Below are 144,179 nucleotides of genomic sequence, written 5' to 3'. Positions count from 1 at the left end.
TGCTTAGCTAGCAGTATTTAGGAAAGTGGAACTAACATTTTTGAATGCTTATTTTGTACAAAGCATTTTGCATATTGTTAATCACTTAACATATTCAACAACCTTATTATATTGGCATTAATTTTCACATTTGGTAGATGAGGAAAGTGAAGATGAGAAACATGAGGAAGCTTGCTAATGGCAGTCTAGCGTGAAAATGGAGAGCTAGATTTCCAAACTAGGTCTCTCTGACTCAAGAGCTGTGCTCTTTCTTCCTTGACCTTTGGTTTTCCCAGTGCATACTTTCTGAGAAAAAGGCCAGATTTCAGTAAAATTCCATTATAAGTTATATTCTCCATTTTAAGTCAATATTTTCTATGATGTAAATTTCTATATGTGCCCTATTTTTCTAGGCACGTAAGACATTTAGCTAGTGTAGTAAATATTTCAGCATCAAATTGATAATAAAGGAATAGGTCTATTAGTTCCCTAACATTTGAACAAAAAGAAACCTCGTAAGGTTTTATTTCACTCTCAACTTATAATGTCCTTCCTATTCCCTTTGCTGTATTTAAAAATATTCCTCAACTGTAGTTTATCACTGCACAACTCTTTTGGTTCATCATGACAAATTTTGTACACACGTGATTTCTTGTGTTTCATGGTTTTATAGCTACATGTTCCATTCCATATAGTTACATATTCCTGCCTTTGTAGCTCTTATTTCAATTTATAATTGATTCGTTGGTTTGCATAACACATACTTGTTGATTATTTCTTATGTGCCAGGCTCTGTTCTAAGTGCTAAGGATATACTAGTAAATAACACAGTTCCCTCCTAAGGACCTTCATTTAGTGATGGGGGAGACAGACAATACTAAAATCAACAAATAAAATATAAAGTATGTCCACTGGTGATAAGTACTATGAAGAAAAAATATCATAGAAAGAGGATAGGAAGTGCCTGTGTGTGCACAGATACATGCTATTTTAAATAGTCAGGAAAGAACTGATGAGGTAATATCTGAAGTAGATGAGAGGGTGAACCTTCCATATACCTGAAGTTAAGACTGCTCCAGATAGAGGAAAGAGTGAGAGCAAAAGCCCTGAGATAGAAGTATGTTCCCCATTTTTAAACAGCAACAGCAAGGCCAGACTGTTTGGAGCACAGTAAATGGGAATGAGAATAGCAGGAGGTGAGGACAGAGAGAGGAGTCAGGTGGGGTAGGACCTAGACGGTCAATGAAAGAGCTTTGGCTTTCAGTCTGAGTGGGTGGGAAATAATTATGCAATTTAAGCAAAGGATGTGATCTGATGTGTTTTCAAATGATTGCACTGGCTACTGTGTGGGAAATGAACTCTGTGTGTGGATGGAGAGATGAGGAGGTTGAAAGCAGGGATGTCGGTAAGGAACTTGTCTTCACTAATCCAGGCAAGACATGATGATGCTTCATCAAGGTGGTAACAGTAGAAGTAGAGGAAGTGCTCAAATTCTGGATATTTTTGAAGGAAAGCCAGAAGACTATGTTGACAGATTGGATATGTATGGCAGGATAAAGAAGAATATCAAAGATTACATTAAGGTTTATGGCATAAGTAACTAGAAGAATGGAATCACCCTTTACTGAGATGGGCAAGTCCATGAAAGAAACAGATTTAAGGGGAAAGATCAGGGTCAGTCTGGACACGATAACTTCAAGACGCCTAGTGCATATCCAAGTGGAGTTAGAAAGTAGGTAGTTGGATTTATGAATCTAGAATTGGGGGAGGAGAAGTCTGGGTAGGGTGATAACCATCCTGGTTTGCAAGGGACTCAAGAAGTTCCTGGGACATGGGACTTTTGGAGATAAAACCAAGAAAGTCCTAGGCAAACAGGGATGAATTGGTTATCCTATGTCTGGGATATATAAATGTGAATAAATCTTTGACATATAAATGCAATTTAAATTCAAAAAATTAAATGAGATCATCCAGAGAGAAGTGAATTAGAGAAGATAATTGGTCCAAGGTGACTCAAGCATTTAGAGTGAGGAAGTTGAGAAAGAATTACCAGGAGATAGTAAGGACAGTCCAGTGAAGTAGAAGGAAAACCAGGGCAGTGTGATGTTCTGAAAGTCAAGAGAAAAAAAAAATGTTTCAGGTAGGAAGTAGTGGTTACCTGTGCCAAATATTGGTAATCGGTAAAATAAAATGAAGACTAAGAACTGACCAGTGGATTTGTATTTGTAACCATTACTGGTGATCTGAATAGGACTGTTACCATGGAAGAGTAGGGGGCAAAAACTTGATTGGAATAGGTTCAAGGAAGCCAGCAATGAGAAACACAGTATAGGAGTGTACAGTGCAAAGGAAGATGGAGAGGTAGGGAAATAGCTACATGGGGAAGTACGGTCAAGAGGGAGGTTTTAAGATGAGAAAAACCATAGCATGGTATAGGCTGCCTGGAAATACCCTCAAAATAAATGCTTTAGGAGAGAAATGGAAGAATTGCTGGAGCCACTTAAGTAGCTTTAGATAAGAGCACAGTTCATTAATAGTGATAAAAGACAGAATAGATGGTTCAGATGTAATTAGGCAGGTAGATGCCAAGAGCTTGTTTGAGTTCTCTTCTGATTGCTCCCATCTTCTCATTGGAAAGGGGAGTTAAGTCATTAGCCAGGTGGCAGATGTGGTATGGGGTGAAGGTGTTAGAAGAAGATTAAGGGGTAGGGGAGGGAAGGTGAGCAGATGATCCCATAAGGTGATGAATAGGATAGTCTGAGCAAGGAGGGCATATTTCCCATCTCCAGGCCCAGAGAAATAGAAGAGCCACCGCCTGAGAGGGCTGGAGGAAAAGTGGAATCCTCAAGAGAGGCAGCTTTCAGATGGAACACAAAGCTGACAGAAACATTCGTGGAAATTTTGAGGATGTTGGCACTCTTGAGGGGACAACTGAAAGGTTTGAGGAGTTGGAGGAGCCAGTGGAGGCTGAAGTCCCCCATGTAAGGAGATTAGGGTTTAGGTTTGTGGGATCTCCTGAGGGATCTGGGCCTTTTGTGCTGCCTGAAGTAAATACGGATGAGGTGTAGATGGTGGTAGAAAGACTATGAACCTCTCTTGGGAGGGAGCTCTGGAGCTCCTTCTTTTTTCCTGCCAGTGGAGGAGTGGAGGACAAGTGAAGGCAGTCTCATGGGGAGCATGGGTTGCTCTGGACCAGCTCCTCACTCATATATAATGTAGCGGAACACCTGATGCATTGCAGGTACTCAACGAACGATTGGAAAGTGAATAAAACTCATCTGTATTTCCTAATTTCTTCATATCAGATTTTCTTAAACAGAGAAATGGGAGAAGGGTTACAGAGAGATTCATTTTTGCCCTCACTTTGCTTGCGATGTCAGGGTTTAGAAGACTATAGAATGGGAAATGTGAAAAGAGGTAGTATGTGGTGTGACTTTGGCTAATGAAAATATTCATTATATTTAACATTAAATATATGTGGAGAGCTTGGTCTGCCTTTGTTTTGACTAACTGTTTCAACAGGAAACACATAATGTTACCAAATGCCCCAAATAGAGAAGTTAGCAAATTTCAGGGAAGGAGAGAAACAGTAATGAAACAGTTCAGATTCCTCATGTGCACCCTGCCAATGACTTGTTCTGTCAGAACGTCTGCTTTCTTCATCAGGGAGCTGGAGTGCATGAAGTCATGTGAAGGTTTACAGAACTAAGTTCTGTGACTACTTCAAGAAAATCTTTATGCTTTCTTCCTTAAATGCCGTGCAATTAAAGAAAAGTGCTTACTCTTCCTGTGTTACTATTTCTATTGGAATGAGCTCAAAAATTATTTTCAGACAACAACTGTTAATAATTACAGAGAAAGCACTTTATGGCTTCCTAGCCAGAGCATTTTTTGTAGTTGAGACAATAATGCTTTGGTTGATAACTTCTTTCTCTACTTTACCTGTTTTAATTTTCTTCAATGCATTTATTTCTATGACTAATGCCACAGCTGCAGCACTAACCCATCACATCTCCCTTTCTTCTTAGCTAAATGCTCCACCAAGTCAAATCAGACTCTGATCTTTGGTCTCTGATCTTTGGTCTCTGAGCTGTTGACTAATCTGTCATCAGCTGTCCAGAAATTAGCAGGTCAGTATGAAATACGGAAAAATAGAGAATAGTCTATTGTCCACTTCCAGATTCTCTAGGGTGTCTTGAAAATAAATGGTCTGGGTATATGTTATTAAATACACTCAACTTGTGTCTGTGGTGGCTTACCCTGTATTCTTGTTAGAAGGAATAAAGAAAACAAATACTTAGGTGCCTCTGGTGTGGCTGGCAATATGTTAAGCATGTCCATATATGTTAATTTATTAGCACTTTCTAAGTCTGTAAAGCATTCTATTTAGATTTTACAGACACAGAAAAGAGTTGACTCAAATCACACAACTAGTAAATGGCAGAACAGGGGTAGCAACCAGGCCTGGCTTTTGTCAAAACCCATACCTCTTGCAATATAGTTTGTGCCAAGCTAGGAGTTCATGGTAGTTTGCACCAGGAGGGAAAACCTATCGGGAGCTGGAGTTGCCACATCTCATCACTTGTCCCTGTCTTCCTTTTCAACCTTCAGTTTGTGGCCCACGATCAGAAAATGGCATTTCTACTGACACTTTGGCATTTCACAACCTGTTCTCTGCCTGTCCTTCCAGTCTTTGGCTGCATCAGCCTTTCCTTTAACTCCTGGAAGAAAGGAATATTCAGTGGCATCATAGCAGCAGATACTAGAACTTAGATTTACTCTAAGTTCTGCTGCTTCTTCAAGGCATGAACTTGGATAAGTTATTGATTTTCTTGGGACTCCGTTTCCTTACAAGTACAATGAGCAGAGTGGATAAGATTGTCTAAGTTTGCTTTCTGCTCTGATAATAATTTTTAACTTTAATTGAGAGCTCATGATATTTTCATATTAGGATATAGTATTATTTAAGCTCTCATTCAAGGAAACGGAAAATAAAAACTCTCCCTGAGATAACTAAGGCTCTGGGAGTTTAAGTAACTTGCTCAAAATCACAGAACTAACAGATGGTTGATCTTAGATTTAAACCCAGACAGTTAGTAGAGTATAAAGTCAAATCTTCCCAACATGGCACACAAAGTCTCCATGAGCTGGGCTTGTCTGTGTCTCCAGACTTAACTCTTACACCCCAACTTTATATTCTAGTAGCTGATGTGTTTGTAGATTCTCTGAGCAAATCATGGGCAGATATACCGAGGATTTTAGTTGTGTTCTATGTCTCTGCATCTTTATGTTCATAAGTTCCCTCTGTGGTATATCTTTACTTCCTCTCACCACCTGGCTAATTGCTGTTTGTTCCTTCATAGTGTAGTTCATACGTCTTCATTTCCAGAAAGTTTCTCAGATTCCCCTGTTGGGGTAAAAATTCCTCCTCCTTGCTCTCCCAGCACATCATGCTTACTTTCATCTTCATATGTACTGCATTTAAAAAAAATTATGTCTTTTATTCTGCCTCCTCCATTAAATCATAAGCTCTTGGCAGGAATGCATCATGCCCTAATCATCTTTGTGTACCAGGATGTAGCATGTGCTCACTAAGTATTATTTAAACTTAACTGAATGGAATGATGCCAAACACAGGGCTTTACACTTGCATTTCTCAAATTATTTTCTATTCACATCCCCATTTCATATATGGAGTATTATTATATTCAGATCCCTATTTCATATATGGAGAAATACAGGCTAAATAACCAAGGATAGAACCTCAAAATTCTGTCATGAGCCGGCTTCTGGAAAGAGTAATCTATGCCCATTTTCCTCATGCCTTCACTTTCCTTTCACAGCTGGACTCTCCAATCCATCATTCCACTGAATCTGTTCTGGCTAAGATCTCAGTGGTGGCCACAGTGCAAAATCCAATATACACCTTCATTCCTTCCCTTACTTTATTTCCCTGAGTAATTACTCTCTCCATTTGAAATTCTCTCTTTCCTTGACTTCTGTAATACACAACCTAGCGTAACATACCACCTAATGTTCTTTCTAAGTCACCCGGCCAAAGCTTCCATTCTCCTTTGGTAGTACCTCCTGCTCCACTTAGTAATTGGAGTTCTTCAAAGATCAGTCTTGAGCCTTTATTTCTTTTTCACCATACATTCTTTTCCTATGATGTCTCATCCATTCCCATATCTTGACTTCGAGATTGGTTTCTCTAAAAGAGATCTCCCTTCTGAGTTACAAACTCATACATATAACATTTACTTGGTTGCTTCTCATGCATCTCAATTAAACGTATCTGAATCTGGACTCATTTTCTTATCCCTCAAGCCTACTACTTTTCCTCTAGTGTTTTCAGTCTCCACATGCCCTATCCTGCCAATTATTCATGACAGAAATGTTGCTGATACCCTTGACTCTTGTCTGTTTTTTAAAGCATCTGTGAATGACACCTTGTAAATGAGTCTTGAATCTGACCTCCTCTCCGTATATCTACTGCCACTCTTCTGGCTCAACTGGCCTCATCTCTTGGCTGAACTACAGCAGTAGCCTCCCACTGGATGGACCTTTACTTTCACCTATCCTGCCATCACCTTGTTTTGCTCATCTCTTCCAAACCTTTCTACTTATAGATAACTAGAGTGTTCTTTTCAAAATAAATTTTAGTCATGTTATATGCCTGCTTTAAACCTTAACATGTTTCCCATGTCTCAGGATAAAACAGAGAATCCTAACATGGCTTACAAGGCTCTGCATGATCAGCTATCACCTTTCCGTTTCTCCAAACTCTTCCCCTTTTGACTCTAATCACAATCATAACTATATCATCATTTATGTGCTCTTTTTCAAGTTTCTTTTTAAAATGTCTTCCCCCCACCTGAATGAAAATTCTATGATGTCAACATCCAAGTCCATTTTGTTGATCACTGAATCACAGAAGCCCAGCACAATGCATGGTGTGCAAAAGACAGTCAATAAATATTTGTTGAATAAATGAATGAATCAATTAATTAATGAGAAGTTCTTTTTAGTGCATAAAAATAGGTCATCCTGTAGGTCTCCCCCTCTGGGAAATTCTCCCAATTCAAGTACGTTAAGAATTTTATTTTTAAGAAGTAAATCCAGGCATATTGCATACAAAATTGTTCACCTTTCTTTCTATCCTTTATTCATGCATAAGATTCAACTATGTATTAAACACAGAGATAATAGAAGTAAAAGAACAGCAAGATAAATGAGCAACAAAGACCTATAAGGATATATAAAGGTTTTTTTTAATGCTTTAGAACAAATATTTACTAATTTGAGTATGAGTGTGCTGGGATATGTTTCCGAGATTTGAAAGATAAGTACTGTGGCTACTGCTATGAAGGAGCTGAGTCTGCCCAACTTTTTCTGCTGTATGTTCCAAAATGGTTGAGCTACGATGCTTTTTTGGTCTGCTTATACCCTAAGTGGCATTGATGACTGCTGAATGTTAGCCCATTTTTATTGTGATAACTCTAAGAAGCTAGTCCAACCCTTTTAGGAAAGTGTTATCATGTTGGTTATTGTCTTCAGTTTGGATATCTTGGCTGTTTCCTACAAGCTTTTTTACTGCTGTGAGGCCTCATTTAATATTGTAAGAAATCTGAGCTTGTATTTTCGTGAGGCCAATTGTTCCCTCATGCCTGAGGCAATGTAGTCTTATAGAACTCAGGTCAAGAATGGAGTGAAAGGTAGCCAGTGTTATAGTGAACTGAATTCCACATTGGTCATTATTTAGCTAACCATTATTGCGCTTTCTTCATTAGGTAATCCTAAGCAGGAGACTGCATGAATACCTCTTATCATTGTGATTCAGCATTTTCAGTGAGTGTGCACCATTGCACTACTGAAAGTTAGTGAATGGCCAGGGAGTTATCATAGGTAAGAGAAAATCAAGACGTACATATTTAACAAAAAATGTTTATATGTCCTAAATGTTAGAACTGTCAGAAATTCACAGGATTTGATTATTTCTCCCCAGAGAGAAATCCCACTACACTGGCACCCAAATTAGTACAAGGGGAGCTAGTGAATGACAGTACAAGGGGAGGTGTGAAACAAACATGTAGGGCCACATGTTTACCCATAATTTAATTTAAGGTAATTACTAAATCTTTTGTACCCAGGAAATCAGCATGATTTGCTCCTAAATATATGAAAACTTGTCATTTTAGCAGAGTATTAATGTTCTATTGTACTAAGCATATTTATTGTTGAAGATGTTGACTCTCTTGGAGTTCCATAAATATTGTGGGGTTTTGTAGGTTAAACAAATACGTAGTGTTAAAGTACTGTAAATTCCTTGACTGAAATGTAAGACAAAGTTCAAATCCCTTCTTTTTTTCTTGGCAAACTCTGTGTTTCTAACCACAATGCTGACACTGCCCATGACTCTCATTTAAATGCTTCTTTATTAAAATCTTTACTTAAATCTGATCTAAACTGTGAGAAGGGTTTTGGGGGGGGGGAGAAAAATTAAGAGACCATAGGATTAGAACATATTTAAATTTTTTCCAGAATCACTATTTCGTATTAATTAATCCAGAAAAAAACACATATGACAAATGAAATATTTTTGACTAAGATAGTCTACTTAATTGTATCTTCTAAACTTGTAAGTACTACAGTTGTTTGAGCTTAAGCCTGCATTATTGAAATCTTTGTAAAATGAAACCTTTCCCTTTCCTATATTGAGAGGGTAGAGTGGACACATTCAAATCTTTATTTCACGGCTGAACTCCTAAAATCAATCCTGAGTAACACTTCTGACCCAGGTTCAATGGCTGTATGCATGTGTGTAAATGGAGACCCAGAATGACACACAGCCCACATACACTTTCTGCCTTGCTCAGTCTGACTTTAGAAGTCCAGGTGTACTAAACCACACTTCATGGAAGGAAAAACTATGGTGCTTGTGTTTTTTAATGTTTCCCAGTGTCTATTTTGACATCTCCTACAGTGGGGGAAAGTACTGCTTCCAGGTTTGGCCCAGGAGCAATTGCCACAAATCTTCCTCCCTCCCTTCTTTCTGGGTCACTCATGCCAAAACAGCTCTGGATAAAAGGGATTTTCTGTATTTAGTGCATCTTTTCCTTTGGGTGAAGGAATGGAAATTTAGAAGAGAGAAACCGCTAAATAAGACCGCAACCGCACAAGTGCTGAGTGTGCTCTAAGGCAGCAAGAAGGTTCTGAGGAACAAGAGGAGGAAGGGCAACTGAAATGAGAAGACAAAGTTAGGAGGAGGCTGCGGGGAGTTCCCAAGGAGAAGCTGAGTTCTCCATGGTTGAGAGCCTACTCCAATATTGAAGAAGAGGAGGAGAAATGGTACAGGGTAGAACATTTAGAGAGAAAGGGAATAACTGGAAAGCTTTGCTGACACTCAGTGTCGTCCCTGGGAAGACATTCTCTGTGAGAAGACAGTCATGAGAAATGAGGAAGATGGCTGAGGAGAGGGAAAGCAACAGCTGAGGCTCAAAGGTTGAGTGCTGATGGAGAAGGAGGGTTAGGGGACAAAGGGGACAGATATTAATGGCCTTGCAGTGGTTAGCAGGACACTGTACCTTAGTAATAATGGGTCATAAGCAGGACAGAAAAAAAACATAGTTACCAACACAGAGAATGTACAAAATTAAATATTTAGAGTAAAAAAGAACTCACAACAAATTACAACTTACTTTTGCTGTTCGACAAAAACATGTAAACATGGGAACCTGTTACCCAGGTTCCTCTTCAGGCTTGGAAAGAACCCTTGTAAGAAAAGTGGTTAAAGCTTAAAGCTTCGTTAGCTTTAGTCATAAGGATAGAAATACCACTCAAATAAACATATCGCAGCATTACATTTCAGACAGCACCTCAAAGGAGCTTCTGTAGAAGAAGATGAGGGATGCCTTTACAATACTGCCCTCAAAATGTTCACAATGTATTCCGAATAGCTCTAACTTCTGATTTTTTAAATAAAACTTAGATAAGAATATGCATATGAAGGTGCTTTAAACACTTGTAAATTTCTCCTCAAATGTTAGATTTGTTTTCTTACTTTTTGAAAAATCCATTATGTCCCAAACATTTATCAGATTTATTTAATACTTCAATGAACCTATTTATTTTTACTCGATTTAAGTTACTATTCTAGGATTTTGTTTTATAGTTACTATGTAGGATTACATTTTATTTTTCCTTATTGTTCTTTCAACTATATTTTCCATATTTGAGAAAACAACGTTATTTTAGCCAACATTTAAAAATGATTCACCTTCAGCTTTCATTTTTCTACACTAAAGTTTTAATCTTTGCTTTCATCTTATTTTGGTAGCTCCTCAATTCCCTTAATAATACACAGTCCTCATCTGTGCTTTCTTCTAGATTCCTCCTTGTCTTTCTTAAGATACCTGGCCAGAACTATAGTCAATGTTGAATGGGAAAAAAATGTCATAGTTTTATAAAACGTGTGTGTGTGTGTGTGTGTGTGTGTGTGTGTGTGATTTCCAGTTCCATTGCTATTTATGCCTAGCATTTCGTTAATTATTGGCAATAATTGGCAGATTTTTTTTTTTCAGTTTGGCATCTTTTTTAGATTCACTTCAATAGTAGTTAGTGGGGATCACAGGAAAATTTGATCAGGATAATCCAGGATACAGAGAAAGTTTTGAAAACCCTGTTTCGCTCCAAAAGATGCATTAGAGCTGATTGTCCAGCTAGGTCTTATTTTCAGGGAAACACAGTAGTGGGCAAAGGCATTCAAAGTACTAGGGGGAATTGATGAATAAAACAGACAGAGGTTGATAAAAAGAAATGGGGCTACAAGCTGAAAGAAGCATTTCAGAAATCACAGGATGGTAAGGAAGGTCGCAGAACAGGGAGCCTTGGTTAATTGACAAGATAAGAGGTTATGATTGTAGAGAAAAAGCAGGAAGTTAGGGCATCAGGTTAATATACGTAATGGAGGTGCAGTTGTACCTTGTAATTAGGTCCAAGGTTTTTTTTTTGATAGGTGACCAGTGTAGGATGGAATAGGATGTCAGGATCATCAAGTAGAAAGAGCTGGTGAGGTAGAGATTAAAAGAGTAGTTCCCAGCCCTGTCTGTATATAAGAATCACCTGGTGAGTTTTAAAACCTGTCAATGCCCTGGTCCCACAAGCCAATGGAATCAGAACTTGGAGGTTGACCTAGGCATTGGCAGTTTTTGAAAAATTATCCGGTGATTCTTGTATTCAGAATTAAGAACAATAGATTGGAGCAGTCATTCTAAACTGGAGAACTTTTTATAACCCTGCTGGTCCAGGTGACCTCATTCTTCACCAGTTAAATCACAACATTTGGGGGCAAGACCCAGGCATCATCCGTTTTTTACATTTTCTAAGTGTTTCCAATGTGCAACCACGTTCCGGAACCACTGGGTTAGAGAGGTTATGTCCTGTGATCTACTAGGCATCACTCATAGAGTGAAGTTATGGTGTGTGATTAAAATCATACTTTCAGCCTTGAGGTTTAAGGCACTGAAAGGAATCCAGATATTGTTGTTTGTCTTTGTTCTGATGCTTCAGTGCACCCTTGTAATTTAACCAAATTAGAATAACAGGATTTTGAAAATTGGAGGAGACTTTAGAGAAGTAACCCAATTGCCTCCTTTATCACATGAGAAGTAAGAGGCCCCAAAAGGGTAGTAGAATTCCTCGTGATCACTTGGGTAGTTAATAACAGAGTGATAAATCTTTTTCAGTCTTCTTCCACAATGCTGGCCACATGAAAACTCTTAGTTCCAAAATGACAAACACTAGAAGGGATATGATTTAATGTATGATATCTACAACTTACATGAACAGAGTTAATGTGAAGGTGTCCAGAAAGCTCTAGGACACTAGAAGTGAAAGTTACCCTTGAAGCATGAAAAAAAAAATTGATTTCAAAACAAACAAATTAATCCATTTTTTTTATAAAAGCTAACACTCAACGTGACATTTGTAAACTTACTAACCATAAGAATCCTTCAAGCCAAAGAGACAGCCACTGGGTAGCCATTCTGTTTTATTCAGGAAGGCTAGGATTTGGGGGGAGGGAGGTGGCATTAGACCTGAGAAAACACTTGGGTTTCTTAAGATCACTAAACTGTGAAAGAAAGTCTTGCCTTGCAGTCAGTATTTAGACCCTCAATCATGTGGCTGTCATGTGTTTTCATATCCTCTGAGTTGGTTAGTCCAATTTCTGACCTAACCTGACATTGAAGAAATCAGAATAAAAGGAGGTCTCTTTGGGGAATAAAGTTAACTGCATATAATCATATTCTGTGTGTTAAATGTGCACGCTTTGTTATGTATTCATGGACTTAAGTTCCAGTATATGATTTTTGCATAAAATGTAATGGATGCTCCCCTGCCCCCATCCCCAGGTGATATTGTTTGGTTTGTGTTCTGTCTCCAGATAGTTCCTGGCTAATATCTTTGTCAGTGGCTATGGTGAAAGTGCTGGAACATGCTGATCAAGCCTAAAAGTGACTTGAAGAAGCGAAAGTGAATAGATTAAGTCATAAAATTGGGATTCAGAAAGATCTCCATGGGCTGAAAAGAATGACCCAAATCTAAGCAGATGCAATTCATGCGGAGAGAAGAATGCAAGTCCCTGTACTCAGACATAGTGCCCAGTAAAGAGGAGAAGAGCACCCCCCCTTTCCCTTACAGCATTTGAAGGGTTGTTATGGAAGAGGGTTTCTAAGCTTAAGGACCACAGGTCATTCACATGCCCTACGGGTCTACAATGCCTCAAAATTGCTTGTAAGCATATTGTGCATGTCTACAGTCCACATTTCCACCCCCTGGGGATAGAGCCTGTAATGTTTATTAAATTCTCAAAATCAGAAAAAAATACAGATTAGACCTAAAGGTAATAACTGGGGAAAATAAAATGAAGCTGTAGACAGATTTCATCTCACTTGAGGAAGAAATTTCTCAGTTAAAGCTGCCCAAAGATGGAATGAACTCTCATGGAAAGTTTCAAATTTCCAAACCATTTGCAAAAATGTCATAGAGGGGACTTAAGCAACAGATGGATAGTTGAAATGTGTTTATGTTTCTACAAAACAAAAAACTGTGTGCATGGAGAGAATACCTGAATACAACTAATGTGAATACTGCTGGAGTTAGGAAGCCTCAGTATTGAGGCCCTGACCCCCAGACGCTCTGACAGGAACTATAGGTAATGGGATGCCTCCTCCAGGCAGGTTGTTAGAATAAAAGGCACCCTTGTGGTTTTGTTTTGCCTTTGAGTCTCGAGAGAGGACTTACTCTACACCAAGTTCATTTATGGTGTCTGATCAACAAAATACCCACAAAGTGCTACTGTAGGGAAGAAGGTAGAGAAATAAAGAGTGAAAGGATAGTGTTTAAGAGCATGACTGATAATCTCAAGATCCATCCATATTGTTGCAAATAGCAGTATTTCATCTTTTCTTATGGCCATATAATATCCCATTGTATATATGGAATATATCTTCATTATCCAACCATCTATTGAAGGACACTGGTTGTTCCATGTCATGGCCACCATGAATAATGCTGCAATGACCAAAGGAATACACACATCTTAAGATTATCATGCTAAGCAAAATACGTCAGACAGAAAGAGTCAAGAACCATATGATTTCACTCCTATGTGGGGTATAAAATTGAAAACAACAAATGAACAAGACAAACAAACAAGCATAAACTCATAGATAAGACAACAGTTTAGTGGTTACCAGAGGGTAAGAAGGGAAGTAGAAGAGGGTAAAGGGGGTCAAATATATGGTGACAGAAGGAGATCTGACTTTGGGTAGTGAACACACAATGCAATATATAGATGATGTATTATAGAATTATACACTTGAAACCTGTACAATTTTATTAACTGAAATCAACCCCAATGAATTTAATAATAATTTGAAAAATCTTAGGAAAAGAATTCAAATTATATAAATATGTTGGAACTTCTGAAAACTCATTCTAAAATGTCATATTCCATTAAACATACAATGATGCTGAAATTTATAGCTTTAAGGATGCCCTTTTCTATTTTTTATTATTTATATATATTTGAAAATAACTGACATTCTAATTAAAGTATCTTTTAAAAATATACATGAATCCTTTCTACTAAAAACAATAAAATAGCATATGACATAGAAATGTGAAAAAAAATCATATAAAGTATTTTAAAAAAAAGAGTATGGACTATAGCGTCCAGGACTGAATTTTTCTCCTGCATCCATATTTACTAGTTGTATGTGACATTGGAGAAGTTTACAGCCACACTGTGCTTCATTTCCTCATATGTAAAATGAAAATGAGAGTATTACCTATACTTAATACTACAGCAGTAACTTTTCAATAAACATGACAAGTTACGTAAATAATTAAAACCTGTGATAAAAATGTTAGCTATGTGACTGTTGTTCTTTCTAGTTATGGGTTGGAGATATTTGAATTCTATTAAAAACTGTCATTTATTCACTGTGTGATGTAGGGAACATTCCTTACCTCTCTGGCTTCATGTTTCCTAACTGAAATGGTGACCACATTTACTTTAAATAAATATAACATCCGATTTAATACTGCCCGGAAGAACTAAAAGTCAAAGTACCCTGAAAAGTCTTACTTAGGAAGCAGAGTTCAATAATTTACAAACTTAGGTTCATATTAGCACATTAATTTCTTAATTTTAGGGCAAAATTTTAGTTAGGTTTTTAAGCCATCTGCAGGGTGTACTGATCTGCTCCATCATCAAGCTTTGTTCGAGTCACACCATGTTTTGTGTTTGCTGTCTCTAGACTCTACCCAAAACTTTTAATGCAGAATACCTGAGAGATATTTTTTCGTATCTGTAGATATCAAAGACTTCACAATAATTGCTAATTTGGTTCCCAGCCAGAGTTAGGATTCCCAAAACTAGAGAGGAGCTCTGCCTCCCACGTCCTCCAAGCCTTGGACACCACTTGACAAATGACAGACTCTTCTCTGCTGGAATGTGTTTGCAACAGGGAGTGCCCTACCAATTGGCTGGGGAGATTCATCATACTTTATAGTCTATTTATATTTATAAAGTTTTCCTTTTGTCTTAAAATGAGGCCTTGTGTATATGTGTTTAATGTGTAAGAATGTATAATCTTCAATAACTGATGAGGCCTCATATAAAGGGTGATAGGTTTTTGCTTTTAAATTTAGCTTCAAATGCTAAATTAATAGTGTGAGCAAACATCCATCAGCAGATCCTCATTGGCTTGGACTCCATTACTTGTAATAATTGGCTGCCGATGTGCATGTAAGTCATCTTCTTCATAACATAAATTAATAGCATACCCAAACACTTAAGAGGCTTAAAAGAACTTCTTTTAAGTACTTTATAAACAACTAGGAAGAAGCTCATTATAATTTAGTACTTATCTATTCATCACACCTCTTCTTGAGGGGAATCAGAGACTTCAAAAGTTAACAAGGCCAACCTTCAAATCTGAATTATTGGCATTCTTTGAAAGAAATGCTTTTATCACCTACTTGTTTTCATTTTAGGCTTCTGAGTTGTTGTTCCCCACCCCCGTGACCCCCTCCCCACCCCCCCTACCCCCCCTCCTGCTTGGCTGTTATTTTAATTTATTATTCATGCAAAGTATTTGAGAGCTATTCAATGCCGATTTACAGATGTCAGATTTTCCTGAGGTAGTTCAATATCTTAGGAGTGTCTGGGAAACCTGCTTTCTATTTATGTGTTGGGTTAAAAGTGAAATAATCAGAAAGAAGGTATAGTCCCACATATGACTTTCCTTTAAACTAGGAAACATCTCTGGGAGAGCCCTCCCAAATCAGCCTTACATAGTCTGGAGCCATATAAGAAAGAACTCAGAGTCCTGAACCCCGTCTCCTTCTCTCTCAACCCACAAGTTCACTGAACCTCTGCTTCTTCTAGTGTATAGAACATTTCTTTTCAGAACAGCACTGTGCTTTAAATGTTTGCTTTTTGAATGTTTCTTTTCACAAAGTAAAACAACTATTTAGAGATCATTTCTATAACATCTTATATATTCAAGAACAGAGGAGCTATGACTTTAGTCAAACTCGTAGATACAAACGTTTTTCAGTGTTGAAGCAATTTGAATTTAGAACTAAAGCCCAATCTTCAAGACAACTATAAAACAAGGATAATGAGCCCCACCCCTTCTCCTGTGCACCTGAAAACCTAGCAATGACTTTGTAAAGTTCCCCCATCACTGTCAGCCAGATTACCTCCCCATGCCTTTGCCCTCACTGGGAGATCTCTCTCCCAGATCCCAAAGGGATCTTCAAGTCCTTTTCATTTAGGACCCAACTCAAGCATTACTTCCCTGTAAAACAGTCCAGTACATTGCCCCCACCAAGCTCTGGGAGGTGCTCCCCTCACCAACACGTACTTCATATCCCTCTTATAAAGTCAACTTTGCATGCAGAATCTATTCCCCTGATTGGATCTTTCACCTAATGTAAGCTCCTCTAGTGCTGAGAGCATTTTTGGCTTATCACATCTAGCACAGGGCCTAGGCTAGGTAGAACCCATCCTTAATATATGTTTGTAGCATGAAAAGGATTGTAGCATGACTGAAAGAATTATAAGCAATAGATCATTTTATCAAAGATGAACAGAATTAGTATAGATTCCAGAAATTACAATTCTAGGGAGGTCGTTGTTAGGCAATTACTCTGAAATAGAAAGAAGGGAAAGTTAAGGTTGTTTCAAAAAATGTCAACATATAATAAAATTCCACTAAACAATTATAGATGTCAATAAACAACTTAACAGATACCTAGTCAGAATTAATGCAAAACGTAAATAGTAAAATTGTTGTTGTTTTTAAAAAACAGATGTCGTTTCTTACTTTTAAGTAGACAGCATGTCTTATACTAGACTTTAAAAACGCTGCCTCATGGAGATTCTTCTTCATTTTAACTCAACAGTTTGTCAGGAACTATCATGATTTTTGAGAACTGTCCCTTTGAAACCCTACCTCTGATCTGAAACAAAAGAAAGAATTTTATACTAACACTGGTGAAATAAATGTTTATTTTCCAGAATTTCATAGGGATAAAATTAATTTATAATATTATAAAAGACAAAAGTAAAATGAACATAAAATTATAATAAAAGAGACTAATTATGACTATGACTGATTAGAATTAGTAAACTACCTGAATGAATAAAATATTTAAATAGGAATACAATTTTATTACTTTCAAATAGGAGCCTGGATCGAGGTTAGCATGAATTTTAGTAGAGGTCCCGTTTTAAGCAATATGTACGAATGGTCAGCAACTCTATGTATTAAACAATGTGGCACTGAGTCTTCTCACCATTGAGTTGTTTCCATAGGCACATATTCACTCCAGACTTTAATATGGTTCATACATTCAAGTAAAAACTACTCTTGAAACTGTGCTTACTCTATTAATTTTCTTCTTTAAAGATGTGCTTGAGCTCATACAACTCAACAACAGCAACAACAACAACAAAAAAAACAATCCAATTGAAAAATGGGCAGAGGACCTGAATAGACATTTGTCCAAAGAGGACATACAGATGGCAGATAAACATATGAAAAAATGCTCAACATCACTAATCGTCAGAGAAATGCAAATCAAAACCACAATGAGATATCACCTCACCCCAGTTAGAATGGCTATCATCAACAATACAAATAGTAACAAGTGTTGGAGAGGCTGTGGAGAAAAAGGAACCCTCATACACTGTTGGTGGGAATGCAGACTAGTGCAGCCGTTATGGAAGGCAGTGTGGAGGTTCCTCAAAAAATTACGAATAGAATTGCCATATGACCCAGCAATCCCTCTCCTGGGTATCTACCCAAAAATCTGAAAACATTTATCTATAAAGGTATATGTGCTCCAATGTTCATTGCAGCTTTATTTACGGTAGCCAAGACATGGAAACAACTGAAGTGTCCTTCAGTAGATAATTGGATAAAGAACGTGTGGTATATATACACAATGGAATACTATTCTGCCATAAGAAAAGATGAAATAGTACCATTTGTGACAACATGGATGGATCTTCAGATTATGATACTAAGCGAAACAGTCACACAGAAAACATCGAGAATCATATGATTTCACTGATATGTGGGATATAAAACTGTAAGCAACAAAGGAAAAAGACAAACAAAGAAACAAAAACTCATAGACATAGACAATAGTTTAGTGGTTACCAGAGAGTAAGGGGAGGGGAGGGTGGCAGATGAGGGTAAACGGGATCAAATATATGGTAACGGAAGGAGAACTGACTCTGGGTGATGAACACACAATGTGATATATAGATGACGTATTACAGAATTGTATACCTGAAACCTATGTAACTTTACTAACCTTTGTCATCCCAATAAACTTAGAAAAAAAAAAAAGATGTGCAAAAGCAAAATTTTATTTAGCCCATTTCTAAATTACCTCAGATTTTCAATTAGGGAAAAGATTGAATTAATGAGAAATTGGTCATTTTAAAAGTGAATGTGGGGGGGGCAAGAGTAGAGGTACTTAAAAAAAACAAACATAATTTTCTGTTTCATTCATTAATGCAAGAAGTTGATTTTAAATGATTTTTAACCCATTTCTATAGAGATGGCAGTGCTAGGATATGGAATTTTAATTCCAAAAGAAAAGTTTCAAAATTACAAGTTCTGACTAGTAACTCAGTCAAATCACAAAGTGCTTACACATCGTCAGCATTTCTGCAACAAATTTCTGTGCTTTGCAGTTCTCAGGAAGGATTGCTGAGACTTGTGACTGGTTTTAATAACTTGGTACATTGACCTGAGACAACATGAAATAAAAATGAAGTATTCTCCCATCATGTGATGTTTGGATTAGAAAATGATACATATGCATTTTTCAACTGCGATTCTTATAAATGGCACAACTTGGGTCAGGCTTGAGAAAAATAGGTGAAAAGAAAGGAAGGGAAAAATGCAGGCTGTATATCCTCTGGGAAGAAAGAGTAGTAAATGGCAGGTGGAGACCATAAAGACACAGGGAGGACCTTATTTTGTCTCATAACTTAAGCTCTGCATCTGGTTTTGAAACTCCTGTGTTTCTTCACTGTTGCTGATTTCAGAGTGCAGCTTCCCACCAGAGGAATCTGGCCTCCCATCTTCAACTTGTCTTACCAGAAAGAGCATTTGATTTTAAGAGCCATGGAGGGCAGTGACGTTGCTGACCTTGAATTCTGTTGGGAAAACTGAGGAATTTATGGGCTTCCCACCTGCCCTCTGGGCACTGAAGGCTTCCAGGCAGTTCTGTGTTTTTAATTTCCTTTTTCTCCACTGGGATGATCCCAAATATTTCCAATTTTTCTGCACCTCTTTATCATACTCATCTTCTCATTCCAAGTGTATGACTTGATCTCTTCAGTCATAAAATAAAGCCCATTTATTTCCCTTACTTATTTTTCCAGCATTAATAACTTCACCCACCACTCCCTCCTCTTATTCTGTCTCCCTAAGGGAATCCTTTCTTTTCCCTTTTAGGATTTTGTTCAACCAGTTATTGGTGGCTTCACATTCTATGCTTTGTTTCTTCCTTCTTAAAAAACAAGTCAAGAAGATTAAAAGAATCTTCTCTTGACTCTGCCTTCACTTCAAACTACTGCTTTATCTTCTTCATTTTGGCACCAGAATTCACATAAAATTTGTCTATATTTGCTCTCTTTAACTTCCTGATCTCTCTTTGCAAATTGACTTCTATCTCCACAGCTCCTTAGAAAATGTGCTGGTTAGGATTATTAGTAACTTTGCAATCGACAAGTCCAGGACCAATTTTTCAATTCTCACCTTCCTTGACTTCTCTGTGAAAACAATACTATTGATCATTTTTTTCTTAGTTCTCTTCTTACCCTTTCCCCTGTTCCTTCTCAGTTTATCTCTTTCTTTCTGCTTCGTCATCCTGACTCTTAAATATTTTTGTTCACCCAAAAGTTACTTGGCATTATTTATTCTCAGTATTCTCTCCCTGAATTAGTCATTTCACACATTCTCTCAGTGTCAATATATCAATAATTACCAATTCGCTGTCAACTACCAATATCAAATCTATTCCTCCTGAGTTGACCCCTCTTTGAGCTCCACTTCTGTGACAGCAGCTTTGACATCTATATGACCATGGACAATTTATGTAAGTTTCTGGACTTTCAGTTTTTCCATCTGTAAAATGTTGCTGTAAGATTAAATAATGTAACCTTGCTTGTCGTGTACCAGGAATAATAAAGACGAATTGATATTATTATTATTTTTTATTACTAATAAATGTTTTGTTGAACAGTGAAGGTGAAAAGCAGCTTTAGTAAGCATGGTGGAAATGGTTGTGGAGGAAACTGGAACAGAAAATGTCATAGAGGGGAAGCACCACATTTTATTTAGAGATGAACTAGTGAATGCTATGAAGTAAATACAAAGTTGACTGTGCCTGTGGCAAATATACAGATCAGCAAAGATTAGAAAGCAGAAACAGACACGCACAATACCATAGTTTAGTGGTTACCAAAGGGTAAGGGGGAAGAGGGGTGGTAGACAAGGGTAGAAGGGATTAAATATGTGGTGATAGAAAGAGAACTGACTCTGGGTGGTGAACACACAATGTGATATATAGATGATGTACTATGGAATTGTACATTTGAAACCTATGTAACTTTACTAACCAGTAAACTTTAATAATAACTTTTTTAAAAAGCTGAAATAGTCCCAAACTAAGCAATTTAAAATGCTGAATATTGTTTTTATTTAAATAGCAGCATATTCCAAATAAAACCATTGTCTTGCATTTTCTTTTGGTGAATTAGTGTTTTCTTTAAATTGATGCATTTAGAAGTAGTAATCCAGTAACAAATTGTATGTTGTCTATAATCTAAATAGTATAGATTGAAATATGTTGCAGATAATACTTTTCCTTGTGATTTGTTACATTGAACCTCAAGTTTTGTAAAAAATCATTTATTCACTGATTTAACAAATCTTTTTTGCATATTGCTCTGTGCCACCACAGTTGCATGGTGGTGCCAATTATTTAAGACATAGATGCTTGCTTCAAAAAGCTTAAAAAAGACAGCTGTGTAACTAGATGATACACATGATAGCCATGTGCAAGGTAAGGTGAGAAAGGAGGTCATTTTGCTCAAAGCAATAAACAAAACAACCCATGACTGGGGCTTGCACTCCTCAGAAATGCTGATGAAGTACCTGTCCAGATGGCTTTCTCTGGGTCAGTTTCCTAAGACAGTCTGAGGCTCAACTTAAGACTGCAATCTGTCACATTTTCTTTGTCCTCACCATCGACACTTCTTCTTTCTATATGTTGTTCCCATGGGCATGGTCTTGTTGCTTCGCTAAATCATCCCCACACTCCATCCCCCATTTCCCATACTGGCTCTTGACTTAGGCATGTTCCAGGATCTTAGGACTGATCTGAGAATTTTAAGATCTGTGGTTATAATGCTCTGATCTCAGGTCTCAGGGCAATCGTTGAAGATTTGAAGATGTTGAATAAGATGAATATATTTGCTCAGGCAGTTGCCTTGATTAATAAAAAGAAAAACTATTTCAAAGGTAATCTGAATTTTTGAAGTTAGAGGTTAAAATAATGGTTTCTTTTATTATTAAAGGTTTAAAAATCAAATGGTATATCTTCAAATGTTTGATTAACTGAATCTATTAATTCAATGTGATAAACTCAAGATCAAACTTGGAGAAAAAAATTAGTATTTTAGTCTTCAACAGGTTTTGAACCTTCTGAAGTAGTTTAAACCCCTTCTGATACAGAAATCTAATAAAAATTGAACCGACGCTCTTGATATTTCGGTCAGGACTTACTGCTGGTATTTGTTCCTGTGAACGAACATCCTCTTGTGAAGGAAGGGCCAATGTTTCCTTCCTTTCCAAGAGATCTGATTACAGTGACTGTTTCTATTTTGGTAAGATGTATAAACATATTTCAGTGAGAGCAAAAAGCAAAGCATAGCATGGTTGGTGACTCAGCAAAACTGAGGATGACTTTGGTCAGAGAAAAACAATTGAAATATTCTCAGTGCCATTTCCCCCGACTCTCAAAAACATTGTTTTTAAAGCTTCCTTAAGAAAAAAAATTAGACTATTTATGAAAAATCCCCTCAATTTCAAGCTTATGGTAGAATCATAGCAAACGTGACTGATAGGGAGGACATTTCCTGGGAATAAGATAAGAATTCAGAATTTGGTCAGACATTGCCTTTCAGATAACACTGTCTGCCAACATTGAGGTTTCTGTGTTTTGGACTATAAACTGTCAAAGTCAACGTTTTCATACATAAGAATAAAGAATGGAATGGCTTTTCAATTCCCTTTCAGTTGAAGCCTATATGCTGATGTATTTGCTATCTGAGCTTTTAACTTTTTTCAAGAAATTAATTACTTAAAAACAAGGCAACCATATTTTACGTCTCACTGTCAAAACAGGTAAAGCCCAGCTGTAAGACTGATGTAGGGAGAGGGTCCAGCAACACTGGAAGAGTAGGATTTCTATGTTCACAAAAGAGTGTCAATATACCTGTAGCGTAACCAATCTAAGTGAAAGTGAGACAATTGATTGGGAGGATTTATTGGAAAATGATAGTTTCATTATCCATTCATTTAACAAATATATATTGACTATTTACTATGTTGACACAGCCTCTGACCTCACAAAGCTTATAGTCTACTGGTGAAGATCATCAAGTAAACAGATGTAACCAGGAAAACATTTTGAAAGTGCTAAACAGATATCATTTTAATTCCCATTAAAGCATGATACTCTGTAGCTCTCCACCTGGTATGCACACAGATGAACCATACAATGCAAACTTAATCTAAGGAGATACTGTTATAAGTATGAATAAGAGCTGGGGGCTAAATAATGTGACAAAAGCACAAACAAATGTGAAACCTGGTTCTTAGTGATAGCATTAGAGAAACCAAAAGACATGGTTTCTAGCATGGCTAGAGTGAGAACGAAGTGGAAAAAGATGAGAATGGAGAAGTGAGCAGAAGCTGATCATGTTATGCCTGAAAAGCCCTGTTACCAACTTGAGGAACTGCAAAGAGGTCATTGTGACTGGAACCATCTAAGAGGAATATTTAAAATCAGAATGAGTGGTGACCAATTTTAACATGAGTTCAAAACATTTATCCAGCTTGCTGAACTATGAAATAGCTAAGGATATTCTCGTGCCTCAATATGGATGAGTGCCTTGGGTAAGCGAGAAAAATGGAAAAAGAATTTGGGTGTTTGGTCAAGTTACCTGCCAATCTGAATTGGATACAGGGAAGTGATGGAGTCTGCACAGCATCCCCTGGATGGACATTCTCAAATGTTCTGAGGGCTCATTTGTGACAAGAGTAGGCTTAGGCCCTGGTTCAGGAAAGAGCAGGAGAAAGTCCACAATGCAGTTCTAAGTACTGCCCTTCCTGTCCTTACTAGGAGTAGTATTCCAAGAGGAATGGAAATTAACATTCATAAGAGGCCTGGAATATAATCCTCGAAAGAGCTGTAGAGCCCTATAATGAGGCTGAAGGTAGCATGAGATAGGCCTGTGAGGCACTACACAAGGTGGTTACTATTTAACTACAGGAATTAGAGGCATCCAGAGAGATAGTCTGTAGTACATGTCTAAGAAAGAGTGCTAGTGGTCAAAATCAGAAAAATCAAATCAGTTATGGGTCCAAAAGTCAGCAGGAATCCATCTTGTTCCAGGAATCCAGGAACAAGATGAAGAGGAGCAAAAAGCTCATAAGTAAAGGGGTCTAGATCTGGAATTTTTTCAATGAGCAGAGTAAAAATGCTTGGGCTCTCCTTTGTTGAGCACTGGCTGTCCTGGCATGAATAAGTCAGCTTCTGTTAAGATATAGGGTCATGGTGAACATGACCAGAAGTGAGGGATACTGCTGACAGGACGGCCACCATTAATTGGAACTATCACTTGCAAGAGCACTCATCAAGAAAGGCCACAGTAAACCAGAGAAGTTACTAAGACTCACCACCTGGAACTGTTGACATTGGGAACTGTTGTCAAAAGACAACCAAGGAAAACCATAGCTGAGAGCCCCAAGATGAAAATGTCCCTTGAAGGGTAAATAGAAGATCAGGCTGGGACGCCACATGGCTCAGTGGTCTCTATCCAGAGTTTCTCTGAAATGCTGATAGTTGTTACTTTTAATATAAGAAAAGGGAATGGAGATGGAGGGGAATTGGAAAATAGATTTCAGATAGTGGCTTAGACCAGCTCATTTGAATTATTACCTATCCTCGGACTCATGGTAGCAGGAAAGAGAAAAGATGGCTACATAAAACCAAGAAATGTATTATATAATGTCCTTTATCACTGGTTTTTGGTTTGCAAACTAGCAGATCATAAATGTGATTCTTTCAATGGTGACCTGATGGACTATTGCATCCTAGTCAGTTTTTTATGAATACATTGCCTTTTAGTCAACTTCATTTTTCTTCCTTTGTAATTTTGCTTATACCCAAGCAGAAAATATATTTATATAGTAGTCATTTCTTTTATTTGGGGCCAGAAACTGTTCAGGAAAATCTTGGGCAGGGTATTTCTTTTTTTTCCTCTTTAGATCTACTATAGGAGTTATATTTGGCAATTTGAATTTAGATCCAAGCAATCAATTTCTCTTAGATCAAAAGACATGCATGAAGTTGTTAAAATAGAGAACTGAACATTTCTGAAGCTTAAGTTTCAACGTGAATGTAAGCACAAATACGTTAAGTAATCCTGCGTGTGTCCTTTTGGTACATCTGTTTCCTTCTAGTATATTGCTTATCTTTTTGTAAAAATAATTAAAATAAATAATGTTTAAAGTAATATTATAAAAATGATTTTAATATTACATTGTTAGAATTAAATGAATTTAAGTTGGCCAAAATCTTCGGTAAAATTTGAAAAAATGCTACCTTTAAGACAAATTATATTGAAATAGGGTAAGGAGGGAGGAGAAAATATCTATAGCTAGGTTAAAAGAAATAAATAAGCAGAAAACGTAGATCTGAGTTTCTTGGTAGTTAGGATCAAAATAAATCATGTTGGATTATATATTTCTCATTATCTAATCTAAGGAATTACATCTTTGTATGCAAAGGGACATTTTGTTTTCCTCAACATTCTAAGAACAATTTCTCACAAAAAGCATCACATCTGAGACATTTAATAATATGGTAAGCAGCATATTCATTCATAGTCTAAGGAAATGCAGAAACAGTCTTCATATGGCTGTTTCTTACAACAGCCCTTTCTAAAATAGAAGGGAAAAGGTTAAGTCAAACTGGTGAAAGTATGTCTGTGTTAGATTAAATCCTAACAGAATGGTTTTTTTTTTTCCTTATGTGCTCTGATTGCTGCAGTGGTAAACTGCTGAGAAACTGGAGCAGTGAGCTCCCCTCTCATGATTCAAACGTCCCAGATGGGCTTGTGAGAAGAGGAGCAGAGAGGAGAATTCAAAACAAAGTCCTGTCCTAAAATCCAAGAATCCTGTGGTATAAATTGATAGGTACTCCTCATGTAGCTGCTATTTGCATAGGAAGCAAAATCAAAGTTCTGTTAGGCAAGTTAAAGAGTCTTTTGCAAACTCCTGCCCAGATAGAAGTTCTACTGACATTTTCATAGAAGTAGATTACCACAAAAGCAACATTGGGGAAAAATTAATAGTTGTGGTTTTCATGTAGTAAATTGGCCACTTGCATATTATTTGAAAAGATTATAAAGTATTCATCGACTACCTGAATTTAAAAAATGCTTAAACTATCATTTTCCAGCTCATGTGGTGGCATCTCCTATTAACACAGCTGTCTTAATCTATGTGTGGCAAAATATTTGCTTACTAATCATCGTTCCTCATCACAATTTGCGTAGAGGAATGCCTTACCCAGAAAAGAAACCAATGGCAGTAAAGATTGTGGTAAGAAAATTCGCTTTGTATTCTTTTTTACTTGACATTTTTTATTGATATAGATTCACAGTCAATTGTAAGAGGTAATACAGGTACTGTTTGTACTTTTCCCAGTTTCTCTCAATGGTAGCATTTTGCAAACTGTTGTATATCATCACAAGTATATTGACACTGATACAATCCACTGATCTTATTTTGATGTCCCCAATTTTACTTGTACTGTGTGTGTGTGTGTGTGTGTGTGTGTGTTTAGTTCTATACAATTTTATGCAGTTCCCATATCTATCACCACAGTCAAGATACTGAAAAATTCCATTTCCACAGGATACCTCCTGTTGCCTTTTCATAACTATATCTACTTCTCTCCCTCTCTCTGCCTCTGGCCACCATCCCTTACCCCTGGCAACTACTAATCTACCCTTCATTTCTAAAATATTGTCATTTCAAAGTAGCATATAAATGGAATCATATCATACATTGTGTAACGTTTAGAACTGGCTTTTTTTCCACACAGCACAATTCTCTGAAGATCCACATAAGTTGTTGCTAATATCAGTAATTTGTTTCTTTTCATTGTTGATTAATATCCCATGGCATAGGTGTTCCATAGTTTCTTTAACCATTCATCTGCTGAAGAACTTATGGGCTGTCTCAAGTTTTTGACTATTACAAATAAAGTTGCTATGAAAATGCATGCTATGTAAAAGGCAATAGGAGGGATCCTTTGGTTGACATAAGTTTTAATTTCTCTGAGATAAATATCCAAGACTGCAACTGCTGAGTTAAAGAGTAATTGCATGTTTAGTTATATAAGAAATCACCAAGCTCTTTTCCAGAATGGCTGTACCTTTTTATTTCCTATCAGCCTTGTATATGTGATCTAATTTTTGCACATACTCACCAGCATTTGGTGTTGTCACTTTTTGTTTTAGCTCTTCTGATAGAAATATAGTGATATTTCATTGTGGTTTTAATTTGCATATCTGATGGCTCATGAAGTTCAATATCTTTTCATGTGCTTATTTACCATTCATATATTCTCTTCAGTAAAATCCATTGATGACTTTTGTCCTACTTTGTATTTTAAAGTGCACAACTTTCTACATTCAGTTATGGATCATTTTTTTAATTGGAAAAGACATTGATACCACGTACAAATTATTTGTCATTGTTTCATTTCAAATACAGATGCCAACACATTTCCCACAGATACAACCCTTATCTTTGTTCTCAGGATTCACTTGAGAGCTCAGTACCCAAGAATCAGGGAAATGGCTTCTAAAACACTCTTTAAATTTTTTTTTTTAATTTTATAAAATATTTGGGATCCTCAGGGATTCTAACTGTTTCAGTTTATTAGCCAATGAATTAGGTCAGTAGTGGAAATTAAATTTACATTTTTAAACTACACCTGGATATATCACGTTCCCCACTAACAACTAGTTTCAGCTAGAAGGAAACTTCCAAGAAGAGGCAGTAGGGTCTATAAGAAGACGTTGAATCTATACTGAGGAGCTGGGCTCAGCATGGCCTGAAAGACAAGCACCAATTGCCAACCCTTGACATGTGGTTTATTATCAGTGAGTGGCAGTAGAGAACTGACAGAGCGGCAAGAGGGGCTGCGATCTCATCTCAGTCAGCCACAGCACAGGCCACCATCACACCAGTGACTATGTGCTGGCGGCAGTCTCTCTACAGTGAGAGGAGGAGGAGTGAGGAATGATGACTGGAACGGAGAATGTAGTGGTGCCCCCAGGGCCCATGCCTGTCTAAGGCCCAAAACAGAAGTGGAAGTTTCCAAGCCAGTGAAGGCAGAGATAGTTAGTTAGGAGGGAACAGCCAGAGAACACAGAGATGTTAGGAGGGAACAAGACATGGCTTTGCATAGTTGTTTGTGGAGAAAAGTGTGAATAAGAGGGAAGCCCCAGACCTATGTGGAGAAATAGTACATCGTTTTTTTGTTTTGTTTTGTTTTGTTTTGTTTTCTTTCTTTCTTTCCTTCCAGAGCCATACCACTGAGAGTGGCTTTCAGAAACTGTAAACCTTGGTGTGGGGCTTGTTGGTAGCAGCTAGTGAGTGAATGAATAACCCACTATTTTTATTTTGGAGTCTATATATATTAGTTCAATCTCCATTCTCCTCCTCAAATATGGCTATAGTGTCTAAGGCTATCGTCTGGATGGAACCAAACAGCCCACATTAAAAGGAAAAAGAAATTCTAGACCAATAGACTAAGGGACTGACTCTTATGACTTGAGGAGTGAATAAAATGTTCCCCACTATTTCCCTGCCTATCTTCCCCCTTACATACTGTGATCTTTTACTTCTTATTTTCAAAACCAAATTATTAAACAAGTGGTCCCATTTCCTTATTCCCTATCATTTCCTTATTCCTTACTCACTATCACTCTTTGACCTGACTTTTGTCCCCATCTCTCCTTCTAATGTAGGTCCTGCTAATTAATGACCACCATGTCACTAAGTCCCATGAACATTTTTTCAGTTTTCATCTTGACCACTCAGTAGCGTTTTTTGTTTTTTTCGGTGACTCCTTATGTCCCTTTTAACCTTCCTATCTCTTCTTTTTAGACTTACACTCCTCTATTGAGACCTTAAAAGTTGGAACGCCTCAAGGCTATTTCTAAACCTTTTCTCTTAATCTAATCCATAGATATGGGATGTCACCCATACCTCTTTTAAAACAATCAAATTCTTTTCATTGAATCAAATTTACCATGCTAATCAAATTTACTGTTATTTACTCTTCTTCCCCTGGCTTACAATTCACTCTCCACAGTGTTATTTTTAAAAACTAATCTGTCATTGCTGTGGTCATGAAGACTAGCTCCTGCTCGATTCTCCTACTGCCGCCAGCCTCTGGCTCTATCAATGCTTCCTCCTTCCAGTTCTGCCTGTCTCAACCATCCTCCCCAACCCACCCAACTTCATTTAGGTGTTTCTAATCATCTCATGTTTTAGCCCAAATGTTATTTCCCTAGAAAATCTTCCTGACAACAGCAAAATAGATCAAGTCCATCTCTTACGTGATTCAGGGGCTCCTGACCTATTCCTTTAAAGGCTTTTCACTGTTTTAAAAATATATTTGGGTGATTATTGGATTAATTTGTGTCTCTCTTACTAAACTCTAAGCGCAGAAGAGGAGGTGCCTTGGCTATTAGTCCTCTCTGTGTCTCCAGAACCCAGTACGGAGAATGACTGAAGAAACCAACTAGTCATAATTGTTCAAGAGTTTGAAGACCTTCCCCTTGAACCCTAGGTCTCCGCGGAGTTGGTCTCCCATAACCAGAGGGTCTGGGGATCCTGGAGTAGGTACGGTGGCCTCGGAAGTGACCGTGGATGGTGACTGTCTCATACTCAATTGTGCCAAGTTCAATATCTGGTGTTGTTCTTTCCTGATTACGTAAATAATTCCTCAAAGCCCTGCTCAGCCAGGAAGTTGTCTTGGATTTTATTCTTTAAATGTTTTTAAATAACATTTGTGGAGCATTTTACAAACATTTATACAAAAGTATATAAGTGCATTATACACAAACTATATACATGTTCATTATGTCATTCGACTCCCCAAACACCTCTGCAGTAACATATTATTCTTAACTGACTGATGTAGAAAATAAGGCTTAGAGGGATTAAGTGACTAATCAACATCTCTAAGCAGGGACTTCATTTCAGATTTTTCAATGCCAAGTTCTGTTTTATGCCACTGATAATTGCTTGTGGCTTCTCTTCATTTGATCAAGTCTAAATTTGGACTTTTATAGTAACTATACCCCAAGACTATTGTAGCTTGCATCATAGCTACATATATAGCATATGTACCATATATTACTATATATATATATATATCTCCTAATTTGGGGGACTACTTCCATCTTTATCAGTTTTTATTATATTGGAAGAAAGAGACATTTGATTTACATAGTTACCTTTGTCACACAGCCAGATGCAGACCTTGCCTCTTGGAATGAGGAACTTTGGTGAGTCAGAGGAACAAGTAATTGCATTTAGTCTTATGTAAACCAGCTACCAAGAAACGTATGCTACCTGTTCCATAATCCATTCTTGCTATTTCCCTATTATCCTCCATATTCCTTCCACCCATACAGCAAAACTCATCTAAGAGAGAAAACAATGCCAGCGGTGTCTACCTTCTGCTCAGCATAAGAACATTTGTCTTTGTGCAGTGAATACGCGTCCATCCACTTATAAGCAAACATACTAATACTCTGAAAAAAAAATTGTGTTAATGAACCATGGTCCACACAATAAATACTATTGTATTTTCCTTAAAAATAGAACATGGTTGATTCATTGACACTGGACCAGACATTGGAATTTGCTTTCCATTAGTGATGGTGGAATTTCACTGATCCATCCACACTTCCTTGCCTCATCACTGGCAACCTTATCATCAATTTGAGAGGCAGTTGGCAGGGGGTTAGGAATGTAAATGGCACCTGTAATCTTTAACCTTGTCAAGGAATGTTCTTGCTTCTGAGGTGACGTAAACTGGTAAAAACAGCAGCTATATTGTTTCTGCTTTTAGGAAAATCTCATATAATCATTTATAAGTGAACCAGAACAAACGCCACCTAACCAGGCTGTAGAAACTGACCACACTTCTCACCAAAAGCACCCAGCTAACCTTTGCTATCTTCTCCATCTTAAATTTCTCCCCATAGTCTTTTGCTTCCACACTGAGAATGCTGTGGCAAAATTTAGGAACACCTTCTAGGTTTCTTCTTTTTGTTGCCTCAATGCTCCTGACATATTTGCTGCTCACTTTAAATAAAAGGAAACAGTTGGGGTGGCTGGGCAGGAGAACCTGGACTGTTTTGTAGGCTGACTTACTTTGGCTCAGCTCAATTAATTCCTAAACTAAATACTTTCTGAACTAACTGCTCCCACTTCAATTTTGTTATATTTCCATTCTTTTGTTAGCTTTAGATCCACTACACATCATTTTTCAGAATAAATGTCTACTGAACACAAAAAGAAGAATACACCTGAGGACTAGGGTTACTTCAAATACAGTGAGTGAACATTGCAATTGAAGCCCAAAAACCCTTTTTTGACTCTACAGCCAGCGGTCACGCTTCCTACTGAAGTTAAGAGAAACTTTTTGTTTCTGGTGTCCCATATCAGGACCATATTAGAATTTTCCAATCCATGTCTATTCAGTGCTTATTCGGTGGCATGGAGGTATAATTGAAAAAGAATCATCCACATCACGGTTCAGGTAAATTATAGATTACATTGTTTTTGGTGATCTGGCTTGGAAGTCCAATCATTTTCTAATCTGACACAGGAATGTATTTTCCCATTGAAATGAACAGCTTAACACTCAGCCTCATGCTTTTAAGTTAGAATCTAACAGGAACACATGTACACAACAGAGAGGTAAGGGAAGGTCAAAATAAACCCAATACATGAATAGACAAAATTTATACTGGATAAATTTATTTCATGGCTCAGGAGTGAGGAAATGTATTTATGGATTCACAGAGTTGACCAGGTTATAGCGATTCCGGATGTACTTTTATGGGAGAATAATAAGAAGTGTCTCCTAAGAGAAGGAGACTGAGCAGTAATTTGGAAAAGCTAGACAACTAATATAGAAAGAATCACTTTCCAATGCTGCAGAGACCAAAGGTCTGGGTTCCAACTTGAAAAAGAAATCATTTTGCTGACTTTGGACAATTACCCAAAATGACACAGACAATACTGATATAATTCCCTGTTAAGAACCACGGATTTAGATGATCTTTAAGGTCTCTTCCAGTTCATTAATATGAATTTTTCTTGAAAAGATATTATTCTACTTGTACAGCTAAGAAGATTTAGTAATTTATTCCTGCTTTTCTAGCAAAAAAAAAAAGCTACTTCAGGAAATGGGGTCACAATAGACAAACTATTCACCCATAGTTCTTTATTGGTACAAAAACTATTCTAGGCAATTTTATTCCCAAACCCTGGCGACAGGAACGAACACATTAGGATTGGACCACAGCGCCCTCTAGCCTGAATGCCTGCATAGCTAGAGGCTGGGCTTTCTAGGATTTCCGAGGAAACCATTGGGTTTTGTTAATAGATTTTCTTCAGACAATATGTTTTCTTACCATTTGTTTATGTAAGTTATAGACTTCAAAAGTGTTACTCCCTCTTCGGGTTAAAGGAAACCGTTATTCATTTTAGGGAAATGAATAACACCACACCCAAAACCTCCTCTACTTTACTTATCTAACATTCCTGGCAGTTTTAATTTTTAAAACCTGATTTTCAGATATTTTGTCCCCACTAAGGAAAGAAGTTGATAGCAAAACATCTGATATATATGACAAAGCCACTGAGTATTATGATCAAATATTTGGAAAAGTAAATGTATATCCATGTAATATTAGGTGAAACCACATTGCATTTCTTTAAACTGTGTTTGAGCTACAGAAATGGCTTTTTGTATGGTTCACCCTAATATCTAAAAGGATAAATAAGAAACTAGGGAGAGAACTGGGAATTGGGAGACATATGAGAGGTAGGCTTATTTTTCTATATGTATTTTTAGAAATCAAAGGATTTTTTTTTACCATATTCAAAAACTAAAGATAAACATTTTAAGAGAAAAAAAATATGTGGTCACAAATTTTCCTAAACTGACTGATTTTCTCCTCTTTCCAATTTTATCCCGATACTCATCCCTTTCTCTGCCAGAGTTGTTTATTAAACTAACTGATAATCTATTATTTTCAAACACTGGCAAATGATTTTTAGAAATATATCCTAAGGAAATTTATTGTCTGATTATACAATTACAGGTGTGCAAGGGTTTTATTGTTTCAGAATAATGAAACATTTAAACAAAATGGGTGAGAGATTGTCTAAATAAAATATGATGGATTCATCTATTGGAATACTATGTAGGCACTGGGGGTTTTTTGGTTTTAGTTTTTACTTTTACTATGCTTCATAATTTTTATTTATTGATTGATTGATTGATTGATTTTTTGTAGCTGGATGTAATGTATTCAGTAAAAGGAAGTGCTGTAAATAGGCCTTTAGTGGTGGTAAAGTATGTGCATGGGGGAGCATTCTATAGTCCTATGATTAGGTTTCAGTTTTTAAGTGAACCTGTGCCTCTGGACTATAAACTTCACAAGTGTTTCTTAATTTTTTCTCCCCCTTTAGGTGGGAATGGATGGCTAGAGTGGGCTGGAGTTGGGTATTTCCATTCCCCCAAATTGGAAGGCTAGAGCTGACTCAATGGGTATTTTCTTCCCCTAGGTGAGTTAGTTTGTAATAATATTCTAGCAGGTTAGGTTCTTCTTAACTGGTTTCTCCTGAGGGAAAGCCTCTTTAAGAACAGAGTGCCCTGGCGTATTTCAAAATGGTTCCTTTTTCCTTCTCCCTGCAGGAAGCAGGAGGGGATTTTTCTTCACCATTTACTGTGGGAACCTTCTCTGAGCTCCGACAGGTAAGTCTCACAAAATTGTGGGGGCTCCTATGACTAGTCCCCTGGAGTTTTTACACACTGAACTTCCTGCAATTTGTCAATTTCATTTCAGGTTTTCCTACCCTGGCACCGGTTCCCAAGGTGGTTTCTGCTAAGTGAGTTTCTGCTCTGGTAAGCCTTGACTCCCTGTATTTGCCTGTCAGTTTCTCCAACCTTGGGGGCAGAGATTTGTCCTGCGTTCTCCCCTCTCTTATGGATCCAAGAAGAGCTGTTGATTTTGCAATGTGTTTAGCTTTTTGTTAGGATGGAGTGGCTACTGCCAAACTCTTTAAATGATCAAATATTTGGAAAAGGAAATGGCTTGAAATCAGTTTTTAATGAGACACGGAGGTTCTTCCTAATAAACATTAAAGGACATTTATTACAAGAGAAATAGAAAAAGTCTATAGGGCAAAAGGAACCAACCCCCATGGATGCCGAGGGGCAACTTTAGTTTTTGGGGAGTTAAATGTTATATGCACATTTTCCACTATGTGGTGGGTCGCGCGCCCCTAATCCCTGCGTTGTTCAAGGGTTAACCATGCTAACTTTGCAATTTTATTTTTCTGAGATTATTTTCTTTGGAGGATGGCTTTTCTGTGTAAATGTTATAATGAGGATTTTTATTGATGATGGAACATAGTATTTGACCTTTATTTGGGTGCATTATTATTACCAAATCTAATTTTCCTAGGTCAAATTTGCAAATCTAACCTTTTCAAGGAGATTGTAATATTCCATTATTTTTAGTCAAATTTTTATTGTGTATAGTTTTTGTGAATTTTTCAGTGTTCTTTGTGTTCATTATATCCTCTAAGAAAGTCTAAATTTTTCTGTGTTAATTTGTGCTGCCGGTTTCCTAACTATTATAATGAAGTGGGGCCTGGACCACATGGAGAGACAGAAGAAAGAAGTCAGGTGCAGAAAAGCTGGTAGAGTTGGTGGCAGGAAGATGAGAGAATGTCTGTCTAATAGCTTCTATTTTCCCCACGATGTATTAGACAAGCCAAGCAACTACATAAGAGTGAAGGAGAAGGACATGAGTAAGTTTTTGGAGAGAGGAGAATATGTGATGTAGTTATTTTGGAGAGAGGAGAAGTCATGAGAAGTCATCATAGTAGGGGAGCATGTATAATAGGCTTGTTTGTTCATGTTAAGTGATATTTTGAGGTTTGTGGTCATGGATTTTATAAGTGAGACTAGCTATGTATTTTTCTCCCACTGTTCAGCTGCTTGAATTCAGGAGCTTGGCAGACAGCTGAGTTTCACCTGAGTTGGAGTTTGGCAAGGTGTTTGGCTGAGGGAGAAAACATTGCTCCCATAATTATCTCTTCTTTCTCCTGCATCATCAAACTTTTACTCACTGATTATTTCCTTTGGTATAACGGATGTCCAGTGCCTATCATCCTTAAACAATAAATGATCTAAAGCAAAATACAAACAAACAAAACCTTTCTATTACCCCACTTGTCTTAAAGGAGCCAAGCTACCACCTCCATTTATCTGTTCCCTTCAGAGCCTAACTTCTTAAATTAGTTTTCTATGGTCTCAACTCCATTTCCTCACTTCTCTTAGTTCCCACTTCACATTTGCTCTTAACCCATTCCAATTAGGCTTCCCTACCATCACTCCATGGAGACTGTGTTTATCACATAACCAGCTATCACCACTGTGCTGAATTAATAGCTCATTCTCAGTCCTCATCTTCCTTGATCTCTCAGCACTTGACCACTTGAAACATTTTCTTCCCTTGGATACCTTGACACCACCCATCCCTCTTTCTCACCCACCCCCATTTCATTGGCTTCTCCTTTGGGGTCTCCTTTGAAAAAGGTTTAAATGTTGCAGGTCACATTCTTGGAAATTGGTTTCTCTTTATCTAATTTATCTTTCTCTGGGAATGTTCTTTATTACCAACCACTTAAATATTACTTATATGCCAATGACCTCCATAAGTAAATTTTCCAATGTTGGAAAATCCTTTCATTCCTAGATCCACTGTTGCTTATAAAGTAGTGCTATATTTTGTATATCGATGAGTATAATTTGCTAATACTTTATTTAGTTTTGCAACTGTATTTATCAGTGAGGTTACCTATAACTTTTCATTTGAATTAAACTCAGAATTTTCAAAATAAGCCCTATTAAAAATTTATTTTATATTCAAACTAACACAGTTTTAACAGAACTTTGTTTCCAGAAGCAACAATAAAGGAAATAAGGCATTTTTGCAGAATGTGGTTCTGAACAAGTCACGGTAAAAAATAAATGTGTACTTAACTTCCACCTCCTCAATATAGAGGCTACTTTCTGTTCCTCAGCCTTGGAAATAAGGCAAAGAACAGTCCGTAAACAATTTCAGGCAGCAGGTACCCAGAGCAAAGCTCAAGCAGTTGAGTGTGGACACATCTTAAAAGATGTTGGGGGAAACTGACCAAACCGAATTCAATTTTTAATAATGGATACATGGGTGAAGTGATTCCTCCCAAGTAGCAGTGCCTCCGGAGCCTGGTCTGTGCTCACCTGTGCGGTGCTCACCTGTGCTGTGCTCACCTGTGCGGAACTCACCTGTACAGAGCTCACCTGTGCAGTGCTCACCTGTACGGTGCTCACCTGTGCAGTGCTCACCTGTGTGGTGCTCACCTGAGTGGTGCTCACCTGTGCGGTGCTCACCTGTGCGGTGCTCCCAAGCAAACCCTGATGCTCCTGCTCCAGGGGAGACTTACTTTTAGAAATTCAGTGTCCAGGGAGCAATTGTGTGAATGAGGTGAGTGCAGATTCCACAGGGGTACCTTTACAGTTGGAGTCAAAATGTTTTCCTAACACCCGCTAGGTAGAGTGCAGGTGTCAAATGGTCCACTTCCTGTTAATTCCTCACCAGCATTTGTAGACCTAGGACCACAGACCTTTGCCAAGTCATCATGATCACATCTAATGTGCATTCTAATTTATGATTTCTATTCTGTGCCTGGATTTAACAATAATACCTACACACAAAACAATCCACTGTTAAACAATGTACACGGTCACAAAACAGTAATGATCTTCTGAGGACCAAATGTTTTTAACCATAGTCAAATTAGCATCAATTGTGCATCAAATTAGCCAGACTCACCAAGATTAAAAATTTTTGTATAATATAAATAATAACTTAAAAGACACATACACATACTTATAGAACTATGCTTGGGGAAACTCCATTTTGTTCAGTGTCAATGAGTGCTAAACAGCTACCCCAGGTATTTTTGTTCAGAAAATCTATCCCAGGAGGGCACAGCAATTTATTAGATGAATAGAAAAGAAAGATATGCTTGTGGCAACCAGAGAGTTATAATGTCTTTCAAGCTGTATTAAGTGTACCTGCAGAAATGTTTAAGTGTTCTCAGGATGCAAAGCTGGAGCTGAAATGTGACATCAAACTAGGTACAAAAAGTGTGCAGCAGCCATTTCTTGAGATCAAACCTAGTACTCAGTACCCAAATATGCAAAAAAGCTTCAGGACACAGAGCTTGTTGGCTTGGTCCCATGTCGCATACTCTGATCATGTGTGAATTGCACAAGATTCACATTGTTCTGCTAGATTGGTATCGAGGATTTGCTCATACGCCTCCCAGACTTGATCTTCCTAGTTATATAAGAGATGCTCACGTATTATTTATTATTCCAACTCGTCGGAGGATAAAGCGGAGCGGTCCTTCTTCATCCTAGAGGAGCCTGGGGAACTAGGTGTTGTGCGGTGCTGAGAAGTGAGGCTGACTTTCCTGAATACAAGCTTCACTTCACGTCGGAGAGTGACTATATTCTTGTTTTATGTTCTGAAAATTTTGCTCTAGAGTTGTTAGGTGCCGCGGGCTTCCGGGCAGTTGCGGAGTCAGCTGTGGGTCCTCCACGTGTAGTGTGGGGTCCGGGTGTGGGGGCCGGGAGCGGGGGCCGGGAGCGTGGTGGGGCAAAGGGGCGCAGCGCCGCCGCTTGGGGGAACCGGGCTCCGCAGTCCCGCCCGGGCTGCTCCCGGCAACTTCGCCCCGCGAGTTGTGCCGCCAGGTGGCCAGGGACCAGGAGCGGACAAGGCTGGAACTACAGCCCAGCTTCTGGGTATTCAGCGGAGCTCACAGGCCAAGCCTGCTCCAATGGCGCCTCCACACCCCCACAGGAAATGATTTTAATAATAATGGTCCCAATTATCACTACAGTGGACCGAGCTTAATTCGCAGTTGTAAAGTATTGTGTAAACATCAAACATGGATAAAATAGTGGAATGATAGAAATCCAGTCTCTTAGATTTAAGGAAAAAGAAACCATAATGTTGTAATAGTTTTGCTCTTTATTTGTAATTTTGGAAAACTTGACAAATACCAGACCGGTGATCCATTTTTAACATAGAATATTTTAGGGGCCTTTATGTGATTAAGTTTATAGCAAGTATTTTTTAGTGAGAAAATGTATCAGAGAAAGCTGTATTGATTCATTAATATATTTAAATAAACCTGTATTTCATGGTGGTGTGGTGAAAAGGGGAACTCGAGAGTCAGATTGCCTGGTTTTTAATCCTGCTGCATCACTTTTCTAGTGTGTCACAAAGGTAACCTGTAGGTATCTCAGTTTCCTCATAGTTAAAATGGGGAATAATAGTACTTACTTCATAGAGTTGGTTTGATAGTTCTTTGATAGATGATGTGATAAGCCCTTAAAGAACACCTGGCACATTGTATATCCATTTTTAAAATAACACACATATTTGCATTGAACTCATTTTTCAGTCGGCTGTAATTCCTAGTCGGCTGTATAATTTAGAGACTAAGAGCAGAAGTCCTGGAGGGCAGGGGCTGTTTTGTTGGTCTGCATACTCAGCACAGTGTCTGGCGAGGAGTGGGTGCTTGAGTGAATGAAATCAGGCACATATGGGTTCCAGTCATCACTTTGCCATTTATAAGCAGCTGCGTAAGTCACTGGACTTCTCAGCTGTACAGTGAGGATAACTTCGTAGGTTTGTTGTGAGGACAAAGTCAGCTAGCTAATGCATGTAAAGTAATTAGTGTAGGATTTGGCACGTACCGTATCAGAGATGTTGCTTTTATCAGGAATTCAGACTATGAAACTGACAGTCTGAGATATTAAACAGTCTATTCAACTATCCACCAATGTTCTAGCTGAAAACACCCGCCCAGGAAAGGCGATTTGTAACTGTACCATTTCCTTACTTCCTCCTCTTCTTCCTGCTAACTAAACCAGAAAAATAAGTTTCTAAAGCTTTTTTTGATCACTCTAGTGTGGAAGAAACAATTGGATGGCTACTCAACAGCCGTTCCTTTTCTCTCTTGCTGTCAGGGCCCCAGTTTGTTTGGAATGAGGGGATAGATTGGATTTTTGTTCCCAGTCCTTCATTCCCTCTCTGGAATAGAATTATGCATGTACATGTTTTGACATGTAACTTTGTAGCACTTTCTACTGGAGTAGGCAGTGTATATATCCCAGCCCAGTTTGTGTTGGACTTGGCCAGAAGACTTGTTTGGCAAATGGAGTATTACTGGACATGACATGAGCAGAAAGACTCTAAATATGTGTGATTTTACCTGACTTCTTGTGCCCCTACCATTTGCAATGAGAAGAATATTCAACAGGTAGCCAGTAGTGCCAGAATAAGAAAATATATGGATCAAACATGAAAACACACACAGTCTGGATCCAAGCCCAATTAATCCCAGCTAAAACAAGCAGAGTCATAGGTGACCTACAGGCCTGTAGTTGAGGGAAAAGTGCATGTTCTTATAAACCACACAGATTTTGGGAGTTGCTTGTTAAGGAGCATTATCACAGTAATAGCTAACTAATACAGGCAGCAGTCTGCCCAGCTCCAGAGGATGAATCATAACTGATCTAAGCTAATCCTGTTGTTCTTTTCTGTATACTTGATTTCTAGATTCTTTTGGAGCTAGGGGTGGCCAAATGACCCAATGTTGGCCAATGAAATATATGAAGATTATCTACTGAGGACTTCTGGAAAAGTTTTTGCTTCCCTCATGAAAGGCATAGTAGGGCCTGGAAGTGACCTTTCTATCTTCTTTGCTTGAAAATTCAGTGGGCATCTTGAGACCATAAATTGAAAGGCCATAAAGATGAAAACTAACAGCTGAGCATGATGGAGCAAACAAATAGAAAGTCTAGACTCCTGATGACATGGCTTACTAGTTGACCAACATCAACAACCATCTATCAATGTACTTCTTGTTTAGTCAGGTTTTCTGTTTCTCTCTTCCCAAGGTATTCCTAACCTAATATACCTAAAATAATGTCAATTTAGTCATCCTAGTCATTCTTTTTTCTGAGGTTAGGGATGAAAGAGAAAAGGGAGCTGTGTGATCATGATTCTCCTTCCACAAACTCTAAAAAAAATGCCTTTTTATTTATTAGGTTGTTAGAGCCTGATGTATTTTGCTGTGCTGCCTCTTTGTCAAATGTTTGTGATAACAATGATGCACTTAGGTTATGGTTGCCTTTAACCAAAAATGTGGTGGGGACTGATTTGGAAACGGAAAAGTACATCCTAACCCATGTTGGAGGTCACTGCCGTGTTTCCCCAAAAATAAGACCTAGCGGACAATCAGCTCTAATGCGTCTTTTGGAGCAAAAATTAATATAAGACCTGGTATTATAATAAAATAAAATAAAATAAAATATAATAATATAATATAATATAATATAATATAATATAATATAATATAATATAATATATATTACATTAAATAAGACCTGGTCTTATAGTAAAATAAGACTGGGTCTTATATCAATTTTTGCTCCAAAAGATGCATTAGAGCTGATTGTCTGGCTAGGTCTTATTTTCGGGGAAACACGGCATGTCCAATGGTTGTTTCTTAAAAGGGAGCTAGGTCAACTAGGAGCCACACATTAAGAGCATCTCTTAGAGATTTTATAGGGAGCAAACAGCCAAAAATTTTCAAGAAATATGTGATGCGTGATACCACCATCTTCAACTTATACTGGGTGTAACCTCAGTATGCATTTGGAGTGTGTGTGGACTGCTACCAGATGAAGAGAAAAAAATTGGAAACAGGGAGCTACCTATAAGACTTTTCCTTGTCTGAGATGCATGAAAATTCAGGCACACAAGCCAGGAAACATGATACCTACACAGATCATTCTTGGAAAAGCTCTCTATGATGTTGAAGGTGGTTTACTTTTAAAAGCAAAGTGTGGAATGGACAAATTGTCCTTGTTCAAATAGGCAATTCAAGCTCTTCTCAAAGCCAGCCTTAAAGGAAGATATAAAACAGATTTCCTTAGTTGGAGAAAAACCTATTCTGGGTGCTGTGCTCTGCAGATTCCCTCAGTGTTGGAGCCAGCAACTGTGGGTTGGGGTGTAGCCTTCAAGTCTGCCAGCAGCATGAAACCAGCTTATCCCGTCAGCACTTCTTTAAATTGGCTGGCAGACCTAACCAATGGGAATATTAACAAAGAGAAACAAAAAAGACAAAGTGGATCCAAGAATATACCAATAATCCTTAATGACATTATTGCTCCTTTGGTAGAAATAACACTTTCTCTGATTATGTAAGAACCTCAAGAACTGACGATAAACCTAGCTTTCTGACATTCCTCACTACTGGTTGTGTGGTAATTGCATGCTGTGCTTGCAAGATCCCAATAATAAGGGCAACTGGAATGTGTTCAGGGAGTACTGGAAACAAAGGCCGCCAGTGATGGTGTCTGGCATACATCATAAATTAAACAGTGAATTTTGAAAACCTGAGTACTTTGACAAAGAGTCTAGTGAGCAGGAAGTCAATCTAATTAATTATAGGACTTTCATTGTCTGTTTAGGCTGCTCTTACAAAATACCACTGACACAGTTTAAAAAACAAGCCGCCCCTCCCCCCACACACATACACACACAGTTCTGGAGGGTGGGAAGTTCAAGATCAGGGTGCTGGTAGATTTGGTATCTGATGAGGGCCCACTTCGTGGTTCATAGATGCTGTCTTCTCACTGTGTCCTCACATGGTGGAAGGGGACAATGGAGCTCTCTGGGGTCTCTTCTATAAGGGCACTAATCCCATTCATGAGGGCTCTGATGTCATACCTAATCATCTCCTAAAGACCCCACCTCCAAACACCATGACACGGGATTAGGTTTTAACATATACGTTTTGGGGCATAAACATTCAGTCTATACCAAGAACCAGTGAAATCATTACAGATGTCAAAGTAGGAGACTTCGGGAATGCAATTGAAGATGTTCCAAGTCTCTTGGCAAATGAAAAAGAATTAATGATGTTGAAACCTAAGGACTGGCTATCAGGAGGGACTTGTAAAAATATGATGCCTCCGGGTTTGATGATCTGATGGCCAACATTCTATTGCTTGAGGACACAAGATAAGATGACAGATTGGATTTTGTCTCTAGGTGGCCCAACTGCTTTGTTTGGCCAGATTGGAATCCTGAGATGTATAATGCTTATGGATAAATGACTCCAAAATATAAAAAATGTGGAGCAATATCTTTACAGAGATGTATTGATGCAGCTCATGGCCTGGTCTATGTGGGCATTCCAAAGGACATTGTGCCAAGAAGTCCTTAAAACTGTCCAAGATGGGAACTCTCATGAACACACAATAAAGCAATTTATTGAAGGAAAAGAAGACAGGAGCCTCTGGCACGTATATGCTAGTGAAGACACGGAGAAGATACGAGAATTCCTTTAAAATACATCAGAAGAGCACGTTCCAGAAAACCCAGTGACTATAATCCTATTAGTGATCTGAGCTGGCATTTAGACTGATCACTAGGAAAGCATCTTCATCAAGAGTATGGAGTCCAAGGCTGGGCTATTTTACAGTTTCTCAGAAATGTGGCATTTTCACAGCAGGAATTCCATACGAGGTTCATAACTTGTACAGCTGTGCCAAAGTAGCTAACGATTCTGTTTCTTCAGAGCATGTTCAACAGTCTTCAGGCTTACTCAGGAATTCTGTTATCTGTTAGAGATTCATACCAACTTGAAGATAAATTACAGATGAAGCATGTTATCTACCATGTAGTAAAAGATGCAGATACTATACTGAAAACCAGCAGATCCAGTTTGGGCAAACCCTAAGGGTCCTACAGATGCCTTAACCCATACACAGTGAAAGTGAATTATTGGCAGCTGTTCAAATTCTTCAGGCAAAATTCCTGTGGGCTTTATCATGTTACCTCATCTTCCTTTTTTGTTTTTTCTTAACTATAGTTGACTTTTCAGGGTACTCTGTCTACTCTATATTTCTAGTGTTTACAGACACTAAATGTGTATGTGTAGTAACTATTTACAGAACATAGAAACCTTAAACTGTGACTTCCCACCTAGTACTGAGGTTTTCCCAAGCTGTAAAAACAAAACCTTTTATGAGCCCTGGAGCAATATCTACAGTTATGTCCTAGCCACTTGGTTGGATAGTTTAGTCAAAATGCATTTATAGCTATTAGTAACGACTCTGCACAGTTTATTTGGATTGCGCTTTGTTTCATGTTTGTCTGGGTACCCCTTCTTCTGCCCTTTAAGGTTCAGAAGAGCAGTGGAGGCAATGAACAGCTCATGACGCAGTTCTTATTGTGTTGCATAGGATTGGCATCACTTAACAGAAACCAACTCCTGTGTAATTCTTGGGGTTAATCATCTTTATCAAATGAAGCTCTGTTTATTTAAATGAAGCTCTGTTAATTTTAAGTGTTAAGCATTTTTTATTAAAATATTCATATAATTTTTAAAAGTTTACAGAGTACTTTTGCTAAAAAAAAAAAGAGAGAGAGATACAGCATCAAAATATGTAAGGCAAAACTAATAGAATTGCAAAGCGAAATAGATGAATCCACTCTCATAACTGGAGACTTGAACACCCCTCTCATCACCCATCAGAATAGACAGATCCAGAAGACAAAAAAATCAGTAAGGATATATTTGAACTCAACATCATCAATCAACTAGATATAACTGATATCTATAAACCACTTCATCCAACAACAGCAAAATACACATTCATATTCATTAAGTTCACATGGAACATTCACCAAGACTATATTCTGGATATAAAACACACCTTAACAAATTAAAAAGAACAGAAATCAATCTGCTATTAGACCACAATGGAATTTACTAGAAATTAATAACAGAAAGATAACTAGAAAGTCCCAAAATACATGGAGATTAAACAACACACTTCTAAATACAGCATTGGTCAAAGAAGATTTCTCAAGAGAAATTTAAAAATACTTTCAACTAAATGAAAATGAAAATACAACTTATCAAACTATGTGGGATGTAGTGAAAATGGTGCTTAGAAGAAAGTTTATAGTATTGAATGCGTATATTCGAACAGAAGAAATTTCTACAATCAGTAATCTAAGGTTCCACCTTAGGAAACTAGAAAAAGAAGAGCAAATTAAATCCAAAGTAAGGAGAAGAAAAGAAATAATAAAAATTAGAGCAGAAATCAGTGAAATTGAAAACAGGAAATCAATGGAAGAAAATTAATGACACCAAAAGTTGTTTCTTTGAAAAGATGGATAAATTGATAAAACCTTAGTCAGGCTAAGAAAAAAATAGAAAGCACACAAACTACTGATGTCAGAAATAAAAGAGAGGACATCACTATAGACCACATGGACATAAAAAGGAGAATCAAGGACTACTATGAATGACTCTTTACCCACTAATTTGATAACCTAGAAGAAATGGACCAATTATTTAAAAGAAAAAATCTACCAAAACTTACATAAGAAAAAATACGCAATTTTAATAGGCCTGCCAACCCAGGTGGTTGGCAGTATCAGCCATCACTTTGTGGAAACGATTCATCGTGGAAAACAGAAAACAGTTTATATCTCGGGATTTGGGAATGGGAAAGTGAAAACAATTCCTGACAACGAGTGGGAATTCCCATCTGGAAACCTTACTGACAGCAGCAAATATTAAGCAAGGATGCAGAACAATAGAAACTCTCATTCATTGCTGGTGAGAATGCAAAATGGCACAGGCAATTTGAAAGTCAGTTTGGTGGTTTCTTATAAAACTAAACATACTCTCTTACCATGTAATCCAGTAATCACACTCCTTGGTATTTACCCCAAGGAGTTGAAAAGTCACAAAAATCTGCACACAGATATTTATAGCAGCTTTATTTATAATTGCTAAACCTGGAAGCAACCAAGATGTTTTCAGTAGGTGAATGGATGAATAAATTGTGGCACATCCTGAAAGAGGAATATTATTCAGTGCTAAAAAGAAATGAATTATTAAGCCATGAAAAAACATGGTGAAACCTTAAGTGCATATTATCAAGTTAAAGAAGGCAGTCTGAGAAGGCTACGTACTGTATGATTCCAACTATATGACGTTCTAGATGAGACAAAACTATGAAGATAGTAAAAAAATCAGCATTTGAGAGGTGTTGCAGAGTGGGGGGGGGGGTAAAAAATGCGATATCATCTTAGATTATTACATACTCAACTAGCTCACTTACTGCTGCCATTTCCCAGTATTCAAGTTAAGCCATATGGCAGCAAGTATGCATTCTGATACAATTTCTTAAACTGATCTGTTTTAAGAATTTTTAATACCTTCATGTCATAAGAAGTTGAATGAGAGATACAGCATTATTACAATAATTAACATTTTAATAACAACATTATTGGGTCCTTACATTGAATTAGGTAGAGCTTATTTAGTGAAAAGGATTCTGGTTTTGTAATCAAAGATATGAATTAGAATTTGAGTTCTAGTGTTTATTCATCATATGACTTTGGGCAAGTTAATTTCTTCTGGGCTGTCCTAATCCTCTTCTAATTTAGGAATGAAGATGAATGAGGTATTCTATGGGCATTGTATTTTATACACTGCAGAGACTTTTGGATAGAAATGTTGTTAGTAGTGCATGTTTCTAGGACCGCTGTGCGCCGACAGTGAGGCAGCAGTTTTCCGCGGTTGTTCTGAGTCAAGACATCTGGTTACAATCTTCTCTTGCTGGTTAACAGTAAGCTTGCCCATAGGTGATGATGCTGAGCCTGCTCTGAAACGGTGTGGGCTGCACTGTCAGGTCCCACTAGCCTGTAACAATGGACCACATGTTCTGCTGCAACTTAAGGACAGGAACTGTCTGCTCAGTCTTTGAAGTGTGAGTTAAGTCTGTATGTGATAGTGCAGTATACAGTTTATTCATTAAATTAAAAAAAAAAAAAAAGGACAGGAACTCTAACTCACCTTTTCACAAACTATCCACAAAAGCTTACTGAAAAATGGAATTTTTGCACACTAGAAATTTCCAGGCACTCTTTGCTATGATTAGAACACTGTGGGTCTTTGCAGGGAAACAAAACGCCCCTGGGTTTCCTCGTGTTCTGGTAGAAAGCCCTAGCCTCCCCACAATCCTCACATATGGGGAGAATGAGATCAGTATCCACTTATTTGGTTCATGGCTCTGATCTGAAATGATAATAAAATGTCTCTATGTCCCTGAGAGAGCCACATGGTTACAACACAGGCTGGGCCCCTAGGTGAAGGCCCAGGACAGCTGTGCTGTCTCCTTTGGTATGAAGCCCAGGCCCTGGAGAAAGCTCTAAGTCATAAAAGTTGAGACCCATGGGGTTACCTGGCACCTGGAGGTAATTTATTCACATAAGGAGCAAGGACTCAGACTCGTTATATTTCTAAGGAGATTATTTTGGGAGTGAAGGGAAACAACTTCTTCCTTCCTCTTTATAAGCCAAGTAAAATCACTTTTTGTCTTATGTAAAAGCGATTTTACTTACATCAGACGTTTGACTTGGCTCTCATTGCAGTACCTACTGTGGGGGGCCAGCATGCTTCATATTTTCTGTATGGTAATTAACACAAAATCTGTCTCTGATCCAGAAGACCTTATGTGTGTACTCAGGATAAAATTAATAATAATAAATGTTAAAAATTCAATGGTTTTGACATAATTATAAAATTATCTCCAGAGTTTCTAGATAAGTGGATTGATAACCAAGATATGGCCTGAACTGTAGGCCGCCTGCCTACAGAGGCACACAATCGTTTAGGAAGAAAACAAGGCAGAGCATAGGCAGAAGCATGCAGTGACTGGGAAGTGGAAGGGTAGGGGGACTACAGCACAGCTGGGACTTGGGGAGGCCAGAAGTCCCCACTCCCAGAGGGCATGCTGTGACAGGTTAAAGGGATACAGCGGGATCTCAGAAATCTTGGAGGTGAGGGTTCTTTGGTAATCTTTCTGCTGCTGTTTGAGGAGTTGTACCTTGGGATGGTGGGGTGTTCCAGAGGCTTGAGGGGAAAGCAAGTGTGTGTCCCTTCAGGGCAAGGGACGCTCCTCCTTCAGCGGCAGCAGGTCCTCCTAGAGACAGACTGTCCTGTCGGGAAAACCCAGGACAGAAAGCAGCCCTTCGTGGTAGGTGTACAGCTCCAGCTCTGCCTCCAAGATGGGGATGTATCCAGGAGCTCCAATTTCCAGGGCTTGGAGGAAGGATGAAGATCCAGAAGCTTCACAGCATCCATCATCTAAAAGTGACGACACCAGCAGCAGAGCCCACCCAGGGTGGGAGTCACTTATTTTCTTGGCTCAGTCATTCAATGGGTTATTTAAAACTCTCTTTGATGACTTCACTTCAAAAAGGAAAGTGTCCATTGCCAAGGGAGCCTCCACTCCCCCATCTTCCTCAGAAATAATTCTTAGTGGGATATTCAGAAGCTCCCAAAGAGGTACCAGATCGGGCAGAAACAGAATAAAGAGCCATGTAATGGCTGGAGCCCTGGATCCCTCAGAGGGTTAATTACAGCACACCAGCCTCCTCACCCTTATCCAACAAAAGACCAGAGGCTGAGGTGGCCCCGCCCAGGCAGAGGGAAGCCCCCCTGGCCACTAGGAGCTTGGTAAATTTCCAGATGATGATGTGGCTTGTCCAGCAGACGAGGGTTCGGGCCAGGACCAGGATGACAAAGATAATCCCAGAGGTGAGCGCCAGGCAGACCACGGACTCCTTGTCTTCCACACAGGTATTAGCACCTGTCCCTAGCCAGTAGACCAGCAGGCTCAGCCTGGCCACAAGGAAGATGGTGATGCAAAGGGATGTGGGCAGCCTGAAGTTCCTGGGGGCAGAATCAGCTGTGGAGACGTCCACCTTGCAATACCTCTGACCTGTTCTCTGTACCTCACAGGACAACCACAGCTCCTCCCACACCAGCTGGGATGCAACGATTCTGTTGTGGAGGCAAGTGGTCACCTCACGCAAGGGCAGGGTCCAGGCATTCACCTAGCTGAGCAATGTCAGGACGATGCCCAGGATTTGCAGACCAGCTGAGGCTATGGTGACGTTGAGAAGACATATGAAGGAAACCAAAGGGCCTCCATAGTGTGGGAATGGGGATCACTCAACCACTGCACAGCCGGAAAGGAGGGACGTAGATACCAGCTTTGACTCAGTCTTGCTCCAGACTGGGGGTGCTGTGTTCACTGGAAACCCAGGGGTGGTGGTGAGGAAAGACCACTTGCTGGCTGTGGGGATAGCAGTGGCTCAGGGAGCAGGTCCTAGAGCCAAATGGTGCTCGAATCTCCACTCACCACGTACTAGTGCTGTGTCCTTGGGCAATTCACCTAACCTTCCTGGGCCTCAATGTCCTACTCTGAAAAACAGAGATAACAACAGTGCATTTTAACATGTAACTACATCCTAAGGGGTGGATTAAATGGCACATGGTATGGCCTAAGTAAGCACTGGGTATTATTCTTGTTATTATGTTATTGTTTTGTCTCTGGGGACCTGAAGAAAGTTGGAATTATCTCCAGGGTCTGTGTCATTTGTCTTGCATGGAGGTATTTGTTGAATTGCGCTGCCTCCTTTGAACGGTATAAAGAATTTCGTGCATCATAGTAGGCTTCTCTAGTCTGTTAGAATACTCAACAATGAATTATTGTTATCAAAGCATTATTGTCCCCATTGTAAAAAGATATTATATAGTACACTCACAATCAGGGACTATCAGAGCTGGAAGTAATCTCAAAGATGACAGCCTCCTTCCACTTTACTGATGAGGAAACAGATGCCCATGGAAGCTTAAGTGATTTTCCCAGTAATTTACAGTGCCACTCTGATTGAGTTGATAGTTGAGCTACACTTTCTTTGCCCTCCAAGAGCTGCCTAGGGGTAGATTCTGTAACATCCTGAATTGGAAATATAAGCCCATAGTGACTGGCATACAGATCACTCCCGCTGGAGATCTTCCAAAAGATGCAGAGATATCCAGGATGGACTCATTTCCCATTAAATAAAGGCATAATGTAAAATAGCAATTTATTGTTCTTGGCTCAAGATACTCCCAATTATTAGACATACCAATAAAGGCATGCTTTCTGGGTAGTTTAGTTTTGATAACCAATCATGTCTCCATGCTTTTTTATTTAAGTGACTTAGACATAAGTGTCTAAGTTATGTTTTGTAGTGCTCACCATAGTACTGGGGGAATGAGAAGAGTGTAACATAGGTTGGATACTCCAAAGGGATAAAATGGAATGGATTTAGGCATATTCAGTTAGCAGGAGTTCCAAAAATCTCCCAAAATTATGGGACTGAAGATAGGGCAGAAATGCAGAACAGATATGAGCACTGTTTGAGCAGGAGTGCTTAGTTCCCTGAATGCAGGAAACATGGGAATGGTAACTATCTCAGAAATCAGCTTGGAGGATGCCATCTGGTTCAAATGCAATAGAATAAGAGAGCAAGATAAATGCAAAGGAGGCCAAAGGAGCAGAGAGTAAGGGGAATTAGCAAAGAGGGGTGTTACCAAAGCTGAAGTTAGATAGATTGCTTAAGAAAATGGTGGCTGGGAAAGTTGAGGGCAGCAAAACTCTAGGAGGAAAGAATATGGTGATCACGAGACTTATCAGGTAAGGAATCTGAACAGTTCTGAGGACAAGCCAATCACAGCTGGACAGGTTGCAAAGACTTGGTCCTGCAGCAATAGAGATAGTAGAAGTAAAATTTATATATATTTTCTAGATTGTTTTCTGTATTATTTTGAAAACTTTCAACCTATAGAAAATTACATTGAGGATCCTTATATCTTTTACGTAGATTTACTAATGGTTAACATTTTCCCAGATTTGTTTCTATTTATCTATCTATCTATCTATCTATCTATCTATCTATCTATCTATCTATCTATCTATCTATCTATTCGGTTAATATCTATCTTCTATCATCTGTCTATCTATCCATCTCACACAAAATTTTTTCTGAACCACTTACATTATCTGTGAATTCTAAATGGTCTGTGTCACACTTCACATATATCACCATGTATTTCCAAGAACAAGGGCATGGCTACATGACTACAATTCACTTATCACCTTCAGGAAATTTAACATTGATATAATTGTGTATCTCAAATTTGTATGTATTGTTTTCCCCAGCTCTTCCAAAAAATGTCCTTTATAGCTTTTTTTTCCCTTCTAATCCAGGATCCAACCAAGGATCACACACTGCATTTAATTGTTACGTCTCCTTTAGTCTTCTTGCACCTATGATGGTAACTTAATTTTCGTTCAAGACTGGCATTTTTGAGTCCAGATAAGTTGTTTTGTAGAATGTCCCTCTGTTTGGCCTTGTCTGTTTTGTCATTAGATTTAGGTTAAACATTTTTTTGCAGCAGTATCAGATAAGTGGTCCTATAGACAATAAGCTTTATAGTAAGTCATAATGCACCAAAGTGCTGGAAGCCTGCTGTGATTCTGCTTTTCATCCTGAATGTTTTGTAAAGAACACATGGGATGATTACTTCAGATGTGATGAAAGCTGATCTAGACCGCCACGATATAAATTGGAATCAAAATTCTACTTTACTCTGTGCTATATACAGCTGAGGAATCAGAGGGCTGGTTTCTGTTACTGATACTCAGATCTTTTCACTCAAGAGCTTATACTTTTCCACTTTCTTTTGTCTTAAAGGAAATGATTTGAAAAGCAGATACAATATGGCAATATAAATATGTTAACCTTAGGATATATTTGATTCTTACTGTAATTCATTCCCCAAGTGAAATTGGAATCCATTCCCTGTTCAAGTGGATACATTTTAGCTAAGGTGGCTAAATGTGGCAACTGGGTTGCTTAATATTTATACAAAAATTTATGTTTTGTATGAAGGGCTTTATCAGGCATTATATATTTAATGTTCATAATAACTCTGTGAGGTTGACTGAGGCCTCAGTGAGATCAGGATGGTCCTAATTCCGAATGAGACTCACAGTCCTTGGTGTGTTGAGACTGGTTGGCAACCACACATACACCCTCTCGTCTGCCTGAGAAAGGTGGCTGTTCAGAATTGGCTACTAGAAAGATCAGGTTATCAGAGAGATCAGGCTAATTGCGATCTTTGAATCCACAGCAACTTTTGTAGCAAGACGGCCAGTCGTAAAACAAAATCCTCACTTTGATTTGTTGTTTTAGTGGCATGTTACCTAACAAATTAGCACATTCATTGGCTCATTCAATTCTCAAACTTTCATTTGAAACTTCCTTTGCTAGATAAGAATGACAAGTTGGTTGTGATACCTGTTAGGGTACATGAATATTTGTATGGCTCCATGTTCAGGTCTGTTTCCAAAAAGATTTAAGATAGCTTACAGAAACACATATGATTTAATAAAAAAAAAAGAAGAAATAATGTAAGCAATTGGGTTGAGAGAAAAATGCCAACAATGAGATTCATATACAACACAAAGTGTAAGCTGCGAGATTTTATTTTAAATGTTGAGGATACTTGACTGTAAGCATGTTCCTATACCAGGTGGGAAGGAGAAAGTGAAAAGTAAAGATAGAAGAGTTTGAAGGTAATATAGCTGGAGTGAGGTCCCAAGCAGACCAGAAAGGAGATCAAAACCATGTGGATTAGACTGAGAATTAGTCCCTCGTGAAGCTCAAAGGATGTGGCTCTACACAGGATAAAACAACCTGCAACCTCCTGTGGGAAGAGCATCTAAACAGAGGTGTAGACAGCACAGTGGGGGTGGGGGGTGACAGGGTCGGGAGCCAGGCCCACGTACTGGCACCAGATTAGGGCTTCAGACAAAAGAATGGCAACCCATCGTTTTCTATACATATTTTTTTTTTTTGGTTGGAGAAAACCATACTTTTTTGGGGACACGCTTTCCCCCCCACTTCCTCTTCTCTCTGGAATGGCTCACAGTAAGCGTGGTATTAGAAAACTCCTTGGAGTGGAGAAATTCTCCAGGACCCCTGCATGGCCCCTTAATCTGTAGTTGTGACACGCTTGGCTGCAGGAAGTCTTGCTTGTGAACTGGCCATCCCACTAGGACCACAAGGGACCAGGGAACCAGAAACCAAAGCCCTTCCTGCTAGTCTGTGATCCCAGGATTGGCTTTTACTCCCCACTTTCACATATTCTTGACTCTGAGAACTTTCAGAACACAATGGAATCACCATTTCAAGGCCAAAAAGAACTTACGGGAAAGAGAAGTGAAAATTGGCCTCCAGCTACTCTCAGGGCGCCAGTGAAAGTGTCATCCTGTTCTCTGGTCATTGTATATATGTGCTTACTTTGCTTGCTTTGACTCACACCTTACTCTATGTCCACCCTCTCCCAAAGAGAGGATTGTTTCCCCATTTTCAATGTGACCCACTGGGGGGAAGGAAGGGGATGACTGTCCCCTGCTTGAGAGAAAGGCACGTTTGTAGGGCCTGAACCTCTCCCAGACTTGCTGCCGCACTGGCTGAGTGAGTGGACTGTGGGCTGGACCCAGCAACCCCTACCCATGGTGCCTTCATCGTGGGAAGTCAGCACAGGCTGCCCCCTTGATGGTCCGGGGCATGGAGCAGGGGGCCTCCCCTGGAGGGCTCTTAGGAGAAAATGGTGGTGGTTTTAACCCACAAAGTTTTGGATGGTGATGAACAACACTAGATAACAGATTCTCTGCCTTTTGCAAATTTACCCTGCGGGTTAAGGTGCCAACTTAGAGTTTTACGTCCTGGGTCCTGTGGATGGCAGTTCTTCATGTCAAGTTCCCAGCCTGATTCTGCAGAGGCTTCACTCAATGTGGTTTAAACACGCGAAGCTTTCCACGTCCTTGCCCAGTATCTAGGGTGGCCTCCCAGGCACACAGGTATCTGGCGTCTCACATGGCTATTCGGGTTCTCTACAGGGCTCCCAGCTGTGTGTTCTCATAGCCCCTCCCACCCCCTCCCCAGCTCCCTGCTGTGCTGCTCCCCATTGCTCCATGTCAGGCTGGTCCCCATTCTGTCCTGCCTTCCCTTTGGGCCAGGACCTCCTCCTAATTGTGGCTTTAAGGAGTAAGCTTGAGGACAATGGTTTTTTAATCATTGTAAATCATGACCTCATTTCCGGCCTCCCAGGCTCCATCCATTCCAGCATTTTCTCTTCTGCCATTTTCCTCACCTTGTGCTATAACGGGATGTTGTGTATCCACAGACTTACAGGAGTATTCAGTATATAGTTTCTAAACAAACACTTTATTTTCTAATTAAAAAAAAAGTGTCAGTGTGGAACAGGCAGCAACCTTCCCTCCTGGTGCTGAGAGATGTGGGGAATGGAGAGCAGCCTCAAATATCCAGTTGAAACACTGTATTCCAAGCCTGGAAAACCTGTATTCAATTTTCTTTAGTTATCCCACTGCCTGACTAAAATTCATGCACTGTGCTGCTCATGTTGTAGAATATGTAACTCCTCAGTGGTTTCTGGGAGTACCTGGAGCCTGGGAAATAGATTTGATTACACAGGGCAAACTTTGGCCCTTCGTTTTCACCTTGACTTTGAATATAAATAAAGGCTGTAAACCTATTTTCTCTTCATTTGAATATAAATAAAGGCTGTAAACCTATTTTCTCTTCATTACTCTACGTCTCTTTCATTCAACAAATACGAGTGCCTCTTGTGTGTCATACAGCCCACTCCCTCATTCCATTTTTTACTTTTATTCATAGTTTCTGGGGAAGTTGCTGATGAGGAGTTTTGACTCTATTCTCTTGGATAAAAGCTGCAGAGATTCAGGCCAAAGGTATCTCAAGCCTAAATAGGTGCAGGATGGAATCTTTTAAGCTCCTTGTTTCTTCTATCCAGCACCAAAGGAGACTGTAATTAAGCACCAAAGTCACACATATTTTTTAAGTAGGGCCAATTCTGGGCACTGTGGAGAATCACAGTTTGAGTCAACAATGGGCCTCAGAGGACCATCTAGCAAAACGCAGCCCTCTTATTTTAGTGATTTAAAAAAATTAAGGCCTCATTTAAACTTAATACAAGCACAAAGCTAGTAAGAGGCAGAACTGGCATGAGTGGTCTTCTGACTCCTAGACCAAAGGTCTTTCTGGCAGGAAACAGCTCACCAGTCAACTCAAATTTCACAAGTGCAGACAGGTATTTCGGAGGGAACAAGTTTAAATTTACCTTCCTAAGTGAGCAAGAATATAACATCAATATTTCCATTTAAAGTGCTTGTTTTCAGAGCACTTATATGCATCCTTCTGTTACAGTTGGCAACAAGGATTATCAAAACTCCACACAACAATGGGAGGAACTGGTGTGCTTTCATGTCTGATTATTTCATCCTGTGAACTAAGTGCTCTGATCTCCCAAGGAGTTTCCGAGCCAGAGGTGTGTCATGTCTGAAGATGGGAAACTAAGATAGCTGTATCGCTACGTATTTCTATACAGGTTCACAAATTTAGTACTTGCAAGACCAGGTTCGTGGCATTTGGGGGCATGAAGTGAGAGTGGGGGGCTATAGTACACCACTCTGGCATCGAACTTAGTTTTATAGTGACAGGGTGTCAGTGCTGGGAGAGATCGTTTTGTCTAATTCTGTGATTTAGAGGAAGGAACAGTGATTCAGAGATTAACAGGTTTTTCATGGTTTTAGAATAAACAGAAGCAATTTGAGCAATTTACTCATTGGTTATCTCGCTCGTTGATTCTATTCTGCTAACATCCCCCCTCCACGGTATACTACTATCAAATACCAGTTACTTCCATTTCTATTTCTCTTTCGTCTCAATGATAATCCACCTGGGATCCCAAATCCCTCCTGCATCTCATCTTTTACATTTCATTTAGGATTGTGTGGTGTTACAGACTTGACTTTGTTACAATCTTGACTTTGATGTAAGTAATTTTCCCATTTTCACAGCTATCAAGAAGCACAGGTGACAAAGGAAAACCTGATTTTCAGAAGTAGTAGTTGAGATAAAGCAGTCTCACAGAAAAATCAGTGCCATTTATAAGACTTCATTAATTTAAACCAAATGGTTATGTTTAGCTTAGTAGGTTTCTGTTAAAGGCTCCACTATCGTTCTAGTACAAAGACCTGAAATTAGTTAAGACACATTACCCACAACATTACAACATATTCTATAATTTCTATACAGGGTACTACTCTATGATAAGGGAAAAAACCCAAAGAGGTACATTATTGCAGCACATTAACAATAGTCTATTCTAGTTAATATGCAGTTGTTCAATTAGCTTAGACCTTTTAAAAATTCTGCATATAATCAAGTGCATAAACTCATACAATATCCACATTTTGTACATTCTTTCTATATGTAAAACATAACAGCACTAGCCAGACAGAACTATTTGCATGGGGAGGGAACACTTAATTTTACAGATGGGGGCCATAAACTCAGATTAAAGGGCTTTAGCCATCACAGAGCTAGCTAGCTTTTGTCTGCAGATGCGACTAGCCCTAAATCTAGGCTGTCTGTTATTTGATGATCACAATTCCTCCCCAATTATAGACACCTTCGTAATGCTAACTAGCTCTTTTAAGGGTAGGGAGACAATGCTATTCTAGAAAGATTTGGGATTTGACAAAGGATTCCTATCTTAGCCCCACTTCTTGAGAGCCCAGTGATCTAGATACAACTTAACTTGCTCTCTCTGGAGCCAGTTTCCTCATTTGTCCGATTGAGGTAAATACCTGACGCGTGGAGTTGTAGAGAAAGTGTGATGTGTGTGAAATGCATGGCATATTGTAGGTGGTTAACACGTGGTCTAACCCACGGTGGGGCTGAGAGTATAGACTCCCTTAAGTATAGGCTGCACTAGTGAGAGCACCAGGTAATGGGTTCACGCCTAAACAGGTAAATTAGATAAATGAGGGAGGGTAGAGGTGAGTAGTTTTTATGGGTTCACTTGCTATGATGGGAACAGTTTTCTGTGGGAAAGAATGGAGAAACAGAATTACAGATCAGCAGGACAGAAGTCCAGATTTTAAGGAATAAGTTTTTGGCCATTGCCCTTTTATCTATATAGTTGTCTGGGGTGGGGGGAATTAGTATTGGAGGAGGAATTAGGATAATTCCCTCCAGCAAGTTTATCATGCTTTAGTGTAAGACGATCAACTCTTCAGAAAAAGTAATTAAATCCACACTTACAAAACAATTATTCAGATTATACAATAATCACTATTAAAAAAGATAATTCCACACTTACTTTAAGTAATGTCATTTGAAAGTATAAAACCTTTCATATCTAACTGCAAAAAATAAATGTTTTTTAAATTTGGAGGTACCATCTCAGTGCCTGAATATGGCAAAATAGTAATAAATTTATTTATAATCATGTCAATATTTCCCACTCCTTAGAGGTGTGGGGAGGCTGACAAAACCAAAATGAATGCTGATACAATCTTTATTGTTTTAATTAAAATTTCCAAGTGAATCTAACTTCTAGATTTGTGCTGTCCAAAAGGACAGCTACCGTATTTCCCCCAAAATAAGACCTAGCTGGACAATCAGCTCTGATGCATCTTTTGGAGCAAAAATTAACATAAGACCCAGTCTTATTTTACTATACGACTGGGTATAATATAATAATACTGGGTCTTATATTAATTTTTGCTCCAAAAGATGCATTAGAGCTGATTGTCCAGCTAGGTCTTATTTTCAGGGAAACGGGGTACTAGGCACATGTAGCTTTTGAGCACTGGAAATGGGGATAGTCCAAATTGAGATGTGCCTTACGTGTAAAATACACACTGGAATTTGAAAACTTAGTATGGAAAAAAAGTGTAAACATTATCATTTAGTATTTTAAAACCTGATTATATGTTCAAAGAATGTTTTAGGTATATGGGGCTTAATAAAACAAGTCATTAACAATTTGGCAGTTTAATAAAATATATCATTATTATTGTTTTCATCTGATTTTTTAAAACTTTTTATTGTAATTACTAGACAAATTAAAATTATAAAAGGACTTGCATTATATGTCTATTGGATAGTGCTATGTTACATACAACTACTTACACACATACAGAGGATCATTATAAAAGCCACCAAAGAAATCTGTAACATTAGTGAGAAACTCTATAGGACAAACTTGATTTCTTCAATAAATTGTACCCAGAAAAAAAACGAGACGAAGAAGAAAATATAGATTAAGTGAGACTTCAGGGAGTTCTACTTCTGGAATGGCAGTATAAGATCTACGGACCTGTTCCTCAGCACAACCATAATTGGAAAAAAAAAAAATTAAAAAAACAACCATTTAAAGTCTCCAGAAATTGTCCTAAGTATATACAGCAACTGAAGAAACATTTAATCAAGAAAATCTACTAAATTTCAGCAAGAACAGTGAGAATCTGTGGCACTCAGGCTGCAAGCTGCTCCCTTCTCTCCAGCCCAATCCAGAATGACAGAAGCTCCACTCTAGCAGGAAGGGCCAACTAGACAGACATTCCCTTGCCCCGCTGCTCAGCTCCCAGGGGGAGACAGCCAGCATTTCTTATGGCCCCCAGCTCTGTGTCGCAGAGGCTAAATTCCAGGCAAGTGCAGCTGAGAGGCTGGGTTCTCCCTTCTTCTAAGCTCACACTCATGGAATGGAGCCTTTACCCCAAGCACAGCAGGCTGAGAACACTGGAATCGTGTTTACTCAAAAGGCAGAGGTTCCATGCCAGGAGAAAGATGTAAAGATCAGAGGCTCTTGTCTTTCCGCCCGGTTTGTAAAACAGGGCTGTACCTCAGAGAGAAGTACCTGCCTCCAGAACTGCCCCCAATTCTGGAACAGCGGAGGGGAGATTTTGCCTCGGTGTGACAGGCAGTCTGTAAGAATAGAGAGCTCTGGCATTGTTCTTAGAAATAGAGTGAAGTTCAAGCCTAAAGTGTTCTTGAAAACAATGGAGAGCAATTTTGAGGCCAGTAGCTCCATGAGAGCAACAAGTTAAACCACAAACCAGCTAGTTCACCAGAAAGAACCAGGAAAAGAAACAGCTAAGAGTCCTCTTACAGTCAGAATAAATCTTAAAACTGGCCTCAAACACTCACTCTGCAAAGGCACCTAAACCTAATGGATCAGATTGTAGAACAATGTGTGCCCCACATAATGGAAATAATGTAAAATGGTGCAGTTGACTTGTAAAACAGCCTTGTGGTGCTTCAACAGGTTAAACAGAGTTATCAAGTGACTCAGTAATTCTGCTCCTCGGTATATACCCAGGAGAAAACAATAAAAATGAATGAAGTACTGAACCAAGCTACAGCATGGATGGTAAATGAAAGAAATTAATAACAAAAGACGACATATTGTAAGACTCTATTTATATCAAATGTCCAATATAGGCACATCTATAGAGACAGAAATATTAGTGGTTGCCTAGGGCATGAGGTGGGGTAGGGGTTGGAAGTGGAGGTTTGGGGTGATGAAAATGTCCTCAAGTTGATCGTGGTGATTGTGTACAACTCTGTGAATATTCCAAAAAACCCTACTGTATTGTACATCTTAAATGGGTGACTTATATAGTAAGTTATATATCTCAATCTAGCTGTTATTTAAAAATATGTATTTTTAAATATAGGCTTTACTTGGAGACTGACTCAAAATACACTAAAAAGCCATCTGAAGCAATTTAGTGAACATTCATTGATATGTGCTCTTATGATTGGTTTACTTTACTGTTTTGTTAACTTTTAAAAATGTCTTTAAAACTTACTTTTAAATTATATTTAACATACATTACATTGGTTGCAGGCATACAACATAGTGATTAGACATTTATATGTCTTATGAAGTGATCACCACGATAAGTCTAGTACCCATCTGGCACCATATATATAACTTATTACAATATTATTGACGATATTCCCTAAACTATACTTTGCATCCCTGTAATTTTATAACTGGCAGTTTGTACTTCTTAATCCCCTTCACCTTTTCCACCCATCCCCCACCTCCCCCCATGTGGCAGTCGTTTGTTCTCTGTATCCGAGTTCGTTTCTATTTTGTTTGTTCATTTACTTTTTTAGATTACACATATAAGTGAAATTGTATGGTATTTTTCTTTCTCAGTCTTATTTCACTTAGCATAATACCCTCCAGGTCCATTCATGTTGTCACAAATTGGCAAGATTTCCTTCTTTTTTTATGGCTGAGCAATATTCCATCATATATAATCATCCGTACCACATCCTCTTATCCATTCATCTATAGAGGGACACCTAGGATGCTTCCATATCTTGGCCATTGTAAATAACGCTGCAGTGTACATAGGGGTGCATATCTTTCTTCGAATTAGTTTTCAATTTCTTTGGATACTCAGAAGTAACTACTGGGTCATACAGTTCTCTTTTTAGGTTTTTGAGGAATCTCCATACTGTTTAATATAGTGGCTGCACAAGTTTACAATCCCACCGACAATACATGAGGGTTCCATTTTTCTCCACATCCTCGCCAACACTTTTTGTGATTTATTATTGATTATAGCCATTTTGACAGGTGTGAGGTGGTATCTCATGGTGGTTTTGATTTGCATTTCTCTGATTAGTGACATTGAGCATATTTTCATGTCTATTGGCCATCTGTATGTCCTCTTTGGAGAATGTCTATTCAGGTCCACTGCCATTTTTTAATTGGATTATTTTTAACGTTGTGTTGTGTAAGTTCTTTATATGTGTTGGATATTAACCACTTATTGAATGTATTATTTGAAAATATCTTCTCATTGAGGTTATGTTTTTGTTTTACTGATGGTTTCCTTTGAGGTACAAAAACTTTTTAGTTTGATGTAGGGCCATTCATTTTTCCTTTTGTCTTTGATCTAGGAGACATATAAAAAACATATATTGTTAAGGCCAATGTCCAAGAGTTTATTGCCTGTTTTCTTCTAGGAGTTTTATGGTTTGGGGTCTTATATTTAAGTCTTCAATCCATTTTGAGTATTTTTTTAATATATGGTGCAAGAAAGTGGACTAGTTTCATGTTTTTTGGGGTTTTTTTTGGCGTGTATCTGCCCAGTTTTTTCACACCATTTATTGAAGATTATCTTTACAATATAAGAATATTGCATATTCTTGCCTGTTTTTGTTGTAGATAATTGACCCTATCAGTGTGGGTTTATTTCAGAGCTCTGTTTGGTTCCATTGACCTATGTTGTCTTTGTGCCTCTCTTCACTTTTGTCTTTCGATCTACAGTCTGTTGCAAGAAGCATATGCACTGGTCTTGTTTCTTATCCAGCTACCCTGTGTGTTTGTAGGTATTTGGTAGATTTGCTGTGTCTCCCAGTTTCGAAAGTGTGGCCTTATTATGTAGGTGTACTGTGGGGTCCAGTGGTGCAGTCCCCCTTGGTCACCTGAGTCATGTGCTCCAGGGGTGCCCGTGTGGGTCTCATGTGCCCTCCTGTTGTAGTTGGGCCTCGAATGCTGCTGGCATGTCAGTGGATGGGGTTGACCTTCAGGCTGACTGGCTGTGACAACAGCGGTTGAGCTATTGTGCGGGGGAGGGGGTGGGTGATTGCATGGAGAGGGAGGCACTTAAGCAGGGCTTTGGTGTGGTCTGAGGCTGGCCCCCACTTGTAAAGGCTTGAGGCCACTTGGTGGGAGCTACAGTGCAAAACCAAGTCTGGCAGTCTTTTGTGCTGGGCTTGGGGCAGGAGCTACAGTATGAGCCGAGGCTGGCTGCCAGTCATGTGGAGGTTGTGGGCTTTGGGGAGACTGCAGTGCATTCTCAGGTGGGCCGCTGCTTGTATGGAGGGTCAGAGCTGCCGGAAGAGGCTTTGGCAAGGTGAGTGGGCTGGGCACAGGGCAAGCAGTTAGCTAGGTTAATGGAGAACAGATTTTACACTTGCCTGCGTTGGCAAGCTTGGTGGGAGAAGAGCTCAACAATGAAACAGTGGTGCCCCCACACTGGTGCTCAACTCCTGAGAACCCCCTACCCCATTCCACTGATCTTCATTTCTCTTTAATGTAATTCCTGCTGCTTTTCAAAATCAGACGTTATGGGACTCCTCTTCCTGACACACGTGTCCTGGGTTGGGGAGCCCCATGTGAGGCTGGGATGCCTCACAACTCAGGGGGGCCTTCTGCAACCAACCTATTCATACTGTTTATTAATCACCATTCCATGGGTGTGGCACTTGCCTGGAACAAGTCTCTGCTCCTACCTGTCTCGAAGTGCGTGGCTGCTTTATATCCTGTTATAAGAACTCTGTTCAGCTAGACTTCAGGTGGTTCTCAGTGATGGCTGTTCTACAATTTAGTTGTAATTTTGATGTGTTCATGGGAGGTGAGTTCAGGATTTACCCACACTGCCTCCTTAACTTTTTAAATTTTATAGAAGCCTGTTGGGGAACTGGAAAACTCCAAATGCCAAGGGGTTAAAATGTAGCAACTTCACTACTTTAATACAGAGGAGATGCATTCTTCTCCATTAGCAGTGGGACCTTGGTTAAAAAGCAGTTTTGACAGTACACACACACCTCGTTTTACTGCACTTCACAGATGTTGCGGTTTTTACAAATTGAAGGGAAGTCCTTCCACCAGCAAAAAGATTACTACCTGCTTTATTGCAATACTTGCTTTATTGCAGTGGTCTGGTACTGAACCCACACGATCTCTGAGGTATGCCTGTATTCATAGCCGTAACACAGAGAGAGTAGTAACAGTTCTCCTTATCTTCCAAATCTGTCATGAAAATTTTATTTACAAGTATGGCAGACAAGCCTTAACCTGAAAGGCTTGAGCCAGGTGATCTGAATCATTCTATATTATATAATACCCTCAGTGGGGTCTGTGAAACATCACATAATCAAATCATTTCTCTAAACTTGTCTAAGAGAAATAAATAAAGTAAGAGATATGAATCAGGACTACAGAAGACCTAATATCAATTCAGGTCATATTTGGCCAGTGTGGGGACAGAGTCCCAGAGAGCAGTTTCCAGGCTCTCGGCCTCACGTGGAAAGGTGCTGGCTCAGTTATTACGTGGCCATCAGCTGTTACCGGTTAGCCATTAGCCACCAATATAACTGCCGTGACTGAGCTAGCAAGCGTGGATTGCGGCTAGCAAGCGCGGTTAGCAAGCGGATTGTGGACTGTTGATACTACTTCCTGTGTCTCGCCAGGCCTCAGCGAGATGGGGGTGCAGGAAGACCCTTCGTTGGGGTACTGGCGAATGTTCGCTTTTGTGTCTTAAACAGCCACCAGCGAGAATATAGTGGTATGACTCCCCTATCTATGGCTCCGTTGTTCCTTTTTGGCCTCACCATATCCTGCGTTCTGGTGTGGGGAGTTGGAGCTGAGACCCTGCATGACAGCCACCAAATGAATTTTGGTATCAATAAAAAGATAAAAGATGTATATATGAATGAACTCAGCAACTGTAAAGTGTGATGCAAATATAGCTTCATATTATCAGTTACTCAAAAGGTAAAGACTGTTAATATTTTAAAAACAGAAATAACATTAAAATGTTTTTGGAATATCAACATATTTAAAAAAAAAAAAAAAAAAAAGGCAAGACTCCTCCCCCATCTCCAAGGCTTAGAGAGCAGTTATCCAGCTGTAGTCTACTTTCCTGAATTTTCTCAGTTCTTTTTCTTCAGATTTTGACAACTGATGTATAATGTCTTCTCCCAAATCTGTGTTATCTGTATCCTGAACTTTTCCAGTAAAATCATTTTCTTCATCTGAATCCTCACTTTCTTTTTCTTCTTCCATATCTATATCATCAGGAAGTTCTTCAGCACTTTAACAATAACATAATAAAATATAAACTTACTATTACATATTTCTAAAAAATAACTTTCTAACTTAAGACCCTTATATAAAAATGTAACCAAATAGACAAAGTAAATGGAAAACCTTGTTATTGAGTACAGTTTAAAAATTACACGCTATTATAAAGAACAGGTGAATTTAACAAAAAAGTGTAATTTTGAGTTATACGTATATCAAATCTTTAAAACATACAAAAGATCTCTTTTCTGACACTTATTTTCAATGCATTTCATTTACATGACTTAATAATCCTATATCCTTTAAGTACATGTTAAAGCCAAAATAAAGGGAGATACAGTGCAAAAATATTCTAATAAAGAATAACGAAAACCAACCTGTTTCCCAAAACAGAAATCTTAAACATATTTTAAGAACTGGATTACCTCTTAGTCTCTTTTGACAGCAGTAATGAATTCACAAACATGGAGCACAGGTAAGAAGCAGATGGCAGTACGTGGGCTGGAGTATGAAGAAGCTAGAGGAAAAACAGAAAAATAGGGTTTCATTTTAAAAGATGAAATGCCAAGAGCCAACATAATAAGCTTTCCCCACAGAAAAACCAAACCTAAAGAAAAATCTATTCCTACCTTCCTATTATTTATGCAAACAACTCCTCCCCTCACCCCAGGCTTCAAACAACCTGAAATCATAAGTGTATGCTATTTGATTTGGGTATTAAAGTTGTACAGTATACAAATGATTATTCAAAAGTTATCTGTTGAATAGTACATATATAAAAAGTCTAACTTAAGGTGCTTTAGTGCACATAATCGGTTTCACATTGTTTGCTTTAATAGCTACTTACCTCACTAATTGCAGGTATGTTTTCTGTTAAGGGTAGTTGTATCAGTTCATCCTCCAAAGCTTTATTTAATTTTTCATCCTGCTGTTGCCTGTGTTTTCCCAGTATGAAATAAAATGGAGTTGTCGGAAGACTTTCTTCTGCTAGTAGCTATAGGGATTTAAGACAAAGGGAAATTACTTCAATAAAAAGGAGGAACTGCCTTTGACTTAAGAAGTAATAAAGAGTCCTAAAAGGTCAGGGAAGGAAAAACGTTAGAAATTATCTAGTATGAGTCTTTCATTTTACAGGTAAAGCAATTGAGGCCTAGCAGCCCAATTACCTGTGGGAAAAGCTAACAACGGACACTTAGATGATAGAACAAAATACCCACTTATCACTGCTTTTCCCTCAAATCCTACAAAAATGATAGCAAAGCGCTTTTAAAAAGGGCATAAACCAGTGAATGGGGAATACATTAACATGTTGGAAGCTAGACAGCAGGTTGAAGGGTGGTAAGTAACTCAGTAAACCTGAAAAAGCAGAAGGCTGGCTGTGGGGAAAGCCAAGAAGGATCCCAATTTATACTGCAGAATCCTGCAAATGTTGTGGAATTAGTACCAACTGTAACAGTACATGTGTAAAGGACTAACAAGACCCAAGTAATCTGGCTGAAAGTCAGTCTACTCAGAGAGCACTCTGATTCATAGCTCCCTTCAGCCCCAGCGGAGGGCTGGAGGCATATTCTGTGAAGAGTGAAACAAAAGCGTGCTTTCGACTGCACTGCTTGGTGGGGCTGGAGGGAGTGTGTTCACAGTCGAAGGCAGTTGTACCTCGTGGAGGGTGCTTCTCAGAACACTGACAGCCAGGCTGACATTGTTCAGGTAAGAACTTAAAGAATTTTATCTGGGCAATTTGACCTGCCTAAGAGAAAAAGACCTCAAAATAATGACATTGGAGATTTTCTCAAAATAACTCAGATAAGTTGAGGCCAGAGAACAAGTTCTGCCCAGCAGAGACCCTCCAAATGGCTGTGTTGCTCACACTCACTTTGAAATAAAGCAGAAAGCCAGGCATCATCAGATTCTGATGAAAACCTCCAAAAATAAAAGACAGAGTCCAAAATAGACTGAAAACAAAACCTGATGGAATCACCATGCATGAGAGAAAGGGAGGAAAAAAAAAGATTTGGTGATGAAAATGAGGAGTTCTCCCATAAAACAGAAAGAGGAGGAAACAGTTAATATTTGAGCTCTCAGTAGTAGAAGGTTCTGCACTAATATAAATAACAGGAGTTCTAGAAAAAGAACGGAGAAAATGAAAGCAGAGAAGTAATTAATTTTTCCTTAGTTCTCTGATCAAAACACTTCAAGAGGCTCCACATTTCCTGAGGAAAAGCCAGTCGTTTTCACTGAGGCCAACTTTCACCACCCTATTTAAAATGCAAGCAGTATCCCCTGCCTCCCTTTCCTCTATTCCTCCCCTCCTAATTTCTATCACCTTCTAAAACACTACATATTTACTTGTTTCATGCTTGCTATTTATTGTATCTTCCTGGTAAACTGTAAACTTCACCAGTTTAGATACCTGACTACTGTTTTCACTGACATACCCCAAGTATCCAGAACACAGTACAGACCCAACAAAGGGCTGCTGAATGAAATCAGTGAGTAAAGGATCAACAATATAAATAGAACTGGATTCTAGTAACACTGGAAGCTATAAAATAAGAGGAAAATACTTGAGAAGACTTGCACAACTTGAATTTGGGATGAATTAGGTGAGAAATAAATAGAAAACTGAACAAATGAAGGAAGAAGGCAATTACTAATGCCAGAGAAAAAACATTGACCATAAAAGAAAAAACAATCTGTCCATACTACATGGCTTGGCTATGAATTGTGTTTACTTGGTTATAATGAGAAATACTGACCTATTCAATTTGAAGATTGGGAAACTAGGGGAAAACAAGGGAGGGAAAGGAGCGAAAGGGAAGGAATGGGAGGAAGAGGGGGAGGGAGAGAGAGACAGAGAGAGAGAGAGAGAGGAGGGAAAGAAGAGAGAGAGGAAGGAAAGAGAGAGAGTTGTGTATGTGTGGGGAGTCGTGGTATGGAAAAAAGCTATAACTTCAACTTTAATAGATCAGAGTCAGACAATACCTAAATCTGAAAAACCCAGAATTAGCAATATAAATACGTTTCTGAGACATGGAGCTAATATGGGTAATGGCAGTGGTGCCGAAGAAGTTTTTCCTGAAAGGCCACATAAAACTACTTGAGTCTTTAAATCACAAGCATTTATTACTGACACTATAAAGTAAAAATGGTTTTTAAAAGAACAATGTAACTTCAAAAGAGACAAGTAGTTTATAAGTATGGTTTTTAATTCCATTTTAGGGTCCTGTAAAACATGTTTTCTCATAGCTGAGTTCTAAAAGATAACCTTACCGTGTAGGGAGGCAAAGCAGTCTGTACCATGAGTGGCTAAAACATACCTGCTTGCTTGTTGGTGTGAGTTTCTCTTCTGGAGACTTGGTGCTGAATGTCAATAAACTCTGAAAAGAGAGACTGATTAATGCAAAAGATAAATTGTAGAGTACAAATCTAAATACGATGTTAAAGTTAGAAAACTTGATAAAACTTGTCTTGATAATATATACACATATATCTACTTAAAGTGCCTCGAAGGTGTGGGTGTAAGAGGTGCTCATACACACACTAGTAAGACTGCTGTACTGAGCACATTAGACAATTTCTTTGGAGAAGCAATCCCTTAGTAAAACTACTCCATCCGTCATGGGATCACTATTACTCTTAAGTATTAGAGCAACTGAAAATTACATGTACAAAGTGATGGCCTTTTTTAAGGAGAGACGGTTACCTGTGATTTTGTTAGGAAGTAAAACTGGGATCTGTTTAGCCACTGGTAAGCTTCTGAGGTGAATGATTCAGGGACATCTCGCGGAACAAACACTCCCCATTGGACTTCCTCTCTACAGATATTCTTTTGAATATACAATGGCCTTGGCTCACTAGGTTTAAATACAAACACTAGAGGGGAAAAAAAACAACAGACGGTAACATTTTGCCTGTAAATGTTAGTTCTAGCCTCAGAGTGGCAGACCACACTAATCCTGAGACTTACCCATTAAATAACCCAGGTCATAATTATTTTAGGCTCTGATTCAACAAACACTGGGCGCCTACTATGAGCCACGCAGGTGAGAAACGAGGGCTTTGAAGACAAGAAAGAGAAAAGGAATCCTGGCTCCAGAGACCAGGGCCTACTGCAGAAGACATTATTAACGAAGTATTTTGTCTAGAAGAGAGATATGTAGAAAGTGCTTCAAGATCATAGAGGAGAAGGATTAAAGTTTCTCAGGGAAATTAGCTTCCAAGAGGTGAAATCTCTCTTGGACTTTGAAGGCTGAGTAGGAACTGGCATGCTGAAAAATGAGGGCTGTACCAGAGCTCTCCTAGAACTAAGTATAAATGCCTACATACCAAGATGTTGGGGCAAGAACTCAAGAAAGAAAGGGCAGTGCCTCAGGCAGAATGGTTTCAAACAAACATCTGATTTGAAGGCAACTTTGACTCAAAGATGTTAGAAAGAAAATTTATGTAACCGATCTCCTCTTACTATCAAAGTATGATCTGTACTTACAGTCTGAACCCACTGAAGACTGAGAAACTGCAGCAACATTCTCTGAATTCGGATCAGGTTCCATAACGCTAATGTCTAATTTTGCACTCCACTCCACTAGGGGAAAAAGAACAGGCGATTCACTTCTAAGAAGAAATTTACCAAAAGCTTTTGAAAGCTTGTTATTTAAAATAGATAATCTTAATCTTTACTGGGACAATCAATTCTACTGTTCTCAGGAAGAAGGATTTTACAAGTGACACATGGAGACACACTGAAATTTTTTGTGGAAGACTACACTAAAGCGAGGTGTAGGAAGCAGAAAAACCAAGTACTCCTTCCATATGCTATGAAATGGTTATTATTTCAGGCAGCTACTGTCAGGTGCTTTTCTACTGCTGCCAAACATTGTTAGCCCCGACTCACTGTAGAGAATATCAAAAAATGTTCTCACACATTCATTACCCAGCAACCACGTCTTCCAAACATCTACCTGAATGAGTGCAATGCCACTAAGCCCACACGTTAGGAGGGCTGCGCAGGTTACACTCAAATTTCAAGCTGGCAGGGATACTGCAGGTTAATATGTATCACCAGACACATTCCTCACATTGTTAGGAGGATGGAGAATATGGAAGACAACAGAAAGGCAGACACAGTGAGACACTGAAAAAGGTGAGGATAATGGAAGTCTATTCACTGACCATTAGGCAATTTATAAATAATCCAAGTCTATCACAGGTCCAGTCCTTCAACTTTTAGGGGTATAATATACCATTAAAAAAATTATATATTCTTTGGGCAGAGACATGAAGATATAATCCAAAGTTTAATGGCCACTTCCTATTTGCTTTGCCAAGTCACATTGTAGTAAAAATAAAATCTTACATGCACAACTGAGCAGATTCCAACAGCAAAGAATGCCATTTTCAGTAGTACCAAGAAGATACTTTGAACAAGTCAGTCTCCCAAAGCAAAGGTGCCTAGAGTAAAACCACAAAGAAGTTAACAATAGTCATTTCGATCATACTTAGTTACAAAGGACTGCAGACCTGTGGCACAATTTTATGCAATGCAGATTTTTAGATAGACACATGCTTTTGAGCATAATTATCTTGCAGAAAAAAGGGACTAAGGAGTACAAATTTATTTAGATATATTGTTCTTTAGGAAAACAGGTTTGATGACCAATTCTTTTCTCTAATATGCTCTGACGTATAATTGAGATGCATACAGAAAGTGTATGTGAAATATGCAGTCATTTAACAAAAACCTTTTTTATGCTCATTTACCTCAAAAGGACAGTTTGTAATATGAATTCTGAAGAAAGTTTTACAAAGTAAATTCAGAATCAGACATGTTGGGAATAGAAACAATTTCATTAGCCATCTACCACTCTGTCCTCAAATGCTGTTACGTGAAGTAAAAAGCAAGACACTGCTGTTAATTTTCCCTTGCCTTTTGGAAACAATGAGGTTTGAACATAACATCGCTTTGATGACAATACACAGAAATTAAACATTGTTTGGATCTACTGAGGTTTAACTTAAGAATAGCATCTATTATTATGTAGCACAACTGAAAAGTATTACCACAAAGAAAAAATCTGTAGGCCAAGAATTAAATGTCAATCCTGATTTCAGAAATGGATAAATCACAGCACATGGTTCATATGCAGAGAATTTGTAGCTTCCCAGCACTCTAGTAAGCTGGGGGCCCCACTGAGCCAAGGCCACTTTTAGAGAAAACATAAATTATTACTGAAGTTCATGTAGAAAGATTTGTTTAAATCTAAAAGACAAACTTCACATTCCCCAAATTATTTACCTACCTTATTTTCCCAGCTCGTTGACAAAATGTACATTTAAGTTCCCATGTCTCTGAATCCCATATTGTAACAATTTCCTCAAAACTAACTGCTAGTAAAGAGCCATCTTCAGAGAAACAACAGTTGGTGGCTTGGTATTTGTGATAACTACCCACGAAGTCACAGGTCCAGCCAACAGCTTGTTCTGTGGAAATGTTGACCATAGAGTTCAGAAATGGTGTAAATGCTAGATAACATTTTAGGAAAGTTATAAGCAATGAGAATTAAGAAACAAAAACACACACACAAACCCTACTCCCCAAAACTTGAGTTAGAAGTACTGACTGATTTAAAATTTATGCCGGTTCCCGGGGACCTTGACCTCCCTCTAGTGGAACAGTGAAAGGACTAATTGCAAAAGCCCTTTTTACTATATCCTCACAAACTGGAGTGATCAGCACACAATTAATCAAGACTATCATTAAAAAAAGTACAGATTTGGAGAAAAACAATGTACAAATATAACCTCTTAAAAATCTTTTAAAATCAGGCAATATCCAATAGAATTAAACAAGGTAGAAAATGTCCTCCCAGAACGGATACAACTCTTTTATATAAGAGAGATAAATATATCAATTCTTAAAATTGTGCACTCTTTAGACACAGTAGATTTAATTAACTTACTGTATATATCAGAATCATCAGTTAATATCCACACTTTGAAGTGACCGTCTTTACTAGCAGTAACCAAGGTGGGGTTTTCAGATTTTTCTGCATTACAGAAACAGAGAGCTGTGATGTGGTCTTCGTGTGGCATGTTAATCTTTGTGTTAAGAACAAACCTAGTAGGAAGGAAACCACCAATTTATTCTCATGCCAGGACCATATGATATACTGTCATATAAGAATTTCTTACATACTGTACATTTTACAATAGCATCTTTAAGAAGAGGCAACTAATACATTATCACCTATCATGACAGACAATTGAGTGCTCTAATGGCCACAGAATGGAGAAAGTTCTCTGCATTATCTGTCCTTTGTAACTTACATAATATAATATAGAGATGATTATGTACAGTGTCAATGTACTGGTACGAAATGAGTACAAAACAGGGGTCATCAAAAAATGATACCTGAAAGCCTACCGTACTAAATTCTGCAGGAAAATGACAGATGCCTCACTATTTACTTTTGAAAATAAGCAAAGAATGGAATGGCTCTGAAAGCCCCTACTTGTGGCAAGAAAACAGAAAGCAATCTACCTAGTCAAACTGCCCTGGTCAATATTTAATATTTATAATCACCCAAACCACCTCTCAAAGCCTGTTTGCAGCTTGAGGAGGCACAACCGTGAATGAAAGATAACCTATGCTAGGACTGCGTTCTTTGAAGAACATCATAGCAGGACAGTAATGTGGTTTTTATAAAGTTCAGGTTCCAAGAGGAGTGACTAGAGACAATCCCTTAATCCCTCTGGGCCGTTTCCTCACCTGTGAAATGCGGACAACAGGCTTAGATTAGGAAGACAACAGGTACAAAAGCAGTAAGCTTAGTTCTAAACACACAGCAAGGACTTGATAAATGGTTATTATAGCCATGGTGTGAGAAGCTAGTGGGCTCCTTATCTAATCAAATCACACACTCTCCACTACACTACATTACACCTCTGCAGTCCACCTCTGCCCTTTTTCCAAAGAAGGTAGTATAAAAAAGCAAAAGAACTAAGACATTTGGATTCTAATCTTGGATTTGCCTGGAATTAAGTATTATGTTCTTGGGCGTGTCACTTTTCTGTATTTTCTCATTTATGCAACGAGGTGTCATTATAACTTGGAGGGGACACCAGTGCTTTCTCAGAGCAGAAAGCTTAAAGGCTGTATCAGAAGAATACCTACTTCATTTCTCTAACAAAATGAAACCTCTTAAAGACCAACAATTAAAACCATAAAATAGAAAGTGAAATATTTTCTACTTTGAAATTACATGGCTATATAAGTAGTATTACCCTTGTGTTTTCTTATTGTATGTCCACAGTTTCATTTGCAATTCCAGCTCAGTTTCCTTTTCTTGACGTTGTTCCACCGTTGCAAGCCAGTTACCATAGCAGCCAAACGCAGCCTTTGTTAGCTCAATTTGGATCAGACCATGATCATTGATATATTCTTGCTGTATGATATCTAACTGATGGGTTTAAAAAATCCAAAATACTTATTAATGTAAATACATACATGGTAAAGCATTTGAGGAATGGCAATTAACCACATCATATGTAACTTCTAGAATCTACAGTAACGGATTTTTAGATAAGGGGAAAAATGAACTGTTAGTTATAAGCATCAAACTTGCCATTTAACAAAAAAATGGAGCGCATTATACAGTACTAATTCTGTAGTGATTCTTCTTCAATGACCTTGAATATTAGTGATGACTATGAACCTTTAGCTTACAGCGATGCTTTTCTGTTTCTAAGAATAGCTTTACATAAAATGTCTTCGTCACTAGAAACATGAAGAGCAAAAATACAATTTTTAAGAAGTGAAAAAAGATAGAAATGTAGGTAGACCAGCATCTTATTTACAGTCATTTCTTTTATCCCGTTTCCTTGTCTATTCACTAAACATAATTAATTGACTCCTATTTCCAGGCATTGTAGTAGAAATGTACGAAGATTAGTAACTTTTCCTTTCTTTGAGGGGTTCAAAGGTGAGGGTGAGAAAGACAAAGTGTTACAGCTCCTATGACAGAAACCTTTTGTAAAGGGTACTGTGGGGAACCAAGGAAGAAGTGGGAAGTCTGCATTGCATTTATCAGGATTATAGGAAGCATTCCTCTTCAATCTACGTTGAAAATTTTATCTTCAGTGTGTATATACAACACTGTTCACCGTAAGGCAGAGGCATATTTGGACTGTCACTCCACATATTCTCATTTCCTAACCTTGTGACTCCACAGACATGTGTGACAGCTCACTAGAGTGTAGTGTGAAATATAGACAGAGGCTGCCCAAGAGTGTCAATGGCTGGCTTACTCGTAGACTTAATCTGCGACCAAGGCCTCATTGGAATTATGCTGTAAACAACTGACAGTATGGATTATGTCCAAGTAAACATAGGCACAGGATCTTGTTTTATTAGCTACTAAATAAATTACTTGTCTCCAGCACTGTTGTAAAGAACTTTCATTAGTTTTAAGGTTAATGGATCAAAATCTTACGTTGTATAACTGTTTATCACTCTGGAGAGAATAAAACTGCAAGTGGCCAGGTTTTCCATTCAAAACTAAAGCTTTAGTTCTTGGATCAATCATCAAACCCGTAAAGATATTGCTGTCTGCAAAAGAAGCGACAAACAATAGCTGAAATCAGACAAATAATTCACTTTTAAAATGTACAACCAAATCCACTGTGTTGTATAATACCTTTCACTAGGCCTTGAATTACTGCAGATGCCTCAAGGTTTCGGTGAATGACTATTATCTCTGTGGGTAAAAAAAATAGTTAAATATAAATAGTTCAGAACTTCGTTAGAAAAAAAATAATTGAATTTATATTATTCTGAAATATATCAGAATACAAAACAACTGAGTATATTCAACTTACTTGGAGTATTACGAGAAAATCAGAAATATATATTTGTGATTTAACCCAAAAAACTACGGGTGAACATGGGGGGCTTTTCTATTAGTCTCTAAGTTTTATCAGTTTTGCCTATAAATACATTTTATGTGTTAATTCAGAACTTATATACTCTGAAAGAGACAGATAATTTACTTTGAAATGAGTCACTGCACTAATGGATTGCTCAGTTATGATCCTTTTTGAAGGGAAAGGAGGCAGTGGGCTACGGGGTCTACACCTAGGCTCAGTAGCAACGGGATGAGCTAAGTTTTGGAGGAATGTAAGACTGCCCTCACTTCTGTCAGAATCTATAGGACTCCCACACCGAGATACTGGCCATCTCAAAGGAGAATCTCAGTGTTCTGTTGAAAATGCCATTCTGTGAAAGCACAGATGCCTGCTTCAAAACCCTTCCTTTACCTCCCCACATCAATCCACAGGAAAAAGTTCTGAACTATAAGGGGCACAACAAAAATCAAATATATTTAGCTCTACATTTTCGTAACAATTCTGAAAATGTTCAAATCTGGTCGCATCTAGGGTCAGAAGGGGTGAGAAAAAGAGGAGGAATGGAAGAAAAAAAATGTTTCATTAAATCTAGTGCTACTCTTAATTAGTCTGAGGTGTCTTATTTTCCACTCACCACAGACACTAGGTAATTTATGCATTACATAACTATATTTCCTCACAACAACAAATTTAGCCTTACTATTATCGGAGTGAGAAGTACAGAACAAGTCCCCTGCTGGTGAGACAGAGATATGTTCAATAGTAGCTCCCAGACGGGGCAGGAACTCCTTGTTCTTCTCGGTGGCATCTCGCCACTCTACGAGGACAGATTCCCGACCACCACTCAGCAGACTGGAGCCTTCCCATTCAGCCAAGAAATGAAAAGGACAGTGTTTGGGAAGAAAAAATAGAAACACAACTATTTTTAACAATATGCAAAAAATGTGTCTTCGTATCTTTTAATATACTCTTAAAACGAAAAATTTAAAGACCACTGGTTCAGGGATTTTTGGTTCCCGTAATCCCTAACTAGTTTGTTGCTGACCAGCTCTTCAGCTGATAACTAGAAAAAGTGGATGAAACAAACATCCACTAGGCTTCACTGGTGCATTTTTCCAAATACTTAAGGAGTATAAACCAATTTTTACTATTCCAGGTAACAAAACAGAGAGATCACTTCCCAATTTGTTTCCAAGACCAGCATAATCCTATATTGACACTAGTACACATAAGAAAATTACAAGCCAATTTCATGACAGACAAGAATTCCCAAACAAATTAGCAAGCTGACTCCAATGATATATTAAGAGGAAAAGACATGACTGCAGAGTTCAGTTTATTGCAGGAATATGAGATTATTTTAACATTTGAAAAATAAACCAATGTGATTAACTCCACTTATAGAATAAAGGGAAAAATCATGAGCATCTTAACAGATGCAGAAAAATACTTAAAGAAAACCTACAGCAAAAATCATTTTAAGTGGTAAAATATTGAAAACTTTTCCCGTGATTGTGATCACTTTTATTCAACATGAACTGGAGGTCCCAGTGCACTGAAATGAGACAAGAAAGGCTTCAGGATTGGAAAGAAGCAAATAATTATTTCAGTGCTCACACACAGCATGACTGGGTGTAAAACAGCCATAAGTTTATACTGTTCATATGTGTCTTAACTTATAAACAGTTCTTAAAACAACTGTAATTTATAGTTTGTTTCACACAGGTAACTAATTTCTATTCATTCTCTTATACCTACCTATACAGGGTCATATTGCTATTTCATTGACAACCATGTACTGTAATTAACCATGACTCATTTACAAATATCCACATAACTTAAAATATAGAATCAAGAATTCAACTCTCTAATAGCCAGGACTCAGGTAGAAGTACTTTGTATTATTTCTTTTCTTTGAGTGGCAGCTAATGCAACTATTTATTCCTTCCTCCTCAAACCCCACCTGAAAAGGCCAATCCCGAATGTCCAAGGGCTTAAGGGCAAGTAAGGCCACCACAGAAAGCTGCGACTGCCAACTAGTATGAGAGGAGATGGGCAAGGGCACAAAACAGAGAAAAATGACAGTGACAATAAATATCAACTGGTCTTGGCCCTGACTTGGGCAAGGGTCACAGCAGAGAAGAAGAAATTGAGGAGGAAAGGCAGAAGAAACGACCTTAGGTTAGGAGGGAATAAAGACACTGCCTGAACATAACACACGTGTGTACATATGCAGGGCACACAGACTCTCATTTGTATTTTGGGGGCTGGGTTGGGGAGGAGGGTGGAGAGGAGTAGCCTGTGTCTTTTATCTGTAGGGTTAATATCCTCCTCTTCTTTCTAGTCTTAAGTTCTCACACGTCACAACTGTACTCCTGCTGGACTGCTCTGAGCATGTTAGGTTGGGCCCCAGTCACTGTTCCCCAAACCCGAAACACAAATAGGCCGAAGATGCCTCCTCCTTCCTGAGGGTCCAGGAGTTAAACCCAAGTGGTCCTGTAATGATCCAGAGCACAAGGCATCACCTAAGACTTGTCCTGGCAGTCTCTGTAAGACCTGCAGAAAGAAAGATCACTTTCTCCAGGCACCTAATAATCTTCTCTAGCATCCGGCTTCCTTTTATCAGGCCCAGTCAAAATAATACTGACACAACTTTTACCACATGGGTGTGAGGGTGCTAAAAGTAACCAAAGGCAATGTATTGCTCCAAAGTTCTGCTGAAGATCATCCTGTTTTCAAGGAGGCATTTTTACTATCGTGCAGCTTAAATGGAACAAAGGTTTGAATTAATTTAAAACAGTAAATATGAATGAGGCAATCTAAAGTTAAAACATAGCTTGTGAATTAGACCTCTCTTTAAATCACGTTTACTAGTCATGTGACCTTAAGCAAGTTAGTTCTCAACTACAAATCTCACTTCCTTCACCTGTAAGATGAGAATAATACCTATTTCACAGGGTTAAGGATTCAATGAGGTAATGTACATAAAACACTAGCAAGGTGTAGTTATTTGTTGCTGTGAACTGTAGCTACACTTCTGGACAATAAGCACTTAGCTCTGTGTATATTAAAAAAAAGAGTAACGTAACTTAAGTAGGTTCTTTCTTCATGTTGTACATTTTGATACTCTGAAGGTTTTGAAACTTAAAAGTATACTATGCTGAGCACTGCTCATAACACAGGGTGATATACAATTCATTTGGCCCAGGCAATTCCAAATGTTTCAAATTATAAGCATAGTGAACTAAAATACTTGATTCACATACTTCAAAAGTTCATTTTCATTACTAAACCTACCTGTCACTGAAAAAGCCAAATCCATTACCATGTCATGGTGCCAATGTAGACAAGTGTATGTGTATTTCTTATCATCATCAAAATTCCTCCTATTGGAGAAAACCAAATATTTTAAATTTTACTAAAGTCGTAAGTTAGAAAAATAATGGCATGCCAAATACAGGTAACCCGCGTATAACACGGTATATCACTCTAACATGGTTGGAGAATTGGGGAAAACCCTCGTACAACACAGCATCCTAGAACACAATTTGAGAATTAGGGAAATCCCTGAACAACACGGAGCATAATAAAAGCTTTTAAGAGCAAAAGATAGCTCGTTCGAAATTAGGGAACTCCCCAAACAACACGGAATGAAATAAAAGCTTAGTAATGACGACGAGAAAACATTATTTAATACATATTAATACGTTATACTTTGGGTGAAAACTGCTTTAATAATTTCTTTTAATTATAAAAATATAATAGTATGTTGTTTTAATTTTTGAAACCTAACCTTTTCGTACTGGTTCTTTGTTTTGTGTAATACGGATTCACATAACACGGCATTTTTAGGAAACTAACAACCTTGTTATAGGGGGGTTACCTGTATAGCGATCATAATATATGCCCCAAATAATAAATCATATCAAGCTTATGGGTCTTAATGTGCAAAAAGCACACTTTCTATTTCTAACCAGAATCACTTCTACAAATAGGCTATCAAGCTGTCCTACTATTTAGACATTCCCTATTATCATTCCTTTTTACTTAAAGGCTGACAAAGTTCTTTAGCTTCAATAAAACGATTAAAGGCAAAATGCCATTTTTCACTCCCCCAAAAGCCCAAGATTAGAAATCCTAAAATAGTAAGTTTATGCAATGAAGAACACAGTAATACGAGAAATGGGGCGGGTATAAGCCAAGCCTGCTCTTTATTGTCAGCAGTGGCTTGTCAGCGCTGTGCTTTTCCCTGGACCCAGACAGCCCTCTTCTGCAGGACTAATATAAAATAGTACATAAGTGATCACCATGCTCTTCACGATAACTGACCAAAGACGAATTTTGCCATCCTTGTGACCAGTTGCTATGCAATCTTCCTTTGGGTGACATGCTATACATGTAAAATTGTTCTTAGCATGTTTCTTACTTCTTGATGATGATAAAATAAACCTAAAAGAAAAATTTTTTTCTTGATTACCGAAGTCTCTTGATAAGTGGTGATGTGGTTAAGTGAAAGGGATTTCTTACCCTAATCAACCAAAACTGGAGAGTTCTCAGAAATCACTGAATATAAATGCAAAATTTAAAAAAGAAATTGTGATCAAGAATCAAGAATTTTGTTTTGTAAACATTTATTAATATACAATGCATACTTCACGTGATTAACATTCTACCATAATAACTCGCCTGCTGGAGCCACTGATACTGAAACAAAGACAAGACAGTCCTTTTAGTGGCTTTTTGCCTGGGCAAAATTTCTTGCTGGAGCTAAGTTTTAGCAAGAGATATGCATAAGCCTAAGAGATTATATCTGAGACAACTGGCTAATGTGTCAAAAGCTGTCAGGATCCTCATTATACTATAAAGAAAACCAAATGCTAATATGGACAGGCTAAAAAGGAAGAGGGGGCAGTGTGAGCTGAAGAGTGACTACTCCTGTTCAGCACTTGTTTCTTTAAATATGTTATCTCATTTATCCTTACAACTCTTTTTGGAAGATATTACCCCATTTAAAATATGTGTTAATTTGAGGTGCATCGAAGTTCAAAGGGGCTAATTTTGACTCATTTTAACCCAGATATCCAAAAACCCATATTCAATCCTACAGCCATAGCATGGCAATGAGGATTATATAGGGAAGCCTTTTTAAGCCAAATCCAATGTTGACAAAAGTATGTACATCTAGGTGTACAAGGAGGTTTGGGTTAGAAAAAGCTCCCCGGGTTTTTGTGACGAGTGATACCTCAGTCTTACCATTGTGAAATAAAAACTGGAATCTAAAGAACAAAATAAACAAAACAGAAACAAAACAGAAACAAGCTCACAGATACAGAGAACAAACTGGGTGGTGGGCTTGGTGAAAAAGGTGAAGGGATTAAGAAGTACAAATTGGTAGTTACAAAAAATCATGGGGATATAAAGTACAGAATAGAGAACATAGTCAATAATACTATAATAGCTATGTATGGTACCAGGTGGGTACTAGACTTATTGGGGGGGATCACTTTGTAAGTTATATAAATGTCTAACCACTATGCTGTACACCTGAAACTAATATAATATTGAATGTCAACTGTAATTGAAAAAAAAAAATATGGCAAATAGTACTATTTGTCTTATAAGGCCTTGACCAAATAAAGAAAATGTATGTCAAAGTCTTGCCATAAGCGGTAAAGTTAAACACAAAAGACAATATTGTAATTAATAGCTGACAATTATTAAATGTTACTAGGTTATCAGGTCAAGACAACAAAACTCCCTATCCTGTGGTTTCACAAGCATTTGTAACATGAAACTAGTAACAGCTGTGGATCACAGGTATGAGAATGAAATTATAACAAACTCTTGAGTAAATAAAATAAAGCTATCAAAAAAGGAATTCTTACCTTGATGTTTTTTTCTTTTTGAAAAAATAAACAGATAAGTAAAAGTCCCGTATTGCAGCAACATATTCTCCCTGGTAATTCAAATAGAACATAACATTCACAAAAATAGTCAACACTCTTTTTAAGAAGAAATCTTCTTATCACAAAAGCTAATATAGCAAAATGACAGAGTCGGTAAATGCTGTGCTCCCCTCTTCCCACAACGATCTCAAAATTACCACTAAACTACAGAACAGCCATCACTGAGAATCGCCTGAAGTCTGGTTGAATAGAAGTCCTACAATGAAGAACATACAGAAGAAGCCACCTCAAAACTGGTAGGAGGGCAGAGATGTGGAAGGGCCTGGTCCCATGCTCATGGGTGGAGGTTAAAAATTGGGAGGGATATGTGGGCTGTGGAGGTCCCCGCTGAGGAGCGAGGGGTCCCATCCCCACCCACACCAGGCTCCCCAGCCCAGGCTTCTAGTCCCAGGCATTTCTCTTAAAGGACTTAGTGGTTGACAGACTCACTCGCTGAGCTCCAGCAGTGGGGCAGAAGCTCAAAAGACTCTAGGTACATACAGGGAAGAACTGAACTGTCTGGCTTTAGGACAAGGACTGGAGGGGTAACTTTCTCCCAGAATGCTGGCAGAAGCCACTGTCCCTTTGTTGAACCCTCCCCTTACCCAGCCTGCATGTGCAGGCACCAGCAGTATCTGAGTCTCTACTGACCTAGCTAACACCTTTTGCCCTGTCCTGGTGATTCCCTGAGACCCCTCCCCACCCAACTTGAGGGCCCACCCAAGCCTCTTCCGGTGACTTTTCCATATAAATGGCTTGTCTTGGCTCATGCTGTGGACTTTCCTAAAACTTCTCAGAAGTTCACAAACCCCAAACAAACAGCATCTGGTCTTGGTGTGCTCCATGCCTCTTGTAAATAGCCTTAAGCCCAGCACTAGAGGCAGCTGGCCTCAGTTAATGCTCAACTGAGTCTCCCAGGTACCTCCAAGCCCAGCACAAGGAGCAACCATCTGCAGAACGCTTTGCAGCTCATACCAAGTGATGTCAGGCAGGGCACAGGCAGTGGCTGACCTTGGCATGCACCAGAGCCCCTCCCTAGAGGCCCAGAATCAACGAACACATCAGGTTGTTTCTGCTTCAGACCACGTCAGACCACCACCCAACCAGCTCCACAAACCACACACTCAAAGGGCAGACTGGGCAGGCACCAGAGCCCCATTAAAATAAATCCTACTCTGTAGGGTCAGCCCCTGACCAAAGTACTTTCACTGTAGTCACAGCCAGTTCTCACAACCAATCAGCCTGAAGGTCAATCCCTCCCATTGATGTGCCAACAGTAATCAAGACTCAACTACAACAGGAGGGCAAACACAATTCACAAGAGACACACCTGGAAAACCTGGCTCAAGTGGCCAACGAGACTGCACGACTGGACCCCATAGCACACCTACTACGTAAGGCCACTTTACTAAGACTGGGAAACATAGCAGGTCTACCTAATACATAGAAACAAACACAGGGAGGCAGCCCAAATAGGGAGACAAAGAAACATGTCCCAAGTGAAAGAACAGAACAAAGCTCCAGAAAAGAACTAAACAAAATGGAGACAAGCAATCTACCAGATGCAGAGTTCAAAACACTGGTTTTAAGGATGCTCGATGATCTCAGGGAGAACTTCAACAAAGAGATAGAAAACATAAAATTGGGGGCCGGCCCGGTGGCTCAGGCGGTTGGAGCTCCATGCTCCTAACTCCGAAGGCTGCCAGTTCGATTCCCACACGGGCCAGTGGGCTCTCAACCACAAGGTTGCCGGTTCAACTCCTCGAGTCCCACAAGGGATGGTGGGCTCCGCCCCCTGCAACTAAGATTGAACACGGCACCTTGAGCTGAGCTGCCGCTGAGCTCCCGGATGGCTCAGTTGGTTGGAGCGCGTCCTCCCAACCACAAGGTTGCTGGTTTGACTCCTAGACTTCCACAAGGGATGGTGGGCTGTGCCCCCTGCAACTAGAAAACGGCAACTGGACCTGGAGCTGAGCTGCGCCCGACACAGCTAAGACTGAAAGGACAACTTGAAGCTGAACGGCACCCTCCACAACTAAGATTGAAAGGACAACAACTTGACTTGGGAAAAAAAAAAAAAAGATATGGAAGCAACCTAAGTGTCTATCAAAAGATGAATAAAGAAAGAAATGGTACATATATACAATGGAATATTACTCAGCCATAAAAAAAGAATGAAATCTTGCCATCTGCAACAACATGGATGGACCTTGAGGGAATTAGGCTAAGTGAAATAAGTCAGACAAAGAAGGACAAATACCATGTGATTTCACTTATATATGGAATCTAAAAGACAAAATAAATGAACAAACAAAACAGAAACAAAATTATAGATACTTAGAGAACATTTTGATAGTTGCCAGATGGGAGGGGGTTTAGGAGACGGGATTAAGAAGTAAAATTGGTAGTTGCAAAACAGCCATAAAGATGTGAAGTATAGCATAAGGAATATAGTCAATAATATTGTAATAACTATATATGGTGTCAGACAGAGACCAGATTTATTGGGGTAATCACTTTGTAAGTTCTATAAACGTCTACTATGTTGTACACCTGAAACTAATAATATTTTATGGTAATTGTAATTGAAAATTTAAAAAAATATTTAAAAAAATGTTCAAAGGGGGAAAAATACATATGTATATAAAAAGAGGAAAAAAGTTAATACAGAAACAATTTTTTTGCAGATTAAGATTATATTAATATAAAATGTTATAGTGTAGCTATGGAAAGTATAATCCTACTTTTAAAATAATCAGAAAATTAAAAGATGAACTTGGGTCCTAAATCTTAAAATTAGGCTGTCTAGCTTTAAGTATAATGATTTAAATTTTTTCCATTAAGGCATAATTTACACACACAATGCAGTGTTTCATAGATGTATACCCCTGTATATCACCATCAATATTTAGAACATTCTCTTCACGCCTGGAATGTTCCCTTGTTCCTCTTTCCAGTCATCCCCCAATGCCCCCATACCTGCCAGCAACTATTGATTCCTATCACCATAGTTTATTTCTCTGCCTGTTCTAGTACGTCATACAAACAGAATGGTAAATATTTTGTGTCTGAACTCTAGCTCAACATCACCTTTTTGAGATTCACTCATGCTCTTATGTGTATCATTAGTTCCTTTTTATTATGAAGCAGCATTCCAGTGAATGAATATACTGTATATCGCAAATGGTTTACTCTCTTACTGAGGAACATTTGGGTTATTTCCATGTTGGAGCTATTATGAGCATTAATCATTCTTGTACATGTCACTCTGTGGTCATGTTCTCATTTCTCTACCTAGGAGTGGAAGTGCTGGGTCATGAGAAAGCTGTAATGTTAATTTTGCTCTGTATCTTTCCAACATTCAGTATTGTCATTCTTAAATTTCAGCTGTTCTAGTAAATATAAAGTGGTTTCTCACTTATTTTAATTTGCATTTAACCGATGACTACATAACCAAAGACACGAAAAATGATTTCATGTCAGAGTTTTCTCTATTCTAAGAAATTGACCCTTTTCAGAACAAAGCCAAAATAATGCTACAAAACTAAAGAAACATGCCACCACAATAAAGTCTAAGGCCATTTAGTGGTACTTGATTTTAATTAAGTGGTTATTAATAGGGGATGGCTAAATATATCATGCCATGAACACCAGTCATTTCTGATGAACATTGAAGTACACACTCATGCTGCCTTGTAAGGTGGAAAAAAAAGGATAAGAAGGTCTTCAGACACTAATTCAGTTTGGGAAATGTTATTTTATATATGTTTAGAAAAAAGTCTAGAAAAGGATTCCTCAAATATTATCACTGGTGAAATTTAATTCCTTCACTATATTTTTGTATAATTTCCAAATTTTCTTTAACAGGTATATTACAGACAGGGAGGGCCTATTTTCCAAAGACACATAATCTACAATGAAAAGATTTAAGTACATGGGACAGACTAAGAAATATAGTTCAAATGCCAAAACACTGGTATGTTTTGGAGAATTAGAGGGTTTACAAGAGCAATAAAACAGAATATACAAAATTAAGGTCCTAAAAAATTTAACCATAAATACATGCTAAAGCAATGAAACAGATTTCTTAGTTCATAACTCAAGGCAATATTAAACCACTCTGCTCAGAGCGAAGATCGCAGGAAAGCGATTTTATGTATAAAAAAGAAAATCAACAAAACAAAATTTTACCTCATTTCCGAAGGCAATGCACTTGGGTGACTGGTTTACGTAATCCAAAACAAAGGAGATCTCCTCAGCTTCTATTTCCTGGCTTGATGATTTCGGCAGTTTCACTGAAACCAGCTGAAATATATCTAGCCAAAGGAAGCTATATTAATATAAAGCTTCTCTAGAGAAAGTGAAGATGTGCATTCATTCATATAAAACTGTTAACCAGTACTCTAGAATTCATTTGATTCCAAGATAAGAATTCTAAGCTATCTTAAACAAAAAGAATCTTAAACTTGGATTCTTCGTTTGAACATACAAGTTTTAAATTGAAGTCTAATTCCATAACTCGTATACATACATGTTTCATATATGTAGAAATAGAAAACAATGTTTTACTGGTGCATTCTACATTCTAAAGTACTTAAGATGAGATTTAAAATTGAGATGGAATATGATATATTGGTGACCTGAACAGCCAAAAGCAACAAACCATCCGAGAGTTTTTAGAAATGCTATGGTCTTGCCATACATTCAAAGAATAAATCTCCTTTTCTGTAATACTGATATGCTTCTTCCCTTTATGGCCCATTTATAAAATTTCTCCCTGAGGGGAAACAGCTATTTTACTATGCTCTCTCTTTATCCTTCCACACTTAATGAACATAAAATTCTGTTAACATACTTATCTACCATTTTCCTGTTTTCCAGCCTGCTTATTATATGCTCTGAACTAGATTGATCTGGCCTTCTCAGTCATCTCAAATTTTGCAAGCCTAAACCCTGAACTCTCAATTTTCCTATCTAAACTGATGTCTTCCGCCATATTGACCAATGCAGGAAATGGCACCATCATTTACCCAGTTGCTTAGACTAAATCCTCAAAATCATCTTTGACGTCTTTCTTATACACACATCAAACCATCAGCAAACCCTGTTGGCCATATCTTCAAAAGATATCCAGAATTCATTTCTCATTAGCTCTGCCATTATAACCTGGTCTAAAGCCTTGATCATGTGTCAGATCTTCAGTGTTCAGAGCAATGACCTGCTAACAGTTCTCGCTACTTCCAACCTTGTCCCCCTTTCATCTATTCTCAACACAGAAGCCAGTGATTCTTTTACAGCTAAGTCAGGTAATATCATTCTTCTGCTCAAAATCCTTCAGTGGCTTTTTATCTACTCAGAGTAAAAGCTGAAGTCTTTCCAATGGACTACAAGGCTCCATATTATCTATTCTTCCTTGGTTAACTCCAACCCAACTTTCCTGCTACTCCTCAAACATGTTAGGAATGCTCTCACACATGCTTGTCCCGTATAGCTGCATAGATTATTCTCTTCCCTGGACCTTCACTAACCACTTATTTAATATGTATTCCTCCAAGGTTGCTCATTCCCCTCCCTTGCGGTATTTTTCTCTAGAACACCTTTCATCTTATTGCATCATATGACTGATCTAGTCAGTTTACTGTTGGGATTTATTGTCTGTTTGGTACTCCACAACCAGAATAGTATTTGAACAGTAGGTGTTCAATTAGCTGTTGAATGAATTAATTACATACAGTCAAATGACATCGTCAAAGACAACGTATAAATAAAAGAACTTATTTTTAAACTAGAGAAGCATACTTCAATCTGATTTATACAATTTTCTATCAGAGACTCTGGTTTTGAACTGTTGGACAAATAGAAAGAGGATATATATTTATATATAGTTGACCCTTGAACAACATAGAGTTGAGGGGTGCTGACCCCCTGAGCAGTTGAAAATCCATGTATAACTTCTGACTCCCCCCAAACTTAACTACTAATGGCCTACTATTGACTGGAAGCCTTACCAAAAACAATTGATCAACACATATTTAGTATGTAGTATGTATTATATACTGTATTCTTACAATCAAGTAAGCTAGAGGAAACAAAATGTTATTAAGGAAATCATAAGGAAATGAAAATACATTTACGTATTTATTGGAAAAAAATTAACATATAAGTGAACCCATGTAGTTTAAACCTGAGGTGTTCAAGGGTCAACTATATTTTGAAAAACCAGACACACGGAATCTTTTGAAGACTGATTCACATTTTCACATAACAGATAACTAGATTTTCACATGCTGAATGCCAATGATGTCCTAAATTACTGGACACTAGCACTAGACTTCACTGTGACTAGAATTAGCTTAAATCATAGCATTTGAAGTTGCCTCAGTTAACGTCAAAAGGCTAATTAATGACCAAGATCTTTACTTTAGATCTCTAGTTTGCTACCCTGGCTCAAACATTAGACTCAACTGGGGTATATTCTATTTAAGTAAATAATTAGGTCCACCACAGGGAACCTTACATTTCAGTTCCTTGGAGTGATTCCAATGTGCGACCAGTGTTAGGAATCACTGGTCTCACTGATAGGGATAAAAAGGTTTGTTTTGCTACTGGCAACTACCCTTCCAATTGAGGAATCACGGGGGTGAGTAAGAAGAGTGCTTACCAAATAAGAGTGATGACAGTATCACCTGGGGAGATATTAAAAATGCAGATTCCTAGACCAAATCTCAGACCTAGTGAATCAATTGTCAGTTAGGGAAATTAGGAATCTGAATTTTTAGTAAGCACATGGATAAACATTAAAAATCCACATATTTATATACCAAACAGAATCTAAATATTGAGTATTATCTTTAAAATAGTTATCTGGGAAGGCAACTTAATTATTTTAGGATGTTGCCATTTCCAGAACATTTTTTTGCAATGTCCTTTAGAGATGGCTAAGGGCTATGTGAGAAAAACTAAACTTACTGCTTTTTATTTTCATGTCACATTTTTGATAGATAAAATATTCATTAATAGACTTGGCACTAAATGACTTTTTAAAAAATGTAGCTTTCACAGTTTTGACTATTCTCAGGTTACTTAAATGTCCATGATATATAACAGTTTGCAAATGTTCCAGCCCCAAATATACAAACAAACAAAAAAAACCCCATAAAACAAAAATACAACACCCTAGAAAGGATTCACCTAGCTAATGAGCAGTAAGCCAATCTAACTGACTGCCCAGTAACCATCTTAAAGCTGCTTTGTACTTTGAATTCTGACTATAACAATATTTTTTGAAGGACACCACAGGGTGTAGTGGCATTGTTGAATTTGATATCAGAAAAATTCTTTGGATATACCATTCATGTCTATGTTCTGATGTACTAAATTCTCTGCTAAAGAACTATTATTCGTAACCACTGAAGATATTCTAGGATTCCTAAAATGCTCTGAAACATGGCAGTTTCAATGGATTAATGATCCAACTATAATGAAAATATAACTACGAACAATTTAGTCACACTATTAGTTCTTAGCGTCAACTTGCTTTCTACATCATTTCCTACAGATTCAAGATTAACAAATAGGGGTATCCACTGGTGGGTAAAATGATAATGATGCTAAAGGATGAAAGATTGAAGTTCCGTAGGAAGACAAGTTCTAATTCAAAACAACTTTAAAATTTGAGCTCTGTAGTTTATTACAACATATATAAAGCAATCATTTCCTCATTGTATATTTCAGAAATGATACGAGCCTCCCCAAAATGAATGCAATTATGATGAAAACAATTTAAATGCCAACTCTAAAAACTGTAAAGTTCACACTAAAGCCAAAATGTTAAATTTGAGAACATGTAAAGAGCCATTCAATGCTATATAAAATAAATAAGTTAATTACATTATACCTGTTTTTTCTTTATTTATTATAACAAAGACAGAATCCTCAGCACGGGCATGAGTAAAGAGGGCATGCAGTTTATGTCCAACTACGAAAGTCTGAAAGATAAAAAGCATCATGTTGTTAACTGTCTATCCTCCTCGTCCCCCTCCCCCTTTTCCCCAAAACTTAAGTCCCATAAAGGGCAGGAATTTTTCATCTGTTTTGCTCTTTTACTCACTGGTGTACCCCTAGCACCAGAAAACTACCTAGCTTATAGAAGACACTCAATACGTATTTGTTAAATAACCTTTCAACTTAATGCAAACAGAACTATTTGTTTCTTTTTAATGGTTGCATTCTATCAAATGAATATCCAATTTTAACTGACAACATCAAGGTTATATTCAATTTTTTTTCCTACCATAAATAATGTTTTAAGGACTACATATACACGCCATTATTTCAACAAGAGATTCCTAAAGGTAAGATTGTTGCAGCAAAGGTATTTGTTAGTTTTCAGTTTTATGCTCATTGATTGTATACAAAAGTATTTGTTTCTCTACACTTTACCTATCACTAGCTTTTCCTACAATCTGCAATTTAGCTAAACTGATAGGGAAAAATGTTGCGTCATCTGTTTTAATTTACATTTCTTTAATTATTAATGAGATGAAGTACCTCTTTATGTTTATTGAATAATATCTCTTGTAAATATTTTCTTCCAGTTTTATTGCTCATCTGTTAGAAGTTTAAAATCTTTACATGGTGTATGAATTTCATGACTTGTTTAGAAAGGGATTCTAACACTTAGGCCTTATAGGAGGAAATAATGTCTGTCATTAAATTATGTTCCCATTCTTTTTCACATAATGAAAATGGAAGATCAATCCACGTACCTTTATCAAAATGCCATCTATATAGTCCCACAGTTTAATTGTGCCATCAAAGGAACAAGAATACAGCTAAAATGGTAAAAATAGTATAAGATTAAAAAACAGAACTCTATTAAGATACCAAATGAATTAAGTGGTAATACAGAAGACGTTTTGTTCATTATTTCATTATTAGCTTTAAAGAAGTGGAGTCATTTATTTGTTTTTGCAATGCTTGTACTATTTGTGACAATTTTATAGCTGCTCTTTGGAGGAAGCAGATCTATCAATTTCAAGTTTTAATTAAAATGGGGAAAAAAGGCAACCCTTTGTCTTCAAGAAGGAGATGGTAAAGTTTTGAGTTATGAAAAGCACTTAAGAGCTTGTTGCTATTTTCCCGGAGCCCAGTCCTTTTTTATTAGCATTTCCCCAGAGCCCAGTTCTTTATTAACTGCTTTCATCTTGTATGGGTATTAAGGGAGTGCTTCTCAAAGGATCTGAGAATGTTGTTTTTTTTAAAAAAAATTCCCAACCCATCAGGGACCAATGCATTTGTAAAATACAACAGAAGTTATTATGTACTTGGATGGTGTGGCAATGTCAAAGTGCTCTCAAGTTTTGGGACACTCAATTTCTATACTCATCTCATTGCAGACTGGTAACCAACTGTTTGTGGCACTGGTCTATGGATCGTACTCTGGTAGCACCAGAAGGCCTTACTAAGATGCATTTTATTTGTGTCCTAGTGGACACTTTGCTTACGTTTACAAAATTTTTAAAATTTTTTAAAAGGGAGTGGCAATTTTAAGATTTCTGACAATGAGGACATAGAATCAAATAGAAATAAAGAATGAAGAATGTATTATGTACACAAGTAGAAGAATTATATTAAGAAGAAAATACACACCACAATTACTACATAGAAAAATCATGAACATGGACTAGTAAAATATAATAAGGCAAATATGTAATCAGTGTCCAAACAATAGTTAATACAAAATACTGTGACTCCAAAGTCCACAGAATCTCTAGAACGTACCCCTTCACCTCAACCAAATCTGTTGTCAGGACTGTCCTCTTAATTTTATTATCTTTCAATTCCCTGAAATAGACCTTTTATGCAATGTATATATAGTTTTTCATTGTGCTATAAAACTTAGTAATATAGACTTGACAAATTTCGATTTTAACAAACGGATATTTCTGCTACAAAAAACATCCAAATGCTACACATATCAATCAACTGTTATGTGAAACCCTCAAGAGAACAGCAAAAATTATAGGTGTGCTTGAACTCTGCAAAAAAGCTGTTTAACTTTGATTTTCAAGAGTAGCTCATTTCGTTTAGGAAAGATCAGTGTTCCTTTATGCCCTGCTTCGTCACAACACATTGAATGGCAATGCAAATTCATTCTTAAATCAAGCAGTAACTTCCAAGTTGGCTGTGACTAATCTAGAAGAGTGGAACGTGATAAAAAACTAGAGCAAGAGCAAAGTATTTTGACATAACTTGTTAGGAGTATTGCTGAAACTTGGGAACAGAATCAAAATGACCCTTTCACTGTTCCTGAATTCTGAGAAGTATGGGTTGCTTTGTGTTCACTAAACTGAATTCCCAAGTTTGTCCTAAAATTAACTGGTCGATTCCACTGACTAAAGAAGCTCTTCTTCCTGTCTACATGTTGGCCTTAAGGTAATTTCTGCAGTGACACTAAAGAGCCTCATCTCTAAAGGAACAGATCTACAAAATCAATACCCCTCAGTCAACATTTTTAAAATGTGTTCCAGAAACCAGAGTTCAGAGGTGAAATAAGTTTGAGAAATATCAAATACTATATTCCCCTTTTGGATATTCACAATGCATATAAAGGGACCTGAGAAGACCTACAATCAAGATATTCACTTAACTGTGCCAAACCCTGAATTTCAGAAACTCACACAGCCAAGAACCCTTTCACGGGCAATGTAGTTCTGGGCTGTGACCCTATTTTAATAATTAAAAATATCCTGAATCAGAAAAATCAGCATAGATATTTCCCTGATCATTACCTGGAAAGTCCCCCAAATTTAATTCAAGTTTTTCAGGTAACAACAAAGCCAATATTAAAATATTCAATTATAAATCATTTGACACCTGTAGATGGTTGTTGGGATTGAGCTGAATTCCTGTCACCAGATTTCTGTGCCCTTGCAATATGTGTACACATTCTTCTGTAGCTGTGCTATAAACTTTAACAAAGTCTCCAGAGACACAGAAGATATATCTGGAAATAAGAGAGAAAAATAAGTTTCACATACTCTACAGACAGTATAATTTATTGTCCATTAAAAATTTAACATGTTAACAGGTTTCTTTCAAAATAGTATTTAAAAAACTGTGTATTCAAATTTGTATGCTGTTTAAGTCCATGGGGACATCTAAAACTGATTAGTTCATTAACTCTGAAAAGCAGATAGAGGCTAAAGCACTATCTGTGATCTGTTCCATGAGCAGAGGCTCTACAGAATCTTCCTGTAAGAACAGCCAACTTAACCAAGTTGTCTGCTCACTAAGGAACACAGACATTGCTATGCATTCACTTACTGTCAACTCTTATTCGTCAGTTGTTTTGCTAATAGCAGCATCTTCCCGTGCCCTCCAAATCTCCATCGTTCGCTGGGGACACCAGCTTACAAACACTAAGTCAAAGGTTCTCTAGTCAGTGAGGTCTCTTGCATAGCAAAGTAAAAACTGTATGACAGTTACTGTTGCTAAAATGCTTGTTTTGCTTTTGTCTTTCTGGATTTGTGGCTTTCTTCCATATAGCAGAGTTTACTAAATTACAGAATGTTTAAGTTGGAGTAATATTTGTTTGACTATTTTCATAATAAATATAACCACAGGACAAAGCTCAGAAATGCAAATCTTCTTGTATCTATCAAATGAAAAATGTTTGTTCCGTGCCTATTCCATTTAATACATGTCTAACAGTGTTTTTCCATACACTGTAGAAGGAACAAATCACAGAATCCTTACGCTGACCTCTTCTCTGTGCTCCCAAGGTACCGCCTGCACGACTTGATCCGGGTATTTTCGCATTGTGTTGAAATTACTTGTTTACATCTACATCCATCTCCTGGATCTGGCCATAAGATTCCATAGAGCTGAGGACTTTTTTAAATCTTTGATTCCCAATGTCCAATTCAGTTTGTTGACTAGAACTTGCCTGAACCTCAAAGGTTTTATACACTGACCAGATGAGATGAACAAACAATTATTACTGAGAGTAAAAGAGTAAATCATCTTATGCTGACCGGGATCACTATTTTACCAATTCTGAGACACGTGATTTTTCCCATGTTCACCTCTCTAAAATCAGGATGCATCTTGTAAGTGCTGTAGCCAAGAGGCAGTCATGGCACGGTTGTGTGCAACTGTCTAGTAAGATCAAGAAAGTACGAGTAACAAAGCATCTGAGGAAAATGGTATCCCCTCTGGCTGGATCCGCCTCTGTTCCCATGAGTAGCGTAGTTCACTCTTACCATCTCCAGGTTGGACCACTCTTAAGAAGACTTCCTACAGTCTCCAGGTGTGGCCCCTCATCTTCCATACTCAGACTAACTTTTGCAAATCTGAGCATATCATTTCCTTAAATAAATTAAAATCCTTCAATGTTTTCCCACTGCATTCAGGATATGATCCAAACTTCTAAGCCCTGTGGTGGTTTGACGTGGTCGGAATGGAAATATATTTTCACTATAACACTGTATGAAGGGGTTTCCAACTCCACCAACCCTCTCCCCAAGACACACTCCATTAGCATCAACAAACAGGTCCTTTAGGCAGTGTTTCCTTGAGATAATGGTGGGTGAAGGAGTACTGTTTGCTAAGAAAACTCCCCCTCACTGATTCTGTCTGATATGCTTCCCAAGGGGGAAGAATTTCCTTTTTTTTTGCTCCTCAATAGAGAAGAATGGCTTTAACTATTTGAATGCAAGCCCCCAAAGGAAACTCTCTCTCCATGCTTTTGCACATTCTGCAATCTACACAGAACACTTACTCCGATTAGTTCCTGAAGATTCACCTCAGTCGTCTTTCCACTGAGGTGGGCTAGGGGAGTGTGGACAAAGAGGAATCTTTAATCCTTCAGTCATTCCAAGTCACTATTTTGTCCGAAAGTGGGATACTCCTCGTGGTATTGCAAGGGCAGTGGTGTCTACATTAGTGCCTGGACCACTTTCTAGCCGGCCCAACTCTAGACACGTGGGCCCCTCAATCTACCGTCTGGTAAACAGTCCGCGGAGGGGGACGCGCGCCCCAGTCCGCGGTGTCATGGAACTTCTAACCTTACAGCACCGAGACACCGGCTCCCTAGCGCGTGCTCTGGGGTCTACTGTACGCGCGTCCCTTCCGCGAGCCCAGATTCGCCGGCGGGCGAGTCTGGACGCACCTGACAGCTGGTGCCCCCCGCCCCCGGGGATTCGCACCCCTCAGTCCCGCCGACAAAGCGCAGTGGCCCCATACTTAGAATCCGCAGAGAACACCGCTCTCCTAAAGTTCAACTCGCTGCCGCCACAATGAACCACGCGGAGACTCTCCTCCTCCACCATCTTCGCGCAAACGCAGGATCGCCGGATGGCGGCCCCGCCCCGAACTTCCCGTACGGAGGCGGGTTGAAAGGAAATGTGTCCCAGCCCACAGAAGTCATGCCGGGGCTCCTCTAGGCCTGAGTCTTTATGGTAGGACCACGCGCCTGCGCAGCCATCTTTAGTGTGGGCAACGTCACATTAGGACCCGTAAAAAATGTAAAAGCGAAATAGAGACAATGAATTTATATTGGGCACCTCTAAAGTCTTATTTAGTACAGATAAATTTTTCTCCGGTCTTGTCAATCTAATTCTACAGCTTCTTTCGCCGGAAGGAAAGGTGGGCCCCAGCGTGTCACGTGACCTCCAGTCTTCTCCTCTTCCTCCTCCCCCTCCTTCCCTCCCCCCACCCCGCCCCGCTTCCTGTCGCGTCTCTTTTTCTCGTCACTATGTTTCAGACGCTGCGGGATGACGCCAGCCTCTCGTGCCAACTGGTGTCTCGGAGGCGCAATTGCGTTCTTCGTTGGGAAGGCGGCATTCTACTTTTTGCACAATTATTTGCTCCTCTCGTTAGTCGTCACCTTGTCCTTTTCCTCTGAGCGTAGCATACATTCCTACTGGTGCGCGTCATTTCATGATGTATTGACATTTACCACATCCCTTCAGTCTTTCTGGAGGCAAAGAATTGAGAGCCTTTTATATGTGAGACAATACAAGACAGACGGGATCCCTGTCCTGTCACCCTCCATGGGAGAGAGACGATAAAAATGTCTTAACAAAATAATCTCAGATTGTATGCTGAAGGAAATAAAACAGTAATATGAGAATAAGTTGCTCTGAGGAGGTTTAGGTTTAACCTGATGAATATGTGTTAAAGTTACGGAGGTTAAAAAAATATTTTATAAGTTCAACGTTAATGCACATTTTATGTAAAATAATTAAATACAGAAATGGAATGGTCCCAGCCCATCCTATACCTCCTGAGTATCTCTCCACCATTAAGCTTGGTGTATATGCTTCCTGATATTTTTCTGGATATACATGTACGTTAACATTATTCTTCAGTGCAATGCACTACCCCCCCCCCCATATAAAGCATACATATTGAAATCTTATCTCCTTTTTAATCAGTGCATAATATTTCATAGAGTAAATGTGCCATGCTTGATTAAATCATTCCCTCAAAGGTGGATATTTAATCATTTCCAGTTTTTTCTACAGGACACGTAAATTTGTGTCAGTATTGCTGTGGGAGAGAGTCCTAGAATAGGTATTTAACGAAGTTGAAGGATATCGGTACTTTTAACTTCGAGTGAATGTTTTGTGGACTTGAGATGTGTCCCTGGGAAAACCAGGAGGGATAACTAATGGTAGCTGAAAAAGGGAAACAGTTTTTTGTGTTTTTTTTTAATCTAAAGTTTGGGGAAAATCTGGAAGGAGAGAGTATTATAAGAGTATGATTTTTAAAGAAGAAATTAGGAGGGAAAAGGACTGATGAAATGATGTAAGGCAAGCAAAATTGCTTATAAATACTGCTTCATGAGCAACAATTCAAAGGTAGCAAGGGCTGGGCAATCCATTGTTTAATATTTAGATTGTAATGTGGAGTTTCACTTTGTCAAGAATTGTTAAGGCTGATGAATTCTGCTTCTTAAGTCTAATATTTCCTTTCATATACTGGCATTTGCATATCATACATTAGTCTGGCCCTTAAGCGCCAAAGCACTAGCAAAATTTTCTCAAGTGTTTGGAGGATTGGAAAGAATATAATATTGAAGATAATAGAAGGTGGCTAATACCCTCTGCATGTGGTGTTAAACTATCAGATACTTCCCTAGGCATTTCATAGAAAAGAGCAAGGGAAGTTTCACTTATTCGTTGAGAAAGGAAGCCAAGCATCTATGACAGGTCCCTGGCTCTCTTTAGCCTTTCTCTCTAGGTTCTTTTCTTTCTGAGTCCTCATCAGAATCATATTTAAAAATTCCTTCATGGCAATATTAACTTTTTCTAGCACACACCTTAAAACTCTTCCAGCCTCTACCCTTATCCAGTTCCAAAGCTGCTTCCACATTTTCAGGTATTTGTTAGTTATAACAGCATCCCACTCTTGGTACCAAAAGATTACTCAGGGTTCTCCAGAAAAACAGAACCAGTATTTATTTATTTATTAAAAGGAATTAGCGCATTCAGTGATGGAGGCTGAAAAGTCCCACAATCTGCAGTCTGCATGTTGGACATCCTGGGAAGCAGATGTGTAATTCAGTCTGAGTCTTGTTGTGGAATCACCTCCCAAAATTCAGGTTTGTGTGCCTGGTGTGCTGGTAAACCAAAACATTGAGAAACTAGTGCTTGGAGATAGAAATGTTTATTCGATTTGGCCAAAACAAGAGGATGAGGACGGGGGAGCAAGATCTCTCAAATCTGTCTCTCCCTCACAAAGCAAAAGTATGGAGTTTTTATGCAGCTAGGCAGTTCCAGGGAACTGAGAGAGAGGTCTCTCTTTCTTTAGTCATAGATGACGCTTTTTCGTATCAGACCCCTGGGCATCAGCAGCTGGTCACAGCTACCTTGAAAACATTTTTTCCTTCCTCAAAACAAACTCAAATTCTCCTGTAGGCCTGAAGTTATCTCTTTCTGCTTGACAAAGAGAAATCACATCAGCAACACAAAATTATATTATGAGAGCAAGGGGTGCTGGGTTGAAGAACCAAGATTCAGCAGAATATCTCATAATTGTGTATCAGTGACATTATCTTTAAAGCAAAAGGCAGAAACTAGACATCTTGTGACTATTGCCATTGTTTACGCTATCATTGTTTTGTGCTTAACTCACTATATTTTTCTATTATCTCAAGCGGAGTGTACTTTTTTTTTTCCAATTTGAAAACAGTCGCTGTTTATTTTACTAACTGACCAGATTACAAAAATATCCGTGGTAGACACCTTAGTTCATCCTCCTAATAAGCCTGTTGATCTGCTCTTCCCTGTTGCCAGCATCTCTCCTTCTACAAAGTGGGTGGTCTTTTTCTTCATTCCACCTTGTGGAGAAGACAATGTGAAGGGCACAGGAAGTTTGCTTCTTTGAATCGGTTTCTAACAGTATAGATCTCATGAATCAGATCCTCCATGCAGATGATGCCATATTTACCAAGAGATTGAGCAGTCAATGTGTTATCTGTCAGGGCAATTCGCCTTTTTTGATTTTGCCATAACCACGCTTGTAGATCAATTCATTTACTGATTTCAGGTGTGGGTACCCCCATGCATGTATGGCTCCACAATCCTCAGCATGTTAATGGAAGCCTTGTTGAGCTTGACAAAGGTGCCATTGAAGATCTGGTGAAGGCGAAGAAGCTGCAGCATCTTTCGAACTTTTGGGCTCACACTATTGATGCCTCTGATCCTGATGAAAATTGCCATTTTGGGTTCCGCAGGTACATAGAAGTTGCCAGCTTTTCTTGCCATCCTCGCCATTTGAACCTCAGTCCTGGACATCTGCCTATATTCTTTGTGATAGTGCTTAACTAAATTTTCATAGATAAGCTTCCTTCTTGCCGTTAGAAGCATATTTTGGGCAGTCTTCTTTCTCAGGCACTTGATCTTCAGCTCTGAAACTCCTTTGCTTTTTCTTAAGGGTTTCTGGCACAGCAGGAACCTTCTTCTCTTCTGCACCCTCCATGGTTCCGGCCGGAAAGAGAGCCAAAGTGTACTTTTAAACACCTCTCCTGGAACTTCTTTACAGGCAGTCCTTCAGAAAATGACTAACATACTTTCTTAATCTTTGACTATAAGTTGTGTGACAACCAAAGCAATGGAAACATTTAGTTAAAGCCTATACCTATATCCTGATTAAGAATTATTTAATTCTAGCTGCCAAAAATACTAGGGCCATTAGAGTCAGAAGGTGTTTGGCTATAGTGTGAAGGCCTGAGAAACGGGAGCTGATAGTGTAAATATAGTCTAAGTGCAGGAGAAAACAGATGTACCAGCTTAGCAGTCAGGTAGAGAAAGAATGACTTCTCCATTCCTCCTCCTCCTTGTTCTGTTCAGACCTGTAAGGGGCCCTAAATGATGCCCACCCACATTGGGGAGGGCAATTTGCTTTATTGAGTCCACAGACTCAAATACTAAACTCATCCCGACAAACCTAGAAGTAATGTTTAGCCAAATATCTGGGCATTTCATGACCCACTTAAGTTCATGCATAAAATTAACCACCATGCAGGGAACCACTGATCTGTTCTCTGTTTCTACAGTTTGTTTTCCAGAAAGTCATAAAAAATGGTATATAGTCTGTAACCTTTTAAGTCTAGCTTCTTTCACTTATCATAATGCATTTGAGATTCATGTTGTTGTGTTGATCAATGGTTCCCCCCTCCCTTTTTTTATTGCTGAATGTATTCTATTGTATGGATAATCCACAGTTAGTTTATCCATTCTTTTGTGGAAGGAAGTTTGCTTTTTTCCTGTTTTGGAAATTATGAATATTATTGTTCTAAACATTCATTTGTAGGTTTTTGTGTGAACATAAATTTTTATTTCTCCAGGATAAATAACTAACAAGTGGGATTGCTGGCTCAAATCATGTTTAAATTTTTAAGAAACTGCCAGACTATTTCCCCAGAGTTTCTCTACCATTTTGCATAACAATCAGTAATGTGTGAAAGTTTTAGTTGCTTCACATTCTTGTCAGCATTTGGTGGTGTAATATTTTTTATTTTAGCCATTATGATAAGTTTATAGTGGGATTTCATTGTTTTAATTTTCATTTTACTAGTGACTAATGATGTTGGGCATCTTTTCATGTGTTCATCCTCCTAATCCTGCTCCCATCCCAAACAATCCAACAGAAAAATATACAAAGAGTATTAGAAGAGCAAATCCTATAGCCTATAAACGTGTTTTCAAGACACAGTCAAGAACAAGATGCAGAAAGTTTGAAAATAAGGGTAGGAAAAAATATAACAGGAAAATGCTATAAAAGAAATGTAGGTATAGCAATATTTAAATCAGTATAATTTAGGGAAAACAATCTTTTAAAGGAACAAAGAAATACTTTTATATTTTAAAAGATATATTTCATTAAGAAGATGTGAATCATGAATATTTTATTATTCACCAACATAGCTCCAAACTACATTGGAAAAGACTAATAGAAATTAAAGGTGAAATTGGCAATCACAAATCAATTGATCAAGTGGTCAAAAAAGTAAAGATATAGAATGTGCCAGTAACACAAATAGCCAGATTGATCTAATTTACATACATACCCAGCAGACAACATACTTTTTCCCCCAAACACACACTGTAATACTCACAAAAACAGACCATTATTTAGATCATAAAGTCTATTTAAACAAATTTCCAAAAGCATACATCATGAAGGCCATATTTACTGACCACAGTGCAACAAAATTAGAAATTAAAAACAAAATAGTTGCCAAGAGGACAAGGAAGAAAACAAAGCCAAATTATCCATTTAGAAATTTAAAACTTTTTCCTAAATAACTGAAGTTAAAGTATAATCAAAATAGATCACAGCACTAATAGAAATGAATGATGATAGCCCTAACTGATCAAAACTGCAAAGAAAGCAGTACTCAGAGAAAAATTTATATCTTTGAATGGCATTTATTAGATCACAAAAAGACTGAAAATTAATTAACTAAGCTTTTATCTTAAGAGGAGAGAATGAAAATAACAAGATAAACCCAGTTTAGAGTTCTTTCCATTCTATTCCACTAATGTTTCTTCTTAATGGAAGGGAATATTATTCCTTTGTGTTTGTTGATCCCGAATTTTTAATCCTAATGTTTGGATAGATCCTCATGTTGCTTTTCTATCATGCAGAGAAAGCTCTGCCTATGAATTTTGCTTGTATGCAAAATATATGAGTTAAAAGATTTTGATATCTAATGTTGCTGTGTTGTGTGACTAAGGATTCACCCTTAAGGGTCAGAAGTCTCTGGAAAGGAATAATTTTTCCGACATCATTCGGTCTTAGAAATCAATTTAAGAGCTGGAGGAGAATAAAGGGAAACCATTGCTATTTTGCACAGTAATATAAAGAGCTTCTTTTTTTTTTAGTGAGCCGAAACATCTGTGTATATTACGTTAAATTAAGAGAATGTTTTGACTTTAAGATGATTGTGACTGTATTTCTTTGAGAATTACTGTTTTTCATCCAGAGAGCTGTGTGTAAGATACCCCATGATTTTGTACATGTGAAGATTGAGGAACTGTTATTTGAACCTTGTTCTGGAGATCCTTAATTCTGCATGATGCCCTGTAACTTCATTTTTAAGAATAAATCAATATAGCATCCAATAATATATGACCCACAATAAGCTTTCTATTTTTAAAGAATTACATCAATTATTTAAAGTAAATAGACTCAGTGATGGAGTTTTTACTTTTACCTGGATATCCATGTCTCACCTTGCGGTTATCCCAGTCCTTCATTCCGTACTTAATGCTACCACTTAGCCTGAAAACACATTACATTGTACTTTGTTGTGAAAGGGGCCTGTGAACCTACATTTCTTCTCCTTTCTTTGTTAGAATTCTTCTCCTTCCTTACAATGTACATGCATCCTCTCAGAACAGAAGATCTCAGTGAAATATTAGGAGGAAGGCTTCACATCTCCTTGGGCCCTCAAATCCTTTTAAATATTTATTTATTAATTTTTTCCCTGGAGATTTGGCAGTGATTTACTGGTTGACTTTAATTTCAGGGCTCTATTACCTCACACTACTTACTCAGGGTGAGGAATTAGAAGATCTGAGCTGCTAGATTATTCTCAGTTTGGGAAATAAATGATTTCATATAAACTCATAGACGATGATGTGGCAGAGTGATTATATCTACAATGGGAAAAATGCATCATATGTTGAATCAATGATTCCCCAGGACCTACAGGCTGAAATCCAGGCTTCTTGACCTGGCAATAAAGAACTGCCACAAATCGTCCTGGTTTGTATTTCTAATCTTTTTCTTGCCTCTATGAACTTCACTGTGGGTATGGTCCCCCAGCATTCCATGATGATTCTAGATCTGTACCTTTATTTAATGTTATATACCGGAAATGCCCTTTTGTTTTCATTTTGCATACTTTAATCTTTCTTTCCAAGAGCCTTAAAACTTCTCAATTCTTTTCCATGAACATTTTCATGTATCTTCCTACTTTCCACCCAGAGCACTTAAAATTTTTTTTACCACTCATTGCCACACAATTATAGTATAATAGATTTGGGTTCTCTCATATTAATACTTGTCTGTATTTTGATGTTAACAGATTTATGCTCTTTGAAGGCAAGGCAATGTATTGCTCTAGATATCATAATGCAATGCTTCCATCACTGCGAGTCCATAGTTACTACTCATTGGTTGATGATTCGTTACTGTATAAATTATCTGGGAATAGACCCTATATTGTGAAAACAATTAACAGTATTTGCATACCAGAGGTTTGAACTGATAACTTCAGAACTAAATATGAAAATTATTTAAAAATTTAAACGGCAACTGCAAAAATACAGAGATACCGCATGGTGGCAGCAAAGGCACAGCATTCTTTTTGTAGGTTTTGTATTATACTTCAGTCTACCAGAAATTATAATGATCAGTTTATCACATTGAAAAACTATTTTAATGTCTAACTAATAAGTAATCTTAGTTGAATGTTATGGATTGAGCATTTTTTAATATAAGGAAATTCAAATCTTTGGATCTTTAATTGTCTTTATTTAAAAAGAAAATACATCTCTAAATTCTAGAAATCCTCCATATTGTTTTGGAATCTGACTCCTCTTCCCTCACTGTCTTATCCAACTCTACTATGAAAGTTTCATGACAATTAGGAGCTGTTTTTTGACATTTGGGTTTTGAGGCTTGGGGTCATTGGTGACTCACAGGACAATATGCTGTGTAGAATGTGGACCTATACAAATTCCAGCTGTTGGTGGTACGTGTAGTTCTTTTGCAGACAGGCTACTTAGGCATGTTGCCGAGGTTTAATTTCCATGTATAAAGTCATACTTAAAGTATGTAAACTAAAACAGATGTTAGTACTCTGAGAATGCATTTGGTGCACGAAGGAACAGTTTCTTAGTCTCTGCTTCCACCCCCACTTTATTTTGAAACCCCTTTTGACTAGAAAAGGGCCTCTGGAGAACTATCTAGTGTCTTTGACCCCGTTAGCATGTAGCAATTCATTCCTGGGAAACAGTTGCCCCAAATAAATTTTAGACTCTGCTTTAACCGTCTTCTTTCATAACCATTTCCTTTCCTATAAGCTTTGTTTAATTGTTCTTTAATTAGGAAGCCATTCACCCTAATAATGCAAGGTTTCTTAAAACCAAGCTAGATCATACTGATATTATTTAAATAATAACTCTGAACTTTTAATTTATTTATCTAAAGATTAGCAATCAAGGCTGATGTTTGTATAACATATATGGACCTTCTCACTTCTGTGGTGCCAGATATTAAAGCACACTATATTGAAAGTCTTCCAATATTTGAATTATGTTGTTGATAGTTTATAAATAGAACACAAATGATAATTTGTGCTTCCAATACCCCCCCCCCCAAAAAAAAGGAGAAAAGGTAGTTATTACAAGTAACATCTAACTAACTACTTTCTTTTCATCTTCTGTCATTCTTAGCTGCCTTTCTCCTTTTCTCTTTTCAAAGATATTTGTTAAGGGCCTACCTACCTCATGTACTATCCTAGGCTCACCAAAAGGATTAAGACAGATCCTGGTCTTAAGAAGTATTCAATATAATGCAGAAAAGAAGGACAAAGTAAAAGTCTCTAACACCACAGAAGAGCCAACCCATAATTCTGAGGAACTAAAGAAGACTATAGGGGAGAGGATATTGGAGTGAGGCATTGGATGATGGAGGGGACTCTCTAGTCAGTGATGGGGAAGCAGATTTCCTAGTTAGCCGAGTGGAATGAGCACTACTACCATGGGTTTGTGGAACATGAAGGACTCTGGTAGGGTTTTCTTAACAGATTTTGTGGGGGCACGAATTAGGTGATGGGAACAGAGAAAAGGTTGAGACCAGTTTTAGCTATGCCTAAAGGTTGGGAAACATAAATGCAAAATCTTTCTTTAATGAAAAATCAGTGATTTTAATTTTAAAGTGTTGATGAATGTTTTGATTTATGATAAAGTTTTGATTCATGTTACTTCAAGATGATAGCATATGACCGTTTTCTGCATGGTAAAATTAAGATAGATGTCATAATAACTGATGTTCTTAGAGTTAGTGAGTTACCTTCTACATGTATCAGTAAAATACATCAATTGACTAAAAATTTGTGGAATTCTATGTATATTATTGTTTTGTTATGTAAACATAAAAAGCCTCTTTGAATTTATCTTTATATTTAATCATTCAAGTTCATAGATATTTAGCTTCTAGATTAAGAAGCAGAGCTTTAATGAAAGTGTGTATTATGTATTTGTATGATTACGATACAGATGTATCATTATAATGCTGTACTGGTAATCGATAATTCAGCCTTTATTAATGGCCAGTTTAGATGGCTAAATGGTAGCTCAATATTAAATATAAGAAATGATTTAATTATCTAGATCGTATTTTCCTCATAAAGTAAAGTCAAATTCAGAGTGTTTGTGGGGAAACTTATGTTCAAAAAATAAATTCTGGGTTATTTTGTCTAGCTTTTACACTCAATGATAGGAAGTGTTTCAGTAGATTAGATACATCAGTTTTTTAGACACATAATACTATTTTACTACTTATAAAAATAAGTTCAATTTCCTACTTCTGGTTTTAATATTTGTTTTGTTCTAAAATCATACATTTTTTGGTCTTGACTCTACAGGCTTAGACACATGAAAATAAGTGAGGTTATTTGGTGGGACATATTTGGATATCTTTAAAAATATTGTTGGAAGTTTGGCCTGAGAATATTTTATGTATCTTATTTTTCTATTGGATCACAATAAAATGTACTTCTAAATAAAGAGGGAAGCATTCATATTGCTCTCTCCCATTTAATGCCTGACATTGAACTCCCTCTTTATTTTTTCAGCCTGAATTGTAATTCTAAAACAAACAGATTATAAGTGCTCTACTTTCCATTTTAAAGTTTCCATTAAACTGTGGTCAGGGAGTGGATTGAAAATTATTATGACATTCTTCAGGTTTTCTAGTCCGCTTGTGTGATTTTATAAACAGTAAAGCTTCAGTAATTTCATTTATGAAAGCCACTTGAAAAAATAATTGGCTAATGTTGTCAGAAATAGATTCAATCTTATAACGAGATGTTATAAAGATTGTTTTTATTTTTTACATTAAAATTATGCTTTTTTTAGGATGAAGTGAATAGTTTTGAAGGAATTACTTGGTGAGTTTAATCTGAATTTTTGCAATTACTTAAGATTTCCCTGCCTCCCAATTAGAAATAGAATCAAATTAATTTCTAGGACTTCTCAGAGAAAGTATTAAGGCAAAACTAAAGATAATTTCCTTGTTTCATTAATCCCTTACACAATACTGTAGAACAATGCTAACCGAGCAATTAGGTTTGCATTTCTGATTGACTAGGACATATATCGTAGCGTTGAGTGGATTTATAAAAATTCATAAGATATAAGGGTATTTCTATAATTCGGTGAGCAGAATCTATCCTGTCATTTTTGTGAGTGTAATTTTCTGTTGAAACAAAGAAATAACAGACTTTCAGAAAGAAGTATTACTAAACGACAATAAGTGCCATGAGTGAAATTTTGTAAATAAGACTTCAAATAAGGAAATGGATTTGTGCTGATTTTCAGGTAAATGACTGTAGTAATAAAATTAAACCTGTGAAGTACTCAGACCATGGACACCCTCAGTTAGTTCACTTTCCTTTGATTGTTACCAGGCTGGGTTTTCACAACTAAAGTTAAGAGGACCAGTTAAATAAATAATCCAGTTTGTTATATCAAAACACCTGATAAGCTCACAAATATTCCTGGATAACTCAGGATAATGTGGTTAAATCATTGTGTCAGGATTTACATGGAATAATTTTCATCACTACACGTCACGGTGGTTCAGGTCTACATGAGCTCAAGGGAATAGTAGAGGTGGTGATTGTATCTTGTATGGCTTCTGTCCATTGTTTAGAAAGATGATTTAAAGTAAGGATGGTGGTGGTAAAAAGATGAATGAATATATATGAATCGTGGTATTTTGTTTTTATTATATTCCAATATCTTTATTTAAAAATTCTTATTTTTTTTGAGATATAATAGATACATGACATTGCTTAAGATATGTAAGCTTAGGATGTAGAATGTATTGATTTGATACATTTATATTATATTCCAATTCAAACAATGACTATTAAAGATCACTATGGTTTTATTCTGTGGGTTGCTTTTCTTTTTATGATTTACATCCTGTGGTCTTCAGACCAGTATTAAGAATTAATAGTCAGGTGTTTTGTTTTGTTTTAACAATGTTATTGAGGTATAATTGACAAATAAAAATTGTATGGTATACAACTTGAAGTTTTGATAGTCAAACATGTTTTTAAGAGTCTGATTTGAATGTAGTATGTCAATTCTATTTACATGGTAATACTATCTATGCACTTTTGTTTAACATCACACCATCTAGAGGCAAAAAGGGAAACTGTACATGTATCCAGGCACTACAGTTTATAATGCAAGTAGAATATTAATGCCTGTGAGATGGAATTAACTTACTTTTTGCTTCAGCTATAACCTCTTATTTCAGATAACAGTATTATTTTACTCACATTTATATTCACTTACTTTTGTCCTTCACTTAGAAACAATAATGGCTTTTTGACTTGAAATGGGTCCCTTGTGCTAAATAATTGGTTAAATAATATAGCATAAATTTTTTTACAACCCCCATCCCCTTCCACATACACACTAGAGTGGATTTCATCTTAATATGTAAATCAAACACATGAATCTGGGTCAAGGGTGGCCAAGTAAACAGAATCAGTCAACCCAATCTTGGTTTGAACAGCCTTAAATAATACACTGTACTTTCACCATCAAAAATACTGCATCCATCCTTAGCAAAAGATCTTTAAACTGCCATAACAAGAGCTGGAGTTGAAGTTGCTATTACTGGAAAGGCAACCTTAATATTTTCCTCTTCCCAGAAAATGAAAAACAGAGAAACCCTCATTTCCTGACTACATGTCAACTGTTAAAAATGTCTTAAAGCAAAGAAAATGGAGCCTGCCTTTGTTCAGTACCACGGTGCTAGTAAAGAAGTATTGTCTTGCTGTCGTATTCCTGCAAGTTAATTTATATGTTGTTTTAGAAAGAAATTCTGTTTCTATTAAAATTATGTCTCTGGGTAGGTGATTCATAAACAGAGGACCTGGAAATGGAATCAGTCTCTTGAGCCTATTTACATTCTTAATCACACACAGCTGCTGAGTTGATGGAGGATTTTGGGTTTTTCAAAGGCAGAGCATTATCTTGTGCGATTAAAATGTTAGATCATGGTCACATTAAAACAACAGCAAGTAACATAATAGCTTAGAAACCTAAGTTTTGAAGAAGGTGGATATCCCTTTCAATGTGTGGTGAACCTCTTTTTAGGTATTTGGAACTCAGCTTTTAGCACATTTTAAAAAGTTTTCCTTTGATGCAAAACAGCTGTAGCCATGTTTTGAGTGATGTAAACATCCCCCTCCACCTCCTCCTTATTCTTACACTTTCCAAGCTCAAGGCAGAGGATTTAAAAACTGCAGTTTTTTTCTTATCATGGACTTCCGACAACTGTTTATCTTTTCAATTAAATAACACTTCATAAGAAAACTTTTACAGAGGTGGAGTTTGAACAGTTAGCAAATAACTGTTTGAAGCAAATAACTTAAAAAGGTTGGAAAATAATTAAAAACAAATTAGCATAATCTTAAAACACCTTCTTATTGTATAGCCATTAATAAATTTTCATTGCATTTTCTGCTTGGGAAGAACTTGATCAGCACAGACAGTATAGATTAATACATGATCAATAGGTATTTCGGTTGGAACAGGCAAACCAATTACAATTCTTTTCTCTTTGAGGTTATAGGAAGGGATCCTTCTAGTTTCTTCAACCCCTATAAATTATAGCTCCAGCTTCCTCGCTTTTGTGATGGCTTGTCTATGGGCTCTGTCTGAACAAAGTTAACGTCCAGCGTCATCATTGGGTGCTGTCCCACACCTTAGAAGCTGTAGTAACAAATTAATAGCTGTTTCTTGGCATCTTGTATTTGAATAACATCATGCACATAATAGCTTTCTGACTTGAAGTGGCTTTTAATATATAAGTAATCCAGTCCAAACCAATTTTCAAGCAATTTTCCTAGTCGTATGGCTAGAGGTCAGAGCTCGGTCAATCATGTTCAGTTAGAGAACTTTTTCCATATAGAAAATTTCTTCTAAGACCCCCAAGGAGTACATTTTCTGGTGGAGCTTAGCAGGGGAAGAACTTGATTTTAGACTAAGGAGAAGTGCAAGGATACGATTTTCATTTGTGGGAGGAAATCAGCACTAAAATTAATTTTTTAGATTTTAGCAATAAAAGCTTTTTGATAATCTTGGAAATTTCTGAATATAGTCAACACTTAATGGTGTCTGCGATGGTATTATATCAGAGATCGAATCTACTCCCTCTTTGTTTTATTTGTGAAATATATTGTTACCAAAAGATACATTAGTAGAAATATATCTTTAAAAGCATTGATCCCATGTTTTTAGAAGTATAGCATACAAATTAAAATCGCAATTTCTAGCACATTATTAATAATGGATTTTCTTTGTATTACTTTGAATTTATTTTCATTCTTTAGTCATTCATTGATTAAAATATTTAATATTAGCATTTGGAAATGTGAAAAGTAGTTACTGTATGCTTTGATCTTAGCTGAAGTATATTTTCCTTTAATCATTGAATGAAGTGGTTGCAAACACTCTAGAAAGAAGTAAGCTACTTATATTTATTGCTTTGAGAATAAATTAATAATTTTAAATGATGCAACAGATTATTTTATTAGTTCCAAAAATAATTTCTAAAGGATCACAAATGTTGACTAAGTTTTGATAGTAATTTTAAAAGTTGTCAGAAGAACCCTGGAACAAAAGTGAATTTTGACTGAAATGTACGTAAATCTACATTGAGTTCATGCTTATAGATACCTATCTGGTCTTACATGCATTTTCCACTGTGAGCATGGAATAAGTTGTGCGTAAGAGTTTGTCTTTTTTGATTTAGCATAGTATTATGTTACATGCCTCTGCTTTGTATTTTTAACCTAGTTCTTTAGGGCCTGTGTTTCCTGCATGCCTCCCCAATGGCTTATATGTAGAATGTTCTATAGAGTGCAATAATCTTAAGCAAGTTCTGTGACACTAAACTTGTTAAAAGGTAATTTAATTGCAAATGGATATCCTATGTCATTGTGGGTTTTCTTGAGTGTTTTTTATATTTATTTTCATTCAATTAATTCTAATACTTTCCATTTAGTAATAATTATATTTATATTAATGGCTAATACCTATAGAGTATCTCCTATATGCCAAGAAAGTACTTTTACTGGATTACTTATTTCTTACAGCTACCCTATAAAGTAGGTAGTTACTAACATTTTGTAGATAAGAAAACAGGCACACAGATATTTTGTAAAAAGTAGATCACCCAAGTTCCACATTTGTTTTAGAATTTCTTTTGACTAGAAAAGGCAGTACATGCTCATAAATAAAAAACAGACATTTAACAAAAGCAAAATGTAAAATATGTTCATAGTTCATCTGAGACTTACTACTAATTATTACTACTAATACTCTATTTCTTTAGATGCCATATATAAATGTGTATATTTATTGCAATATTTTCTCAAACAATTTATTATGTCAAAACACCTGACATACTCAAAATTGTACGTACTCGGATAACTCAGGATAATGTGGTTAATTGACTGTGTTAAGATTTCCCTGGAGTGCCTGTCATCACTACCTGTTAACTGTGGTTCTGTTCTACATGAATTCCAGGGAATAGTAGAGATGGTGATTGTATGTTATATGGCAAATAATTAGACAGATATTTTATTTCTATTATACTTCTATTGACTAATTAGGTTGTTTCACCTTTACACTATTATAGCAAAAAGCAAGATTAATTTACTAAAAATTGTGTATACACACACACACATTCTGATAATTAAGTTTATGAGCTCATCGTAGAAAAAGTGCTATATGCCTCATTACTGAATATCACTATGGTCACCTTCGAAGTACTCCCCTTGGGAAGCTATGCACTGATGCCAGCGCTAGTCCACCCTTCAAAGAGATTTTGGAACTCTTTTTCTCAAATGGCCATCAGAGCTGTCGTCATATTACCCTTGACGACATTACAATGTCATTAAAATGTCTTCCTTTAAACATTTTCTTTACCTTTGGGTAAAGAAAGACGTCATTGGGGGCCAGATCAGGTGAGTAGGGAGGGTGTTCCAATACAGTTATTTGTTTACTGGCCGAAAACTCCCTCACAGACAGTGCCATGTGAGCTGGTGCATTGTCATGATGCAAGAGCCATGAATTGTTGGTGAAAAGTTCAGGTCATCTAATTTTTTCACACAGCCTTTTCAGCACTTCCAGATAGTAAACTTGGTGAACTGTTTGTCCAGTTGGTACAAATTCATAATGAATAATCCCTCTGATATTAGAAAGGTTAGCAACATCGTTGCAACAAGTTCTCAAACTTAATTGTCCAACCTCGTGTGTGTGTGTGTGTGTGTGTGTGTGTGTGTGTGTGTGTGTGTGTACTATAATTCTTCCAAATGGTAATAAAGTTTCCTGTATTCTGAATGAGAGGGTCTTGGTTTATACTCTTACTCAAGTATCCTTATTCTCATATAGTAAATGCTTTATATATATTCTTTGTAAATTGTATATTTTAAATACTGACAAAACAATAATATGTAACTACCTCTTTTCATGCAAAATTGTGATTTAGCCAATAGCTTAAGAATGGCTTTCTACACTACTTTTGCTCTAAATTTTATTTAGAAATGTGAACTATCAGCTAGATTGTCCTAAGACTGTTACCTAAAATAGTAGTGATTTAAAAAAAATTCCAAGTTGCATCTGGCATCTCTAAATTTAAAAACCAATAAGGAGACCTTATAGAGCTTATTGAAGCTTATATATTTTTTTGTTACGGGTTCCAAGTGTATGCCTCAAAGTGATTTTTAAAACTAGAAGAGGAGAGACTAAAATTTCGCCTACAAATTAAGATGTGACATTGGTAAACTATTATTTGGTGAGAATTCTTTCAAAAATCCTATGTATACATACACTATGCTTTTATTTATAAATTTATTTCATTCTAATTCATAATGTAAAAATTATCTTTGTTCAGAGAATGATGAAAAGTGTGAAAAAATCTGAAATGATGTTAAAAAGTGTGAAATAAAATATGACAGAACTTGTCAACATCTTAGGCACTTTTGGGAAAGTTCTCATCTTTTGTTTAAATTAAATTATTCTTGTGGCATTATCTGAAAGTAGTATTATTGACCATGAAATTGTTTTTAGATGATTATGCTAATAGTGACTCATATATTTCTCTGGTGCCTTTTTTATCTATGGAGCTCTATGCAAGCTTCAATAACGAGCATTGTGCTCTAAGAAAATAACACAAGTTTTGGAGCTGCTATAAACCATCTCCTGAAAGACCAACCTAAAATGAATGACTAAAGTGTGTAAATCAAGTCTAGTTATTGTTCAATCTAGTTTAGAGTGTATAGTGCCATGAGCAAAAATGTGAGTCTCTGGGACAAGAACAATTTTCAGTGAGGCAGAATAGCCTTCAGTGAGCTTCACCTCCTTTTGTTGCACACCTGTTTTCTACTCCATCTTGCCTGAGTCTTCGTGTCTTTATAAGCTTGTACAAAAAAAAAGTTTTGTAAGACTTTGTCATGTGATTAGTTTGCTGACTGCGTTAACCCACCTTAGTCAATTTCTGTTGTTTAACAGAATACCATAGACTGGGTGGCTTAAAAAAAACACACATTTATTTCTCACAGTTCTGGAGGCTGAAGTCTGAGATCAGGGTGCCAGCATGGTTGGGTTCTTGGTGAGCCTCCTTTTTCTGCTTTGCAGATGGCTACCTTCTCATGTGTCTTCTCCTGGCAGAGACCAGAGAGAGGAACCAAGCTCTCCTGTGTCTCTCCTTATAAGGGCACAACTCCCATCATGTGGGCTCCACCCTCCTGACCTAATTCTTCCCAATGGCCCCATCTCCAAATACCTTCACGTTGGGGATTAGGATTTTCAACATACAAATTTTTGGGGGGGACAAAAACATTCAGTCCATAGCATAAACCTTTCAAGAGTATTCACATTTTAAAAGGGAACTTGTGTATGAAGAACCATACAGAATTTTTTTTTTTCCAGAATCTTCCTGATATTCCTTAATTTCATTTTGTGGTTATCTTTCATAGTACATCGCCTACTGCAAATAGGTTAAAATCAACATTATCCAGAAACAACTTAACTCTTCTCCTAGAGAGGTAAACCTTTGAAAAGAAAACAATAATAACTAGTGATTATAAAGGATTGGTTGTCATGGATACTTGTGATTGGAAGGTATACCCAAGGGGAGGCGTGATTTAGTTTCTGATTAATACAGTTGAACAGAGGAAAATGGTCTACTAAGGATGGGGAGGCATAAAAAAATGTGGCTGAGAAGGAGTGAAACATTAAGTAGACAGATCGTCTTTTAAGGCATTAATGGCAGGCAAGCAGCTGGGAGCTAGTGTTGTGGTGAAAGCCCTGCATGTTTGGAAAAGCCGGACATTAATATGTCTTGCCGTATGTCTTGCTACTGTAACTGAGAAATACTGAGGGAATTTTGGCATAAAGTAAAGGCATACATTCATTTCTTTTGGCATTCTAGGAATAGCAGACCAAAGAGAAGCTATAATAATGGAGGGTTAAGAACTAGTTATTGAAAGACCCAGTTATAACTTTATGGCTAATGTTTTTTGTAGGTTAGAAAAGAGTTTGTTTGTATCACTATTGTCCAGGGGAATCCAACTTTAAATCTCCCTGCTATAAACAGCATTCCTCAAACCACTAACACATCCCAGCAACCATCAGACATTATACAGATACTGCTTTGACCATGACTCACATTCTCTCTCTCGGCAGAAATGAGAGTCTCAATAAAATTTATGTAGAGATGTTAGACTGCAGAAAGACAGGTCTCCAGTTCTAGCTAGTATTTAAGCTGATAAAAATATTAAAAAGGAATCAATGGGACTGTGTCAAAACATTTAAAATACGAAAACTTCCAGTTACTATAAAATGGGACATAGTCGAATCCTATTTAGTCATTAGTTTTCTTTCATTTTACAGTGAATTTTTTTTAAAGTGTTGGACTAAAGAATAAACATAGATGTTGCCAGATCCAGCACTAGAAAATTATAATACCTTTAGAAATATGGAATGAAGTCACAACTGGAGCCAACTTCTTTTTGTGTTTTTCTGTAAAAAGAGTTGGGAGATTTCAAAACAATGTCAAAAAATGAGAGACTATGAGTTCCAGGGGCACACATATGATGCTAAATTGACATTGCTAATTAGGAGTAAATTGGCTAAAGACTTATTTTAATCTATTTGTTCTTATTATGCAGTTTTTTCATTTGTGGGTAGAGTTCTGTGCAGTAAACAGGAGTAATAAGACATGATTGTAATATGGGCAACCTAGATGTAACTAGTATACAGCTTTTTTGTTTCACAGATAGATGTGGCATCTCTTAAATTAATTCCCCTTGCCTGGTGACAGTACTCTCAGGGTAGATACTTAAGCTGCTCAGGTGATCAGATAATTAATTCATCACTAGACTAAATCCAAAGAGAGGATACCAAACAAGGCTCCAAGCAGAGTTAGAAAACAGACAGTGCTTAGAACATACTTCATCAGTATTATATCAAAAGGCCTTGTACATTCATCTTTTTAGAACAAACCAGTTTGTTCCTTATACTAGTGAGAGAAATCTGATGGATGACCTCTGAGAATAGTAGATTTAATGTATCAGATAATTAGTTTCTATTCCTAACAGGGAATCCAGAGTAAATTACACTTTGCACATCACCTCTTCTGAGGTGCTAGATTGCTATGTTGTTCATATATCACCTTGTTCACCCTGGTTCTGTTCTTTGTGACCCCAGCCAATCAGCACTTGTTTAAGGAGCTAGCAAATGCATTTCTTTTTTTATTTAATAGGAGCAATGGGTTCTCATTTTAACTTTGTTAGCATAAGTAGAACAAAAGCCACCTGTCAGAGATGTTCTCCATAATTCTCACTGCCATATAACGTGGGAGAGTGTGCAGCTCCAGCATGATACTGAATTCCCCACATAGCATGTTGGTCAGATGTGCACAGAAAATAGGATTAGGATGGCTTATCCTACCTCCATTGCAAATCTAATCCTCAATGTCATCCTAAAAGATCCAGCCAAATTTGAGCCTCAGAGCATTTGTTACTTTCAAAATAGTGCTATTGCTTTGGATACATTTAAAAAAAAAAAGTAGTTTTAAGAACTCTTTGAAAATAGCAACCGCCAATTTCCCTGACTAATGACTTACCTTTTAAGCCAACTTTAATAAACTCACATTTAAACTAAACAAACTTGATGACCAAAAGGAAAACTTTATTATTTTAAGAAATTAGCTTCTGTTATTATAGTTAGCATCTCACCCCAAGGTGACAGTTTCAGAGCATGAAAATTGTTCAGTTTTAATGAATTCCAAACATAAATTACTTTTGCCTTATTAATTTCTTATAAATCGCTTAATTTGCTAAATAAAATAGGAAAATGGCTTCTAAGTACTGACTACCTATTTTTCCCTTTGATCTTTTATTTTCTTGTGTTCAGTTGGACCGTAAAGTGAGGACTCCACTCAGGGACTGATTGTTAAGATCATTAATTTTGGGATAGAGGTTGAGCATAGCCTAGACTATATGTTCTTGTGATCTTTGAGAGCAGGGCAACCACTGTATTTGGATAGCTTCTTAGCCCAACTTTTAATCCCTGGCTTTTCTCTGTCTGTAGCCCTTACCTCATAAAGCTTATTCCTCTCCTTCCTCTATCCTAACCCTTGCTAGGCAGCAACAGATAGATTTGACTTGATTCACGTTAATTCTAAGTTGTCTACTATTTCATTCGTTTGGGGCCTTTTCTCCATTAGGACATGGGGTAGTCAAGTTTCCATTTACTGTTCAATTCCTAAGAAATTTTTGCTAACATTTAGTGGTTTCAAACATCTTGGCTTTATTTATTAAAAATAAGTATTTCATTTATTAGACCTAATTTTGTCCCGATAACATATTTTCAGTAACTCTTGAGTCCTATCGCATAGGTATGTTCTGCTGTGCCTATGTGTGTTTTGGCTTGAAGGACCAAGCCATCTTGCCATATGCTATTGTGGCTTGTGCTGGTGAGCTCCTGGGTCTGAGGCTGCTAAAGTGGTGAGTCTGTGGTTAAACACAGAGTCATCCTCTGGGGATCCATTTTACAACATTATGCTCTATTTAGGCAATGTTTGGGGCTGGACTTGCCAGATTTGGGGCAGGCCCTAGAGATCCAAGAGGTCCATAAGAACTTGTGTCTGTTCCAGGGCTCTGTCATCTTGTCCATGAGAATGATAGACTAGTGTGCTTACACTGACTAATGTGTTTTCCCAATTCGAAATGCTTCACAATATTTCCAGGTTTTATGAAATTTAATGAGAGACAGAATGTGTTGATGCAATCTAGCTTCTTGATGCAATAATACTTTCCTTTCAGACCTCGGATATGTTTAGATTGACTACAAACTCATTAATGCTGGCAGGTCATCAGAAGTTAACGTTTCCCATTGCACTGACCTTCAGTTTAGATTGGAATAGCATTTGTTTTCATTAATGATCCCATTAATGATCACAATATGTATGTGGTTGAGGTGTGGGGAGTACGAGCTCTAGCTAATCATAGTTTCTTCTCCTGAGAGTACAATGGGAACGAGCAATAATGCCACAATCCCTTAAAAAATTTCAAGTAATCATGCATGTGGTTATATAACCAAATTGTGTTTTTTTTTTGTACTAAAATTTGTAGAGTTATTCTCTACTGAAGATTGGACTGACAATATAGATTTGTTCATTCTAAAGACACCAGAGCAGAGACATTCTGAGGCAGGTCAAATAGATCTTGGAAAAAAATTCTTAGAATGTTCGCCATTTGTCCATGATGATGTCATTAAAAAGTGGGTTTTCTTTGTTACAATGAATAAAATGTGCCCCCATATTTGTGTTTCCATATTTATCTCTACATATTACTTCCCAAAAGTAATTTTTTAAAAAATTCCTAAAAAAACAACAGAACTATTATAGAATCATAGAATATTAGAACCAGGAGATACCTGATTTACATTTAATCACAGCTATTTGATACAGCTTGAGATAGGATGTTAGGAATTTTTCAGTAGTTCTTTCACTAGCAAATACTGGGATCAGAACTGCCTAAAGCACTGGGGATAATCTTATGCCCTGCTGATTAGTATCAGTGCCTAGAACATAAAAGATGCTTAGAAAATGTTTGGAGAATCAATGAATGAGAGAATGAGTGAATGGAAGAGAGAGGAAATATACCGATGTACTGAAGTCCTACTCTCTGTTCAGCATTATTATTATTAAATTTATTATTATTAAATTTATTGGGGTCACACTGGTTAATGACATTATGTTTCAAATGTACAGTTCTATAATACATCATTTGTATATTGCATCGTGTGCTCATCACCCAAAGTGTAGTCTCCTGTCACCATATATTTGACCCTTTTTACTTATTCAGCTCCCCTAGCCCCCTTTTCCTTTGGTAACCACCATACTGTTCAGCATCATTATTAATGTTATGAAAACAAAGGGAACATAGTTCCCTATTAGCTGGTGAATGCACTAGGCTCCTAGTTCTTAATTTTATTTTCTTCCTCCTTCAAGCCTATATGCCTGCAATTTATTTTTTACACAGCAAGATTTTAAAAGCATAAATCATATTAGGTCAGTGCAAAAGTAATTGCGGTTTAAAAAGTTAAGAATAATTGCAAAAACTGCGATTACTTTTGCACCAGCCTAATATAATGTCACATGTCTGCTTTAAAATCTTTTAATGCCTTTTCATGGTAGTTAGTACAAAATCCAGCCATTTATCATGGCCTACAAGAATATGCTTAGTCTGATCCTTGCCCACTTACCCAGTTTCATCCCCCACAGCTCTTTTCCTCTTATGCTGGCTCCTCCTCATCATTTTAGTTCTCATCAAAGGTCACCTGCTAAAAGATGCCTTCCTTGACCACCCCACCCATTTCGTGATGCTCCCTTTAGCACTCCCTGCCCGATCAGTCTCTATTTGTATACAACAATTTACGATATCTTCAAGGAGACCCATCTTTATTCCTGTGTCCTCAGTGTCTGGAACAGAAGATGGCACAGAATGAAAGAGTAAATGCTGTTTTTGTTTTAATTGAGGTATAATTGACATATAACATGTTAGTTTCAGGTGAATGGTGTCTTGTTGATGACAGTTGTAAAATGCTCTATCAGAAAGAGTCAGGAATGAACTTCACAGATTGATCTTACTCCCTGTCTGAGTTCCCGCAGTGCTCTGTGGATATATGTGTAATTACCTTATTACATCCTAGCACATTATGAGCCCATGCTATTCACCAGTTTTAATCCTCTAGTGGGGAGAGATCTCTTGTATCTCCCAGTGTTGGATGTATTAGGAGATTTCAGTAACTTAATTTGGAGAAGGGAGGCTTAAGCTTATTAAGCACCTGTTATGCAACATAGAATGAAAGCAGAGACTACTCTTGGGTTATATTTATTTAAGGGTTAAAAACATAGATTTATGTAGGAGATGAAGTTAGGGAAATAAGAGGAGAGCTGACCTCCTTTTTGGTCTAGGGGTTGGTGGACAAAAGGAATCGTAAGAAGGAAAATACGGAGCCAATTAAATATGTATCCTGATTTTCCCTTTCTTGGCTTTAGCTTGAGTTGAAGGAGTTTGGGAAGTTGATGGGATATGGGAGACTATTGAGGTGGGGAGACCCTGGCCAGTGGGGAGGGAGAGAAGGTTGGACACTAACATGAGAAACAGGGTGAGGTGACCTCATAGCAGGGGTTGAGAAAAGGCCATTAGACCAGAGAACTGGATGGAGGCAGCAGAGCAAACAAGTCTAAAGCCAATAAGAACTGAGGGAAAGCTGAGTTGGCTAGAGGAAGAAGCTAATTTCTTCTGGAAACAAAGTCCAAGCCAAAGGAATGGACCATAAATTTGCTGGCCATGAATTGCAGCAATGGAGGCCAGTGGGGCAAACAGTAACCAGGACAAGGAACCCCAGTTTAGAGATCAGCAGATGACAGTGAAAGGAGTGGCATGAGGCTGGAGGCCCCTTCACCCCAACACCAGGAGAATATTACGCCTGAAATGGTTGTGACCTTGCTGGGGTTTGGGTAGGAAGAGGCTCTTGTAACACTAAAGGTTTTTATCTAAATGGGAGACTGAACATTATTTGAAGGGACTGTTAAATGACCAGACTGAACTGGAGATCTCTCTATGTCTCTATCTGTATCTCTAATATATCTACATCATCTAAACCTGGTAGTTATTAGAGAAAGAGTAAACAGACAGATTGGTTTTAGAAAAAATAAAGAACTTAAGTATTTGCTGGACTTTGAATTTTAATGTCAACTACATTTTAATTGAATTTGTTTTGCTTACTTAGCTGCAAGAGGAGAATATTGGCCTAGAATCTCTCCAAGGTCCCTTCTAGCTTTTAATGTTAAGGTTTCAGCATGTTTCCATTATTTGTCAAACTCACGCAGCAGCCTCCTTAAAGATCTCCCTACTTCCAAGTAATCTTTCCTTCAGTGCCTTATCTCCAGTTGGAGCAAGAATAAACTTTCTAAATGCCTCTTGATTCATCTGATTTCCCTTGAACAGATGAAAACTCCTTTCAGGGATATTAACATTGTCCATCTCTGTTTGAGACCCTTTGCAGGATCAGATGTATTTACCATATGCTGAAAATACTTGATTCTCCTGGTGTTGGTCTTCTTTTCTAAAATATATTTCTGTCCTCCTCTTTAAACTTTAAACTATGCTCAAAAATTTTATTTTTCATACTGATATAAATTGGCTTTTGATTACATCAAACTAAAAAGTTTTGCACAACAAAGGAAACAATAAACAAAATGAAAATGCAACCTATGGAATGGAAGAAAATATTTGCAAGCCATGTACCTGATAATGGGTTAATATCAAAACTGTATAAGAAACTTTTACCACTCAATAGCAAAACAGCAAATGACTCAGCTACAAAATGGGCAAAAGACCTGAATAAATGTTTTCCCATGGAAGACATACAAATGATCAACAGGTTATGTGAAATTATGCTCAAAATCATTACCAGGGAAATGCAAATCAAAACCACAAGGAGATATCACCTCACATCTGTAAGGATGTCTTTTATCAAAAAGGCAAGAGATAACAAATGTTGGCGAGGAGGGATCCTTGTGTACTGTTGATGGGGATGTAAATTGGTAGAGCTGTTATGGAAAACAGCGTGGAGGTTCCTCAAAAACTTAAGAATAGAATTACCACATGATCCAGTAATCCCACTTCTGGGTATTTAGCCAAAGGAAATTAAATCAGTATCTAGAAGAGATATCTGCATTCCTATGTTCATTGCAACATTATTCACAATAGTCAAAATATGGGAGAAACCTAAGTGTCTGTTGATGGATGAATGAAGAAAATGTGGTATATATGCACAATGGAGTATTATTCAGCCATAAAAAGGAAATTCTGCTGTTTGTGACAACATGGATGAACCAGGAGGGCTTTATGCTAAACGAGATCAGTCAGACAGAGAAAAACAAATCCTGTGTAATCTCACCTATATATGAAATGAAAAAAAAGATTAATCTCAGAAGCAGAGTAGAATGGTGGTTGCCAGAGGCTGGGGAAAGAAGGAAATGGGAAGATGTTGGTCAAAGGGTACAAACTTTCACTTATAAGATGAATAAGTCTGAGGATCTAATGTACAGCATGGTGACTATAGTCAATTATACTGCATTGTATATGTGAAAGTTGTTAAGAGAACAGATCTAAAGTGTTCTCACCCACACAAAAAAGTTACCATGTGAGATGATGGATGTGTTAATCAACTTGATTGTGATAATCATTTCATAAGGTATACATATATCAAATCATCATGTTGTACATTTCAAATGTATTACAATTTATCAATTATACATCAACAGAGCTAGAAAATAAAAGTACTCAGAAATGTATACTCTGAATTCGTGCATATTTACTGAAAATAATAGAATAAAATACTTGTGTCATATTTTTCATATAACAAATTTGTAGATATTGCTGTATTATTTTTGTCACTAATGATTGCTGGTGAAATGTGTTGAGGCTAGCTTAATTTTTTTCCCCCTTAGGTGATTCATTTTATTTTCTCCTGAGAAAGATGGATTCTTTTTTTTTAAATTCTCATATTTAGTATAGAAAAAATATTGAGTGGCATAAATATATGTAAAATTATAACAAGATCTATATTCTTTATTTGTGCTTTTATATTTTAAAAATTAATTTTAGCTTTTAAAATGGAATATACCATTATACATTGCATTTAAAAATTAGGGCCAAAAAAGGGGAAAATCTCTCTTGTTCTTTTATTATTTTAATTTTTAATTTTTATTTGTTCAATTATAGTTGACATTCAATGTTATTTTATCTTAATTTCAGGTACACAGTGTAGTGGTTAGACATTTATATAATTTATGGAGTGATCTCCTGTTAAGTCTAGTACCCTGGCACTATACCTAGTTATTGCAATATTATTGACTATATTCCCTATACTGTACTTTATATCCCTGTGACTATTTTATAACTACCAATTTGTACTTCTTAATCCCCTCACCTTTCGTACCCTGACCCCATCCCCATCCCATTTGGTACCCATCAGATTGTTCTCTGTACAGATGAGTCCATTTCTGTTTTTTGTTTGTTTGGTTGCTTTGGTTCTTTAGATTCCACAGATAAATGAAATCATATGATATTTGTCTTTCTTTGTCTGACTTATTTCACTTAGCATAATACCTTCTAGGTCCATCCATGTTGTTTCAAATGGTAAGCTTTCATTTTTTTATGGCTGAGTGACATTTCATCGTATATTCGAGTATGTACCACATCTTTTTTATCCAGTCGTCTATTGATGGGCATTTGGTTGCTTCCATATCTTGGCTATTGTAAATAGTGCTGCAGTGAACATAGGAGTGCGTATGTCTTTTTGAATTAGTGTTTTGGGTTTCTTTGGATAAATAGTCAGAAGTAGAATTGCTGTGTCATAAGGTAGTTCTATTTCTAATTTTTTGAAGAAACTCCAAACTGTTTTCCATAGTGGCTGCACAAATTTTCAGTCCCACCAACAGTGCATGAGGTTTTTCTACATCCTCGCCAACACTTGTTTGTTTGTTTGTTTATATTTTAAAAGACTTTTATTAAAACATAGCTAACATACAACATTATATTAGTTTCAGGTGTACACCATAGTTATTCATCATTTATATACCTAAAGAAGTGATCACCATGATAAATCCAGCAACCATCTTATACTGTACTATGCTATCACAATATTATTGACTATATTCCCTATGCTGTACATTACATGCCCAAGACTTATTTGTTTTATACCTGGAGATTTGAACCTCTTGTTCCCCTTCACCTTTACCCCCCTGTTTTTAAATTTTTCAATTAGAGTTGACATTCAATATTATTTTATATTCATTTCAGGTGTACAGCATAGAGATTAGACACTTGTATAATTTAAGAAATGATCCCCGTGAGTAGTCTAGAACTCACCTGGCATTATACATAGTTATTACCATATTATTGACTATATTCCCTATGCTTTACTTTACAGCCCCATGACTATTTTATAACTATCATTTTGTACTTGTTACTCCCTTGATCTTTTACACTCTGCTCCCCCTCCCCCTCTCATCGATCATCTCAACAAATAAGTACCGATCTGACACCATACATAGTTATTACGGTATTATTGACTATATTCCTTATGGAATACCCTACATCCCTGACTACTGTGTAACAACCAATTTGTTCTTCCTCACCCTTTCACCTTTTTTCACCATGCCCCCAACCTTCATCCATCTATCATCCCAACAAATCTAGTACCAATATGACACTATACATAGTTATTACAATATTATTGACTATATTCCTTAATGCTATATCCTACATTTCCATGATTACTGTGTAACAGCTAATTTGTCCTTCTTAATTCCTTTCCCTTTTCACTCATCCCCAACCCTCCTCCCATCTGGCAACATCAAAATGTTCTCCGTATCTATGAATTTATTTCTCTTTTGTTTATTTTGTTCTTTAGATTTCACTTATCAGTGAAATCATAAGCCTGGTGTGGTATGCAAATTGAGTGAGGCAAGGTCTCAGGGAGTCACTAGAGTGGGAAGAGTTGTGGTCACCAGGTTAATGTAAATTCTGGTTTGGTGCCAGTGCTGAGCCTGGAGCTAAGCAAAAGTCTCAGAGCATACTGAGGCCAGTCACCAGCTCCCTGAAGTTTGTTGAACTCTGATAGTTTTCCAGGAAAGAATGCAAAGTGTGTGGGGCTGGCAGCTCTTGGAGAAAATGCCTCTGGCATTGGGGGAGTTGGGTGGGGTGGGGCTTCAGTGAGCCAGCAGGACGGAGCTGCAGATCTCAGCAGACCAATCAGATTCAGATTTGGCCATAAGCGTAGGGGTAGGGCTCAACATAAGAAAGATGGCGCCAGCTCACCGGCTAAACAGGAGAAGAACGCCACACAGGGAAAATGCTGACCAGCCTCCAGCCCTTTCTTGTCCTGAAGCCACACAGCCCAGCCTGCCCCCCGCATGTCTCTGACAACCCCCAAGCCATCATTCCTCCACCAGAGCCCAAGGTGAGTGCCTAGGAGTGAGAAAATCTGTGGGCGGGCTAATTAATAGGACATCTGAGTTTCCTGTGGCCTTTTGTTCCACCTGGATGATTGAAATACCCTCTGTTTTTCACAGCCAGATGTTGTGAGGACTCCTCTTCCCAGCACGAGTACTCTGGGATGGGGAGGCCGATGTGGGGCTGGGGTCCCTCACTCCTCTGGGGAGAACCTCCATGGCCAAGATATCCCTTCCGATTCTCAACTGCCCACACAGAGGTTTGGTGTCAGCCAGTTCCACATCTCCGCCCCTCCTACCAGTGTTGCTGTGTCTTCTTCTTTTTTTCATTTGTTATAAAATTTCTGGTCAGCTAGACTTCAGATGGTTCTCCAGGTTGATTTTTATATAATTTAGTTGTAATTTTAATTTGTTCACGGAAGGAAGCAGGCGCAGTGTTTACTCCACCCTCTTGGATCTCTGTTTTTTGATTTATTAATGATAGCCATTCTGACAGGTGTGAGGTATTAGCTTCTTGTGGTTTTAACTTGCATTTCTCTGATGCTTAGTGATGTTGAGCATCTTTTTATGTCTGTTGGTCATCTGTATGTCCTCTTTGGAGGTATATCTATTTAGGTTCTCTGCCCATTTTTTACTTGGATTGTTTATTTTTTTGGTGTTAAGTTGTATGAGTTCTTTTCAAATTTTGGATATTAAGCCCTTATCAGATATATCATTGATGCATATCTTCTCCCATTCATGTAAGTTGTCTTTTCATTTTGTTGATGGTTTTCTTTGCTGTGCAAAAACTTTTTAGTTTGATGTAGTCCCATTTGTTTATTTTTTCTTTTGTTTCCGTTGCCCGAGGAGATATATCAGAAAAAATATTACTAAGAGCAATGTCAGAGAGTTTACTGCCTATGTTTTTTTTCTAGGAGTTTTATGGTTTTGTGTCTTATATTTAAGTCTTTAATCAATTTTGAGTTTATTCTTGTATATGGCATAAGAAGGTGATCCAGTTTAATTATTTTTGTGTATATCTGTCCAGTTTTCCCAGCACCACTTATTGAATAGACTGTTTTTACCCCATTCTATATTCTTGCCTCCATTGGCATAGATTAAATGGCCATATAGGAAAGGGTTTATTTCTGGGCTCTATTTTGTTCCATTGATCTATATGTCTGTTTTTATGTCAGTACCATGCTGTTTTGATTATGATGGCTTGTAATATACTTAGATATCAGGTAGTGTGATACCTCTAATTTTGTGCTTCTTAAGATTGCCATGGCTTTTTTGGGGTCTTTTATGGTTCCAGACAAATTTTAGGATTATTTGTTCTAGTTCTGTGAAAAATGTCTTTGGTATTTTGAAAGGGATTGCATTGAATCTCTAGATTGCTTTGGATAGTATGGGCATTTTAACAATATTAATTCTTCCTATCCCTGAACACGGTATACATTTCCATTTATTTGTATCTATTTCAATATTTTTCCTCAATATCTTATAATTTTTTGAGTATAGGTTTTGGTTGTTTATTCCTAGGTATATTATTATTATTATTATTATTATTATTTAATTGTAAATGGGATTGTTTTCTTAATTTCTCTTTCTGCTAGTTTATTATTGGTATATAAAAATGCAACTGATTTTTAAATATTAATTTTGTATCCCGCTACTTTACTGAATTCAGTTATCAATTCTAATAGTTTTTTGGTGTTATCTTTGGGGTTCTCTCTATGTAGTATCATGTCATCTGCAAATAATGAGTTTTACTTTTTTCTTTCCGTTCCATTTTGTCTGCCTTTTATTTCTTTTTCTTGTTTGATTGTTGTGCCTAGGATTTCCAATACTATGATAAATAAAAGGGTAAAAGTGGAAATATTTTTCTTGTTCTGGATCCTAAGAAGAATGCTTTTAGCTTTTCCACATTGAGTATGATGTTAGCTGTGTGTTTGTCATATATGGCCTTTATTATGTTGAGGTATGGTCTCTCTATTTCCATAAAGGATGCTGGATTTTGTCAAATATTTTTTCTGCACCTATATGAGCATATGATTTTTTTCTTTCATTTTGTTTATGTGGTGTATCAGCATTAATTGATTTACAGATATTGAACCAACCTTGAATCCCAGGAATAAATCCCATGTTCTATGATCTTTTTAATGTACTGCTGAATTTGGTTTGCTAACATTTTGTTGAGGATTTTTTGCATCTATGTTCATTAGGGATATTGGTCTGTAGTTTTTTTATTTGTTTGTTTGTTTTTGTTGTTTTTGTAACGTCTTTGTCTGGTTTTGGAATCAGGGTAATGGTGGCCTTGTAAGACGAGCTTGGGAGAACTTCCCTCCTAGTGAATGTTTTGGAATAGTTTGAGAAGAATATGTGTTAAATCTTTGAATGATTGGCAAAATTTACCTGTGAAGCCATCTATCCAACACTTTTGTTTGTTGGGAGTTTTTTGATTACTGATTTGATTTCATTAGTAGTAATCAGGCAGTTCAGATTTTCTGTTTCTTCTTGATTCAGCCTTTGAAGATTTTATGCTTTAGGAATTTAACCATTTCTTCTAGACTGTCCAATTTGTTGGCATATAATTGCTTGCAGTAGTTTCTTATAATTTTTTAAAATTGAATTTATTGGGGTGACAATGGTTAGTAAAATTACATAGGTTTCAAGTGCACCATTCTATAATACATTATCTGTATATCACATTATGTGCTTACCACCCAAAGTCAGTTCTCCTTCCATCACCATATATTTGACCCCCTTTACTCTCTTCTACCATCCTCCTCCCCACTTACCCTCTGTTAAACACTAAACTGTCTGTGTCTATGAGTTTTTGTTTCTTTATTTGTTTGTCTTGTTCTTTTGTTGCTTTCAGTTTTATATCCCACATATGTGTGAAGTCATACAATTCTCGACTTTTTCTGTCTGACTTATATCACTTAGCATAATAATCTCAAGATTCATCCATGCTGTCGTAAATAGTAGTATTTCATCTTTTCTTATGGCAGAGTAGTATTCCATTGTGTATATATACCACATCTTATTTATCCAATCATCTATCGAAGGACACTTTGGTTGTTTTCATGTCTTGGCCACCATAAATAACGCTGCAGTGATCATTGGAGTACATATGTCTTTATGGATAAATGATTTTAAATTTTTTTGTGTATATACCCAGGAGAGGGGTTGCTGGGTCATATGGTAATCCTATTCTTAATTTTTTGAGGAACGTCCATATTATTTTCCAAGGTGGCTGTACCAATTTACATTCCCACCAATAATGTATGAAGTTTCCATTTTCTCCACAGCCTCTCCAATACTTGTTATTATTTGTCTTGTTGTTGATAGTCATTCTGACAAGTGTGAGGTGATATCTCATTGTGGATTTTAATTTTCATTTCCCTAATAGCTAGTGAAGTTGAGCATTTTTTCATATATCTGTTGGCCATTTATATGTCTTCTTGGGAGAAGTTTCTGTTCATGTCCTTTGCCCATTTTTTTAATTGGATTGTTTGTCTTTTTGTTGTTCAGTTGTATGAGTTCCTTATATTTTTTGGATATTAACCCCTTATTGGAGGCGTTGTTTGCAAATATCTTGTCCCATTCGGTTCGTTGCCTCTGTTTCATTGATGGTTGTTTTGCTGTGCAGAAGCTTTTTAGTTTGATATAGTCCCATTCATTTTTCTTCCCTCCAGCTTTTACTTCCCTTGCCTTTGAGGTCAAATTCATAAAATCCTCTTTGAACCCAAAGTCCATAAGTTTAGTACTTATGTTTTCTTCTATGCAGTTTATTGTTTCAGGTCTTACATTTAGGTCTTTGATCCATTTTGAGTTAATTTTAGTACATGGTGACAGGAGTCTAGTTTCATTCTTTTACATGTGGCTTTCTAATTTTGCCAGCACCTTTTCTCCATTGTATGTTTTTGGCTCCTTTGTCAAAAATTATCTGTCCATGTTTATGTGGGTTCATTTATGGGTTCTCAATTCTATTCCATTGGTCTTTGTGCCTGTTTTTCTGCCAATACCATGCTGATTTGATTATTGTTTCTCTGTAGTACAAGCTGAAGTTAGGGAGTATAATACTTCTAGCTTTGTTCCTATTTCTTAGGATTACTTTGGCTATTCGGGGTCTTCTGTGATTCCACACAAATCTGATGATTTTTGTTGTTGTTCTATTTCTTTAAAAAATGCCATTGGGATTTTGATGGGGATTGTATTAAATCTGTATATTGCTTTGTGTAATATGGCCTTTTTTAACTATGTTGATTCTTCCAATGCATGGACATACAATATCTTTCCATTTTTTGTGTCTTCTTCAATTTCTTTTAAGAATGTCTTATAATGTTCAGCATATAGGTCCTTCACGTCCTTTGTTAAGTTTATACCTAGGTAGTTTATCATTTTTGTTGCAATTGCAAAAGGAATTGCTTTCTTTTTTCATTTGTTTTTCGGAAATTTCATTGTTAGTATATAGGAATGCAATGGATTTTTGTACGTTGATTTTGTAGCCGGCAACTTGACTGTATTCATTTATTTGTTTTTAATAGCTTTTTGGTGGAGTCTTTGAATCATAACCTCTGCAAAAAGTGACAATTTAATGTCTTCATTCCCGATTTGGATGCCTTTTATTTCTTTCTCTTGCCTGATTGCTCTGGCTAGGACTTCCAATACTACGTTGAGTAACAGTGGTGATAGGGGGCAACCGTTTCTTGTTTCAGAATGTATAGCAAAAGGCTTCAGTTTTCACTGTTAATTATGATATCAGCTGAGTGTTTGTCATATATAGCCTTTATTATGTTAAAGTATTTTTTTTCTATATCCCAAATATTTTCTTATAATTTTTTATATTTCTGTGGTGTTCATTGTCACTTCTCCTCTTTCATTTCTGATTTTATTTATTTCGGTCTTCTCTCTTTTTTTGTCAATGAATCTGGTTAAAATTTTTAAAAAAATCTTTTCAGAGAACCAGCTCTTTGTTTTTTTGATCTTTTGCATTTTTTAAAAACTCTATTTTGTTTATTTCCACTCTGATCATTATTATTTCCTTTCTTCTGTTCACTTAGGGCTTTGCTGTTTTTTTAGTTCATTTACGTGTAAGTTTAGATTATTTATTTGAGATTTTTCTCTTTTCTTGAAGTAGTACTATATTGCTTTGAATTTTCCTTTTAGGATTACTTTTGTTGTGTCCCACAGAGTTTGGCTTATTGTGTTTTCATTTTCATTTGTCTCAGGTATCTTTGATTTCTTCCTTGAAATTGCCTCACCTCTTTTATGTAAACAGTAGGATATAGATGTACATTAAGTAAGAAATTACTTTTGGAAGTGGCCATGTAGGAGTAAAGGAGGGGAAGATTTCCCTCATTACAATGATCCGAGAACATATATTCTTCAGGGAAGAGAGAGAATCATAAAGGATGAGAATTTATTTTATAAAATACTATAAACAGATCATTTCTCTCCAAGTTTAACTCAGATAACTCTTGAAGGGATTTGCTCAGCTGCTGGGTGACATTTAATGCCCTTAAAAAGTGAGTTAGCTGTGATCATACCTCAGGCCTTAGAATAATTCCACTTATTTGCTCAATACAAATTATTGAATAAATGATTCACCAAAAGAAAAAAAAAATCATGCAACTAATGTGTTCATTCTGTAATGATGCATGGTTCTTTTTCTTTTAATTCAAAATCTCTCACTGTGATATTCACTACCTCTTTTAGGGATGGGGAAGGCAGAAAGAGTGGAGTAGGATTAAGGTGAGTGAAGACAGAAGCTGCTAGGTTGTTACTTTTGAGTTAGACTTGCAAAAGTAGCACAATTACAATTTGATAACAGAGTAGAGAGATATTGTGGACCTAAGGAGGCTTTTGGTTACAACCTGAATTCATTTTAAGTTAGTGTATGATTTGTCCAAATGTTCATTTATTCATTCAAAATATATTTATGGAGTTTCTACCTGTGTAAGAAATGGGACACAAACTTGAAAGCACCATTATTTCCTGCCTTAGAGGATCATGTATATAGTTTATGGAAGATTAAGTGTAGTGTCATGACCCACTGAGTGCAACATAAGTCTGTACAAAGTGCTCTAGGAACACAGGATGAGAATGATTTGATGTGCCTAAGTTCAGAGAAGGCCTCAGAGGAGCTAATTTTCACCTTGGTCTTAACAAATAAGTAAGAATTGTAAAGCAGGGGAAGGAGGGGCAGTGATGGCAAAAGGAATGACTTTCAGATGTCTGGGCATATGAAAAGCATACTATGCTTGGGTACAGTCTAGCATGGCTGGAATATAAAATATGTTTTGATGGACACATGGTAGAAAGGAGTGGCAGATGCAAAATTTTGGGAACAGATTGCAAAGGGCCATGATCATTATAAGGTGCTTGGGCTTTGTCCTATAAGATATGTCACATTTAATTGATAAAGTGTGTATTAAATATATCTTACAATTTAAAATAAAAATAACCACTATTTATTTTAAAATTCAGCATCTTTTCTACCAGTTCTTTAATTATGGAGGTTGGCACCTTGCACATTTGTAAAGTGGGACATCATGTCTTTGTTTTGCCTTATGGATGACTGCTTATTACTTTCCATATTTCAGGATGTAAGTGCTTTGCCTGTGTTAGTGATTACCAAAGGAAAAGTGGAATATTCCAATATTTAGCCCATTTAAATTGAGAACTACTAACCTAGGCTTTTTTACAATTGAATAGATAATATAAATTCAAAATTGTAACAATCTTTGTGTACAAGAGAATACAAATATGCTTATGTTCCTGTGCCAGCATTTATAGAGAAGTAGTGGTTGCCTGGAACATTGTTTTGAAAAAAGATTCTGAGGCTGCATCTGGGTGCAGAGGGAAAGTGTACGTTTATAATTGATTAGCAGTATCTTCTGTGTGCCAGAAAAGGGGATTTGTAGTCACGTTTTTGCTATCCTTGGTTATTGCACTTTGGGGGACAAGTCAAGATTTACTATTTATGCCACAAATATGTTCTATTTTGTTCTTAAATCATATCAAGAATCTGATAAAAAAAATTAGCCAACTGAAGTAGTCTGGAGGCTTCATCTTCATAGATCTTATGCTGGGTAAATTATGGAAAATGCAATGTATTTGGTGATGGAATAATTATATCAGTTCTTCTTTATTGATAGTGGGGCTAGAAAAGGATAAAGAGAAGCAGAATTTAAAATGCATCTTAGACAGTGATCAAATACCAGTACTAACCCACATGCAAAACGCAAAGATGATAAGCATAAAAAATTCAAGTAGCCAACAAAGAAGAATAAAAGAATAATATTTACTGAAACTATAAAGGCAGCATTTGATTACATGCATCGTGGAAAAGCTAGATTCATGAAGTTACCCTTTGCACCAGAAAAGTAGAACACAGCAAAGAGATCTCATTCTCCCTGTGGAGGACAAGAAAAGTGAGAGCCAAGTTGAAGTTTGGGCTGAGTGGAAAGCTTCCCCAGGAAGGGTTGTAGATTTCTTTCCATTGTTCTGACATCTGCTAATCTTGGAATTTTGTTAACATGCTTGTAGAAAGTGTCATGTAGAAGAAAACTAATTTTTTCCTTTTTATTTACTTTCTTCTGAATTCCAGATGTCTAAGTAATTATTTTCAAATATCACAATTTTTATTAAGTTGTGTTACTTATTAACCACTTCAGACCTATCTTGCCTCAAATCTTAGACCAAATCAGCCATGAGATCTTTTTCAGGCTTGTAAGTCTACTGTAATAATCAATACTATTATGGTGGGCAAAGTCCCCTCCTATCCTAAAAGCCAGACTAATTTGAAAAATTAACATTGTCTTAGTATGAATTTAAACATTGATAAACTGTGTATAACTTATACCATAAACAAAACATAGATATTATATTAGTTGACAGAAGAAGCCCTTGAAGATAAGAAAACAATCATAAAGTCAATAAAGTATTTATAACTTATACACATTATTGCTCAATGAATAAAAAAGGGAACTCCACGCTATCTAGCAAAATATAGTTATAAAGTAATGTTATTTGGTAGATTGTGGTAGAAATAAAAAAATAAGTAGTTTAATCAATAAATTGCTTGTATGTTCATTTAAATTATCTCAGTAACTACCTTTTATGCTTTAATTTGCTTCTGTGGAACCATTCTTAAATAAATACAGGCTTTAATGATGCTGTTCCTACTTTCATTGATTTGAGGTTTGAATTTGCTCCAGTTCATATACGTCATATATGTGAATATACGTGCTCATGCATGTGTGTATTTATAAATAAAAGTGTATATATTTATAAATATGTTTGGATACACCTATATCTTGGTGTATGTAATGTTTTATTTACATTTTGTTCAGATTTCCATTCTCAGAGCATATTTAACAATTAAATATTCTAAGTGGTTGTCTTCTTCTTTGCTTAGAACATTTTTTTAAAGAGATGCATAGTGTGAAAAGACAACACTGATGATTTATATCTGTTTGTGTTTATTTATTCATTTGTAGTTCACATCTCCCTTAACCTAAATGCACACTTTTAATTTGGAGAATACATTTTAACAGTAAATACTGAATATTCATCTTAGAAGATTTTCAAGTGGAAAGGTTCTTATTTTAAGTCATGACACAAAAAGTTTTTTGAAAAATTCTTTGGAGACTCCAGCTTTGCTTTAATTTGTGTCCTCTATATAATACTGAGGGAAAAAGTAGATCTTTGATAATTTTTTGAAGCAATGAACCCATTAATAATACATGTTCTACAAATGTGACTTTCCAATTATTCCACAAAATTGGTTCTCTAGCAGTGACTTCTGTAAATACTATGATAAGTAAAATTCATTAAAGATTATTTTGAGGTAATGGTCAATTTCCTTTGTGGAGTGATCTTAAAACTAAAAATAGGTAAAATTGGACCATAGAGACTTCAATAACTGTAGGAATCTGAATCTCCCCCGACACCATCTAAACTTTGAGATTGCCCTTAAAAGAGAAAAAGATATGTGAAAAATAATTTAATTCAATATCTAGTGAAATCTGAGTCTTACTCTATGCCTCATCACTCATCCAATATAATACCATTTCATTTTTTGTATTATAGTTTATTTATAGTAAAATATTCCTTTTCAATTCCTAACTGTCCTTTGACCTGATACTTCTTTGATGGCTGCTTTCCCAGATAAGGTTTATGCAGCTTGCTTCCTATTCCTTTATAGGACATTTTCTTGAACAAAAATGAAATTGATTTCAAGGATCAATTCTCTTCACTTGTGTACTCACAGCAAAAGTCAATAACACATTGTCCCATTGCTTTTAAAAAAAAAAAAAAGCTCAAAATTGGTAACTGGAAGCCATGCCATGACCTTAGTCACATGGGGGATTAAAGGCATTTCCTGAGTTGGAGATGTTTTTGCTACAGGATAGAGAAATTAGAGAAGTGATTAATTTAAAATTGTTTTCATTTTTTTTCTCTCATACCTTTCTTCTTCCTTTTTTTTCTATCAACTGCATTCTTTCTGTGCTCCCTTAGTATTTAAGCTTCTCGTATTGAATTTGGTTTCACATGATTCTGAGACCCTAAGTATATGTCCCAGCCATATTTCTTCTCAGACACTTCTCTTCATTATTCACAAGGGATATTATTTAGAGTCTGCTTATACATAGTTATCCAGAAAGCCTGGCACAAAGAAATGTGTAAATGGATTTTACACAGTTGGAACCTATAAGAGAGCAGTATCAATTTGAATGGAAGAATGTACGCTTATTTTGAAAAGTAGAAACTAGAGAGGTTCCCATCCTTTGTGGATCCTTAGTCCTCAGTGCTCATATTGAAATTCTCTTTAGATACTTCTTTCTCCTTTAGCTGATGAATATTTGTATAGTAGAGAATACTTAGCTATCTCTGTAACTCTTAAACTTAAGCCAGTTTGTGGTACATAAGATGATCAATAAATGTTGAACTGAACTGAAAGGAACCTTTTGTAGTTACTGAGCAGTAACTGTAACCAACACTGTAATGTTTGGGACTGAAAGCCTATTATAAAAATTAAAAGAGTCATATTTTCCCTGCTGAGATTTTAATGTCTGCTTAGCTGGAACAGAAAAAAAAGCCATCCTTTGGGGAAGAAAGTGAGGTAATACAAAAATTAATTTTGCCATGAAATGATCCAGAACAATCTAGGGCATTCTGAAGTTAGTGCCAAGTGTAGTATATGAAAAACTGTTTTTTAAAATATGTCAACTTTCTCCAAATATGAAGTCATTGCATTTGGTACTAACTGATTGGCTTGCAAAATTCAGTCTGGAACAGTCCTAACTTTAAATGTGAGAGGTGTGAGTTTATGAAAATATCCTTGAAATAAAGCTTATTTGTATAAATATAGTAAAAGTCCACAAACAGAAGATGAAGTAATGTCTTAAGTCAATAAGCCTTGCCTTTTGAAATGTAATTTTTCAATGTAACTACTTACGTGAAAATGCTTCATCAGAAAAAAAGGGATACATTCCATTTTATCATGACTGTAGTTTTGGAAAAAATCTATGTTTACTGTTTTTGCTGATTATGTGACTAATATATACTCTTTGTAAAACCCTTGAACAATACAGAAGGGCTTAAAAGTAAAAGTGAGAAATCCTCTGGCGAATGTACTTGCAGAAATATTATAGTTTCTTATATATAATTACAGAACTTTTTTTATATATGTGAACAAATAGTAAATGATAGACTTTTATCCATTTTCAATGTTTTATATATATAAAGTATGCAAATTTGGAATATTAAATAGTTTGAAAAAAAATTGGACATGCATGAGCTTGAAGTATATCCATGAAAGTTTTATACTGTTTATAATAACACAGATTTTAGATAATCCTGAAGTCAATTTTAAATGTTTTACTGAATTGAAAGTAAGTATTGTAAGTGGGTAAAATTAGTGCCATATGGACCATCTGGTACTACTAGTCCCAGAAAATTCTAAATTATAGAAAGTCTCTATGACTGTATATGTGTGCATGCTGTATGTGTTGCATAGCTGTGCTTAGGTTGAATATGGTGTGTGTGTGTGTGTGTGTGTGTGTGTGTGTGTGTGTATGTTGTATGTGAGTGAGTGTGTTTTACTTTAGATAGTCTGGTGGTCAGAAAAGACATTTCTCAAAATGCCTTGTTGAAATTACAGATCGAAAGTTTATTTGTTGTTGTTAGAATAGAATTTAATTCTGTTGACTCCAAACTAAATGTGATGGGAAGGAGAGAACTAATATGAGTATATATGGTGCCAAAAATGTGTATACACATTTTAAGAAAGGAAACTGTATTAAAATTGTAATACTCAATATATACCGATAACAATAGATGAATACAAGTCACGTCTGACTTCTGCAATTACAGGAGGTGCTCAAAGTAGTTACCATCATTGTCCAGATGCTTCTGATTACGGCGAACTACTGCTTGAGCAATGTTGACCAAAGTCTCTACTTGTATACATTTTTTGGGCACCCCCAGTGTGTGTGTGTGTGTGTGTGTGTGTGTGTGTGTGTGTGTGTGACTTGTGTTCATCTTTTGTTATCGGTATATATTGAGTATTACAATTTTAATACAGTTTTTTCCTTTTTTAAAATGAGTATACATTTTTTTGGCTCCCTCTCTATATTTATATCATCACTTGTCACTCAGCCAATGGCTGTTTGCATGAGTGTTTCATTAATAATGTTATCATGGCAAATGAGATACCTAAAGAACTCAGAATTATTGAATAAAACACTGCATTTAAGATGTGTTTTAGACTGCAAACATAAGGGTAGCACAATCATGTATCCTCACAAGGAACTTGTTTATCTTTTTCTCTTTAATCTCAAATAAATTTTCTCATCTATAAAAATGAGGGCAGTAACTGAGCTGTCTAATTCACAGGGTTTCTGTGAAACAATGGAAAACAAATAGAAATATTTGTCATTTGTTTATGTAAACTGGAATGGGGATGAAGGTAGGGGTATTGTAATAGATGTTTAAAGGTAGAAGAATTAGAAAATAAATCTGTGTCCTAAGTGAAAATGTGGGATCTATCCAAGTAAATACTGTCATAAAAACAGATGACTGATTATTTTTAGTAATCGAAGGACCTTGGTAGGCAATATGAATTCTTTCTACTCTGTTGTGAAGATGACCTAAACACATCTGAAGGACTTGATGTTGGAAACATAAGTCAGAGAGATGGGATGGATTACTAGCATTTGTGACAGTACTGAAGCCAGAGGGTCACAACTACAGATGTATTCTTTTTCTTTTGTTTCCCTTTCTTTCCTTCTTCTTCTTCTTCTCCTCCTCCTCCTCCTCCCCCTCCTCCTCCCCCTCCCCCTCCCCTCCCCCTCCCCCTCCCCCTCCCCCTCCCCCTCCCCCTTCTCCTTCCACATGGACTTCTGGTACTCTTTCTTGAAAAGATTATTCTTTCTCCATTGAATTGCCCTTGCTTCTTTGTTAAAAGTTTAGTTGAATAAATATGTATGGGTCTATTTCAGGGTTAACTATTCTGTTTCATTCTGTGTCTATTCTTTCACTGTACTCTCTTGATTACTGTAATGTTTTAGGGATTACTGAAGTCAGGTAGTCAGTCCTACACTTTGGTCAACGCTTTGAACTTTGAACTGAAGAACAAAGTTCTTCGGTATTGTGTTGGTTATTCTGGGTCTTTTGACTTTGCATATAAACTTAAGAATCAGTTTGCCAATATCTATAAAAGAGATTGCAGGTCTTTTGATGGGGATTGTGTTGTATCTGTAGATTAAGTTGAGAAGAATTGACATCTTAACAATAATGAGTCTTCCCATTCATGAGCTATACAATCTATTCGTTCTTATATTTTGTCTACTTTTTCCATTAGAGCTCTTATATTATTCATAGTTATTTTACATTCTCTATCTGATAATTTAAAAATCTATGTCATATCAGAGTCTGATTCTGGTACTTGTTTTCTGTCTTCAGCCTGTGTTTTCTCCTGTCTTTTAATATGGTTATAAGCCTTCTGGGTATTTTTGTTGAAAGGTGGACATGATCTATCAGGTAATAGGAACTGAGGTAAATAGGCCTTTATTAAGTGGTTTTCTGTTAATCTGGCTAGCAGATGGGCGGTATTTAATGTTTGTTATAGCTGTCCATGCCAGGGGGTTCAGATTTTTCTTCTTGTCTCTGCTGTTGTCTTTGGGTTTCCCTAAGAAGTCCTTCTTATATAGAGTCTAAGCCCTGCAGCTCTTTCAGGTTTAATCCTCTGCTATATGGCAGCCCTCTTGATATGGTAGTAAGGTGTGGAGGAGGGGAAATATTCTATAAGCTTATGATTAAGTCTAAGGTATTTTAGTAGGCCTGTGATCCTGGGCTGTGAACTTTACAAGCTGGATAATTGCCCGTCTGCCTATAAATCTCCAGTAAAGTCTTTTTCACTGGAGAATAGTTCTTTGTTATGGTGAATGCAACAGGCATATTTCATAATGGTTACTTTTCTCCTTTTACTGCCAAAGACATGAGGTGATTATTCTTGGCTCTTCACCATGAGCCTAGTGGGGTTCCCAGAGGTGAGAACCCCTAAAACTGCAGCCCCCAGGGGTTTCTTACTCTCAAGCTAGTCCACAGTCAGCCTCCAGAAATTAGTCAAAATTACCTTGTCAGTTTTCCTATCAGATTATGATTCTGGCACTTTCTGTTCAGGGAAACTGATCTCAGCTGTGATTCTCAGCAGTTCTCTGAATTGCAGCCCCAGTTCTCTGATGGGCCCAAGAAGTCGTTAATTTTCAATTTGTTGTATTTTTTTCTTCTTTTAAGGGGGAGTGATGTTTTCAAGGTCTTTACATCTCAGAGCTGAAACTGGAAGTTGCTATGTATTATACTTTAATCATTTATTACAGGGCACACAATTTTGTAATATATTCCATGTATAGGGTGCCTAGAAAGGTCATTGAGTCTCTTGCATGATTAATAAAAAAATTGTTATTGATAATTGGAATGCAGAGAAGTTCACACAAAGTTGAACTCATAGTTACTGGTGTAGCTACAAGTTTTTGTCCTACAAACCTAGGAATTCTGATAAATACTGTTTCATAAAATTCAGAAAAGGGAAAAACATGTAGTGCCTTTGTAGCTGTATTAGTGGCATTATTATGTATATTTCTGACAGGAGATTGCTCCTATTTTGTTTAGACGTTGTCCAGAACTGGTTCCTTTGCTTACAATTTTATAAATACAGTGATCGGCAGGATTTTCCCTAAATGAATTCTGGCTCTATACTTTTAAGGCCTTGGTTCCCTTTCTTTACGCAAATATTTCCTGCTGGGAGATGTAGGACACTCTGCCTAGCCTCTGTGTCACAATGACAGGTGGGTTTTAGTAGGATTCCTAGAGGTCATTTCTATTCTGAGAAGGCCAGCAATCACTTTATTACATGAGGGAGTGGCTGTGAAATCCAAATCTACTCCAGAAAATTCAAACTGAATGAATCACTAATTCTACTTCCCCTTAGCCAAATCCTACTGCTACCCACAACTTGAGATATCATAATGTAGAAGAAATTGATCTTGTATTTGATAATCTTTCTGAAATCTCTTATTAGTTCCAAGAGGCTGTTGACACTGTACATTCTTCTAGGTGGGTGATCACATAATCAAAATGATTATCTCAATAAATAAATAATATTGAATAAATTCATGATAAATTAATAAATAACATAAATAAATAATACATCATAGTCAAATAGGGTTTATCCTAGGAATGTGAAGATGCTTCACATCAGAAATATCTGTAAGAGTAATTCACCACATTAATTGACTAATAGAAGCATATATAATAATAATTTGAATTATATAATGAAAAATATTTGATAAATCTCAGAACATATTTATGATTAAAAAACTATTAGAAACTTAGAAAAAAGAAACTTCCTGGATTTGATAAACACGTTAAAACTTAATGGAGGAACTTTAGATGCATTGCCTTTAACATAGGGGAGAAGACAATTATTTCACTATTACTGATACATATTTTTTTGACGTTATAAAACTGGATATATTATGGGCATTTGATAAATAGTTGTTGATTTAATTGTATAAGTTAAAAAGAATAAATGACAAAATATTGAATGGAATGGTAAACATAAACTCTCAAAATCCATCTGTAAATGTCTAATTTTTAGTCTTTCAAGTAAATAAACTTTTTAAATGAAGAAAAGTCATGTCTTTTCAAATTACAATCTTACACCAAATATGGACCTTACTTTGTACTTCAGATGATCAAATTAATCCTCAAATAATTGCTTTATACTGATAATGTTTAAAAGTGCATTTAAGTTCCTAGACAATGATAAAAGGAAATTAAAAACAAAATTTATGAGAGATGTTAGTCTTAGGAGGGAAGAAAAAAAAACTATTTTATAGCCTTTGACTTTTTTTGACTACCTTTTAAGTTTCTTTAGTATTTATTCTTCTTCTCAAGTTCTTATTTCTGTTGTGTAACTTGTCATTTTAATATTCTTAGGAAACTATGCATTTCCTCCAGGTTTTAAGATTTATTAGCATATAGCTGATCCAAAACTTTTACTATTAAAAATATATATATATATCTATAATTACTTCCCCTTTTTATTTTGTGTTTTGTGTCAGATACCTTTTATTCTTATAAGTCTTATCAGACTTTTGTATCTTGAATATTCTTAAAGAACTATCTTCTCTGTTTTTGTTTGTTGCACTTTTACCCTTTTATTTGTTATAGTCCTTTTTTATTTGAGTTTTCTGTTACTCCATTTCTAATTTCTTGTACTGGATTTATTCTTAAACTATATTGCTTCCCAATATATAATTTTCTTGCTTATAATAAAAGAATCTATATGATATTTGTCCTTTGGAATTGAGGCTTTCTTTATAGTCCTGTACCCTGCTCTGTTTTCATATAATTACGGGTGTTTGAAAAGAAAACTTTCTCTCTGTTTTTCACAGGTAGAGTTCTATATATTTTACATAATTGTATTGTTCAGGTTTTCAGTATTTCTGCTCATTTTTTTAATCTGTTCAATGTATTATTTCTGAGAAAGTTGTATTACAATCTTCTTAACTCTATTTATTTACTTTTTCCTATATTGTGTTTGCTGTTGGTTGGTATAACCTGACTGTATGTTTATAAAAAATTTTATCCCATGTTTTTCATGGGTATATATTCTTTATTGCTTCTTTTATAAGAATATAATGTTCTGATAGCATGCTAGGAACTGATTTTTAAATAGGATACAGTTCTCTACTGCAGATAGCATGACTTTGATGCAGAGCCCTACAGGTCTGTGTGTAGCTCTCCTACTGGGTCTTGCCAGAGACTCTACATAATGTTAATTATGTAGATTAATGTAAATTCCTTTAGTACTATGCGGTCTGATGGGCTGTGTGGCCCAAGTGGTCTGGCTATTTGTATTTCAGCACAGATATTCTACAAAGCCTTGTTCTGAGTCACACAGTAAGTTCAAACAGTTTTCACAAAGGCCTCCCAGTGCTGTGCTTCTTTCTAAATGGTAGGAAGTGCAAGGTGCAATAACTTGTTCTTTATCTTGATAATTTAGCATGCCCCACACCACTGGCTCACTAAACACTTGACTGATGTATCCGGACCTTGAGTCTTTGTAGCATTTATTGCCCATTTTCAGGAGCTCATGTATGTTACTAGGACATTCAGATAATTGCCACTCTCTGCTCATCAGGTTATATATCATGATGTTCACAGTATATTGGACCAATGAGATGTTATATGGAATGTGCAGATGATCGAGTTTCCTTAGGACAATATGGTGACAGAAGAAAGGTGATTTGACATACCCCTGGGTGATGTCATCTCAGGTGAATGAGAACTTCTGAGCCTCCTTCCTAATATGTATCACCAGATCAATAGCTCTGTATTTCATCTTACAGGCCATGTTGAGCTATACAAATACCACATTTGGCAAAACAAAACCAAAACAACCCAGAACAAGACAAAAACAAACAAACAAACAAACAAAAAACTGAAATTGTGACCAGTGTTAAATTAAATTGTAGAGTCCACTGTCATCTGTCAGTGTCCATCTGATTTCTTTATGGCGAGACTGGTAAATTTAAATGGATTCTAAATGGAAAACACCTTCCCTGCATTTTTCAAGTCTTTGAGATTGGCACTAAACTGTCATTCCACTTGGAATGCAGTATTGTTCTTCATTTCCTGTCTTACCTGGGGTGGGGTGTAGTATTGTGGGCCCTGTTATCAGGGTCAGTTTAGATCCTGAATTTAATAGCCCTCAAAAGATCCTGGTTCCCCTTTCCTCAATGTAAAATTATTTGATAAATGACCCTAGGTCACTGTGGGGAAGGACTGAGAGAATTACTACTCTCACTATAGTATTCTAGGGCCTCTCTTTATGGAGACCTGACCTCTCTTTTAACTGATGAGTTCTTTTCTAAGAACTGGGTCAGGAGGAGAATGGAAGTGAGAGGTCATAGCTTTCCATTGGTCCCATTGGGCAGCTTATATCATCCTTCTGCTGATCCATTCTTAATTTCTTTTTAAACGATCTATCTATCTATCTATCTATCTATCTATCTATCTATCTATCTATCTATCTATCATCTATCTAAGGAAGTCCTTTGTGTACTGCCTATTTGTATCACTCTTATGAACCATGGTCTGTTAGTCATCATGATAATTCTCTGTGGGTCGGGGAGTACTGGATGCCATTTCAACCCAGCTGCCAATTATAGTTATTTCCTGCACCTTGTTGCTGACAAGTAAGTGCTACCATCTGTCTCTGTTACTCTGGAATCCTGTCATCCTCACTGATACAAAGAAGCCAAGCTCTATAACAACATGCCATCTACCTCAGCCTGTAGCCAACAGCCACTACTAAGCTTCTCAGTAATGGTGACATCTCTCTCTAGTGCATTCCTTATTTCCATAGTTAATGAAATGTTCTCCAGACCCTTCCAAGGATAATCAGTGGGTTCCCAACTCTTATGTAATAGACACATGCTAGCATGTTCAGTTCTCTGAGAAATTTGCTTCCTTTCCTCAGCACTCTACCGGGGCAGTTCTTACATCTTAAATTTATTTAATAGAAGGCCATTATTTTCCCCAAGCTTCTAAGATCCATTCCAGCAGCATATCAGAACTTGCCAGGGCATTATGTCCTGAGTCACAGAGAGCACCCCCATATTACCAAACTTTCCCTAATCCAGCTTTATGTTCATGTCCCCTCCTGGTTCAGGACCTTCAAGAGCCACTTCCAGGCATGCTGTCCTAGTTCCTACCAGTTCATGGTAGCCAGATCTTACAGCAATTTTGGAGAAAAATCCCTTTTCTCACCAGCAGAGGTGGAAATTCTTGAGTCAGATTAGGGTTAACACTTGGCCCTAGATATTTAGGTATTGGTCTAGTGGCCAGGAGAGGAGATGGGAGGCATATCTGAGGAGGGCAGTATTTTCTAGCAAAGCATCTGCCTCAGTTGAGGCTTCTGCATAGTCTTCAGGCTACTACTTAGAAATCAATGTTAAAAGATATGAAATAATTTCCTTCCATCTGTTTCAAAGGGTATCCTCTTGAGGAAAACCTATTCCTTCAAAGATTATACATCGTATAAGATAAGAACTTAATTTTTGTGTTTCTTTTTAATGACTTCAAATTGATATTTAAAAATGGGATCTAACCATTATTCAGTGAGATGGAAAACCTCAAAAATGTTTGAAGTGAAAATGTATTTAAACCAGGTTTATAACATTTAATTGTTGACGTGGATATGAGTTTGGATTCTTAATTTTAAAAAAACGGAGTGTTTTCCTGCTAATATTTATATCTTTATGTGACTATTTCCTCACCAAGTAGAAACTAGGCATACTCAGAGTAGGGACACTGATGCATTGAATAAAGTATTGTTCACATTTGGCAGTTAACTACAGAGATGTAAAGCTAATAATATACTTGCCAGGAAAGTTATAAATCAAAAATGAAAAAAGAATTCTGGCAGTGAGGACACAACTGGAACATTTTACACTAAGACAAGTAGTTAATCGTCCAGCTGTGCTCTTGGCTAATAAATCGTAGAATGTAAGAAGGAAACAAATGACTGATATTTTTCCATTATTGTGGTTTTAGGGTACAGGATTGACAGAATGCTATTGGTAAAATTAGAAGAGGAATTATGGGTAAAGGGACAATGTCTATATATTTAACACATAAGTTGAATACTTTTTACTGGTTTGAAACATTTACAACACTCTACACTCTTCTTTAACAGCCCTGTTGCCCTATAAACCCATTATATTATTACCTAAAGATTAGGTAAAATTCTTGCTTTTCAAGCTTTGTGAATGGTGGCAATTGATAGCTTTGTAAAAAGACTCAAGATGATAAATTTATCTGTAGTCTTAAAATCATTGTCTCTTTATTTGCCCATATTCTATGCATCCTAGCTTGTGCAAAGAAAATGAACAAATGCTTTAAAAATATGGTCTAATATACTCTTATCCTGTCATAATGTTTATGTTATGTGATCACGTTTTATTTTTCTCATTTAAATGTTATTATAGGTATGAAAATAAACTTTATTAATTATCAGTGTACTTTTTTGATGGAGTTTTTTCCTGATCCATTTGATTATATCATTATTTAAATTTTATTTCTATTTTAACAAATTTCTTAAAATGCACTCGGAACCATTTAGAAATTGCCTTCAACTTTTGAGTCTAGCCCTGACTTTTTTTTTTTTATGAATCCCTCAATCAATGAATTAATCAACCAATAAATATAGTGGGTATGATATTTCACAGACAATAAATTCGGATTTGCAAAGTAACTGTCTTTATTGTTTTGTAACTTAACCTAAGCTTAATTTTGAACTTTTACTCTATGTAGAGGCAGAAAGTTTAGTCATTTTGCAGTACACTCAGTGGACTTACTTTCTCCCTGCCCATTCTTTTTCAATAGTAAAAATAAGTTTCATTCACTCATTTAGCTTTAAGTTCTTCATACTTCTTGAACCACTTACATCCTCCAAGTATGCATGAAACCATCTCTATTTTCCCATGGCACTGCTTATTTGGAGCCTGGTATCTTGCTTCTTCCCAAGGCGACAGATGGGAAACAAAGAATAAGCTTTCAGTATTCAAACTTACTAGAGATTCTATTTACAGCTACTTGGAATGGGAGTAAGGGAGGTCAGAGTCCCTTCTAAGTGACTCACATAAGCATATCACTATATTATTCTTTAAAAAAGATTCTTCTTAAATGGGAAATATTATTTCTTCCTTTACCATCCTTCCATTGTTTAAAGCGTATATGTTGGGCTCTAGATTGTAGACTTTCTCTCGTCTCTGTGCAGGCGTTAAAACTTTATTTTGAAAGTCGAGGTGAGAATTAGTTCTGTCCTTTATTTTCTATTACTGCATGTCTGCTGAAACAACTCTGTTTAGAGTACAGAATTTCTTCTTTGTTTCTTGATTTGAGGAAAGATATCAGAAGGAAGTGTATGTGTGAATGTTGGGGGCAGGCTCAGTAGGCAGAGGTTGGGAGGGGCCACATTGGTAAGTAATTCACATGATCATCCCACCACACAAATATTGATTTGATATCTATTACATCAGGTTCTGTTTTGGGTATCATGAAAGAGATGAGAAGGTATACTCACAGTCTTCAGGGAGCTTGCAATTAGTAGCGGGAGCTAAGACAAAATATGTGAAATAATTAATATGCAATTCAAGAAATACATAATACATAATTAAATATTAAATTGGCTAATGCATACTCTATGGTGAAATTATTGTGCATAAGAGAAGTAGAGAGAGGTTGGGTGTGGTAGTGAATCTAGAGTTGGCTTTAAAAGTTGGATAAAATTTACATAAGAGGAGAAAACGCTTAGGGACATTTAAAAGGAGAGAATGTAAGCTGAAGTACAGAAGCAGGAATGGGTATGTTAAGCATGAAGGGAGCAATAAAGGGACTCATTCTGGAACAGAGATTGAGTGCTTGGGATCAGGTGAAAATAAGTTAGGTTGAAATAACTTGCAAATTCTTCAAGTTGACAGAAGAACTTATGCTTTCTGCAATAGACAATAGAAGACTATACAGAAGCATAATAAATGTTTTTGTACAGGAAAGGAATGATGGAAGTCTGGATGAACTGGAGACTCAAGGAGGCTGTTGTTATAATCCAAGTGTGAGATGATAAGTGTCCCGAAAAGGGTGATACAAAGTGGGAATGCAGTGAGAGTGAAAAAGAAAAGAGACAAATGATGAAAAGATCTGGGAAATACAGTTGGATAATATACTGATATAGTAACCTAGGTTTTCAGGTTCATGTTGTATTTTTTCTTTTTCCTTCTCCTGGTCAAGTAAATATTCAGTTCTGTGCTCGTTGTCTCAGGGGAGGAATGTAGCCAGGTGGAAGCATAAAACTTGGCTTTTGTTTAAGAAATCTAAACCTCATAATGGAAGATTTGTGAAATCAGTAAAATAAAGTGGACATGAATGCAAAGGAAAGTGCCTTGGCTGGCTATTGGAAGGTTGCATTACTTTGAGACTAGAAAGAAATAGATTGGGTAGGAAAGAGAAAGACTGGGAGGTCCACGATATCCTCAAGATCTGAGTATTCCATTCTGCCTTCTGGCAATGCCCTTGAAAGGGTGGGGTTTGGTAAGATGCTATCAAGGAAATAACTCCATCAGGCTTTTAGCAGATGGGGAATGAGAAACTCTGTGGACATATTGCTATGCTCCAAGAATGATAAGGAAACTACACGTGAAGGTCATAATGCCATGGTATGATGGGCTTCTCAGTGGTAACCTTTATATGAGAAGTGACTTCAGGGCCATATTGGTTTCCTATCTCCTCTCATCCTTAACCCTAGAAAATCTTTTTTCTTGTTTTCTTCTTTAAGCCTCCAAATCACCCTGGAGAATTGGGGGAACCTTTACAAAGAGTCAGGATGGCATTTTAGCTTGCCTTACAGAATCATAATAACAATTCAATGGAGTAATGGAAAGTAAGTTTTCATTTATTGCCCATCTGAATTATTGGGCTTCATTCATCCCCACTACAATAGTGACAGCTCCCTTATCCTACGTGCACGCAAAACTTTTCTTTTATTAGAAAAGGATTAACTTACTAAATGTTAAAGTCCTTTTTGGAAAACATGTCTGATCATGTATTTTCTTTTTCCTTATATTCATTATAAGCCCCTAATGGGAGTCAGTCTCTAGCAATATGAAAACAAATAGCACATAGGCCCTAGCCTCAGAAAGCTTACTTTAGTGAGAAAGGAAATGTAAACAAATGATTTTAACATAGATGGTTTCGAATCCATTGTGGAATAACTTAGATTAGAAATCAATCAATCGATAAGGCACAAATAAAATGTCAATATCCCATTATGCATACCGAATTATATATTAAATCTGGCATGTATATGAGGGGGGCATTGTTTGTTCCTAAACATTTAATATTGAAAAATAATTTGTTGGGTAATAGTCTGGTATAGAACACCATTCTTGGCTGGAGGAAGGATGGAAAGAGGGGGTGAGTAGTAAGATAACTAAAAGTCTTCTAACTTTGAGGAATTTGACATTTAGTTTTAAAGGCAATGCATATACGTACATAGTACATGAAAGGAGGAAAGATGGGGAAGATTAAGTTCAGTGTTTAAGTAGCAATGGGTGGAAATTCTCTGTAGGCAGTCAGAGACTGGGTATCTGTTGGAAGGCAATGAGAATGAAAAAGGAAAAGGGAAGACAACACAAATGACAGAAGTAGACAAACGTTAGCTTTTTAAAATTATCTACAAAGAAAATGTGAGTGAAATACCTCATCAAGGGAGCATCTAAAGTACTGAGGACTAGTCCTTAAGTTCTGGGTAGTGTCCACTGCCAAAGCCTTGAAGGAGGATCCCAGGGAGGAGGAGGGAGATGAAAAACTGCCTGAAAGCTGGGAGGAGTGACCGATGACCGTGTCATGAGTCACGGCAAGGCAGTTCATGGAAGAGGACAGTCTGTTGCAGTGAAGTGTCAAATGATACTCCTAAGGGTTGCAAAGAATCAGAGCTGAGATTGGCCAACCTGTAACATAAGTTGGAAATTTCATTGGTGACAATAAGAGATAGATCCTTCCATGATTTTGGAAGCTAGAATTCTCACAATTTTCTTTTCCTTCTTTCTTCCCTCTTTCCACCATTTCCCTCATGCCCCTTTCCCATTTATTCTTACATGTAGCTTCCTTAGGGCCTCATTTTTAAATCTTGATTTTACTTTATTTTCACCAAACTTATTTAATTTTTGGATAGATACTACTTGAACATGACAACATATTAAGACTCAAAAGCTACAAAAGGTTACACCGTGTATACTGTATATGTTTACATACTGTCATGCAGGGTCTCAGCTCCCACTCCCCACACAAGAACACATGATATAGTGAGGCCACAAAGGAACACCAACGGAGCCATAGATAGGGGAGTCATACCACTATATTTTCAACGGTGGCTGGTCGAGGCACAAAAGCAAACATCCATCAGTACTCCAACGAGGGGTCTTCCTGCACCCCCATCTCACTGGTGGCCTGGCGAGACACAGGAAATAGGATCAACACAATGCGCAATCCACAATCCACTTGCTAACTGAATTTGCTAGCCACAATCCGCCGTCCACTTCTCTGCCAACCAACCAACCTCCTAGCGTAGCCATGGCAGTTATATTAGTGGCTAATGGCTAACCGGTAACAGCTGATGGCCACCCAGCCACAGCAGGTGGCCATCTGATTACAGCTGATGGCCATCTACTACCCGAGCCAGCACCTTTCCACGTGAGGCCGAGAGCCTGGAAACTGTTCTCTGGGACTCTGTCCCCACATACTTATTGACCTATTTCTTTATTTTAGTTTTTAATCTAATAATTATGGGGATTTTTCATATTATTCTATATAGAAAGCTACCTAGTTATTATCGGGCTGTATATTATTTAAATATATTATACGAGTCCCCTACTGATAGATGCTTAGCTTTTTTTTCCAAGTCCCGCTCTTAGAAACCAGACAGCAATATCCTTGTATATGCTTCCATGTGAACATGTATGAAAATCTTTGGAGAATTTTCTAGAAATGCAGTTGCTGGTTTTAAAGATATGTGACTTGATCATTTTTATTAACATTAAGGCCTCAGTTTGAAGTAGCATTGTAGGGACAGAATTCCAGAGAGCAGTTTCCAGGCTCTCAGCCTCACGTGGAAAGGTGCTGGCTCGGGTAGTAGATGGCCATCAGCTGTAATCAGATGGCCATCTGCTGTGGCTGGGTGGCTGTCAGCTATAACCGGTTAGCCATTAGCCACTAATATAACTGCTGTGGCTACGCTAGGGGGTTGGTTGTTGGTTGGTTGGCAGAGAAGCTGCTGGAGGATTGTGCATTGTGTGGCTCCTGCTTCCTGTGTCTCCAACCCAGCCACCAGTGAGACTATAGTGGTATGAAC

General features: G+C 37.2%; 1 protein-coding gene, 1 long non-coding RNA gene and 3 pseudogenes across 2 annotated transcripts; 1 reads left to right on the top strand and 4 right to left on the bottom strand.

Annotated features, from left to right (window-relative positions):
- Positions 1-38,366: 38,366 nt before the first annotated feature.
- LOC109452040 (lysine-specific demethylase 3A) lies at positions 38,367-42,598 on the top strand (annotated as a pseudogene).
- A 792-nt stretch (positions 42,599-43,390) lies between these two features.
- On the bottom strand, positions 43,391-52,291 carry LOC141571068 (claudin-6-like; annotated as a pseudogene).
- Positions 52,292-52,974: 683 nt separating this feature from the next.
- On the bottom strand, positions 52,975-56,310 carry LOC141572898 (uncharacterized). The gene is made up of 2 exons (XR_012498444.1): positions 53,359-56,310; positions 52,975-53,318 (listed from the first exon to the last, which is right to left on the bottom strand). It is a non-coding gene; the product is annotated as an uncharacterized LOC141572898 (long non-coding RNA).
- Positions 56,311-61,299: 4,989 nt separating this feature from the next.
- On the bottom strand, positions 61,300-91,789 carry WDR75 (WD repeat domain 75). The gene is made up of 21 exons (XM_019740758.2): positions 91,583-91,789; positions 89,213-89,342; positions 87,103-87,168; positions 86,232-86,322; positions 82,526-82,650; positions 78,275-78,345; positions 76,719-76,838; positions 75,687-75,775; positions 73,090-73,248; positions 72,182-72,241; positions 71,978-72,093; positions 70,770-70,945; positions 69,446-69,603; positions 68,786-68,966; positions 67,843-67,937; positions 66,976-67,071; positions 66,193-66,362; positions 65,807-65,866; positions 63,337-63,483; positions 62,915-63,006; positions 61,300-62,499 (listed from the first exon to the last, which is right to left on the bottom strand). Exons 1-21 carry the CDS (start codon positions 91,666-91,668, stop codon positions 62,295-62,297), a joined length of 2,493 nt encoding a protein of 830 aa, XP_019596317.2. The 5' UTR covers positions 91,669-91,789; the 3' UTR covers positions 61,300-62,294.
- Positions 91,790-94,588: 2,799 nt separating this feature from the next.
- Positions 94,589-95,335, bottom strand: LOC109452044 (large ribosomal subunit protein uL30; annotated as a pseudogene).
- Positions 95,336-144,179: the final 48,844 nt, after the last annotated feature.

Source organism: Rhinolophus sinicus, linkage group LG01 (assembly GCF_036562045.2).
Source record: "Rhinolophus sinicus isolate RSC01 linkage group LG01, ASM3656204v1, whole genome shotgun sequence".
Lineage (NCBI taxonomy): Eukaryota > Metazoa > Chordata > Mammalia > Chiroptera > Rhinolophidae > Rhinolophus > Rhinolophus sinicus.
This window is presented reverse-complemented; position numbering and strand designations above follow the sequence as displayed.

What these genes read in the sequence shown, in the direction of transcription:
- WDR75 (XM_019740758.2), bottom strand. Translation starts at nt 91,668, where the DNA reads ATGGTGGAGGAGGAGAGTCTCCGCGTGGTTCATTGTGGCGGCAGCGAG. An exon ending in AAAAAGAAAAAAACATCAAG is followed by an intron (nt 76,839 to 78,274) that starts GTAAGAATTCCT and finishes TTTTTCTTTTAG; the next exon opens with GTTTATTTTATCATCATCAA. An exon ending in GTCTTCAGTGGGTTCAGACT is followed by an intron (nt 66,363 to 66,975) that starts GTAAGTACAGAT and finishes TTTCCCCTCTAG; the next exon opens with TGTTTGTATTTAAACCTAGT.